This window comes from Ornithodoros turicata, unplaced genomic scaffold (assembly GCF_037126465.1).
Source record: "Ornithodoros turicata isolate Travis unplaced genomic scaffold, ASM3712646v1 ctg00001142.1, whole genome shotgun sequence".
In the NCBI taxonomy this organism is placed as follows: domain Eukaryota; kingdom Metazoa; phylum Arthropoda; class Arachnida; order Ixodida; family Argasidae; genus Ornithodoros; species Ornithodoros turicata.
The window spans coordinates 62,575-181,702 of record NW_026999477.1 but is presented as its reverse complement, the minus strand read 5'-3'; the positions used below and the strand labels follow the sequence as shown (position 1 = coordinate 181,702).

The window sequence follows — 119,128 nt, the reverse complement described above, 5'->3', positions numbered from 1 at the left end:
CGAGCCTCGTCTTTCGCCGCAATGGCTTCGTGCATTTCCTTCCTGACGTCTTCCCACTGTGGCGACCTTTCCATGTCGACCTCAAATTCGGATGTCGAAGCCATGCCTTTGAAGATGAAGCGAGAAATTCCTGTAATTTTAACGAGGGATTTAGGAACGTAAGCAACACTAATTTAAATACAAGAAATAGGTCAAGTGTGGTAATTTGTCTGGACCGCGACTCTTGTTTTTCGGTGTTTGCTCCGCGAAGCAACTATGTCCGCAGGGACTCTTGTTTTCTACTCTGGGATCACGTTGCATAATAAAAGCAGCAACGATCTGTATTACCCTGCTGTTTTTTTTTTATGTTGTTGTCTAGTGTCTTTGGTTTTTCAGTGCTTATCGATACCTTGACTTGTTTCCTTATTTGACTCTGGAGGCCACGACGGTCATTTCACGGGAACAGGTTTGTTTCATCGCACACATAACAGGAGACAGTGAGGTGGAAGTGTGCGGCTTCCTTATAGCCGTCGACCGTATCATATCCTTGCAAGTAGACTGAGGTACACAAAATGTGGACAAATGCATGTACACAAGACTAGATTCAAACAAACAATGGAGCATTTCATACACTGAATCCAAGGAAGACACAGAAACAGAATAAAGAGAAAGAATACACATGGACGTCTCGTGGATAAGGAATGCCATATATGTAAAGTGAATTTCTTAATGAAAAAATAGGAGCATGGGAACAGCACGAGGAAGCCAATATGGACGATCAAAGATTGAAACGCATTGTGAAGCAACAATAATATTATGATAAAAGATCGGTACAAATGATTAATGAATTCAGAACAATGCTAGGACAGAATATGAGTGTAGCAACAGAAGTTTTCGAGTATGTGCACGGTCCGCGCCCTCGGTTGGTCTTTCTCTCTCTCCGCGTCTCTGTGTCGCTGCATCGCTGAGCACTGCCTCCGAAAACTCGCATCCAAGCACTTCATAGTTCATACGGATATCAGGCTTACGTGCTTGTCTTCTGAGACACACAAATCCTGCACCTTCGATGATGAGGCACGCACTGCACTACGCGAATACGGCACGAACTCGCTTGGGTGTTTGCTTGCCTTTTCAGTAGACGGCGTTCTAGTCGAGTAAGGGTTGTCACGTCTGAGTAGGCAGCGGAATCGGCATCCTTTGCTTGGCAAGCAATATTTGAAATTCAATCGCTGAAAGAGCAGGAGGATTTACAGCAGAGACGTTAGGCACCTGAAGCGCCCAAGTTACAAGCTTCGAGGAAAGCACGGATGGTCTACATGTGTGCCATTTACGTTACAGCTCCTTTTTAGAAAACACAAAGACCGATGTAATGGCCTCACGGTGAGTCTGGCATGCAGTGCCGCCACGTCGCTTCTTTCTCATCTTGCTCATCGCCTGCCTTAGTACAAATTTATGTATGCTGGCCCAATGGGCTACCCGTCAGCGAATATGGGGCCGTGGCTGTGATCAAGGATAGAATCATTCACAGCAATTAGGGAGATTAGAAATGAAACGAAGAAAGAAAACAACGCACGAGAGATGCTAGTTGGAAGCCTAGCAGGGGATCTGCCAATCAACTAACAAGCTCTGGAGGAAAATATATTTGGCATTGTGTAACGCATAGACCCGCTTCAGTCTGTAAACAAGAGGGTGCGTCCGCTCACGCGCATGGAGTAGACGTCGCTGGTAGAGGAAATGGAGTAGGAAACCGCACGGTGTATGCGACGTATTTCTCCATTCTGTACCGCGAAGGACATGCAATGTTTACACCACTTTGCGGCATGCCCTTAATAATGACCGAAAACACACAATGACTCAATTATCGCGCGGTTTTCGCCCACCAAGCACGATAGCAGCGCCGCCGCACCCCCATGACGTCAAGCACTGAAGCGAGTCTACAGAGAATAAGAAGACGGAGTGTGGAAGCTTGTGTAACATCATGTGCAAGAAAATAGATCCCTTCCCCCAGATTTGAATGCCTTTCTGTTACCTGTGGGCCCCGTCCATTCCTTGAGTACCTTCTTGAGTTTCTTTACATGAAACGGCTTCACGGCCATGTCTACCCGGTTGATGACCTCGTGGAACTTTTCGTCAGTCAAGTCGCGAAGCTGCTGCACATTGTCCATGCCTAAGGGAAATTTCAACACTGGGGTTAAAATCGTCTGAGGCTTTATGAACACAGTTTATACGAATGCGTCGCAGGAGGTTGTTATACCCACTTTCGTACGTGTTACAGAAAAAAAAAAATCTAGTGATATAAAATCTTGCGGCATATATAGGGTACAATTTGAGAAGAAAGATGCGCTAACAGTTCACTCACACTGTTCACCTGAGCCAGGCTCGCTACGAACTGCACAAGTCTAATTTTCACTATCTTAACAGGTTTGTAGCGCTTTCTATAACCCTCGTCATTTTATCCTGGCTCTTGGTTCTTGTGACAGTGTGAGGTTGTGTAACCACGTACAATAACCATGCCGACTAATGTCGAATTGGAAAAGCAAATCAAAGACACGAAGAGTCAAATAATGAGTGCTATACATGACATATCACAGGAGTTCAGATCATGCAGCTCCGCTATGTCCGCACAAATTGAAGAAGTGAACAAAAGCATGTCCTCCATCAATTAAAACTTTTGTGAAACGCAAAAAAAAGTTGGAAGCTGTTCTTGTGGAAAATACTAAACTGTGAAAAGTTAACGAGGAGCTAGCAAAAAGAGTGAGTGATCTCGAACAGTATTCTAGATTAAACAACATTGAGATCAAGGGAGTACCTGAAAAACAAGGGAGAAGACTGCGTGAAGATTATACAGGCCATTGGTGTTAAAATCGATATGCACGTTGATGAAACTGATATTGATGTTGTGCATCGTGTACCAACTTATGACAAACCTGGGAAAAATGTTATTTTCCGCTTTGTTTCATGGAGTAAAAAGAATGCGTTTCAGACGAAGGCTAAGAGAGCACGCCTTTGCGCCATGGACTTGGGTTTTAGAAACGACACTAGGTCCATTTACTTTAATGACCATCTTACGCCTATCAACAAAAAACTGCTTGCAAAAACGTGAACCGTTGCAAAATCTAGTAACTGGAAATTCGTTTGGACCGACCAGGGCCAGATTAAAGCAGGATTTTCGACGGAGAGTTCGGTCCTTCGAATCAGACACGAAGCAGATATTGCGAAAATAGGCCCTTTGCTGTGAACTGGTGACTAAGGCTGTGTTCTGTTTTGTTCCCCTATTGCATTGATGGAATTTTCTTTAATTCACTTTAATGCGAGAAGTTTAAGACGACACTTTCATGAAATAGACGATTTTTTGTGCCATTGCCTTACTCTCTTGTCGCAATCAGCAGTACAAAAACTACGTTTCTGAGCATGTTTGCCGTGATCAATCTCTCACTAATGTCGGTGGTGGAGTAGGCCTCTTTATTGCTTCACAAATATGGTATATTGTCCGCAATGATATTGTCTTAGATATTCCATGTTGTGAAAGCGTATGGGTTGAAGTTGATAAGAGCTGTTTGTCCGGTGCGCATAGGTATGTTCTTTAGATATGTTGTTACACAAGTTGAGTTTGGAAAATAAGTGTGTTGTACTTACTGGTGATACTAATATAAACTTATTAGATACTATTTCACCTACTACTGTAGCCTTTTCTAGTTGCCTTACTAGTTACGGTTTTACATGTCCGCTTACGTCCCCTACCAGAGTAACATGCAGTACATCTACTCTAATAGACCACATATGGGTCAAAGACTTACTAAGAGTTACTGTCACATGCTGAGGTTATTGAAATTGACATCACAGACCATTATGCCGTATCTGCCACTTTCCAGTCCAGACTCTGTGGCAATGATAGGGGTTCCTTCTTGCGTTTTAATTCGGAGCGCTTTGTTTGTGACGTGGCCGGTGTCGATTGGACCACCATTTATAAGTGTGAGCACGTTGACGATGCATACAACACTTTTTCTGCTTGTCTTATTCATGCTATTGATCGTAACACAACCACGACGTTATCTAGGAATAAGTACTTGCATGGCCGAAATCCGTGGATTACCCGTGGCATTCTTATATAAATGCGGAAGAAGCATAATCTCAGTAGGAAACTTAAGAGTAACCCATTTAATGTTAACTTGCGAGCGAGATATATGCTGTATTCCAAACATTTATCCAGATTACTACACAGTGCTAAGAGACAGTATTTTCATTCAAGAATTGCATTTTGCACAAATGTCAAAGATAAGTGGAAAATCGTCAATTCCTTCCTTAATAGACAGAGCCGCCAGTCATTTCCTGATAAGATTACTTCCAATGGTGTAACTTATCATGATTCACATGACATCGCATCTGCTTTCGGTAATCACTTCATTTCTACAGTTAGGAATTTAACAGAGATATCGCAATCACCTCAGTCACATTTTGTTCCCGTTGTACCGCGTGTATCTCAGTCTTTCTTCCTACAACCTACGTGCCCGTTGGAAGTGTCGTGTGTGATATCATCACTCCGTAACGTTTCCGCAGGTTACGATCGCATAACTGTGGCAAATCTGTAACTTGTTCGTGACGTTATCTCCCCTGTCCTCGCACATATTATCAATCTTTCTTTCAAACACGGCACGTTTCCTAAGGCTCTGAAACATGCCTTAATTATTCCCCTATTTAAAAAGGGTAACACTTCAGATGTAAATAACTATCGACCAATCTCTATCTTGCAGGCGATTAGTAAGATCTTTGAACGGTTACTCTACAGCCGCCTTGTTAAGTATCTTGAAAAATTTAATATACTATGCAGCAATCAACACGGATTTCGTAACAAGTACTCGACTGAAACTACCCCGATTAATTTTTGCGATAGAATTAAGTATTCGTTGGACACTGGAGGCATAGCCCTCTCGGTTTTTGTTGACTTTTCTAAAGTATTTGATTGCGTGCATCACACAATACTCCTTTCCAAATTAACAGCTTAGGGAATTTGCGGTCCAGCTCTATCACTTATACAAAGCTTTTTGCAAGACAGAATACAGGTTGTAAAATTTAAAGGCATAGCCCTCTCGGTTTTTGTTGACTTTTCTAAAGCATTTGATTGCGTGCATCACACAATACTAGGGCTGTGCGAGTAGCAAAATTTTCGAGTTCGAGTCAAGTTCGAGTAATACCAAATCACTGTTTCGAGTATCGAGTCGAGTTCGAGTAGTTGGCGTTCCATTAAATGATAGGTAATGTGTAGAAGCAGGAAGGTAGAAAATTTTAAGATGCTTTAGCGCCGCTTTTTTGCCAACTTCCCCTTAAAAATGTTCTTTTATGCTACAGTTGACAACAAAAAATGAAATGAATGAAGAGTATAAGAGCTTTATAAAACAAATGTGCCGCCTAATGACAACATTGCTAAATGAATATTACAACTATAAAACATTTACAAGTTATGGGTAGGGAAACTGGTCTCTCTACAACCGTGCGGTTTAACACTTTCCTTACCGCCACAAAAATAGCGATTTGTGGGTGGTTTTACAAATATATTTTTTGTGGCTGACAGTATCACTTCAAAATATGTTGCTATGTGGGAAAATGTAGCCAAATCAATGCCCTATCTAATGATGTAAGTTTCATAAACTAAGCTATCCATGTATTTCCAAAATTGATTTTGGGACACCAAAAGATTGGTGCGAACAGCAGAAACCCTTATGAATATATGCCTGTATCTTGAACAAAAATATCAATCTACGAGTTCTAAAATATCCAAAATGTGGCAACCTTTGTCAGAAATAATATCTGAAAATATCAACCCTCTGGATCAAGAAGTCCATGAGTTGTGAAAAATAACATGAACACTGAGTAACAGAGTTCATTGAAGGAGTAAAACAGAAATTAACATCGTAATTTCCGCTGAAAACATTAGTTTCAGGCTTAACTTTCCTGTTGTACCACATATTGCTATTTCATCACTCTTCCATTCCTCCCGGTTAGTTTTGGAACAGCAAAGAATAGCAATAGTGCAAGTTATATATGCGCACACATGCAGGACAAAAATCTGATTGTCTAACGCATTCAGAGTCGTTATTTGCGTTGTAATAAACGAAATCGAATCAGAATATGCTTAAAATGGGAGTATTGCGCATTTGTGAAAGAGGCCTGCCGGGGGAGCGCCACGCTGCAAGCAAGATAACATCTCCACACTGCCTCCTTGGCGCAGGGCCAACTTCATAAATCGCTACCACAAAGAAAAGATAAAAGTGAAAATTGAACTCATTCTGTAGTGTTTATAGTATCCAACAAATATGACCACTTGTCCGAATCTACTTTAGGGACCGAGTAGCGCCGCTCATAAAACGTCAATCACCGGTGATCGACTCTCTATGGGCGTGGTAAGGAATCGTTCGTACCGGAAATTTTCGTAAAGTAGTCCTACACAAGGCTTCCAGCCCTTTTCGGTTTTGTGCAGATGCACTTTCTTCACTCTTGTCAGATGTCTCCGAGTTTTATGAGCTAGGAGAACCGAAACAGACTCTCCCGTCGAAGAAACGAAACTATGAAATGCGCTCCTCCCATGTCGAATACGCTTCCGCGCGCGCGACCACGCGATGCCTCCATGGCCAGCAGTAGCCAGTTGAAGCCAGTTTGCCATTCATAGCCACTACTCAGTCTGTAGCCAAGTCGAGGTTAGCCGAAGCTAATACTGAAAACAAGATGGCGGAACTGTGACGGCAATCACGGCTGCGCACAATGCGTGTTTCCAAACGGTGGAATCGTGGAATCGTTGTGACAGGTTATATCTTACATGTGATGGATTTTAATGTGGATCTAACGCGAGCTCGAAACGATATCGAGTACTCGAAAGTTGTCGAGTCACGATTTGTCGAGTCGAGTTCGAGTCGAGTACTAGATCGACTCGACTCGAACTCGAAATTTCGAGTACTCGCACAGCCCTACACAATACTCCTTTCCAAATTAACAGCTTAGGGAATTTGCGGTCCAGCTCTATCACTTATACAAAGCTTTTTGCAAGACAGAATACAGGTTGTAAAATTTAAAGGCATTGCCCTCTCGGTTTTTGTTGACTTTTCTAAAGCATTTGATTGCGTGCATCACACAATACTCCTTTCCAAATTAACAGCTTAGGGAATTTGCGGTCCAGCTCTATCACTTATACAAAGCTTTTTGCGAGACAGAATACAGGTTGTAAAATTTAAAGGCATAGCCCTCTCGGTTTTTGTTGACTATTCTAAAGCATTTGATTGCGTGCATCACAACAATACTCCTTTCCAAATTAACAGCTTAGGGAATTTGCGGTCCAGCTCTATCACTTATACAAAGCTTTTTGCAAGACAGAATACAGGTTGTAAAATTTAAAGGCATAGCCCTCTCGGTTTTTGTTGACTTTTCTAAAGTATTTGATTGCGTGCATCACACAATACTCCTTTCCAAATTAACAGCTTAGGGAATTTGCGGTCCAGCTCTATCACTTATACAAAGCTTTTTGCAAGACAGAATACAGGTTGTAAAATTTAAAGGCATAGCCCTCTCGGTTTTTGTTGACTATTCTAAAGCATTTGATTGCGTGCATCACACAATACTCCTTTCCAAATTAACAGCTTAGGGAATTTGCGGTCCAGCTCTATCACTTATACAAAGCTTTTTGCAAGACAGAATACAGGTTGTAAAATTTAAAGGCATAGCCCTCTCGGTTTTTGTTGACTATTCTAAAGCATTTGATTGCGTGCATCACACAATACTCCTTTCCAAATTAACAGCTTAGGGAATTTGCGGTCCAGCTCTATCACTTATACAAAGCTTTTTGCAAGACAGAATACAGGTTGTAAAATTTAAAGGCATAGCCCTCTCGGTTTTTGTTGACTATTCTAAAGCATTTGATTGCGTGCATCACGCAATACTCCTTTCCAAATTAACAGCTTAGGGAATTTGCGGTCCAGCTCTATCACTTATACAAAGCTTTTTGCAAGACAGAATACAGGTTGTAAAATTTAAAGGCATAGCCCTCTCGGTTTTTGTTGACTTTTCTAAAGTATTTGATTGCGTGCATCACACAATACTCCTTTCCAAATTAACAGCTTAGGGAATTTGCGGTCCAGCTCTATCACTTATACAAAGCTTTTTGCAAGACAGAATACAGGTTGTAAAATTTAAAGGCATAGCCCTCTCGGTTTTTGTTGACTATTCTAAAGCATTTGATTGCGTGCATCACACAATACTCCTTTCCAAATTAACAGCTTAGGGAATTTGCGGTCCAGCTCTATCACTTATACAAAGCTTTTTGCAAGACAGAATACAGGTTGTAAAATTTAAAGGCATAGCCCTCTCGGTTTTTGTTGACTTTTCTAAAGCATTTGATTGCGTGCATCACACAATACTCCTTTCCAAATTAACAGCTTAGGGAATTTGCGGTCCAGCTCTATCACTTATACAAAGCTTTTTGCAAGACAGAATACAGGTTGTAAAATTTAAAGGCATAGCCCTCTCGGTTTTTGTTGACTATTCTAAAGCATTTGATTGCGTGCATCACACAATACTCCTTTCCAAATTAACAGCTTAGGGAATTTGCGGTCCAGCTCTATCACTTATACAAAGCTTTTTGCAAGACAGAATACAGGTTGTAAAATTTAAAGGCATAGCCCTCTCGGTTTTTGTTGACTATTCTAAAGCATTTGATTGCGTGCATCACACAATACTCCTTTCCAAATTAACAGCTTAGGGAATTTGCGGTCCAGCTCTATCACTTATACAAAGCTTTTTGCAAGACAGAATACAGGTTGTAAAATTTAAAGGCATAGCCCTCTCGGTTTTTGTTGACTTTTCTAAAGTATTTGATTGCGTGCATCACACAATACTCCTTTCCAAATTAACAGCTTAGGGAATTTGCGGTCCAGCTCTATCACTTATACAAAGCTTTTTGCAAGACAGAATACAGGTTGTAAAATTTAAAGGCATAGCCCTCTCGGTTTTTGTTGACTTTTCTAAAGTATTTGATTGCGTGCATCACACAATACTCCTTTCCAAATTAACAGCTTAGGGAATTTGCGGTCCAGCTCTATCACTTATACAAAGCTTTTTGCAAGACAGAATACAGGTTGTAAAATTTAAAGGCATAGCCCTCTCGGTTTTTGTTGACTTTTCTAAAGTATTTGATTGCGTGCATCACACAATACTCCTTTCCAAATTAACAGCTTAGGGAATTTGCGGTCCAGCTCTATCACTTATACAAAGCTTTTTGCAAGACAGAATACAGGTTGTAAAATTTAAAGGCATAGCCCTCTCGGTTTTTGTTGACTTTTCTAAAGTATTTGATTGCGTGCATCACACAATACTCCTTTCCAAATTAACAGCTTAGGGAATTTGCGGTCCAGCTCTATCACTTATACAAAGCTTTTTGCAAGACAAAATACAGGTTGTAAAATTTAAAGGCATAGCCCTCTCGGTTTTTGTTGACTTTTCTAAAGTATTTGATTGCGTGCATCACACAATTCTCCTTTCCAAATTAACAGCTTAGGGAATTTGCGGTCCAGCTCTATCACTTATACAAAGCTTTTTGCAAGACAGAATACAGGTTGTAAAATTAAAAAATAGTACTTCATCCCCTGCCGTGTTACCTGCTGGTGTCCCACAAGGTTCTACATTGGGCCCACTTCTCTTCCTCGTTTATATAAATGACCTCCCCTAATGCATTCATCATTCACATGTGTTTTTTTTGTTTTTTTTTTTGCTGACGACACTACTCTGCTCATCACTGGCCGACACGTCATGCAAATGGTTTCAGATCTTCAATCCGACATTGACAACTTGATTGGATGGTGCCATGTAAATGGCCTAAAATTAAACGCTACAAAGACTGTTTCCATGATATTTCACAGTCCTCAGCGTAGCCTGGATTTTTGCCATACGTTGTCCATTCACGACGCCCCTATTCAGTTTAGCAAAGAGGTCAAATTTCTTGGCGTGCTTTTAGACCACCATTTACGTTTTCAGTCCCATATTCGAAGTATCACACGTAAAACCTCTTATGGTATTAGCGCCCTTACTAGAACTCGACACTACTTTCCTGCGCCCATTGTTTTAAACCTTTACCACGCTTTTGTGCACTCACATTTTTCTTATTGTGCAAGTGTCTGGGGCCTTACTTATAACACCCATTTACGTGCTCTGGAAACTGTTCAGAATCGTGCTATAAGAATTATCTTTCGATTACCATACTTGTCTTCTGTTGCTACAATCATGCACGATCACCAGATACTAGCTATTAAACAAATAATATCTCAACACATATTACACATAACATTTGGCGCTTTGAGCGGACACCTCCTTTCTGTAGCCATGAACTACGATGAACTTAGAGCTCTTCACCACACGAGAGCAGGGGCTGAAGGTGTCTTTAACTTCCCTGCCGTTAAGACTAACTACGGGAAACTAACTTTTTTGTTTCGTAGTGCAAATGAATGGAACAGCGTACCACCAAGCATAAAAAGCGTCAAAAATTTTTCTGAATTAAAAAAACTAGCGAACTATTTTTTGCTGTCAAAAATGTATAAAGGTTAATTTAACTATATATTCCGTACGATAATATTACTGAGTTGGGGCACAAAGATGTGCAGCTGTGTCTAGTGCGTGACTTGCTATTACATGTATATTTTTGTGCATTGTTTTTCATCTTTGCATTGTTTTCACGTATTATGTTTTTATGTATTTCGTGTATTATGCTCGTGTATTGTTTTTACCTTCACATTTTTTGTATTGTTTCGTTATGGCTCTAATCTTTGTATGTCACACGGAAGACCCTTTAACCGGGATACTTTTCCCTCTGGGTCTTCCATCTGTGTAAACTGTACCGTTCATTAAGCATTCTAAAGTTTAACTAAATTCTATTCATACTCTATCTGGGTGGAATATCGCAGAGTTGGCTCAGCTATAGAGTCTTATGCCACCAAACTTACCAACAGCACACATTTACGTAGAATGTTGCATTCTGAAGGTCATTTTACGAAGGTCCGTAACAATTTGCAGTTCTAGCGAATAAACGTCGGGGTTAGGGGACTAAAATGGGGAGGGAATAGCAGTCTAAGGGACTATAAGGAGCCGCTATTGATCTCCGTTCCACTCCTTTTTCCCCCCTTGAGTGTACTAGTCATATGATCATCAGTCACTAGTCATGATCACCGGCTGTGCTGTCTGAGGTTTTCCCTGGGTTTTCCGAAGACTTTCCAGACGAATGTCCGCACAGTTCCCCCTGAAGTCGGCCTAGGACGCACACTAACCCCTATGTCCCACACTCCTTCCTCCTGTCCTCTCTACATCTGTCCACGTCTGTACGCCGCTTATAGCCACAGTTGCTTCGCGGCGCTAACACGGAATTTAAAAAAAAACTTTCTGTCTGGGCTTGACGCCGTCGTAAAGCACGATAAATGAATGTGAAGCCGGCAAACTTCAATAATGTTGAAATGGTAATCTGGTGGCGAAACCTAACCTACAGATTATTTTATGCTCCGACTTCGAACCAGGTGATCACACAACAAACACTAAACAATCATTTTCATACGGGGTCATCGACAAGGGGCCGATTTAAGGGGGGGGGGGAGGCGACCCCACGCGGTCGTGTTCCCTATGTAAAAACCCTATCTCCTGGACGATGCTGCGCCGCAAAGCACAAAATTTGCTTAAGACCGCCCCTCCCCCGCCCACGGACTCTCGCCCATCCTCCCTCTCCACAGAAAACTGCTTGGTCCCTGGCCACATCCGCAGCCCACCAATGCTCTGCCCTCCAAGCTCTCTGTACCTTTCTGGACACCATAGGACTTCGATCCTTATACTCAAGGGGCTCATTATTTCATTCCTCACATCTCCACCAGCAATGAGGTAGTGTGTCTGCTCTCACGATGGAACTCCCCATTCATCATCTTAAAATAAAGTTCCTAATGCTGTTCCAAGTATCCCTTGCTCGGAAAGCACCAAGTCTCGTATTTGGGAATACTATGTACTCAGTGAAAGGACTCATCATCATTACCCATAACGATTCGCGTATTTCCCTTCTGACTGACTCATGCGGTTGTTCCATGGCATGAGGCGACAGAGTGTGTTGTGACTCGAACCGAAAGACAGGGTTTTCAGTATGCATTTACCATAGCCTGCACAGACCAACAAGCGCTCTGTGTGTTGTGTGCTGTGCAAGCTGTGCTAATTGTTTGTACTCACGTATTTCCTCAAATTTCTCGCAGTAAGAGAAGAGACCCGCTGGTTCAAGGAGGTGGTGAATCTCCGACAGTCTCGGTTTTGTTGCCGAAACGGACGTCATTGCGACTGAAAAAAATAAGCGATTGGTTGGCACGCTGGAAAAAAATGATATTTGAACTCGTATCTGCGTTATATGCTTTACATACATTGTGTATGCATTGGAACGACATCTCAAAGGAAAATGTATAGCACCAGCGCATGCAAACGGCAATAACAAAGACACTTCCTACGCTGCATTGTGCGTGTATTAACATAATAACCATTCAATACGGAATACACCTGCGTCCAGTACCCTATGAGACGCAAAACACGACCATCTTTAGGGCCCATTTAAATGAAATACGGTGGCTATTATGTGGTACATAAGTACAAACACAGCAGTGGATTGTTGATCTGCGTATCTAAACGGGTTGCGAGACCTCGATAGACGTTATTAGTTTGCACTGTGGACACGACGTTCTACACAGCGTGTAAATTGAGAAAAAAACTGAACGGCGTATTAGGGTATAGGCGTGTCCGTCATGCGGTCCATACGCTCGTTCGTTCTTTCAGTCTATGTCGTTAGTCAGTAGGACACTAGGTGCATTGCGGATATTTAAAAAATAGTTGGTGAGCGTGTAAATTCATTATGTTCCGCCTCATTATGTTCGCCAAAGTCATTATGTTCCGCGCAGGAATGCCAAGGTGGAGTATACGAGGTACGAGTGCTATGCCTCAGTGCAGTGGTGTGTAGCTCACCTGGGTGTCCTGTCCACTGTTCCAGTTCATTCTGGAACCTCATCAGTTGAAAAGGATATCCGGACATGCCAACAAGATCCATGAACTCCTGGAACTCTTCTTCCGTCGAGTCAAAAAGCTGCTGGACATTGTCTACGCCTAGGGTCAAGTTGAACACTTAAGTTAAACACGATGAAAGATGAAAGTCACTGAAAAGGTTAGCCAGCTGTAGGGATCGAACCCACATCTTCTGGATTACCGGTCCAGGGCTCTACCAATTGAGCTAAGCTAACACGCCTCTCCAGCGACTTTTCGGGGTGCGTCATCTGAAGGGACGACAAACCAGCCACTCACTCTCACTCACCCTCCTTTCACTCTTACATTTTTTGGGCACTCATACACACATTCATACGACGGAAATCGACGCAAGCGGCACCTGTAGAACAAGAGATAAACTGATGTTCTGAGGCTGGAACAACATAGAGGGGACAGACACAAACAAGCCTCAAATTGCCTAAGAAATCAACGATGAAAGATGAAAGTCACTGAAAAGGTTAGCCAGCTGTAGGGATCGAACCCACATCTTCTGGATTACCGGTCCAGGGCTCTACCAATTCAGCTAAGCTAACACGCCTCTCCAGCGACTTTTCGGGGTGCGTCATCTGAAGGGACGACAAACCAGCCACTCACTCTCACTCACCCTCCTTTCACTCTTACATTTTTTGGGCACTCATACACACATTCATACGACGGAAATCGACGCAAGCGGCACCTGTAGAACAAGAGATAAACTGATGTTCTGAGGCTGGAACAACATAGAGGGGACAGACACAAACAAGCCTCAAATTGCCTAAGAAATCAACGATGAAAGATGAAAGTCACTGAAAAGGTTAGCCAGCTGTAGGGATCGAACCCACATCTTCTGGATTACCGGTCCAGGGCTCTACCAATTGAGCTAAATAGCTCAATTGGTAGAGCCCTGGACCGGTAATCCAAAAGATGTGGGTTCAATCCCTACAGCTGGCTAACCTTTTCAGTGACTTTCATCTTTCATCGTTGATTTCTTAGGCAATTTGAGGCTTGTTTGTGTCTGTCCCCTTTTCAGTGACTTTCATCTTTCATCGTTGATTTCTTAGGCAATTTGAGGCTTGTTTGTGTCTGTCCCCTCTATGTTGTTCCAGCCTCAGAACATCAGTTTATCTCTTGTTCTTAAGTTAAACACGTTCGAAGTCTCATGAAGACGATTTACTAAATGCACTGTAGACCACGCAAGGTACTCTCTAAGGTACTCTCTAAGAGTGAGAGAAATTGTCCTTTTTATTCATTTATTTATTTTTATTATTATTCGCGCCATTTCAAATCCGAGGCACTTGGCCGCAGTATACCACTGATCCACCGAGGCTGACTTCAGAAAAATCGTTCAGCGAGCATGCCGAAAAATAGTGACCTTAAAACAAAACACTTTAAAAAAACAACCGAAGTACCTGTGAGCTCGCTATATTTGGTGACACGAAGACGCATTCTGGCTCACCTTTCTCGATGAACTTGTCGTAGTAGGCGAGGAGATCCGCTCGCTGAAGCAGTTCGTGAACTTCACGCTCCGACTCGTTTGAAGGAATGGACGTCATTACGGCTGCAAAGGAAGTTCACTGTAGGCGATACAGACACATGCGTCCGGGCAGTGAGGTTTTAAATTTTCATTAAGATAAGATAAAATCGACTTGCTAGCATAAAGGAATACGTAAGCTATACTGGATCAGGAAGAGGAAGAACATAATTAGAAGGGGATGTAACACTTGACCCCCTGTTACGCGGTTCATATTTCAGCGAAGGTTCTCCGATACGATGAGGGCCTGTATGCAGAGTTTCACAACAAAGGGTAAGAGACGCGTATTACATCGTTTGTGCGAATCTTGAAACACAGCTGGCTCGGAAAAATGCTGGAGACACGTCAGTCAATAGGGTTCGTGAGCCATCGTGCATATCTCTCGCGGCTGACGTCCACGTCCTTAAGGGAACCAGACCTATAGCAACCTACGGCCATCGCGCTGTTCATTGACAAGATAATAAAACCATAGGAGGGGCTGAGGATTTTGCTTCCCTGACATGAGAAATGGATGAGGGAACATCTGGGGCCACCGTTTCACTTACTTTATTACCTTCACTGTATTTCTTTTTGGAAGCTCCAGAGAAGCACTCGGTCATAAAATGACACAATGACTGATGTAACTGGAGCCCACTTGACAAGGGAGTCGTGCGTATAGGTTTTGAGACACAGGACTGCAATACCCTTGGTACCTCTCTGCGTGATCGGTCCTCAACACCCTTTCGCTCACGCATGCACCCGTTTTGCCGTTCATCCAGGCGCTATCCCCTGGGACCCCTACTCATACCTACTCCCTACTACACAAGTGACGACCGGAAGTGAGTGCCACGTGGCGTCCTTCCCCCACTTCAATTCCCCAATTTCCCGTCCCAAGTTCAGAATCCCTGTTGAGGCACATGCCTTTAATAACCTGAACCTGTACGTGCTCCGAAGGGGCCGTAACATCTTTTGTGGATCGCGGAATGTCCGTGAGAACGACTGGAATAATTCGAAGCATAACGGGCGGAGATTGAAGTAAAGGAAACGTAAAGCAAAATACAACTGATTTACAGTGCCAAGTAACACTTTACAACTAGGTATATACTAAGCCACTAAGCACTTGGGAATCGAAAAACACCGCACGTATACAACCGAATTCTCCTTGGCCAATTCGGACCGTCGTGTATGAATACTACCACGGAGTGCCAGGAGCATGTACACGAAAAGTGAGTCGTTTTACCAGAACCCCGGATTTCTCCAATTACCTGCATGGCCTGACCACCGTTTGAGTGCGTTCTTCAATCTTTTCACGTGAAGGGGCTTTCTGGCCATGCCTACGTGCTCGGCGAGTGTCTGGAACTCTTCGTCGGTTGAGTCACAAAGGTGCTGCACATTGTCTGCGCCTGAGAACAAATCCAATACCAAGGTTAAACATTTGTAACGTGTCCTCAGACACATTAGACACATCCCTAACGCAGAAGACCCAACCCGACCTGGAATACGAATTTTTGCCTTTGTCTCGCATTAAATAGTTTCATGATGACCTATACTATAGGGCTCGTTAACCTCTGCAATCACAAAGACCCCATTTTCAGTCCTTTTTAATTCTTTCTGTCAAGGGGATGCAGCAAACATTTAAACCCATTCTAAAATAAGTTTTCTTAAATTACCTCTTAGAATGGCAAGAAAAACCATACAAGAGAGTACGAAACGGCGGGACGAAACATTTATTTTCGTGTTCCCCTCCACTGGCGATTTTAGAGTTTCAACACAACCATCCCATCATTCTAACATCTTCAGTCTTAGCTCAGCATGCCGAAATTATGAATCGGTTGAACGAGATTTATTCGTAATAATAATTGTAACTGTATAGAAAGCTTACCGTTTTGATGGCTAGTTGCATTCACACGGCCATGGTAAAAATGTATGAAAAACATCCTGAGGCCCCATTTTGGCTGGGGGCGTTCGTCCGCCATGCCCCACCCTCTGCCAATTAGCGAATCGTTGAATTTTTGTGGCTCGCTCACACGGACCTACGAGCTGAAATCTAGCGCTTCTTCAGCGCAGGAAGAAGACCTAGCATTCGGGACAGCGTTAGATGACGGCTTAACTCTACCTTAACACTCTCCTCTACCTCATATTTCGCCTTTCGCCACCACCGGCCCCACAGATGCAAATGCAACAACCTGCCTGGATCCCGCTAGTATTCGATACACACAGACACTTAACTCACCCAGTTCGATGAACTTGTCGTAGTAGGAGCGAAGATCCGCTCGTCGAAGTAATTCGTGAAGTTCCGCTTCTGATTCGTCGGCCGCACTGGACGCTACCGCGACTGTAAAGCAATGTCGACTGTTAAGCCATCGATCGACATCCACGCAAAATCATAGTTGAAACTTCTTTACTGTAAGATAATAAGAAACTGCTGTCGCTGTCTTTATTTAGCGATGCTCATGGATGAAACTACAGAGTGATTGATGTGGCGACAGCGCGTGTGAGAATCGAGTCAGTTGTGTATAGGTTGTCGGTACCTCTATCTCTCAATTCTACATTTCTCTGCAATCATGCATGCGGAGGTCCGGTACCCCCAAATGACCTATGTTCACATCTGCTTCAATGTGAGACCTTCCTCAATGCAATTAGATCGATTATGTATGTTGCGCAGATAACAGAAAATAGGTCGTCAACTGCTTGGCTTCTAATGCTGGATTTCTGAACCAACGAAGAAAGGCTTCGCTGCATTCAGTGTGCCATTATACGCCGGTATTGGACGCTTATACGGGATACACGAAGATTGGGTCCTTTCTCCCCGTTTGGTTCTTCATTTACCTGACGGTCCTGTCCACTGGCTCAGTGCTTTCCTTAGTCTCTTGACGTGATATGGCTTTCTGGCCATATCAACAAGGTCAATCACTTCCTGGAAATCGTTCCCCACGGAGTCACGAAGCTGCTGAACATTGTCCCCGCCTAAAGACAATTCCAAAACGGAGGTTAAGGTTCCAAGACACGTGACTCCATGCATTATAGAAGTAACACTAAAACAAACTGAAAGGGCGGCTACGGGTGGAGAGTAGACGTTGAAAGGTGAGTGAACCCTAGAAATATCCGGGAGAATAGCGCCGACTGCGATACATGGCGGTGAGCGCGCTATAAAATGAAACCCGCGTACAACGTTTTCTCGACGGAAAGACACAGAGTTCCGCGGTGGTGACGTCAGCCTGTCAGAAAACCGCTCAGCCCACCTGCACACGGTGATTTCTCGACGGTTCCTTGGCCAGCGTCGGCGATGCTTGGCCTTCGGTGCCGCTTACGGCGTTCTTTGTCGCGAGAGTAGAAGTACAGGCCCCGCAAAAGTTTACGGAAAACGCCACCGGTATATTTCCACCTCGGTGCGACACCCTAGCGGCAAGCGGAAGAGGGATTGTTCACTCGTTCAGAGGGGGAGAGGAGTGAGACGGCAGCGACACCAATTCAAACCATGTTTCGAGCAGGGGCGGATCTAGGAATTTCCCAAAGGGAGGGGGGTCCCTATGGACAAGTGCCACGTGCATGCTGACCCAAGCAACACAATGTACTGAAAGTCGAGTGCAATAGGGGTGGCCGGTATGTGTTTCATCAATGTTCTTTAGTTTCACAAGCCTGTTCAAGGCCTTCCACCTACCCGTCCACCCCTATTGCACCCGACTTTCAGTACATTGTGCTGCTTGGGGATATGGGCTGTCGCGCACAGGAGAAAATACACCTGCTGCGTGTTCCGTAAATATTTGTCGGGGCCTGTACATAGAAGATCAACAACTGAAACGTGGCGGTCACCAAAAAAAGAAAAAGAAAGAAAAACATCATTTAGGAGTGTCGACAAAACACCTGTAGTCATCTCAACTCCATGGGAACGAAATATCCACAAGAACAGGAAGACAAACAGGGCTCAAAATCCGCTACGAATACTTTATCTGGCATCAATGGGATCAGGTTCAGGTAAGGAGACTGGAAATATACAGAATGTTTCCTATAGAGTGCCTATGAACTATATAAAATAACCTAGACACTGTACAAGGATGCAGCTTATTGCATTGGTCTTTGCGGCACTTTTTTCACGAGGAAGACACCAGCTTTTTTTTTTCAGTTTTTTTTCACCAGTCAAATTTCAACAGCATTAAATTGAGTTTTTAAAGTTGATCTCTAAAAAAAGTGCCGAGTCAACCTCACGTTTTTCCAATGCAAATGGAAAGCGCATGTTCGATTTACCCCGAAACATAGCTGAGGCATCCAGCACCACAGCGGGAACACATTAAAAAAATGCAAAAAGCACCGTTTTGGGACTCGGCAAGAAGAGATATGCGTGGAACGACAGGAAGCGTCAGGGGAAGCTGAAGGCGTGACGCAGCAAATTTTGTGCGGCGAGGGACTGTGAAGGGGGCGGAGCAACGACGGCCCACATAGCGCTGAACTACTCGCGCCCAGCGACTTGGGAGTCCCAAAACGGCGCCTTTTTGCATGTCTTCTTTCTTTCTTTTTTTCATGTGGTCCCGCTGTGGTGCTGGACGCCTTCAGTGATGTTTCGCGGTAAATCGAACATGCGCATTCCCTTTCCGTTGGAAAAACGTGGGGTTAACTCGGTAAATTAGCGAGATCAATTTTAAAAATTCAATTTATCGCAGTTGAAATACGACAAAATCAGTCTTCCCTGGCGAAAAAAGTGCCGCAAAGACGAATGCAGCGAGCGACATTCCCGTATTTTTTTTAAAATATAATTTAGGGACACGTTACAGCAAACATCCTGTATAACGTGTTTCATGTATAGACATGTATAGACAGTAGTATGCAAAAGCAGTCCTCCCAATTTGTGGAACAGTACGGCTTTCAAAACTAGAGGGAAGTAACTGTTGCGACCATCGTGGTGTTCTGTAAGTAGGACGACCTTTCTGGTTCCTTCCATAAATGAAAATCTTCCTTTCTCAATTAAACATCTTAACTGCGTTGCTTATTTCGTCGGTACTCCAATTTGGTGGCTCTCTCCTGTAGCGCTAGCGCTGTGCGCACTGTGTTTGCATTACACCAATTCAAACGCTGACTTTCATATGAGAGCAACTTCTTTTTGAATTTTAGCGCCCCTTTAGAGAAGCAATCGAGCGACATTTGACGTCGCTCGAAATCCTGCTTCGTCTGTCAAGCTGTCCACCAGGAGTCACTATTCAGAATGCAAGTCGGCCTTTACAGTGAGAACGTGACAATCGTGTTCTGTGTCGCCATTATTACACCTGACGCAACGCTAACAGTGACGACATGTCGCGCGGCGTCTCCTACGAACCAGATAGGAGTCAGAATACGTATTGCGTGCTAAGCGGATTTCCTTTTTCTTAAATTTATCCCGTATCTTTCTCTTCTCCAAACAGGCTTAATTGATCGCGGGTACGCTCTAAATCATGCGGCACCGTCTCTTGTCCGTAGTTGTACACGCACGACTAGCTTCCGTTAGTAATCCGTGTACGCATCGACACGGCCTATCCTGACTCACCTATCTCCATGAACTTGTCGTGGTAGGAGAGAAGATCCGCTCCTCGAAGTAGCTTGTGAAGCTCCCCTTCTGCTTCATCCGCTGGAGTGGACGTTGCTGCAACTGTCGTTTTTATTCTTAGATTCAGACGCACTTTTTCATTGTCGGAAACGACTGAAGGGCTGATGTGGCGGTAACGTAACTGTCGGTTGAGTAAGTTCTTTAGAGAGGAATGCAGCCGCTTGCAATTCTGCCTAACTATCCTACACTTCTGCCAAGTTATGCATATACGGAGAGCAGGGCGTTCTCACAGAAGCCTATGCAATCGTTGCTTCCATGTAGGAGGTCCATGAACGCAATTAGAAACATTTGAAAGACTTACGGAGATTGCAGAAAATAGCTCGTTAACTGATCTGCTTGAGAGGCCGGACTTTGAGGCCAAGTTCAACGAAACGCCGGCTTTTTGTACGGCCATTATATGTATTGCGCACGCACGCCAGCACGCGGTACATAAGATCCAGCCCCTTCTCCAAATTTGGTTTTCCATTTACCTGTGTCTGGTTTCCACTCTGCCAGTGCTTTCTTGAACCTCTTGACGTGAGGTGGCTTTCTGGCCATATCTACAATGTTGATCAACTCCTCGATATCTTGATCACTGGAGTCACGAAGCTGCTGCACATTGTCCCCGCCTAAGGGCAAATCCGTAAGTGAGGTTAGGGTGGACAGATGCCTTATGAAGACAAGTAACTCCATGCGTTGTAGAGGTACCAGTGTCATTGTTTGCAGCCTTCGTCTTTGATATCAAAGATTCATTTATCTGGACCGGTGTTTTTTTTCTTTCTTTTTTTGTGGACGGAACAGTCGCCTTGCGTTTTGTCAATGCACTGACATGTGGATCCGTACTCCAACGTGCATAGTATTGAGGTAATTATGTATATTCCAACAGATTTTCCTCTAATTCCTATTTTTTACATCATGAGGCGACCATCGTTGAACTTGCGAATATGCAAAGTGTCCTGTAAAGTAGCTGCTCTAAGTAATATAAAGTACTTGTTCACAGGACTTGAGGCTTCTGTTGTAGGGTGTTTCACCTAACATGAAAAAAAAATCGTACGAAAAATATATTTCCCCAAATATTACGCGGGATCAACGCTATTTATATCTGGGGAGATTTTTTTCGGGATTTCTGAGGGGTGTGCGAGTTTTTAAATCCCGTTTATTTAATATGTAAGCTGTTTTCGGGAGGGAAACTTCACCAATGAAGCTATAAAGCGGTGCAGAAAATTACACCATCGATCTTATGCACGCGCTTCAGGACCCGACAACCCATTTAAGCTGGTCTTCGGTTCCAAGGGGAAACTTGTCTTTGAAACATATTTCTGCAAACGAATTACGTCAATATAAACACATCCCTCAGTGTAGACAACCTTGGCACGCGATATTTTGTACTGGGACCTTTGCCTCTTCGCGGTCGTAGAAAGGAAATAGGCATTCTAATAACATCGGGGTTTGCCTCGAAAGGGAACTCTGGTCTAGAAGTACCTTATAATTTGTCCTATATGGAGAGTTACTTAACCTTCGCTAAACCCCATCGCACGGGACAGCGTATTTGGCTACAGTCTCAGAGGAGGACGTGACCGACTCCTGCTCGCATGGTACAGGGTTTCGAACCCATGACCTCGGCAGCGGTTACTCCCGACCTGTTGGCGCTGCGTGGTTGACGACGAAAGTGTCACGTCCCTGATTGACATGCCCGGTGATATGAAGTTCCGTTTTGGCTTACCTATCTCGATGAATTTGTCGTAGTAGGACGTAAGGACTGCTCGTTCAAGGAGTTTGTGAAGCTCCAACGCTGATTTATGTATCCCAACGGTCGTCATCGTCTCTGTAAAGCAGGAGGGTTTTTCAGAGTGAGGTTCACACACATGAAACATAGCGATTCAAAAGATCGCTTATCTGAGGTAAAGTGAGCGTTGCAAAAGATGAAGCCGTCTGCAGTTAATCTATAGAAGCAAACGAGTCTTTATACTGCCTATACTGCGTTATTTACGCACTAGTGTGTTACACTGTATATTTACGTTTGTTATGTATCTCTCTTTCCATCAAGTTGTAAAAAAATAATAACCAAATGAAATTAAAGGTAATTGCGCGTGGAAAATTTGCACCGAGAATACCGCAACTAAACCAGCCATGACATCACTGAAGACACCTTCGAAGAAGTGTTCGCATCTACTTCCGGTACGGTCACGAGTTTGCGAAAACCAATCAGCGTGGCCGAAGCTCTCACTTCCCAGATGGCAGGGATCGAAACGGTTGCTTGCAGAAGATGACGCGAATAAATATATTCGAACATCTGTTCACACTCAGAATATAATGTCGAACAACCAGTCACATAACCGAAGAAACTTGAAATAAACGATTTGCGAGTAACATATGCAACGAGTAAAATATTTTCCGCTTGGGTTCATAAAAAATAAAGAAAACTACTACATGAATGACGATCATCTGATGAGGCCTATTTACTTCACATGTGGAGTCTAGAAAGTCCCTTTAAGGAATCTGTTCTACGTTCAAAATGTTTATCTAGCCTGAAATTATACGGAACACATTCCAGCAAATGCGTTTGTTTGCGAATCGATCGTTTCTGGTAAGTGGGATACTCTGACGGGACTTACCTTATTGGGCGTTACAACCGTGTGCAAGAATGTGACCTTCCTGGGAGCCCTCGCTGTGATGGCACGTGTTGACGGGTGGTTGAACGAGTACTTGCTACGGTAAAAAAAGAAAACGTAAATCAATGCGGGCTATAGTCCCCGTCAACTATGTTATCTGGCTGAATGCAATACCACACAATGGAGCGTATAATAGTATTCAAGTCTTACAAACCTTTTTCTTCAGTACTTCTTTCAAGCACCAGGTAGATCACGTGTCAGTCTTTGTACCCTGCGCTCATCGTGCCCTGGCTCCGCCGAACACTTCAGTTACGATCGTCGTCGATGTTCCCACGCCGGACCCATGGCCCACCTGCAATGTGCGATGTGACTTACGAGATATTCTCATGGTGACCTTGCATGGTGTGGTCACAAGTGTGGTGTAAACTGTGTTGTCTCACATTCCATACAGGTCTTGCTGCATGCTTTCTAACAACGATTGGGGTTCATAAATTCAAGCTCGTCACTGCGTTGTGTTGAAGATCGCCTCCACAACGTATTCATAAACTGTCCGTAGTCTGGCTTTTAAATGGCATGTCAGTAATGTCATTCAGGGTTAGTTTCACCTACAGCAGGGCCCTACCGGTTTAACATAACAAAACAAATTTATTTTCTGTCGAATAGAGGACCATCAAGGGGAGCTATAGGTTTCAAAACTGCACAAATATAAAAATGTGTATTATAATATGTATCAATTAAGCTAGAAGGGGAAAAGATTATATATTACAACGCCTATGTGCCCTATGTGAGCTAGTCACATCACGGTGACTAGGAAAGAGATAATTATCTCTTTCCTAGGCTCGAGAGGGTACTTCACGTGATGCCTTCATGGGTTCTTATCGTCTTATCAGTTGTTTTTCTGCCTGCGGACCACCCAAGGTGACCTTTCCTAGCGAGGACATCATTAAATTTACACTTTATATAACAAACTATGAGCAAAAGTCGCCAGCAATTGTTCAGAAAGGCACCACCAGACACGGGAAGGGATGGCGCAGTGAGATTGTTTCCCACTGCGGATGCAACAAATCGTGTTGAGACGACAAGGTGACAATGATGGGCAAAGTACGCAGTTATTTAGGGATGGTAGCATGAATGACGAGCGTTCCAATTAACCGCAACACAACCACCGAGAAAGGAAAAAAAAGGCAGACGGCACAAATAGGTAGGAATTCTGAGCGACCATCGGTGAGAGTGGCGCTTTATATTAGTCCAAGGAGAAACAAGGGCACGCTTCGGTGATGCTTAGGGAATTTAACGAACCACCTTTCCGGACACAGCGTACGTTATTTACTGTGACGATACAGATTAATAGATAATGAGTCGCAGAGGAGTAGCAGGATAAGCAAAGACAGACGCAAGAAAATCCCGCTTCTAAAAATACGCTATACAGTTCATAAAAAACAATTTGCCAACACAGTGAGAACAGTAAAAATAATCGCAACCACATAGTGAATCGCTACAACGCAGCATAAATAATATTTTGAAATATACGTATTGGGGACCTCACCTCACTTTAGACTTGCAGTGATGTTCAGTTGAAGAGATGGAGGTCCATCGATTACCTGGCGGAGTCTGAAGCGACGCATATGGGAAACCTGCTTCTGTGGAAGGCTGATAAGGCGTTATCTTTCACCGCGCCTTTGTTTGTCGTGCGAGTAAGTGTCACCTCCTGGTGTGGGAATGTGGGTTTAGAGTAAGACTGAAGGAATAGAGTTACACCACTAAGTGCAAGAAACAAGGAAATCATAAATCGTCGGTTAACTGGTAGGGTAGTATAGTATAGAAGTATGACATAGTTTACTATTGTTGTGTGATAACAGCCAAAGTTAGCACAGGTATGTTACGTGCGCAGAAGGTAGATAAGCTGCCTGTTTTGCTGTGTGCGCGTCTTTTGTTGGCTGTACTTCACTCATGCTATGCCGGGTCGAGCGCTCGGTATGAGCGGAATAAAAGTATGCTATGCTGCTACTCACCGTCTCGTGGATTAGACACAACATATTGGCGACGAGCTGGACGTACGATCCACCATCTCCGGAAAGTATTCTCACGGCAGTACAGTAACAACTTCGAGGGATAAGGCAACACGCATTGCTCAAGTAGGTTCCCTGAAGTCTTTTGATGAGTCTACTAGTGACTGGACGGCGTATGAAGAAAGACTTCAGTCCTATTTGAATGTCAACCGCATTGAGGATGACAACAAGGTCGACGCCGTCGTTAGTATTATCGGGCCAAAAACATACGCACTTTTGAAGTCTCTCAAAAGCCCGGACGCTCCTTCGAAAAAGAAGTTTAAAGAGATACTGCAGTTACTGCGGGAGCACTACACCCCGAAACCTTCTGTCATTGGTGAACGAGCGAAATTCCACAGACGTACTCAGCTAGACGGCGAAAGCATTAAAGATTTTGCTGCAGCGTTACGGAAGCTTGCTGAAACTTGTAATTTCGGCGCATTTTTGGACGAGTCCCTGAGGGACAGGTTTGTTTGTGGGCTACAGCGTGTAGAAATTCAAAGGGTCTTATTTACGGAAGACAAAAACCTAACATTTCAGAAGGCAATTGATAAGGCGCAAGCATTAGAAAGCGCGACCCGTAATGCCACAGCTACGCATGCCAAAGAAGATAGTACGGAAGGACTGCTTCAGATGAAAGAATCTAATCTAACGGTGTTCAAGGTGCGCATCCACCAAACACGCATCGCAAGCGTGCCCGTTCTTATCGGCTGTCTGTTTCCATTGTAAGAAGAAAGGCCATATCTCACGAGCGTGTAGGTTGAGAACGAGTACATAGCTTCTAGTACGCTTCTAGTAATGACAAAGTAGCCTCGAGTGTCACTTAGAGGGAGCCTTTACTGTTCACTTGGAGGCAAAAGCAACTTGGGGCACTGTCAATGGGATAACATGGAAATCTTCACGTTCACTGACTGACATGACGCGCGTAAATCTACATGTGTGCTGCGCTATCTGTTGTGTCATCCTTTGTTTGTTTCGCGCCAGGTTTTTTTTAATTGCTTTTAAAGTGTAACTCTACGTACTCCTCGTTATTATTAATATTGATGAGATGCTTCGTTCAGTGCTAACATACTGACCCAGGATCGTCTGAGATGAACGACAATTGGGGATAAGTACCCGGAGCAGAACAACCCCAAGGAACAGGACACAGACACCCATGCACAAGCAAGTGTGAAAAACGAGGCTTCATCTTCAGAAAACAGTGAGTCCCATCTAGCCGTGTGACATCGGCCTGCGGATATAATTAAATGTTGCAACAGGTGGTCTAAAGCGCGGACCCCATAACAAGCGACAAGCGACGCGCTGCAGAATTTGTCGCTGTCGCGTGTGGTCATGGCGCGACTTCCTGGTCCATTTGAGCAGCGACATTTCGTCGCCGAGAAATGATGTTTTTGGAGAAGCAATGCTTATTTTATTCGAGCTAAGTTGTAAACTGCCACAAATATACCAAAAATAGTATTTCATTCGTCAAAACGAGGAGAACTTGTAATGAATGTGCTATGTAATATTCGCCGTAACGCAGTGGCGCTGCGGTTGAAGTTCCCAACGCCTCGACCACTTCTTCGTCTGCTACTTTTGTTGGTTGCCCTCTCCAACCTTTCCCTTGCCCACGGGTTCAGTTTTTGTTTCACGCCGCCAAATCTAGCTGGTTTTGTCAAACAACAGGCAACGAACTCGGCGACATGCTACAAATATCTACTGGGAGTAGATGCAGAAATATTGAGCCGCGACAAAGCTTTTTTGACGCTCGTGTGGCGGCGGTGACGTCGATTTTGTCGCTTCACGCGTGTATCTGCCGCGTGTCGCTTGTTATGGGATTCGGGCTTAACAATGTTGCGAGTTTTCAAAACTACAATGAAGCCTGAATATATATGTACCCTTCACAGGAAACCTATCAGGACTGGTTCTCTTTGTGTGAATATAAACAAAGAACTGCATCAACATTAAGGTTCTCATGCTAACATGCTCTCTGGTGTTCTAGTCTTCGTAACTCTGCGTACAAACATCCGAATAACCGACAGAAAAGAACTTCGATTCTCTGTAAAGAATTTGAAGAACTGTCCACATAGGGAAGGAAGGTGGTATTGTCTCAGCAACATCACCTTCATGGAAGACTTTGACGACTCCCGTGTAGATGGTAACCAGACTGTCTTCTCCAATAGCCACCAGTCTCAGTATTCTAGTATTCCTAAATTAGTACTACACAATCCACACTACCTTTCCAAGCACACAGGGTCGCAAGCTCATGAAAATATTTTTTTTTTTAAACACGCATTACGAGCTAAACAGCAGACAACAGACATGACATGTGATTATGGAACCAACGGATGAGGTGGACAGCATCCAGGGGAATTTAACAGAATCTTTTTCGTTTCCCTTACTGCCTCTGTTTCAGTTTCCATTACAACTAGGAATGGGCAAACCAAATCCTCGAATCCTAGACAGGGATTCGGGAATCCTAATTCCCATGGCAAGAAATGGAGTATTGAATCTTTTGAACCGCGTTTGTTTTTTTTTTGTTTTTTTTTTTTCTTTGTTTTTATTTGCGCATCAGGAGTGTGCATTAGTCCTGATTTGCCAGTAGATGTTTTCTTGTTTGTCTGTTTATATTGCCTCACACTGAAACGGTTTAGGCAAGAACTCTTACGTTACAATGGCATAATTTATGCAGGTGTACTTTTTGATTGTTTCCCAGGTTTGTGGAAATTTGAGAGTTTATGTAGTTATTTCCCATAGTGGAAGGACAACATGTTACATAAATTACATTTAAGAACGAGTATACTATATATTTTTTCCTTGAAAGTCAACTATTATTGAATTAGTTTTTCATTAGACAAAAATATCAAATTCTACTTGAAAACATTCTTCAGCAGAAGTGCTTTTTCCCCTGTGGCTTTTTATACAGTTTTTAATGAGAGGATTCGAGATTCATAAGCATTGCGGATTCGATCCCCTGGATTCCTGTTCACAACCGTCGTTCTTTTTCCTTCTTATTCTTTTACTGAGCTGTGAGATCGTGACAAAACTTACTTTACTGAATTTTCGTAACGAAACTACGAGGTCAGTACACACGTCGTTTTTGCGGCCGAGTTCTATGGCCAGGTGGACGTGCTGTCGAAGAGAGAGTGCAATTACGAGGCTAATTACCTAAAATTAAGAATCCTCACACACGCGTTACAGCATCCATCCCTCAGTTCCGATATTCAAATGAGTCAAAACCGCAGCGACCTTGGAGTAACCTGACCCCTGCGGGGAGTAAAAAGTCGAGAGAAAAAGTTTGATCCGCTGATGCTGGGAGTAACCTGAAAGAATTTGTGGTGGTCCCTCCATCTCGGGGTTACTCTTCGACTAGCATCATGCTTCCTTCTTAAGAAACAATCTCTACAGGGTACCCCTCTCTGGCATGTCTTCTGTCCTGACTGGGAACCCTCGAAGACGGCCTCTCTGAAGACCCCCGAAGACAGACCCTCTGGGAGGACAAACAGTGAGTCGATTACCTTTAATTGATACGCACATTTGTTTGAGCCTGCAGCAACTGTTCACTTCCGGAGCCAATGTTCTCTTACTCATAATTTACATGGGACGATGACAGCCAACAGTTTACTCCTCGTGAAGGAAGAGGCGAGAGATCCTTGTGCCCTTGAGTGATCAAGCTCTAGCCCCTCGGATTCACAAGCTGAAGAGATGCAGCTCTCACCAGAGTTCAGTGGTCAGATCGTGAAAGTGAAATCGGAGCCACCTGATTTTTCCTGCCTTCCAGAAGAGGGCCAGGTACAGCAACAGCAGTGCAGCGAGCCTTCACCAGGAGGTGATACTGATGGTAAAATCCTCGTATAAACAATACGTTGAAGATAGTAAGATCTTGTAGATATGCCGCTCAGACCTCTGGCCTCGATGCCTCAGTTGCTAGCGTGTTCACTTACTGGTCCCAAAGTTGCGGGTTCAAACCCGGGTGAGGACACTAGCAAATTGATGGCGGAGTACAAGTTGCTCAGACACGCATACAACCATCGATCCATGAGGAACGTGTAACAAGGGCAAGGGGTTTCTCATAGATCGAGGGATCAGTGGCCAGTGGGGAAGGTCAGTCTACTCGAATGTGGTCTTGACCCCGTTACGCGTTGTTCGTGCATTGGCAGGGCGGTGCTGTTCCAGAGACAGTGTCGGCCCTTTCGTTAAAACCGGCATTCTATGCGGAAAATTCCGGAGCAAAAATGGTGATAAGGTACGCTATACCGTTGGTTGGCTGTACACCGAAATAAATATTTCGAAATAAAATACTAAAGAATCAACGAAATATTTCGAAATAAAATACTAAAGAATCAACGCTTAAAACTTCACCCTTTAGAATAATTCTTTTTTAGAATAAACCGCTTAAAAATACACGCTCTAAAAATAAAGACAGTTAAAATAAATCATGGTTAGGTGTAGGAAGGTAATGTTCCGTATGATAGTTTATGGGCGATACAATGTTCCCTTTTCCAGAACTTGCTATTGTGATGTTTTTTACTCGTGTCTGTATTGTTATCAATTATATTTCTTTGCATAACAGCTACACAAAATATTCAGTCTTAAAGTGATGAGGACGATGCGCGTATGAATACCGGGCACTCACTCTTGACCCTTGAGCAAGCCGAGCTGTGGACTAGGCTAACGAGCTTCGGGAGGATGGCGGAAAGAGCATAGCCATGGCGGTGTTGTGGACAGATTGCGCGGCGACGCTCATTCACGTTGGCTGCTATTATGCCATCTGTTACACGGAGCGGAATTTAAAGTGGTGGCAATGTGAATTGAAGCCAGGAGACTACCCTTCGAATCCAAATCTCTACGGCTGCCTCAGCAGTTTTGTAGGGATTGCAGCACACATGCTCGTTTGATACGGTTGGCATAAGTAGGATTCAGGGCCATTATAGAGAATTTCAGCTGCAAAGTAAAAAAAAAAATCATTTCATCCGAAAACCCCAGCACCTACTCGGTAACGAGCGACGATTTGTCACCGAGAAGCACACTCAGGACATCGCTCCAAAATGCTCGTTTCCCCATCCAGCGGACCATCTCAAGGAAAGAAATGTTAAGAAAGCATGCACACACACAGAAAAAAAAAAAGAATAGACAGAGAGAGATAAAGCTGGCCTAGATGCACGACGCAAAAAAATTTGCTAGCTGCCAAAGCAGACGGCATCGCCCCTCTAAGTTGGCGACACTGGCCACGGGTCACGTACAGACAGACAACCTACTTCCAGTGGAGCGAGATCCTCGTTCACACTTCTTACCCGGGGTAGTCCCAAGCACGATGAGCACGCTACCTTCCGCGGGGGATGTAGAGCCGTCAGCTGTCCACCAATCAGGGACGGTGGATTTTAAAAGGTTCATTTCGAAGGTGTTTATTCCTCAAAGTTGTCGTAGTTTATTTAAGCAGGGTGGATTTTCCTATTATTTATATTGAAGAGTTTATTTTGCAAGTAGGGTTATTTTTGAGTGTTTTATTCTTACATGATCTATTTCGATGTCGTCGCAGTGGATAAGCCGCAGAGCGCCTGCAAGCAAAAAAAAAAAAAATGTGTGTAAGCTGTGGCTAATACGCTGAGATTACGGTACATTCTGCAAGTCCTTCTGTGAAGTGTTGTGGAACAGGTGGCAATGAACAGAAGTGTTGTGACCATAGTAGGACCAAAAAGTTTTGCATTTCGTGCAGCAAAAAATAAGGAAAACAGTCACAGCTACCATTACGATATTGTTCCTGCGGATAAAACATGTTTATTCGCTTCCTTTTGAGCTTTCAGTGCTACGGTGAGAAAAAAATCAATTTATAGTGCCGTGCCTGTAATGGCGTTTTTCGTGCCTAAATGAGGATTTTGAACCTAACACAATTTTTTTTCTAAAAATCCGGGCTCTACTCATTATCGTAGTTGTCTTACGGTATAAAGGTACAACTTTATTATTAATATTATTGTTATAATAGTAGTATGACGGATGTTTGTAAGGCAGCGCTCACACAGGCCAGCTCAGAGCTGGCGACAGTGAGTGGGGACCATCAACTTGAGTTAGTGGAGATCGGTCAGTGAGCAAAAACTTCAAAAGTTGGTTGCGCCAATCGACCAATCCGCAAGAGGAGCATTGCCACGTGACTCCCATTGGTGCGATGTGATTTCGTTTGTGCCAAACTATCGGGCATGGGTTCAACTCCTGCAGATATAGCTGAGAGATCATTTCATTTTTTTTCTGCTAAAGCCAAAGAAACATATCTATATACATTACCTTAAGGGGGTACTAAAATGCAGGGGCTAGTTCGACTCGGAGCAGAAAGCTGGCACATGTGAGCGTGGCTTAGGAAGATGTCATACATCTGGTTATCTCACCCCATATATTCAGAGTATTTCTGGTTTTGTCGACCGACGTTTTTGAATGCAATGTGCACGGACAGGTTACAACGGAGTGTGATTAGCTTCATTATGGAGATAAACCGTCGCATGAGATTTGCAATATGGCTTACTTCTTCCGTTTTTTGTTTTACTGCAGGAGTGACATCTGGTACGTGTCACGTTAAAGAAGAACGTCGAGAGGAATCTTCCAATGAACATCCAATCATAGAAGTGAAGACAGAGCCTTACAATGTTGCAATCATAACAGAGCTGGACCAGATGACACGCATCTGTGATTCAATACCTGAAGGTAAATACAAAGTGCTCAAGGGCATTTATAAACCCAGGCCATGACACATGGGCAGTCTTCAATAACCATTGAAACCAACAGCCATTCAGCTTGTGTGTAGTGCCGCCAAGTGTAACCAGTCAGCCATTGAGATTCAGTTAGATGCGACGCTCTTTGAAAAGTCCATGTGTTGGTGGCGGTGCGCATGATCCCAATGGCCATTGGCTACAATGGTGATTGAAGACTGCCTATATGACAGGAATATTAGTCAACACCAAACTGCATTGCCGTCATACAGACAAAAAACAGGGATGCAACAGAAACACCTTCAGTTTTCTGCTCGTTGCACACGAGCTGAGCCCATTTATTGTTACGTTGATTACTTATTACGTTCATTAATTATTACAGTTATGATCTTTGAGATAACGGTACCTCCAATATTAAGATCAAGTTGCTGATTCCTGTCATCTCACCCGTTGGAGCACATGTTAACGTGACATCCATATAATGATAGTCGTGAAAGTGTCTGTCTGCATATATCGATCAGAGTTCTCCCGATGGATAGTAAAACCAAGACCTACTAAATTGATAGTTGAGGAGCCCGCCCGCTTAGGGCACTGCTCACCGGCACGCGAGATCTGCATCACGATTGGAAGATGAAAATTTGAATTCTTAACGTGCAGAAGCGTACGAACGACTACCGTAGCAGACGACAGCAATAGCTCCTATGAAACCACGTAGATTGAGGATGATAATCAACTTCAGAATGAAACATCTGTGGAATATCCACCGCTTGTACAGAAATACTAAGTTAAGCTGATGTACAAAGTATTGTAGAAGTTGAGGAAGCAGTAACTTTGACGTTGAGCAGCGCTACCGGTACCTTCCAAAAACGCGGCGCTGGGAAGGGGTGCATATGACGTGGTCGTTATAATCTAGTAGGTTGTCAGTAAAACACATCGGCACATGACCGCCTGGTGTTAGATAGAGCTCGATAGAAGTACAGGCGGATACTCCCTCTCCACATTGTTCTATCCCCCTTAAGCTTTTTGTTACGTCTTTTTTTTTTCTTGTTCGCTTTGTGCTACAATGGCGTCTGTGGTTCCCGGGTGTGTTTTACCGAGGAAAAGAACGCGGATCGACCTGAAGTTGCACGTACTCTGAGGACTTCCAAAAGTTGAGTTGGCAGACGGTTGCGTGTCGCCGCCGAAACGCGCGTCAATGGAATGTCCGCGGTTGAGGTGCGTCCTTCTGGACGATGCAGTTCAGACTGTGAGAATGACGATGTCTATGGTATCGGATGACGAGTACTGAAGGAAGTCGTCAATCTCAAAGGATGCGTGGGATGGAGAGCCTGACATTGAATCACTGGGTATGTTGTCCTTGGGACAAAGCTTTTAGCTCAAATGCAGCTTTAGAGCTGGGCAAAATGCTTTTGCACTCTTAACAAAGGCGCGCATGTTCTACTTTTTCGTTGACAGTGTTCTACCTGTGCCGTTCTTCGTTGATGTGATCCGAGCTGGCGATTTTGCACAAAGCTTGTTTTGGACGACAGCTCTGATGGACGACAGCTATCAGATTTCGTGTACCAGTCAGTATCGTAATCAAATGGGGTAAACTTTTAAGCTCTCAAAATCGGTAGACATGGCTGTGCAAACACGGCAATGCTTTATCCAACTTCGCATTACGGCAATTTTTGCAGAATTTCACCGCATATGTTGCGTTTCTAACTGCGAAAGGTAACCATGCATGTGACTGAAGGAATCAAGTGTGATACCTAAAACGCACCGACGCAGGATCCACATCGCGCGCGCAATCGAGATTAGGCAGAGATTGTGATTGCCCTCAGGTGTGGACAAAGTGAGTCTCGGTGAGAGAGATCAACAACGCACGCACTTGTCTACCGTTCGCGAACATAATTACACACACACTTGAAGGAGGGTTGGTGCAGAGGCTTCCTTTCACCCTCTCCTTCTCGCTATTCGCACTGCCGCTTCTGGGTTTGCAAGATGGCGGCGATGACAACGGCGTCGACGAACGCTGAAACAAATGAAATATCATTTGTATTAAGCGGAAATTACTTCTTCAGAAATCTATGGGTATATTTTGTTCGCACAAGACACTTGAACGCCCTAAACTACCATCATAAGTTGGGTTGAGTTCTGATAAATTAAAGTTTGGTGCGAATCGAACGTGTGCTGCCATCTGGATAGAGTGTCGCGCACTAAAATATTTGTGAATTCGGGCTCGATACAAATCAACGGATAGTCCTGGAATTATACAAAATCTGTCATTGACAACGGTATAATACAAGGAGTACACGCCAGTACTTCTCAGTCTCTCTCGGTGCACAGCTCATACTGCGTTAACAGCTATCAGAACATTAGTCCGTCTTATTTTGGAATATAGTGAAAAATTCTGGGACGCTTACACCAATGCGAATATATCCGACTTCTTGAATCCGTTCAAAGGAGAGCGTTACGTTTTATTTTCAAGTCGTACTGTTGTCACACCTCAGTTACTCCTCTTTACGCACGGTGTGACTTAATGCCGCTGGGAGAGCTAGAAAGATCCATCGGCTGCAGTTCCTTTTTTTTTCAATTACTCAGTGGTCAATTTCAAATTCATCATAAGTACTACATCACTCTGCATGTACCCAGATCAACGCGGCTAAGCCATCAGAGCACACTCAAAGCATTCCGGTGCAGGACTGACTGCTTTCAACACTCGTTCTTTCCTCGAACTGTCGAAGAACGAAATGAGTCTGAGTTCTACGCGTCTGAGTTCTTCGGGCAAAGAGGACGATGTCTGTGTGGCTGGTTTAGCAATTAGCAATCACTGGTGTTCAGTCAACAAAGAATGTCCCGCCGTCTGCTCTTCGTTGGTCCCCATTCATTCTCAGGGGCATTCGCGAAGCATTTCTATATTTCGGGTGTTGATGAATTTACCGAATACTTTGGACTTCCTACATTTGTGTATTCTCTCTGTCACCTTTCTGCAGAATGTAACATCTCCGCCATCTCTTTACATAGAGCAGAAATTTTTGTGCCAGCCTGTATGGAATGCCAATTTGCGAAGAACTTGCGAAGAAAAAAATACCAATTTAGTGAACAAAATTAGGTATTTTTCAAAACGTTCAAGGGGTTAACTTTTAAATCGTGATTTCGGGCACAAGCGGGCACAGGGCAGGTTGAGTGGACCATCCTAGTTGCAAGCCGTACTTAACGTCTAACAGATCCTGAAACACCCACGTGGGTGAAAATATCCATCCTCTAATTTTAATATGCAATTCAGCCGAAACTACTGCGAGAGTGGCGAAAAAGAAAACTTATGTTCCATGTGCACACCAGTAACGAAATATGAACGATTTTTTCCAGTCTACTCGAAACGGTTGGGCTAGTACATCGTTGGCTAGTTTTCACTGGAATGGCTTAGCTGTGTCAAATGCGCATAATGGCCCGGAAGCCCTTCCTGCACATTCGGGGTCACATGATGGCGGAGATATAACTGTGCATATTTAAGCATAACCTAATTATACGACACTGAAACAAAAATTAACAAAAATATTCATACAGGAAAAGAAACAAAATGCTGTGACTGTTTCGAATTGAGCTTAGATTGTTCGGTGCGATAGTCCTACACTTCACTCCTTGGCAAATACCGGAGTGGTGTGAGTTGCTTTGAGCTCGTGGTCTCAGTCATACACAATGGGGTTATTTGTGGAGTCGGAACGTGAACGGTCTGACAAAGCTTTGTGAATGTGGTGCCATCTAGTTTTTCATAGACCGAGAATCAGAGATGCTCCTTGTCTGGTATGCCGTCGTAATGTCCGATTTGTGAAATTTCAGACGCAAGAGGGAACACTGATACGCTCCATATTAAGGACAAGCCTAAAGGCACTTGTGATCAAGAATACTCTAGTTGCGCTTCTTCAGGTGCACAGTTCAGCACAACAACAGTTGAACTGCAGCCCGACGGCACTGCACTATTCACTATGAATGACCAACCCGCTGAGCGACATCGAGACCAGAGCAAGCCACGTGCACTCGCATGCATGTCGAATGACAGCCTCGAATGCCACATGTTTGCAGAGTGTCACAATGAGTCTGAAAAGTGTTCCACTCCTCCTCCGACGGATATACAGATCGGAGAGAAGGGTTCTGGGTGCAACATCTATCCCTCTGCATTCTCGTGGTCACGAAGTGACGACAACCATGTGGCGAAGCATACTGAGAAGAGGCCATACAAGTGCGATGTCTGCCCTGCGGAGTTCAGTCAGGGCGGGCACCAACGGCAGCACAAGCGAGCACACACGGGCGAGAAGCCATACAAGTGCGATGTCTGCCCTGCGGAGTTCAGTCAGGGCGGGCACCTACGGCGGCACAAGCGAGCACACACGGGAGAGAAGCCATACAAGTGCGATGTCTGCCCTGCGGAGTTCAGTCAGGGCTGGCACCTACGGCGGCACAAGCGAGCACACACGGGAGAGAAGCCATACAAGTGCGATGTCTGCCCTGCAGAGTTCAGTCAGGGCGGGCACCTACGGCAGCACAAGCGAGCACACACGGGAGAGAAGCCACACAAGTGCGATGTCTGCCCTGCGGAATTCAGTCAGGGCGCGAACCTACGGCAGCACAAGCGAGCACACACGGGAGAGAAGCCATACAAGTGCGATGTCTGCTCTGCGGAGTTCAGTTGGGGCGGAAACCTACGGCAGCACAAGCGAGCACACACGGGAGAGAAGCCATACAAGTGCGATGTCTGCCCTGCGGAGTTCAGTCATAGCGGGAACCTACGGCGGCACAAGCGAGCACACACGGCAGATAAGCCATACAAGTGCGATGTCTGCCCTGCGGAGTTCAGTCAGGGCGTGCACCTACGGCAGCAGAAGCGAACACACACTGAAGAGAAGCCATACAAGTGTGATGTCTGCCCTGCGGAGTTCAGTTGGGGCGGAAACCTACGGCGGCATAAGAGAGCACACACGGGCGAGAAGCCATACAAGTGCCACCTCTGCCACGCAGAGTTCAGCCGCAGCGGGCCCCTACAGCAGCACAAGCGGGCACACACGGGGGAGAAGCCATACAAGTGTGACGTTTGCCACGCAAAGTTTAGTTACAACGGGAATCTACAGCAGCACAAGCGGACACACACGGCTGAGCAGCCATAAAATTGCAACCTCTGTCCTGCAGTGTTCATCCACAACCCAAACTTGCGGTGTGAAACATGTGCAGTCCCTGTCGTGTAGAATATCACAAGCAGACAGCCTGCAGTGAGAAACCACAAAGGAGCGTTCTCTGTTCTGCAAAGCTGAGGCACAGCACAAACCTGCAGTGAAACAAGAAGACCTACATGGATGTGAAGCCATACAAGTGCAACCTCTGTGCTGTAGAGCACGAACGCACAAAGTTAGAGAAGCCGCTGCTAGAGCTAGTTCAGCCAGAGCATGAACCTGTGACCTAACATGCAGCCACGACACACTTGGGATGGTGACCATACAAGTGCTTAGAGGCCGCGTACACTTTAAAGTGCACCAGTCCTGGGCTGTCGCATGTCCTTGATGCAGACATCTGGAGGAGCACATGCTAATGCACAGATAGGCGAACGCTATTCCGATGCGATCTGTATTCCGCCGTAGTTTACTTGTGTTTCACATTTATGAAACTCTCACTCACGAACAGGCAGAGGGTAAAAAGAGGTGGTGACACATGTGAAACGTAAACAAACAAACAAACAAACAAACAACAAAGTGACAGCCATACAATGGCTCTGAACTGCTAACCAGTGTTTACTTCCATGAAAAACATGCATTGCATTGCTTCCGTTTTGCCTCTGTGTTCCTTTCTTTATTCCTTTCCTCTGTTTATGATGAATGCTTCGTTTACGCCCTGCATCTCCTCACCTGATGACATAAACGAATAAGTCAACCCAAAGAAATAAAAGAATATTTCTACAGGACGTCACGACTTGTAAGATTAATTCCTTTGTGAAGCATATGTGTTACGAGCATCTGTTGTGGAACGCGTTGCAATTTGTTAACAGTTTCTGAATGAAATCTCAGGAGAAATCACCAAGAGATTATTGTGTATAGTATGAGAGAGTAAGGGCTGTGACGTCAGTCTCGAGAACTTTTTTTTTTGTTTGTGCCGAAAGGGGGACCGGAGATTGCAACGACTAGAAGTACAGCTCCCATCAACCTTAGTAATAACGTGAGAAGAAAAACGATGGCCTCGTTCCGTCATATGCGGTGAAAGTAATGAAACATGCACGCATCTGTGCACTTAACCTGGTCAAAACCTGCAGTAAAAATGTGTCATATATGCGGTAAAAACTCGAGCTGTATATGAAGCTTTTTAACTGGATACCTTGGGGTTGCAGTGAAAGGCCACTATAGCGGGATATTTCAAAAAATAATAATAATAGGAGGCCGTGTTTGGATGATATGAACTGTTGAAGGAAATGTTTGCCGCCAGGTGCCGTTGAGTACTGTCAAAAATGACCTCCCTACGTCGCCCGTTGTGAGAGGAGCATACACGAAGACTGAAAGTAAGGTGCGCCTGCACAACCCTCGGTAGGGTGGCGTCAGGAACCGAAGCAAACAGATCGCCGACCGACCTTTGCGAGCCCCTCGTGTACACCTTTCACCACATCCAAGGATTCGACAGGCAGGAGGCCTCCCATTTCAAGCCTCCGGATGGCTCGTGCAAAGAAGACTAAGTGCGTTTTCACTAACTGTATCTCCACAGCTAGCACTGGCTTTTCAAAGAGCGCCTGTGCTTCTCCGACAGCGCCGCTGTCCTCGGAACAAAACTTGTTCACCGCGTCCTTCAGGTTGTCGAAGTGAGCGGCGTAGAGATCTACTGCCTCCAGCCAGGTTCCCCTTCTTGTGACGCAATAGGTTCAGGGAGCAGCGGACCGTCTGGCATCATTGCTCGGTATGTTTCTCTTTGACTTGTCGCCTTCACAAAATCTTTCTTCCCGACTGACACCTTCTTTGGACCCGTAACTTTTTCTGCAATGTGCTTGAGGCCGTGCACCAAGCATGTTACGTGCACGACGTTTGCATAGAAAACTTCCGTGGTGTCAGCAGCCTTTATCATGTACGCAGCTGCACCTGCATAAAATATCCTAAAGCTCTCTCTCCGCCCCCTATATGGCCAGAGTAGCTTGAGAGCATCGTTTACAAATCTGGCTACGGTGCCGTGGTTTGTTTTCTCGAGTGTTCAACTCGCAAGCAGATAAGGCCTCTGGACCTTTGATTATCGTCAAGTTTTCCAACAACCAGATGCGCTACATAGCGACCGCAGGCGTCCGTCGTCTCATCTGCAGCAGGCCACATTGGGCCGTTCCCAACGGAAGACCTTGTTTCATTCAAGGCTTTCTCGTACAAACGAGGCAGGTAATTCTTTCGGAGAGTTGATCCTGCCGGTATCTTCCTGCGAGTATACTTCTCGAGGCATTTTCTTAACATCGGATTTTCGAGTTTGCACCACGGAATATATTAGTTGCGACAAAGTCTTCAGAAAGGTCTTCCTCACAAAATTCGTCAAGCTCTGAGGGCGAGAGCTCGCAGGGTGGGGATGTAGAAGTTGTTGAAGTTCTGCTCCCCTTCGCTTTTTCAGAAATGTGAGACCTCACATGCTGGTCCAACTGGGACTTCCTCTCTGCATTGACCTATAAGAGACAGAAAAAAAAAAAAGAAAAATAACGGGAAAATCGAGTCAGGGAACGTAAACAGCCGTGACAATGAATTTCTGTGAAGCAAATAAAAACTAAAGAACGACATTGATGTTGTGTCGTTAATAAGAGTCTTTGCGCGTACATTGTGTAGCAAGGCGAGCCTCATTTACGCTTATTTGCTCGAAAGATTCTCGTTCGTAATCCTCCGTAATGCATGAAAGCCCATGCGTTGTAAACGTTACGGCATGAAACTTAAGTGTTGCTCGTCTATATAGTTGAATGTTCCAGGCTTTCTTACCTTCTTCTCGCACATCCTGCGGAGTAATGCCCTTCCGTCGGTGCACAAATCTGGATTCTCTGTCGTCCATGTCTTGTAGAGGCCTGAAATTGAAGGCTTAGGTCTTGGCATCGTAAGGAAACGATGTAAAAGAGACGGACGAACGATAGGAGCCAAGAGAACGCGTCATACTCTCTGTTGCAGACAGAGAGGGCACAGTCTGTATTCAGCGCAACCTGAGTAGCGTGGACGCAGCAGGGACGGAATCTCAAGCAGACGTCACAGTGCCAAGTGTCTAATCGGCGGATTGCAATGCGAAATGTGGTTCAGATTGATACGTCATATGTGACGAGCGGGGGAAATATGCAGCAACGTATGAAATATGCACTTACACGCACTTAAAAGATACCGCAAATCGTTTGGGACAAGGCTCAAGTTTGCTTTAATGTCACCACCAGTGTAAACCATGTTCAGGAAAGAGTATGTAGAGCTGGGCACGGGTGCGAGAATACTCGAGGGTACCCGCATATCGTCACGAATTGCGAGTAGGAATTCGCGACCGCTGCGGGTAAAATGCGGGTGTACCCGCAATGGGACCGCGGGATGACCTCAACTAAGTGATCCCTCTCTGTCACACGCGAGCGCAGCAGTGCCCTATGTTGTTGGCCATATAAATCCATTTGCCACAGAGCAGGAGGCAATTGCTGGCGGGAGAGTTCGATTATTAATGCAGGCATACATGGCTCTCCCGTGAATTGCAGTTTGTTGTTGCGGTGTTGCGGTCCCTGCATGGAACCTTTAATGGAAAAGTGGTAAGATGTGCTAAATTTTGAGCTGACTTCGGAAAACTATACCATACTTTGTAAAGAAAGGGGAACTGGATGAGGACGAGTGGCTTTGATAACCCAATAAACTTCAGTTAATTCGACTTTGGCAGCAAACTTGATAACACAGTGTACTACCATTAATTCGCCCGTGACAGGAGTGCGAAAGTTTATATCAAATTTTAACAAGATCGAATTGAAGAATAGGTTATAAAATGAGCGAGATCAACTTCCCTTTTATGTATTAGTGTGTGCACTTGAAACACTCATCTGAAAACATGCCGTCGCATGTTATAGAACCGCAAGTACAGCAAGTTGACATCCTCCGAGAAACCATCCTGAGAAGCAAGCTCTGATCGTATGTAATAACTTCTCCATGACCATTTTATGGCACTTTCAGTTGGCATTCGACTAGCGCTCGAACTCATAGCTGGTGACCCCAATTTTTTAACTCCATCTCTGGGTGTATTGTCCGTTACTATCATCCGCAGTAAGCGATAACATTTGTGCACCAGCGTAATACATAGTATGCACTAGTACAGCTTCGAGGTATTCGAGTAATATGAAGATATACTAAAATTACACAACCGAGTACAGGCATCGCTGACTCGAGAAAAATAAGCGTAACCTAATTATATGACACCAAAACAAAAATAACAAAAACACTCATACGAGAAAAGAAACGCGTCACGAATCAAGCTCAGCTTGTTTCGTCTGAACTATACTTTATCTCTCGGCAAATACTGGAGCGTGGTGCAAGCCCAAACAGCACAACGTACTGAAACTCAAGTGCAAGGGGGTGGCCGGGTAGGTGGAGAGCCTTGAACAGACCCGTCAAACTAAAGAACACTGATAAGACACATACCGTTCACCCCCATTGCACTCGACATTCAGTACATTGTGCTTGTGCATCGTGCAATCGTGCACAATAGGGATTATTTGTGGAGTTGAAAATTCGAACAGTGTGACAAGGCATTGCTAATGTGGTGCCATCTAGTTTTTCAAAGATCGAGAACCAGAGATGCGCCTGGACTGGTATGTCCTCAGAATGTCCCATTTATGAAATTTCAGACGCAATAAGAAGTACTGATACGCACCAGTAGTGCCAGCTTGTCCACGACCCTACATGTTGACGCTTGAGAGGCTAACGACAAACTGCCAGCTGAGAACGACGAGCCCGAGGCGGTGATGGGGGATGATCTTCGTCTCATTTCAGGCAGCCGCGTTGCCCGCCTACTGGAGCCCAGCCTTTCCTCGACTTGACATCCACCTGAGTGAAAGAGCAGGACACGACACGAACACGGAGGCATTAGTGTGGAAAGAAGTGGAGCATCACTGTGAAAGGAAAGAAACCCCCTGCCCTGTATGAATCACAAGAACCACAGCCTTAGTTATAGTTCATTCACCTCTTTCCCCCATTGTCTTTGTTCTACTTCGCGAAATTGTGCCTGACTTCACGTGTTTTGCTGGCATCCGCTACTACATCTACCACTCGTACATCTCCCTTGAACGCTTTCGTATTGCATGCTTCTGGCTTATGCCTGTGCTCGCGTTTCAGTTTTCTCGGATGCCTCAGCACTGCGCATCTTGAGGTCAGTGAAGTACGTTGGCCGCGTCGTGAATATTGTTGGAAATTGTGTCAGAGCGTTGTCTGCGAGCACCAGTTAGCATGCAATGTAAAATCAACATCAGTAATAATAAACCTCTACCCGATAAACGTCATCATGACTTTGGTAGACAGACTGAAACCGAAACAGATTGGAAAGGGAGAGGTGGGTTCCACGAATGGGCACATGTTTGCTGCCTCTTATGGAAAGAAAAGTAGGACCGAAGGTAGCTTCCCTTTCAGAGACCATCGTAATCCCCTCAAGACCGTAGCTTTAGTGCGCGACTTTGTTCGCCACTATCTTTGAACGTAGTTCAATTCTATCAAATTGGTGCCAGTGTCGAACATTATGACGTCATTTGTTTATAAACAAGGAGAGGTCTATTATTGAACCAAAGTTTTGCACAGAAAATCCACAAGTATTGCACTTGTTACTTTTCCAATTACTGGAAACTTGCTTATTTTTAAATAGTGCATAATCTTACTCAATGCAACACTTGTCGTAGATTTTGTTTATAAAACTCGGGTTGTAGAAAAATAATAACTAAAAAGATAGAGAGCAGACACAGAGGAATAATTTATTTGAAAATCAACGACGCCATCTCGAAGAAATCACCCCGGTGCACGAGGGTTGCAGGGACAGACCTGTGGCAAAAGAGTTGCAAGGCATCACACCAGATGGCTCCACCGATGTCGATACGCATGAAAGAGAGAGACAGAGCAACAATATACTAGAGGGAGATAAACATGTCAACAAGAAAGACACTGTTGAAGAAGTATGAGATCATGTACAAAATATTACTCATCGGGAGGGAAAAGGACGAGAGAGAAGCTAGCCGTCGGGGCGCTTAGGCCTAACCACTGTGTTTGGGCTCATTCCGGTTTGCTTGGAACACAGAAAAAGTACTAGGTACGGGTAAAAATTCAAGAAGACACTGCAAATCAACTCTAAACATGGGGCAGTGCATACACTGGTCATGTTCGCATAAAACAAACTCACAGCTAGGCAAAAATGCGCCAAGACCAAACACATCGGGGAAAAGGTTTAACCATTACGGCAAATCACTCACCCTTTGCCCTGCAGTCATGGAGCGTCCGCTCGCGTCAACAGCCAGACCTGGCTCCGACAGCTCCCCATAGAGCCCATAGTTTGAGATAATTCAGGCAACACTGGGCATGCAAGCAGTGAAAAAGCACGGTGATGCATATCATTCTGCCCATCAGGAGTCAGTTTGGCTCCCCTTTCGGCCGGTCCTGACTACCATCGACTTCTCATGGTTTTCATGTCTATTCGCTCGTTATTCCACATTCCAAAACAACTAAGACAAATTTTGAACAAATCACATTGGTTTAGTGCATAGTATTAACTGAGAAGTCTCTCCGAAATATTTACTATGCGTGCAGAGTCCAAAGCTCTTTGCGTTGTTGACAGACTGCAATCAAACCGTGAAGTGGGCGGAGCTAATAGTGACCAATTGGGTGGCTTAGAACTGGGTTGTGTTGGACTAGAACTGGATTTTGGCTTAGAATTGAATTAAAATAGGCTTCCCTTGGATCCGAGAGAACTGTTGGCTGTAGGACCTCTCCGTCTACTACTAAGCTCTCTGTGTCATTCCTTGATTGGCCTTGTCTGTGCCAAAGGACGCTCACCGATTCGCCTTGCCCAAGTGACGTCTACAGAAAGGGTATTCAGGAATGCTCTCAGTATCCGTCATCTGCTGTTGCCATTTCATTACATTAACTTGTAGAGAAGGAACTCCACCAATTCCCGTCGCATTTTCGGCGTCATTGTCTGTGATGAACGAGGAATAGAATGGCAATACAGTTCTGGAATCCACCGCGACGGATGCGATGCTCCCCTTAAGTTACACTCACATGCATTTGTTTACTCACTGTTGCCGCCCACCTTCACATATAACGATTCAGTACAAGCAGTTATTTTATTGGAATTAAATACCTTATTTCCTTTGACAAGGTGCTTTAAATGCATGTGCAACTGCAATTTAACTGCAATTTAATTAACGTCCCTAGCAGAAGACGGGGTGTTTAAGCAAGGTGTACCCTGCCACCAAGTTGCTGGCGGCCTCGGTTGGCGGGTTCCAACCCGCGGTCCCAGGATCAGAAGGCGAAGTTTATGTATTTCCCGTGGTCGATCAACAACGTATTAGATAAGTTACACTTAGGAAGAATTATATATGTATATCTTGCCCCGAAATTGTTTTTTATTAAACAAAGTTATCAAGTTATGCTTCAAAATACTTTCAAATGACTGTTCAGTAGAACATAGACGATACGAAGGCAGAAAAAATAGGCGATTTCAAGTTGCCGGTGGTGAGAAAATCAGAGAGTGATATTTATACGGTAGGAATCACTTATTTATTTACATACTGTAAACATGACTTTCGTGCACGAGACTGCGCTTCTTCGGGTTACAAAAATATAAACCTCGTTTAGTAGAAATCCAGTGAACCGGCAGGGAACTCCCTTCGAGTTTTCAGTAGAAAAGTTTTTTTTTTTCCTGGCTTTTTAAACGCTTTTGAAGAGAGGATTCGAAAGTTGCGAGATTTGTAACTTTGTCATTTACCAGGGTGAATGATTTTTATTTACGATTGGCCAATTTTCATCATTGATAATGTCGATTTGGCGCGTACGATATATCATACGTTCCTCCTTCCTCATGGCGAGGTATCAGTCTTTGAAGATCCGCTAGTACACAGCGCAAACGAAAAATGTCGTCCGTAGATGGTAGAAGTGCCACGAGTATTCGAGTACTCAGTATTGTTAAGTCTGTATATTAGGCCAGTCCTATGTGGTTTCTTCTGTCCTCGTCTGTTAGCATCCCTCAAACTGCACACCTCACATATCTTGGTGCGCGGTATTGCAGTTTCAACGTGGATTAGGACAGAGCTATGCGGTAGTTTGTATATCGCCAGCTGTCCAGCGCTGCTTTCTATCCGTTTCGCGCGGAGGAATTTTTTAAAGAAAATTCCTCGTTTGCGCCGCGAAGCAACTGTGACTATGAGCAGCGTACAGACATGGACAGATGGAGAGAGGACAGCAGGAAGAAGTGAGAGGCAGAGTGGTTGGTATGCGTCCTTGGGCAAACATCAGACAGCAGAGGAGGTGCGGGGATTGGAACCCGTTTCACCTCACAGTCTCGGCATTGAAAGCGGCCACCCTAATTACTTTGCCACGGCAGCTGGTCCTCATAGTGGAACATCGTTGCGAGCACCTCATTACTTCAGCCCAACACGCAGTAATATATTGTCACGGATGAAGACAGACGAGCGAGAAGGCGAATAATCGGCGAACGCTTTATTCTAGCTGCTTAGCTGGCTAACGCGAGAGCGGTAGCTCTTAGACAGAACTAAGGTAAAAGAATAATGCTCCGACTGGGACCTCACAAGCTTTTATGCACAGCGGCGAATAATGTAGAAAGCGCGCGTGGGTGGAGAGGAGGAAATACAGAACCCAGGCAGCACAATGTACTGAAAGTTGAGTACAATAGGGGTGGGCCTTGAACCACCTAATGGTGGAAGACCTTGAACAGACTCTTGAAATTAAGGAACATCGATAAGACACGTACCGTCCACCCCTATTGCACTGGACTTTTAGTACAATGTGCTGCTTGGGAAGCGTCTCCAAGGTCGTCGGCCCGTCCTTGATTGATGAGAGCGAAGGAGCAAATGCTTCCAGAAGGATCGCTTGCAATGTAGCGCGACGTGTCGCGGGCCTCAGCACGTCGTTCGACGCCTCGTTGCCTGTTGTTGTTGGGTGTGGTCGCCCCAAAGAAGATACGTGGCAGTATTACTTTGATTGCCATATATTTGAGTCAGGAGCGAAGAAGATGAAGAGCTCCGACGATGAAGCGGTCCAATCGCCAATCGCCCTGTGTGGCTAAGGGCCATTTCCTTTGTGGCAGAAGAAGAAGAAGAAGCGGTCAGGTGATCCGTTGCGAGCTCGGACGTTCTGACGCTTGCTGAAGCCTTGCTTGCTTTGCTTGGAGAACCGACTTACATCGATCAGTGGGTGGAAGATATCTTGGTGGAATACTCCTCCGGCCTGCGGTAAGGGAGATTGGCCGGCGCTTACGCGACTTACACAATGCCGCCCGGTGGGGGGGCCTGATGTTAAACAGTAGTCGCGTCTCGCGTGGCGTGCACTGTTCATTCTTCTCTGCGCCATTAAAGGCTTCTGTGGCAACGTTGACACACGTCTGGACTGCTTGCCTCTCGTATTGCCGCGCCTGCGACTACTGTTGAACAGGTTATGGGCCCAGGACGCCTCGACCACTAGGACTGGGACGCTTGCTGGATAAGAAGGTAACCAATACGGAAAGAAGGAATGGCGCTACGAGACGAGTTCAAGATTGCCAAGCTGACGTCGGAAAATTACCATGCCTGGTCCATCCGAGCCAAAGCTGCGCTTGTGCAGAAGGGTTGCTGGGAAGCCGTCGACCCGGGATATCCAGGAGCTCAGATGACTGACGACGAGAGGAGAGTCAATAATAAGGCACTCACTTTCTTATTTTTGGTGGTAGAGGACAACTACCTAGATGACATTGTGTCCTTGCGCACGAAGCATGGGAGATCCTACGCGAAATGCACACGAAGTATGGACTGACTGTTGCATACTTTGCAGTTGGTTTGCGATTTTGTGAACGTCAAGATGAAGAGGGAGGAGCCCATGAAACAGTATTTGAGCAGGCTAATGGACCTGCACAGGAAGCTTTCCAGTGGAGGATACGGGTTCACGGACAAGGAAGTGGCACTGGTAATGCTAATGGGTTTACCCGACAGTTACGAAGCCCTCATCTTAAAACTTGAACAAGATGAAGCCACACTTACCACAAAGGAGGTGAAGGCACAACTTCTAGTCGAGGAGAAGAGAAAAATACGACGCGACGAGGACCAGACCCAGTTGGACGCAGAGGAACAAGCTCTTGTGACCAAAGCCAGGCCTGAGATGAAACGTGGTGAGGCGAAATACGACACAAGGAATGACCTCCCCGCTGGCAAGAGGAATTCCACTCGTACATCACATGCCGTGCCCAGGAGACGTGTGCGATGTTTCACATGTGGGGGGTACGGGCACATTGCAAAGGACTGCGAAGGTGATTCTGAAGCAGCGACTCTTTGGAGAAGGGGCACCCGTCACGCGCTAGGAAGGTGACGCATAAAGCTCTGTCTGCGAAGGAGCAGTTGGGATGACTTCTGTAGAGCATCTTTAACCAAAGAACGGGGGTATCCTCGTTTCAAGAAATCCACAGACATGTTTCGGGATTGGAAAATAGTTTTTCCAAGCAATCCCGAAACATGTCTGTGGATTTCTTGAAACGAGGATAACCCCGCTCTTTAGATAAAGATGTTCTACAGAAGTCATCCCAGAAACAGAGAGATTCTCTTTTCAAACCAATAATTAAAAAGCGGGGGTCAAACCTAATTTTCGCTACTCAATACAACGATGCTTTAAAAAAATGCAAAACAATTCTAGATCGTCATATTAACACTCTACATGCAGACAGCAAATTAAAAGAAATATTCCCGCATGCTCCTACCGTAGCGTTTCGGAGGTCACCATAACATCCGCGACATACTTTGTTCTTCTAACCTACAAAAACAGCCCTCAGGTTGCACCCCTTATAATAGGAAACGATGCCAAACTTGTAAACATATATTTCCTTGCACTAGAATCAAAAGTCACGACAGCAATTTTGAGTTCAAAATTGGACAACCTTTAAACTGTTGCTCATATAACATTTGCTACACAATATTTTGCTCAAGATGTGTTTTACAGTACATGGGAGAGTCTCGTAATTCCATGCGTGAAAGGTTTTATGGACACAAAGAGTGACATCGTTCATAAACGACAGACTCCCATATCTGTGCATTTCAATCTCCCTGGTCACGATTATAATGAAGATTTAAAGATTGTAATTTTAGAATCCTGTAGTCGTTTTTTTTTATTGCTTCCCATACGCGCGAGAGATCCAGTTGTATGTTGAAGCGCCTATAGATGACATCGGATACGCTATAGAGCGCCAGCGAAGTTGTTTGGGTTTAAAGGGCTGTTGAACGTTGGACACTGAACGGAAGAAAGTGAGAGTCGCGGCTTGCATCGGCGGGACGCGGTATGGCAAGGTGTCCGCGGTTTTGGTCCTGAACGTTGAAATGGAACGTAAAACGCAAGTGTTAAAGAGTGTTTAACTCAGTATGTGTGTGTGAAGAAATTCTACAACTTCAGAAGTAAGATAAAGATCCGTCTTGGACTGTGACGACGAAAGAAATGTGCGAAGAGAGCGAAGCCTAAAGCCAACTCATGGTGTGATCTGATCGATAGGTTAACCAAGGTTATACAAGCCTTTAAGGAAGCAAGATTAACTCTGCGACTAAGTAACCTCAAATCGCACGTTGGAGTGATCTGATACAAGAGTACGATTTCACTGTCCGACATCGACCGGGGACTGATATGCAGCACGTTGATTCACTGAGTCGCGAGCCGGTCGAAGAGCCTTCGGACACGCTAGACAATGTTCTCGAGGACCGTTTCGAAGTATGTTTGACATACAGCATGGAAGATCAGATCCTTGCCCTACAACGGGGAGATTGTGAACTGCGCGAGTTATTGGAAATTCTCGAGAGGCCCCGTAGCAACTGGACCAAAGAAGAGTCAATTCGTGTGAAAGACTACATTACAGTGGATGGCAAGCTGTTGAAGGTCATCGTCATAAATGGCAAACAACACAACCGCTTCGTGCTTCCCAAGTCTCTACGCAAAGCCGTTGTTGTACGATGTCATGACTTAATGGGACACTTTTCGGTAGGCAAGACAGTGGCTAAGATCAAGGAAAGGTTTTGGTTTCCTCGAGTGCGCGTGCTTACGTAAGAACGCACATCTCAAGATGTTTTGAGTGCATCGCTAACAAGGTACCAGGAGGAAGAACGGAAGGTCTACTTAACCCAATCTCGCCAGGCTCAAGACCCTTTGAGACTGTGCATGCGGACCACCTAGGTCCCTTTGTGACGAGTAAGCGCCGAAACCAATACCTACTTGTCATGATCGACAACTTAACTAAGTTTGTGAGACTCTTCCCTGTCAGAAATACCTTAACCAAATGTTACTACGATGTATGGAGGAATATATCCTAGAGCGGGGACTACCGAAGACCCTAATAACTGATCGAGGGTCGTGCTTTACATCGAAAGCCTTTGAGGAGTTTTGCATGGAAAGGGCCATAAGGCACGTCCTTACTTCTACGCGACGTCCGCAAGCTAACGGGCAAGTTAAGCGAGTTAATCGAACTGTGCTGCCTGTGATTGCTTCGTCCATGCGGGATCCTGAGCAGAGAGACTGGGACGAGCGAATCAAGGAGTGCGAGAGCTACCTAAACAACGCCGTTAGCAAGACGACGGGTAGAACACCTTTCGAAGTACTGCATGGTTATAAGCCTGATTTCTACGCTCTTGCATTACAACGTCTTTCTGGAGACGATTGCAAGGAATGACAAGATCCCAAGGAGATTCAAACAGCGGTCCGAGAGCGGCTGATTCACGAACAACAGAAAATGAAGATGGCCTATGACAAGCGGCATTATCCGGCCCATCAGTATGAAGTTGGCGAGATCGTTTTCATGCGGACTGCTCCGCGCCATACAGGACAGCCAACCAAGACGCAGCCAAAGTTTCGAGGCCCCTTGGTTGTAACTGAAATCCTCCCATCTGACACATACAGAGTTTCAGCGATAGACAAGTCGAGTCATTTCCGAACGACTGCCCATGTGTCACAGTTAAAGGGGTGGTCCATCACAACTAGATCCTCCCATCAGCTCGATGATGACTCTGATGATGATGATGAAGGATCAGCGGGACCAGCATCAGCCCCTGAGCAACTAATCCCAGAAGCATCCGCAGAAGACAGGGAGCACCGCCCCAGAAGAACAAGACGACCTCCAGCAAGATTTGGAGACTTCTAACTGTAGTTGCGTGCGTGTGTTAAAGATTTCCCGTGCAAAGGGATATAGCCTTTATATAACCTACCTATATTTTTATATAACCTTTTCCTATTCGCGTATTTACCATTTAACTGAGGATAGTTACGTGTGGCAATTTAACGGGGGCGTTAAATCTTTCAGAATAGCCGAGTGTAGTCGGTTTTTTTTTATTGCTTCCCATACGCGCGAGAGATCCAGTTGTATGTTGAAGCGCCTATAGATGACATCGGATACGCTAGAGCGCCAGCGAAGTTGTTTGGGTTTAAAGGGCTGTTGAACGTTGGACATTGAACGGAAGAAAGTGAGAGTCGCGGCTTGCATCGGCGGGACGCGGTATGGCAAGGTGTCCGCGGTTTTGGTCCTGAACGTTGAAATGGAACGTAAAACGCAAGTATTAAAGAGTGTTTAACTCAGTATGTGTGTGTGTGTGTGAAGAAATTCTACAATCCGGCTTCACTGACGATTATAAGCGTAAGAATAGAGAATCGTTTTTAATTACAAAGTTTGACAGTCCGGTTCCCCGTGGTATAAATGTACATACCGGCCCGCTTTACCGCCTGATGAAAAGGAACATTGAAATTTCGCCACCTGTTCCAACAATCAACAATGTTGTGGTAAATGCTTGTCATTTGGTTAATAATTTGATTTTGTGACTGATTGATTAATGCGCAATAATGATTTATGCTTCTCCTATACCCTAGCATTGTATAATTTTATTAAAAAATGTCCAATCCCTGCCCTCATTATTTTGATGTGTATATGCATTGTTTTTACAACATGTCACTGTCCAACTTTTGAATGCACAAGTAATTTTTTCGTGGAATTCACATTAGCTGTAAGCAACTTATATTTAACAGTTTTCTTCTTTTCAACGGCCAAGCGCGGGCGGCAGAAATTCAAACTGAAGGAGTAGTGTACGTTGCTTCCAACGGTCTTGGCGTCAGATATCTATCGAATGTATAGCCTTCTGTTTTGTTCTTTGTGATTTCATCCTTGCGTTGCTTCTCTCTTGTTCTCTGATTCTTTCTCTCACCGATCCCACTCCTTATATAAGCAATGTTTTAAATGCTTCTTTTGTCTGAAGAAGGGCAGACTCTGCCCGAAAGCTCTCGTATAATAGACTTTGTGCTTCATTCTTTCGTTATTATTTTTCTTGACGACATAAGATAGACTAAGATAAGACTTGTTGCCGTTGTGCAGAGCTTGAACGTAGGCAACTTTCGAGTGGAATTCCAGGAGATCGCTCCGAGCGTTCTTATCGCCTTATCAGTCGTTTTCGTGCCTACGGCGCACAAGAGGAGACGTTATCTAGCCAAGAGGCCGTGAAATATAGCGTTTGCAACAGGTTCTGAGAATAGATAAGAACCCTCACTGCATTGAACACTTTGGAAGCCGCCCACTCTTTGTATTATTCCCTGACAGCTCCAAAGCCAACTGTTCCCCTGTACGGCGAACAGGCCGCAACAACTGGAGAGGAGGATTGTTCGCACGTGATCAACTTAAACCAGATGTCACTAAACCATGGCTAAGTGGGACTGGTGAATACGGGCTATTAAGTTTAAGGAGAACAATACTGCTATATTTTTCACCTGAAATTCAACAATCATTTACTTTTCTTTTCATCAAACGTATCGTATCGTATCGTATCGTATCGTATCGTATCGTCGTATCGTATGCTAATTCCAAACATTTCGTTGTAATATATTTTTTCCCTGGCCTTTTTGGACTTTTTGTAAAAGAAAGGACTGGAAAGATTCGAGTTTCGTAAGTCGTGGATTCGCAGAAGCTTCATTGGATTCGAATTGGGAACCATCTGGATTCATCCCATCTCTAATATGAATGCGTAGTCCTAAATAGTTTATAGTTACCTATTTATCCTTTCTCACCTTTAGTTTGCTTTTTGAGCCTTAAGATTGGCCCCATATTATCATTCTACCCTAATTTACTGGTTGCCGTCCTCGTCCTTCTTTTGGTGCCATTGTGCACAGCAGCATTGTGCAAGATTCAAAGATTCACTCTCGAGTGGGGTTGCACGTGTTGGCTCCGTGGGTTCTTATCGCTTTATCAGTTGTTTTCGTGCCTGCGGGACACAAGACCAGGCCTTATCTAGCCAAGAGACAATGAAACATGCCGTTTGTAACAGGTTCTGAGAATAGATGAGCACCATCCTTGCTGACGCGTTGTTTTATTTTATTCATTTTTTTTTGCATTATTTCCTGACAACTCCAAAGACAACCGCTACCATTACGGGGAACAGACGGGGACAGCTAGAGAGGAGGATTGTACAGTTTTACCGGTTTTAACTAGAGAGAGGACAGTAGGACTGGCTAGAATGTCTGTTTAGTTTATTAGTATATCTGCATCGTCCAAGACTTTAGAGCAGGGAGGAATGAATTTACGAAACAAAAGGAAACACACCTTACACGCGCATGACATGCGTGCATACAGATATAAATGGATGCATGTAAACAAACTCTACAGCGTTAGTCTCGCAAACGTTACACATTTTGATCGCATCGTAAAAATAAGAAGACGGGGTTTCTTCTACGCCAAGCTTTGCAGACTGGTAGCCATTGGTCCGAAGCTTTGTTGGATTTTTTTGTGAGCGTTATACTCCCGTAGAAGAAAGATTAAAAATCGAGCAAAATTTCACTCCATGTATTTTCTATGGCCTATCTCACTCAAAAGACGCCATTTTCTGCTGTGTGCGCTTCATTTTCATTTCACCACACACAGGTGGCATCAGCATGGGACAAGACTGGAACAAGAGGATTGGTGCACAACATCAGAATTGGCAAGTCACATCGTTGTAGGCAGCGCTACCTGTTTGAAGTGATGGGAATGTGAAGCAGACACAAGAAAAAATGGCAGTGTTTGTGTGGGATAGGCCATTGAAAATGCATGGGGCAAGATTTTGCTTTATTTTTAATTTTCTTTCTACTTGATCGTAGCGCTTACAAAAAATTTGAATGAAACTTCAGATAAATGGCTATCAGCCTGCAAAGTTTGGGATGGGCCAGACCTAGTCTTCTATTTTTACAGTGCGATCGAAATGTGTGACGTTTGCTAGAATAACCCTGTAGTTGTACGACAACATACCAGATCAGAAAACAAAGCGTTATTGGATTTACAGACAACATTCTTTGACAAAGTCTTCCACCGTGACTTCATGCATCCGAAGGAAGACATCTGTTCTGCAGTCATGTTCTCGAAGTTGTTTCGAATGATGGACTACAGAAGACATATTGTAGGGAGAAGCAAATACCCAGAAGGTTTTAACGCAGTTCCATTATAATACCCACTCAACAAGCATATTTACCTCGAATACCATCACTTCATCCTCATTTCAGGAACATTTCCGTCTCAAATTATACCGAGACCAGGCAAATCTGGCGTCACCATTTCGGGCGTTCTCCTTTGGAGCATTCTACAGAGGAATAACCTACGTGTGGGAAGCGTTAACTTTAAAAGTTATAATCTCCTTCGCATTACCGTCTATTCCGGACTTGTGCCTTATGCGAACTTCGTCTCGAGATTTTATCGGCCAAATCGAGCACATCGACTCACTCCAATCTTCCCTATAACGCCAGAGGAGCTGCAAAGCTGTTTGCCTTCTATAGTCCAGAAAGGATATAGAACAGAGGTGCATAAAGTCTGGGAAGATAGCAGGGATTGTACCAAAGAGATTACATAATGTCTTTAATGCAGAGATTAAAAAAAGTCTTAAAAAGGGATTGTGTTGAATCTAGCCCTCACTCTGAGGGAAAGTGCCAACAATATCCTCTCCTCTATTAAATTTCCTCGGCATTATACAACTTTCATTTACTAAGGTACTCGCTCCAAAGCAATCATACCCGATGACCTCATCTCTGCTCTCTCAATCAAAGCATAGACTATATTTGAATGTGTGTTCACCACATTCTAAACTACATTTACTTAAAAGGCATGATGTACCAGTGAGAGACTTGCAGTGTAGTGGTGTAACTCTATTCCTCCAGTCTTACTCTAAACCCACATTCCCACACCAGGAAGTGACACTCGCACGACAAAGGCGCGGTGAAAGATAACGCCTTATCTGCCTTCCACATAAGCAGGTTTCCCATATGCGTCGCTTCAGACTCCGCCCGGTGACCGATGGATCTCCATCTCTTCACGTGAACATCAGTGAAACTCCAGAGTAAGGTGAGATCCCCAATGCGTATATTTTTCACTATTATTTATGCTGCGTTGTAGCGTTTCACCGTGTAGTCCCGATATTTTTTTTACTGTTCTCACAGTGTTTGTAACTTGTACGTGCCCTGCGTCTGGCTACTTAAATTTCCCAAGGATCACCGAAGCGTGCCCTTCATTCTCCTCGGATTAATATAAAGCGCCACTCTCACCGATGGTCGCTCAGAATTCCCACCTATTTGTGCCGTCTGCCTTTTTTTCCCTTTTTTGGCGGGTGTGTTACGGTTAATTCGAATGTGCGTCATTAATGTTTCTATGCCTAAATATCTGCGTAGTTCGCTCATCATTATCCCCTTATCGTCTCAACACGATTTGTTGCATCCGCAGTGGGGAACAATGTCACTTGCCATCCCTTCTCGTGTGTGGTGGTGTCTTTCTGAACAATTACTGTGGTCTTTTTCTCATAGTTCGTTATATAAAGTGTAAGTTTAATGATGTCCTCGCTAGGAAAGGTCACCTTGGGCGGTTTCCAGGTGCAAAAACAACTGATAAGACGATGAGAACCCATGAAGGGATCACGTGAATATCCATTCGAACCTTATCTATTTTTTAGTCTCCGTGCAGTGATTGTGTGTAACTGTCGCTTACATAGGGCATAAGACATCGTAATATATAATCGTTTTCCGTTCTAGCTTAATCAATGCGTTTTATAATACACATTTTTATATTTGTGCAGTTTTGTCAAGTGTAAGATATTACAATTCTAACGGTCGTTCGTGAATATTAATGTCCAAGTGAAGGGTGTGTCTACAAACAAGATGGCTATTAGCGGTTGTTTTAGGAGGAATTAAAGCTCAAGAATATTATAGACATGGGAGGGGGCATTTAAAACATTACGAACAGTTTACAAGATCTTTTACAGTTTAGGGGGATGACCTTATGAGCGTCTTTTGTTGCCGGAAGATTTAACGCAATTTTTATAATCTTTTTTATATGTGTTTATTTGAATTCCGTGTGAGCACCGCGAAGCAACAGTGGCTATGAGCGGCGTACAGACGTGAACAAATGGAGAGAGGACAGCAGGAAGGAGTTGGGGACAGGTGGGTTAATGTGCGTCCTGGGCCGACTTCAGAGGGAACTGTGGGGGCAATTCGTCTAGAAAGTCCTGGGAAAACCCAGGGAAAACCTCAGAGAGCACCGCCCGTGACAGGATTCGGACCCGTGTCACGTCCCAATCTCGGTATAGCAAAGCGATCATCCTAACCACTATGCCACGCCAGCTGGTTTTGGTATTATTCCACTCTAAAAGTGGACCTCGGCTCTCCACCAATCAACGTTTTGTACATGCTTTGTACTATATACACCTTGGAACGTCAAGTGAAGTATGTAATTACAAAGCATGGAGCGGGCCTTATATGGAGAGAAAACACGCTTTCCGCCACGCTTGTGACGTCACGTCTCATCTCGAACGATGGCAGATCATCAGGGCAGTTTTTAAGTCGCGTGGCACGTTACAGGAGGGACATTGGTCTGACCTTGGAAAAGCCATGACGACGAACCAGGAAACCATCAGTGCAGGGTCCAAAGACTGACACGTGATCCGTGGGGTACTTGGACGAACATCACGTGATGTCCAACAAAGGTACGTGAGACTCTAATACTGCTATAGGCTCCGTGGTGGCGATGTTACAGTGAGCCACATAACATAGTTGGTCCCTGTGACCCTGGTCACGCTCACATTCCCTCGACATTTATTTCTTTATTTTTTACTTTGGCGTAGAAGGTATTCGTTGAGCCATTCGACGACACTCTTTCATCCAACCAAGGGCACCCAGGGGAACTGCGACGCTTGTACACTTCTATAACATCGAATAAGGTAAGTTCTGTCACAGCCTTCTGTCATTCAGAATGTTATTTCGTCTTCTGATCTGTTCAAAATGGGAGTCTTCCGCCTCCCTGCCAAGATAGAGAGAAAAAAAAAAGTCAAATGACGTTACAAGTTCCTTCCTAAAGGGATACAGTTGTCGGCCTTTATACAGAACCTATAATCGGAACAATGGGACGACGCTGAAGTAAACAATGTAAAAATAGACTAAATTGAGAAATGAATCTCATAAATCTAACTTTGAAAGTAAACTTTCCAAAGTCGATGGTCTGTATCTGCGACGTGCCAATAAAGTCGCAGAAAATAAAGTTTAAAAGACAAATTTATTTTACTGATAAACGAGTCCCGAATAATGCGTGCTGGAGTAGCCAATATCGACTGCTTTGGGACTAGCATCTACATTTTTGCCTTCACCATTCGATCAATCAATCAATCAATCGTTCCTTATTCCTTCTTTATACGTCCGCATCTGCAAAGTATCGATTTCATTCCTCCTTCGGACACTCCTGGGTTGCCAGACCAAACAACGGAATAAGTCACGTGTCTCCAGGACCTATACATAATATGACGGAGATGCAGACTAGCTGTTGGAGTAACCTCAGCTTGAGCAAGCCTCTGCGATGGGCGACACAGCCATGTCGTGTTTGTTTTTCTTTGTCACCCATCGCTGAGGTTTCTTCTATCAATAGTATTGGCGGCTCTAATGTACTTATGTCATTGAAATCCATGTATCCACACTGTGTTCTCTCAAAGTGTTGCTTCTACTTGTGAAGTATCATAAAGTTGATTTCTAAGTTTTGAGAAGTGCGCCGTCATAGTTTGCGCGATCTGCCACACGTCTGGCCACATTGATCCACTAAGTTCGCGCAAGGTTGGCACAATGTTACAATTTTTTTTTTTAACCACCAGCAAGAGTTCGCTCGTGTCGATATCGCTGTCGTGTCCTGGCTCACGTCACACAAAACGTCATCTCCAAGTCATGGGATCTTGTTTATGTTCCGTTTTTGACTCTGTCATAAAATATGATATGTGATACCTCGATCACAAAATAGACGCGCTCCGGCAAATATCAGGCCGAGGAACTTGTACCTATACTATTACTATAGACTTTTTTTTTTCGCGTGGAAAATATTTTCGCGTTTTCGAACAAAGCTGCTTTGAGGAGTGATTCGCGACACAGGTTCCCGGGGGTGTTTTGCCCTTGCATATCGTGCCGCGGTAAATACTTGGGCATATTTCGGCACGTACAGGTCACGACAAAAGTTTACGGAACACGCGAGCTGTGTACTTTCACCTCTGCACGACACCCTAGCGGCAAGCGGGAACTGGCGAAATGAGGCCAGTTCACTGCGTCAGAGGGGTGGACGACTGCTCTCTTAGCGACACACTGAGGTAGTTTCGGTGTTAATACTCTTGTATGTGCCCGTGAAGTGAGTTGGATTACAATCAATCAATCAATCATCTATGTTAGCGTCAATTGTTTATCAGCTGGTCACCACTGACCCGAAATGTACTGCAAATCAAGTGCAATAGGGGTGGACGGGTAGGTGGAAGGCCTTGAACAGATTCGCGAAACTAAAGAACACTGATAAAACAAATACCCTCCACCCCTATTGCACTCGACTTTCAGTGCATTGTGCTGCTTGGGGAGTTCCATAATAAATGAACTGTTTACAAGCTATCTTTCTTTCTCTTGTCTGTCAGGGCTCTCCAATAAAAGCAATACACTGTAAAGTGCTGCCACCACGATTCATCCTTGTTATCACGGTGATACCGCCTAACTCCCCGTCTTGGCAATCTTTGAGTCACGTGCCATTGGCGAGCACAACAGTTAAATCAACTCACCTTGCGGGCACCGTACCGAAACTACCGCAGTGTGTCGCTAATGGCGCAGTCGTCCACCCCTCTGAGGCAGTGAGCTGGCCTGACTTTGCCAGCTTGCGCTTGCCGCGAGGGTGTCGTGCCGAGGTGAAAGTACAGTGCTCGTGTGTTCCGTAAACTTTTGTCGTGACCTTTACTAAGACATCCGTTGTTCACGGGGATGGCGGCGTCTTAGGTCAATCCCTTTATTCTCCTCACATGGGTAATGGGGGAAAAGATCCTGTACAATGGCCTTTTAGGACCCTGCAGGAGGCCATAGTACCTGCATGTCAGCCAGTTCTTATGCATTATCACTCAGGGCACTGAACAGTTTGGTTGAGATGTCGTATTATCATACAAGTTGGCTTTGAGAAGGCGGAGAAAGGCATGTTGCGGCTTCGTGGTATACGCCTCGTGCACAGACTAAAGGTGGCGCTTTGCGCAGCCACGTAGCGGTGGGAAAGCCAACTTTTTGTGTGAGTCGTCCGATATGAAAACCAGTCAAAAGTGTATGGCGGGCGTCATGAACATCGAAATTGTGTGTAACTTTGTGGATTTCAGTCGCTTCAAACTCCGAACGACTAGTTTCGGTCCTCAGCGGTCATCAGACTATAAGGCATGCCGAATCAGGCATGTCAGCGTTATTCCAATTCTTTTACCTTTTCTTCGTGAGCACTGAACTTGCTTGTGTTTTCTTTTATACTTTTTACAGCAACCTTGCAAAGGTTGCACCTACAGCACAGGGATGCAGAATTATCTTTAGCTGAGTCAGGAAAAGCGAAAAGGTCCAAGCTAATCGGAAATTCGGTTCTGAATGGAGAACATACATCACATCACTCAACGCAACACGAACGATATACGGTCTGATCACGGCAAGCAATTAGGATCATTGGCATAAAAGAAGACAGATAGAATCCACGGAGTAACTTATTTTGTGACACGTGTACGTTTGACGGCCGACATTAATTTTCTTCTCATGTCCACTTCGTGTGGATTTGGCGGGAAACTCTAGAACCTTGTACCCCGTGGGGCGTTCTCGAGTCCCGAAGAAAATGGTCCCTGGTTGCGTGGCGGAAACAATGGTCCAACGGGGTTCCGTGTACACAAAAATAGCTTATTTTGTGACAGGTGTACGTTTGACGGCTGACATTAATTTTCTTCTCATGTCCACTTCGTGTGGATTTGGCGGGAAACTCTAGAACCTTGTACCCCGTGGGGCGTTCTCGAGTCCCGAAGAAAATGGTCCCTGGTTGCGTGGCGGAAACAATGGTCCAACGGGGTTCCGTGTACACAAAAATAGCTTATTTTGTGACAGGTGTACGTTTGACGGCTGACATTAATTTTCTTCTCATGTCCACTTCGTGTGGATTTGGCGGGAAACTCTAGAACCTTGTACCCCGTGGGGCGTTCTCGAGTCCCGAAGAAAATGGTCCCTGGTTGCGTGGCGGAAACAATGGTCCAACGGGGTTCCGTGTACACAAAAATAGCTTATTTTGTGACAGGTGTACGTTTGACGGCTGACATTAATTTTCTTCTCATGTCCACTTCGTGTGGATTTGGCGGGAAACTCTAGAACCTTGTACCACGTGGGGCGTTCTCGGGTCCCGAAAAAAATGGTCCCTGGTTGCGTGGCGGAAACAATGGTCCAACGGGGTTCCGTGTACACAAAAATAGCTTATTTTGTGACAGGTGTACGTTTGACGGCTGACATTAATTTTCTTCTCATGTCCACTTCGTGTGGATTTGGCGGGAAACTCTAGAACCTTGTACCCCGTGGGCGTTCTCGGGTCCCGAAAAAAATGGTCCCTGGTTGCGTGGCGGAAACAATGGTCCAACGGGGTTCCGTGTACACAAAAATAGCTTATTTTGTGACAGGTGTACGTTTGACGGCTGACATTAATTTTCTTCTCATGTCCACTTCGTGTGGATTTGGCGGGAAACTCTAGAACCTTGTACCCCGTGGGGCGTTCTCGGGTCCCGAAAAAAATGGTCCCTGGTTGCGTGGCGGAAACAATGGTCCAACGGGGTTCCGTGTACACAAAAATAGCTTATTTTGTGACAGGTGTACGTTTGACGGCTGACATTAATTTTCTTCTCATGTCCACTTCGTGTGGATTTGGCGGGAAACTCTAGAACCTTGTACCCCGTGGGCGTTCTCGGGTCCCGAAAAAAATGGTCCCTGGTTGCGAGGCGGAAACAATGGTCCAACGGGGTTCCGTGTACACAAAAACAGCTTATTTTGTGACACGTGTACGTTTGACGGCTGACATTAATTTTCTTCTCATGTCCACTTCGTGTGGATTTGGCGGGAAACTCTAGAGCCTTCTTCCCCGTGGGGCGTTCTCGGGTCCCGAAAAAAATGGTCCCTGGTTGCGTGGCGGAAACAATGGTCCAACGGGGTTCCGTGTACACAAAAATAGCTTATTTTGTGACAGGTGTACGTTTGACGGCTGACATTAATTTTCTTCTCATGTCCACTTCGTGTGGATTTGGCGGTAAACTCTAGAACCTTGTACCCCGTGGGGCGTTCTCGGGTCCCGAAAAAAATGGTCCCTGGTTGCGTGGCGGAAACAATGGTCCAACGGGGTTCCGTGTACACAAAAATAGCTTATTTTGTGACACGTGTACGTTTGACGGCTGACATTAATTTTCTTCTCATGTCCACTTCGTGTGGATTTGGCGGGAAACTCTAGAGCCTTGTACCCCGTGGGGCGTTCTCGGGTCCCGGAAAAAATGGTCCCTGGTTGCGTGGCGGAAACAATGGTCCAACGGGGTTCCGTGTACACAAAAATAGCTTATTTTGTGACAGGTGTACGTTTGACTGCTGACATTAATTTTCTTCTCATGTCCACTTCGTGTGGATTTGGCGGTAAACTCTAGAACCTTGTACCCCGTGGGGCGTTCTCGGGTCCCGAAAAAAATGCTCCCTGGTTGCGTGGCGGAAACAATGGTCCAACGGGGTTCCGTGTACACAAAAACAGCTTATTTTGTGACACGTGTACGTTTGACGGCTGACATTAATTTTCTTCTCATGTCCACTTCGTGTGGATTTGGCGGGAAACTCTAGAACCTTGTACCCCGTGGGGCGTTCTCGGGTCCCGAAAAAAATGGTCCCTGGTTGCGTGGCGGAAACAATGGTCCAACGGGGTTGCGTGTACACAAAAACAGCTTATTTTGTGACGCGTGTACGTTTGACGGCTGACATTAATTTTCTTCTCATGTCCACTTCGTGTGGATTTGGCGGGAAACTCTAGAACCTTGTACCCCGTGGGACGTTCTCGGGTCCCGAAAAAAAATAGTCCCTGGTTTCGTGGGCGGAAATAATGGTCCAACGGGGTTCTGGGTACACAAAAATAGCTTATTTTTTGAGACGTGTACGTTTGACGGCTGACATTAATTTTCTTCTCATGTCCACTTCGTGTGGATTTGGCGGGAAACTCTAGAACCTTGTACCCCGTGGGACGTTCTCGGGTCCCGAAAAAAAATAGTCCCTGGTTTCGTGGGCGGAAATAATGGCCGAACGGGGTTCCGTGTACACAAAAATAGCTTATTTTGTGACGCGTGTACGTTTGACGGCTGACATTAATTTTCTTCTCATGTCCACTTCGTGTGGATTTGGCGGGAAACTCTAGAACCTTGTACCCCGTGGGGCGTTCTCGGGTCCCGAAAAAAATAGTCGCTGGGTTCGTGGGCGGAAACAATGGTCCAACGGGGTTCCGTGTACACAAAAATAGCTTATTTTGTGACACGTGTACGTTTGACGGCTGACATTAATTTTCTTCTCATGTCCACTTCGTGTGGATTTGGCGGGAAACTCTAGAGCCTTGTACCCCGTGGGGCATTCTCGGGTCCCGAAAAAAATGGTCCCTGGTTGCGTGGCGGAAACAATGGTCCAACGGGGTTCCGTGTACACAAAAACAGCTTATTTTGTGACACGTGTACGTTTGACGGCTGACATTAATTTTCTTCTCATGTACACTTCGTGTGGATTTGGCGGGAAACTCTAGAACCTTGTACCCCGTGGGACGTTCTCGGGTCCCGAAAAAAAATAGTCCCTGGTTTCGTGGGCGGAAATAATGGTCCAACGGGGTTCCGGGTACACAAAAATAGCTTATTTTGTGACACGTGTACGTTTGACGGCTGACATTAATTTTCTTCTCATGTCCACTTCGTGTGGATTTGGCGGGACACTCTAGAACCTTGTACCCCATGGGGCGTTCTCGGGTCCCGAAAAAAATAGTCCCTGGTTTCGTGGGCGGAAATAATGGCCGAACGGGGTTCCGTGTACACGAAAATAGCTTATTTTGTGACGCGTGTACGTTTGACGGCTGACATTAATTTTCTTCTCATGTACACTTCGTGTGGATTTGGCGGGAAACTCTAGAACCTTGTACCCCGTGGGACGTTCTCGGGTCCCGAAAAAAATAGTCCCTGGTTTCGTGGGCGGAAATAATGGCCGAACGGGGTTCCGTGTACACAAAAATAGCTTATTTTGTGACGCGTGTACGTTTGACGGCTGATATTAATTTTCTTCTCATGTCCACTTCGTGTGGATTTGGCGGGAAACTCTAGAGCCTTGTACCCCGTGGGGCGTTCTCGGGTCCGGAAAAAAATGGTCCCTGGTTGCGTGGCGGAAACAATGGTCCAACGGGGTTCCGTGTACACAAAAACAGCTTATTTTGTGACGCGTGTACGTTTGACGGCTGACATTAATTTTCTTCTCATGTCCACTTCGTGTGGATTTGGCGGGAAACTCTAGAACCTTGTACCCCGTTGGAGGTTCTCGGGTCCCGAAAAAAAATAGTCCCTGGTTTCGTGGGCGGAAACAATGGTCCAACGGGGTTCCGTGTACACAAAAATAGCTTATTTTGTGACACGTGTACGTTTGACGGCTGACATTAATTTTCTTCTCATGTCCACTTCGTGTGGATTTGGCGGGAAACTCTAGAGCCTTGTACCCCGTGGGGCGTTCTCGGGTCCCGAAAAAAATGGTCCCTGGTTGCGTGGCGGAAACAATGGTCCAACGGGGTTCCGTGTACACAAAAACAGCTTATTTTGTGACACGTGTACGTTTGACGGCTGACATTAATTTTCTTCTCATGTACACTTCGTGTGGATTTGGCGGGAAACTCTAGAACCTTGTACCCCGTGGGACGTTCTCGGGTCCCGAAAAAAAATAGTCCCTGGTTTCGTGGGCGGAAATAATGGTCCAACGGGGTTCCGGGTACACAAAAATAGCTTATTTTGTGACACGTGTACGTTTGACGGCTGACATTAATTTTCTTCTCATGTCCACTTCGTGTGGATTTGGCGGGAAACTCTAGAACCTTGTACCCCGTGGGGCGTTCTCGGGTCCCGAAAAAAATGGTCCCTGGTTGCGTGGCGGAAACAATGGTCCAACGGGGTTCCGTGTACACAAAAATAGCTTATTTTGTGACAGGTGTACGTTTGACGGCTGACATTAATTTTCTTCTCATGTCCACTTCGTGTGGATTTGGCGGTAAACTCTAGAACCTTGTACCCCGTGGGGCGTTCTCGGGTCCCGAAAAAAATGGTCCCTGGTTGCGTGGCGGAAACAATGGTCCAACGGGGTTCCGTGTACACAAAAATAGCTTATTTTGTGACACGTGTACGTTTGACGGCTGACATTAATTTTCTTCTCATGTCCACTTCGTGTGGATTTGGCGGGAAACTCTAGAGCCTTGTACCCCGTGGGGCGTTCTCGGGTCCCGAAAAAAATGGTCCCTGGTTGCGTGGCGGAAACAATGGTCCAACGGGGTTCCGTGTACACAAAAATAGCTTATTTTGTGACAGGTGTACGTTTGACGGCTGACATTAATTTTCTTCTCATGTCCACTTCGTGTGGATTTGGCGGTAAACTCTAGAACCTTGTACCCCGTGGGGCGTTCTCGGGTCCCGAAAAAATGGTCCCTGGTTGCGTGGCGGAAACAATGGTCCAACGAGGTTCCGTGTACACAAAAACAGCTTATTTTGTGACACGTGTATGTTTGACGGCTGACATCAATTTTCTTCTCATGTCCACTTCGTGTGGATTTGGCGGGAAACTCTAGAACCTTGTACCCCGTGGGGCGTTCTCGGGTCCCGAAAAAAATGGTCCCTGGTTGCGTGGCGGAAACAATGGTCCAACGGGGTTCCGTGTACACAAAAACAGCTTATTTTGTGACGCGTGTACGTTTGACGGCTGACATTAATTTTCTTCTCATGTCCACTTCGTGTGGATTTGGCGGGAAACTCTAGAACCTCGTACCCCGTGGGACGTTCTCGGGTCCCGAAAAAAAATAGTCCCTGGTTTCGTGGGCGGAAATAATGGTCCAACGGGGTTCCGGGTACACAAAAATAGCTTATTTTGTGACACGTGTACGTTTGACGGCTGACATTAATTTTCTTCTCATGTCCACTTCGTGTGGATTTGGCGGGAAACTCTAGAACCTTGTACCCCGTGGGACGTTCTCGGGTCCCGAAAAAAAATAGTCCCTGGTTTCGTGGGCGGAAATAATGGCCGAACGGGGTTCCGTGTACACAAAAATAGCTTATTTTGTGACGCGTGTACGTTTGACGGCTGACATTAATTTTCTTCTCATGTCCACTTCGTGTGGATTTGGCGGGAAACTCTAGAACCTTGTACCCCGTGGGGCGTTCTCGGGTCCCGAAAAAAATGGTCCCTGGTTGCGTGGCGGAAACAATGGTCCAACGGGGTTCCGTGTACACAAAAACAGCTTATTTTGTGACACGTGTACGTTTGACGGCTGACATTAATTTTCTTCTCATGTACACTTCGTGTGGATTTGGCGGGAAACTCTAGAACCTTGTACCCCGTGGGACGTTCTCGGGTCCCGAAAAAAAATAGTCCCTGGTTTCGTGGGCGGAAATAATGGTCCAACGGGGTTCCGGGTACACAAAAATAGCTTATTTTGTGACACGTGTACGTTTGACGGCTGACATTAATTTTCTTCTCATGTCCACTTCGTGTGGATTTGGCGGGAAACTCTAGAACCTTGTACCCCGTGGGGCGTTCTCGGGTCCCGAAAAAAATAGTCCCTGGTTTCGTGGGTGGAAATAATGGCCGAATGGGGTTCCGTGTACACAAAAATAGCTTATTTTGTGACGCGTGTACGTTTGACGGCTGACATTAATTTTCTTCTCATGTACACTTCGTGTGGATTTGGCGGGAAACTCTAGAACCTTGTACCCCGTGGGACGTTCTCGGGTCCCGAAAAAAATAGTCCCTGGTTTCGTGGGCGGAAATAATGGCCGAACGGGGTTCCGTGTACACAAAAATAGCTTATTTTGTGACGCGTGTACGTTTGACGGCTGACATTAATTTTCTTCTCATGTCCACTTCGTGTGGATTTGGCGGGAAACTCTAGAGCCTTGTACCCCGTGGGGCGTTCTCGGGTCCCGAAAAAAATGGTCCCTGGTTGCGTGGCGGAAACAATGGTCCAACGGGGTTCCGTGTACACAAAAACAGCTTATTTTGTGACACGTGTACGCTTGACGGCTGACATTAATTTTCTTCTCATGTCCACTTCGTGTGGATTTGGCGGGAAACTCTAGAACCTTGTACCCTGTGGGGCGTTCTCGGGTCCCGAAAAAAATGGTCCCTGGTTGCGTGGCGGAAACAATGGTCCAACGGGGTTCCGTGTACACAAAAACAGCTTATTTTGTGACGCGTGTACGTTTGACGGCTGACATTAATTTTCTTCTCATGTCCACTTCGTGTGGATTTGGCGGGAAACTCTAGAACCTTGTACCCCGTGGGGCGTTCTCGGGTCCCGAAAAAAATGGTCCCTGGTTGCGTGGCGGAAACAATTGTCCAACGGGGTTCCGTGTACACAAAAGTAGCTTATTTTGTGACACGTGTACGTTTGACGGCTGACATTAATTTTCTTCTCATGTCCACTTCGTGTGGATTTGGCGGGAAACTCTAGAACCTTGTACCCCGTGGGGCGTTCTCGGGTCCCGAAAAAAATGGTCCCTTGTTGCGTGGCGGAAACAATGGTCCAACGGGGTTCTGTGTACACAACAATAGCTTATTTTGTGACACGTGTACGTTTGACGGCTGACATTAATTTTCTTCTCATGTCCACTTCGTGTGGATTTGGCGGGAAACTCTAGAACCTTGTACCCCGTGGGGCGTTCTCGGGTCCCGAAAAAAATGGTCCCTGGTTGCGTGGCGGAAACAATTGTCCAACGGGGTTCCGTGTACACAAAAGTAGCCTATTTTGTGACACGTGTACGTTTGACGGCTGACATTAATTTTCTTCTCATGTCCACTTCGTGTGGATTTGGCGGGAAACTCTAGAACCTTGTACCCCGTGGGGCGTTCTCGGGTCCCGAAAAAAATGGTCCCTGGTTGCGTGGCGGAAACAATGGTCCAACGGGGTTCTGTGTACACAACAATAGCTTATTTTGTGACACGTGTACCTTTGACGGCTGACATTAATTTTCTTCTCATGTCCACTTCGTGTGGATTTGGCGGGAAACTCTAGAACCTTGTACCCCGTGGGGCGTTGTCGGGTCCCGAAAAAAAATGGTCCCTGGTTGCGTGGGCGGAAATAATGGTCCAACGGGGTTCCGTGTGCACAAAAATAGAGCAGTCACTCTGGAAACTCGATGAAACTAATCATAGCCGACAAATGCTATCATTCGCCCTCCTGGGGGCTTAATCGCTTCATCGTCGTTACGGTCGTTACAAGCTAACGAGTGGCGGGAAATTTAAAAAGGTGGGCATGTGATACAACATGTGCACGGCACTCTTCGCGCGATACGTGAAGGCCGTGGTACACGTCACGCGCAATGTGTCACGTGCCCACCTTTTTGAATTTCCCGCCACTCGTTAGCTTGTAACGACCGTAACAACAATGAAGCGATTAAGCCCCCTGATTTGTTAAAATTGGGGGACACAGGTTTCTTAATTAACATCGATGTTTATGAAAAATAAAAGCAGCACGTCATTCAATGGCGAAAATAAAAGCAATTACATTCGCGTGCACATTTTATTATCAAAACATACGAGAAAAGGTCTATACCTCCTTTTTCAACAAATGGGGAGAGCGAATGGTAAAACTCGATCGGCTGTGACGTGTTTCATCAGTTATCGGCAACCACACCCTTGTATTTTTGGGCGCGTAGGAGCCTGGGGGACCATTTTTCTGCCCACACAACCAGGGACCTTTGTTTTCCCCATACCCGGCACTATCATACGTTTTTGTACACCCAAGGACGCACCAGATTGGGCGGTACGGCATTACTTTTCGCAGTTATCAGTTCAGGTGCGGCGTCAGCGATGCAAGGTGACGATTGACAGCGTACGAATAGCAATCGAAAACCGAGCGGACTCACACAACTAGTTCCTATGGCTGGCGCCACGATTTTCCGTGGCGCGGCGGACGCTTAGCTTAGAGCGTATGGTGGAATATACGTGTACAATGCAATGTGTTTGTAGGGGTAACGAAAGCGTGATCGATTTACATTTCTTTACATCTTGCATGATGGGAGAAACCATTCTTCTGCGGCTTGCTTCAACTTTCTATGCTGCATGGAGTAGAAAGGGTCAAGGTAATCACGGTACAGCGTAGAACGCAGCACGATTTTTGCCCTGATATGGCCAAAGTAATCCGCGGGAACTTAAAATCGCGATTGTGGATAAATGCGCGAAAAATAAAAGGAACACTTCTACAGTCTTCTCGTAGGCATTCTTTGCACGTTTTCTTTGCCATATCTAAATGTGCGGGTCGAATTCGCTTCCCTTCATTTTCATGTGGATCAGGAAGAATACCATGATGTCACAAACTCATGGTGGCTAAATGTGTGTCATCTTGGAACGCAGCTCTTAGGCGCCCCCACCAGCGTTGACAAGTACCGGCGTTTTAGAAGCTTGTTTAGAGTCAGGCGTAGTCTTCGCCCGTCGCAGCCATAACTCCGTGCCTACAGGAACCTATCGCTACGCCACTCTTCCTCATCTTAATCCTACCGGGGTCATAATCTAACGAAAAAGCCATCAAAGGTTTTCTCGCTTTGTAACTTAGGGAAAGCGGTCATACCTGGCAACTGTACACTCGTGCTGGAATTCGACGGAAAACAATCCGTTTTCCCATTGCGTTTGCTTGTACTGCTGTAATAGGGTTGGGACCCCCAATGTGCACATTCAGTTGAAGAAGAAAGTCGCGCGTCTATAGACCATCGGTAGTGTATTCTCTAGACCAGTTTCCGCGGGTGACGTCACAAGGCCGGTGTGGGCAAAACAAATTAACAGAGAGTCCAGGACAATGAGAATGGGCGACGCCATAATGGAAAATGCCATGGAGGAATGAAACACAAGGAGCGGCCCTTCCGACGGGACGAGCGTATCCGGCTTCGCATTGTATTCTGGGATACTCCTGTCTACCACTTGACCGCTCACGTGACCCTCCAGACAGCATGGCGCCAGCAGAGCAGACGACGCGAGCTGTAGTTGTGTCACAGCTTATATGGCAGTATTAAGTTGAACGCGTGCCTGCGCTTTATTTCTGTGTGTTCGAATGTTTACTATTCTATTAGAAGACCAGTCACAGTGTGCAGAACGCAAAAGGATTCCGTGGGACTGGAAACATCACGTGTTGCAACGGTTACTTCCAACGAATGTACGTCCCTTGATTAGGTGGAAAAGAATGCCGTTCCATTAATCAGATTTGTACAACAACAGAAGATATGAAATGAATCTGCGGCACAGCTTGAGGTCCCAAATGAACAATTCAAGATGACTCCAACACACAAGGCCGAGTAAAAGTAAAACAACTAACCATGTACTTACGAACAACACGTAGCCGTAACACATTACCATAGGTCGTTTCTACGATGGTGCTCACGTTTTCATAATAAATTACTTTCAAAAAGCAAAATCATACGGAGAGCAGCACGAGAAACAAAGCATCGCAAAACCGAAACTTTAGAGGGGATCACGTGGTGGACAGGAAGCAATGGGCGATGTTGACTCGAGCGACCGCTAGAGGGTGGCTACGCTAGCCTGGCGCGGAGAGCCGCTCCTTGTGTTTCCTTCCTGCATGAGAAACGCGAGCCCACCAGAGCTCACGCCGTGCACAGCTCGGTGGCCGGCGCCAGATGTAGAGCAAATGCTCTGCTCCCCCGACGGCTGCTGACGTATCGCGTTTCACCGAGTGCCGTCGTTCGTGTCGTTACGCTCCGCTCCGTCTCACTTTAAAGGCGCTGTCACACTGGACCGACTCGACACCGACACTGACATGGCGCCGACGGAAGACAGACGTTGTCACCGTACTTTGTATTGCAAAACACAACTGTGACACTGCGCCGACCGACAGCGACAGACGCAATTCAACAAAATGTCGCTTCTGTATGATACATTTGGATGACAAAATCGGAAGACAGACAATGTCTGACGATGCGTCGTCAATGGTTTGATCGTTGCTCAAAGTATACCGCCGACAACAGACACATACTGCACGAAAAGTTTTTTTTTCCTTTTTTTTCAGGCATAGATTGTGGCTTGGCCTATTCACGAATGGTATTAAATGGTAGAAGTATTTGCATTTACTTAACAACAGCAACTATTTTAAAAGCTTCGTTCCGTGCCTGAAACTTGCATAGCCTAAGCACGGGGCATGCAGGTCTCCCGATCATTGAGTAAGCGAGTCGCACACTCGTTTCGGTAGCATAATTTATTACAAGCACTCTACTAGATATGTTGGAACATGAAGTGTTGTTACAAACTCAGCTCTGAGGACAGAGCTGACTCAACAGTTCAAGGTACAACAGTAAGACGGAAGAAATTGAACTTGCGGTTGCGGAGTCCAATTGTCCAGAAGTTCAACCTAGGGGTCCCTCTTCGGGTGGGGTTGCGAAGGTAGGGTTGCGAAGTCACTACACGGAGCACCGTTGACGAATCGCAACACGGAAAAGGGATCCATGAAGGCAAACAACACACATGACAGTGCACACAATCCCACTTCACCTGACATTGCGTCAGGTGAATGCCAAGGGCCAAATATGCCACGGAAAGCGCATTGCAAAGCCTTCCAAGGCGAACTGAAGCAGGGGAGACATAGCGTCAAGGAATGAGATACACCTGCGTCTGTGTCGGCCTCGATGTTCGTGATAATGACTACTAAGTGTAAACAACAATTCGTCGTACTTTTCCCAAAAGGCTTATTCGGGACGCCATGTTGAAGGAAGGGACTTGTCTGTTGTCGCTGTCATTCAGTGTGCCAGGCCTGTTTGTCAGGGGGGTCCGTCGATAGCGGCATTCGGCGACGGCCGACATACGGATGTCTGTGTCGACCGTCTTTTGTATGCGCAGTGTGACTGGTTCGCGGACACGCCGCCTTTGGATGTCAGTCGACAGGTTCTGTAGATTGTCGGCCCAGTGTGACACCGCCTTAAGCCACCCTTAACGAACAGAGCGAACGAGGAGGGAAGCAAAGGATGAAAGTATGGGAGGAGGAAAGCAGAGAGGAACGTACGGCGATAGTGCGGAGAGCGCGAGGAGGAAAGTGAAGGAAGAGGGTGCTACGAGAGGAGTCGAAGGAGCTGTTTAACTTTGTACCCTTTAAACGTTTTCTTCCCCACAACATTGCAAGGCCGATGTACAAAAGTAGTGCAGGATACGCCATTACCGCCTACAAATTGTTTTGACCTGTTTCGGGGGTGCGGCGGATAGTACAGATTTCTTCACGCTACAAGCAGTGCGGAAGGGCTTCAAATATATTTCCACTCACGCACTCGGTTGGTTTGGAAAAGGATAGCCTTCATCCAAGAGACTAACATAAATGCACACCTCCGGGTTTAAACCGGGTCCGTCTACCATAGAAGTTGTGACAGTATACCAATGCCTGTTAAACGGAAGAAACGGGGTACGTGTTTATTAGAGACGCGATTTAACAAAATTCACATATGTTAACGGGGAAGTATCGTAAAAAAAAAAAGAACATTACGACAGTATACTAGGGTACCTGCTCGGAAGCCCTGCGTGACAATGGGGCGAGCCCCTGCAGAGTGACCGCAGAATGGCCACCCGGACGGCCGCACCCCTTGTGAACTTCTTCCAACCCTCCTACAACAGAGCCCACTTAAAGGCATGGTCTCTTCGGTCCCAGTCGATGCCGAAACTGTACTCTTATGTTGTTCTTCGTAGACCACACACTGCGGTATCCAAAATGCCCCACGCGATAGAGTGGCGCAGCTTGACTCTCATTCGATGGAATCCATGGGAAATGCAGACGCCGTACATTGATGGCATGCCGGAATTCCATCTCTTGGTGAACGACCAAACCTCACTGGCTAAGAAACAGTGAAGTCGCGGCATTCAGAAAAAGAATGCCGCAACCGTGCAGGTGCATCGCATAGTTTTGGGGCGTACTAGATCCTGCCGGATAACTCGTACGAGACAACTCGTATCAAACTCGACCAAGACTAGCATAACCTGTACCTTGACAACTCATGCCAAGCGATAAATCGTGCTAGCACTGCATGAAGTCCTGGTATAAATTGTCCCGAAATTAGCAGTCTTGGTATTATCATACTTTTAGTTGTCCTGGTATGAATGTTGTGTGGTATGAGCTGGGTAGGAAGTAAGAAAACGCTCGAGCAGCGGAGGCTCCGGTGGCGTGATGTCTTTAAAGGGATTTAAAGTCCCTTCATTTAATGTCAAAGCCCTTTTCGTACGATAAAAAAAGAAAGAAAAAATGTCCATGTGGGTTGTCGACCGATACCGAGTACAGTGGTTCCGCTTTCACGGCTGAGTTTCTGGACACGAGCGTCCTTTCAAAAGAGAAGTGAATTCCCCTTTTTGAATTCATCAGGTCACTTCCCTGCTTTGGAACGAAAATCACTTACGTCGCCGGACTTAAGTGCAATCTATACAGTGTTTTCTAAGACATTCTTCTGTTTCTTTCGTTCCAGATACCTTGCTCGTACTCCGCTACCTGAGCTGCCCAGGACGTTAAGAGTGAGTAGGTAAAAGCACACAGAGGGACGACATCAACACAGGAGCACACAGTCTGTGTGCCCAGGCTCAGGCTTTTACATAATGGACTTCTACCACCAGCTTGCCTGCATATGCGCCATCTTGTAGGGTTTCCTTGCTCTGCTGTACGGTACGTATTCTTTTTATTTAGCCCCGACTCCAGAATGCATTACCCAACACCTCACGCTCCCACGTGGTCTATACATGACCTCCTTACCCCAACCTAGCGTAATTGGGACAAAAATCATTGCTTTGCTGTTTGAGTCCTGTTCTGCCCGTGTGCCTTGTATGTCTGGGACCCTACCCAAGTGTGAGGCAACACAAGCAGACGAACAAACACTACTAGCTGGAACGGACATACTAGAAAACCTCTGTTGCTACAGTCGTATTCTGTCCTAGCATTGTTCTGAATTCATTAATCATTTGCACTGATCTTTTATCACAATATTATTGTTGCTTCACAATGCCTTTCAATCACTGATCGTCCATATTGGCTTCCTCGTGCAGCTTCAATACTCCTGTTTTTTTTTTCTCATTAAGAAATTCACTTTACATACATGGCATTCCATACCGAAGAGACGTCCAAGTGTATTCTTTCTCTTTATTCTGGTTCTGCGCCTTCCTTGCATTCAGTGTATTAAATGCTTCGTTGCTTGTTTGATTCTCGTCCTGCGTACGTGCCTTTTATATACTTGCATTTGTCTACTTTTTATCTACCTCCGTTTACTTGCAAATATGATATAGTCCACGGCTATCAGGGAGCCGACGTGTTCCCACGAAATGTCCGTCGTGGTCTGCAGAGTCAAATAAGGAAACAAGCAAAGTTATCGATAAAAACTGAAAACTCAAAGACACGAGACAACAACCTAAAATACAGCAGTGACGGTATATCATTGCTGCTTTTTATTATACCACTTGATCCCAGAGCAAAAAAAAAAAAAAAAAACAAGAGTCCCTGTAGCCACTGTTGCTTCGCGGCGCAAACACGGAAAAACAAGAGTCGAGGTCTAGAGAAATTGGCGCATTTGACCTATTTATAGTATTTCAAGTAGTGTTGCATACGTTCCTAAATGCCTCGTTAAAATTACAGGAATCTCACGCTTCATCTCCAAAGATATATCTTCGATATATCTTTCTCCGAAGATATCTCCAAACAATCTCCAAAGATATATCATCCGCGTCCGATCCGCAGATCACAACAAGTGTCCATATTTCATCCGAACCCAGAAGTTTCTTGCGGATATCCGCGGGTATATGCTTCCATACGCGAGTGGTGCAATGCTTCATACAGGGTGTTCAACATTAAGCTTTCACGTGCGCTACGCAAACACAGCGATGACAGGAAACCGGATGATAACTTTACGCTACTTGAGTAAGAAACAGGTGCTGCTAATTATGTAGCACCTGTTTCTTACTCAGGGAACAGAAAAATTTGCTCCAGTTTTCTTTTGGTCGCCTATTTATAAAGTGCTAGTGAAAGCTTAATTTTGAACACCCTGTATATATGTGGGCCTCACTGGAACCTAGGACAGCATGGACGATGAACCACCACCTCGAGATTCCGTCGTTTCCAGTACTGCCATGTAAATGACTTTTTTGCACGTTCGCCTTTTCCTCTAGCGTTATAATTTGTTAGACTTTCCGTGGTTAATATTTTTGCTGAATTGTTCAGCATTTAAATGTGACAGTTAAAGGGAACTTTCGTGAGCTGAACATGCATCTACGCGCCTATAATATTCATACTGGTGAATTTGAACTCCACAGCGTTCAATTGGAGCCATGTTCCTTTGGTCCGCGTGGTTGTCATATTAAAAACCAACCACACACAAAAAAATCGGAAATATGAAGCATTAAAACGGGAGCCCAAGAAACAAATTTAGCACCCCACCGGGTACATGTAACGTGGGTCAGTGTGGCCGTAATACCCTCTACTATAAAAAAAAAATTTCTCCCGTATACGAAAAAACAATCTCGAGATTTTTTATATGTTGTAGAGGAAGGCTCGTTCTATAAAACTGCCTTGGTTTCAGGCGTCTCTTCGGACCTCTTCATTGTGTGTTTTACGCTCGATTGTAGCGAATTTTGGAAAAATCGCGTACTTCCTCTTTTTTTCCTGCAATGACTACAGGAGTTATGTGTCTCGCGATTTTTCCTGTTGAAGTATTCCACGAGGCCTTGCCAGGGAGAAATATTCATTAAAATTTGATGGTTTGATTTTCCACAAAAAAATCGCGAAGTAGGAGGAAAATTGCGAAACTTCCGGCCTTTGTATACCCATTACAGCACGACATCCGGGATTTGAACGCTGTGTAAAGCATGGTTTCCTCTATACGCGAAAGGAACCGCACAGTTCTAGGCGCTTTGTATGAGCCGCAGTTGCCGTTCACGCCAGGCACCGTTTTCGCCAGCGTTGCGAACTTTGCTCGTGTCTAGCACCCGCCACATTGAGATTAGGGAAGAAATATGTTTCGTGATGTGTCGTTTTGCGCTATTAGGGACTTCTAAAAAGAAAATCGTAAAAATTCGCGACAGTTTTGTGAGGGCCGAGCAGGTCCGCTGGATCATTTCGCGTGGAATCGCCCAGCAGCGATGCAGCGACACAGAGACGCGGAGAGAGAGAAAGACCAACAGAGGGAGCGGACCGCGCACATACTCGAAAACTTCTGTTGCTTCACTTGTGTTCCGTCCTAGCATTGTTCTGAATTCATTAATCATTTGTACCGATCTTTTATCACAATATTATTGTTGCTTCACAATGCGTTTCAATCTTTGGTCGTCCATATTGGCTCCCTCGTGCTGTTCCCATGCCCCTATTTTTTCATTAAGAAATTCACGTTACATACATGGCATTCCATATCCACGAGACGTCCATGTGTATTTTTTCTCTTTATTCTGGTTCTGTGTTTTCCTGGCAATAAGTGTACTAATGCTTCATTGCTTCTTTGGATCTAGTGTACTCGCATTTGTCTACATCTTCGATGTCTACTTTTTGTCTACCTCTGTCTTCTTGCAAGGATATGATATTGTCCATGGCTATAAGGAAGCAGCAAACTTCCACCCAACTGTCTCCTGTTATGTGTCCGATGAAACAAACCTGTTCCCGTGAAATGACCGCCGTGGTCTCCAGAGTGAAATCAGGAAACGAGCAGAGGTATCGATAAACACTGAAAACTCAAAGGCACTAGACAGCAAACTAAAACACGGCAGCGACGACATATCATTGCCGCTTTTATTACGTAACGTGATCCCAGAGCAAAAAACAAGAGTCCCTGTAGCCACTGTTGCTTCGCGGCTTAAACACGGAAAAACGAGAGTCGCGGTCTAGATACATTACCGCGCTTAACCTGTTACTTGCATTTCAGTTAGTGTTGCTTACGTTCCTAAATTCCTCCTTAAAATTACAGGAATTTCTCGCTTCATCTCCAAAGGCATGGCTTCGACACCTGAATTTGATCTCAACATGGAAAGGTCGCCAAAGTGGGGAGGCGTCAGGAAGGAAATGCACGAAGCCATTGCGGCGGATGACGAGGCTCGTGTTCAAAAGTGCCTGGATGCTGCGCCTGCTTTGAAACTGTGGTTGGACCCTGTTAAAGAAAAATCAGCTCGTTACAGAGCTGTTAAAAAGAAAGCCATCCGTATACATGGCCTCTTAGTCTCGCGTGGATGTGGACTCAAGAACAAGAAAGAATCATCGTGTTACCAAGGTCTCACGCGCCTTGAACAAGCTGAAATACGACGGCAACGACATTACACCACAGAATGCGATGGCTCTTACATCGACTCTTTGAAAAGCAAATCAAGGCACGTCGGATGTGATGACTTCGAGGAGCGATTGGAGAAGATGTTCATGGAACTTTCAACCGACCAATTAAACGAGAAAATATTGAAAGTTGTTGCCACAGCACCGCATCTGGATATACGATTCGACTACAACAGTGAAAACGTTCAGGGGATCACGGGGTGCAGCGGCAGCCGCGTCCTCGGACTTGCTACCTGCGAAGAGCAAAGAATTTTTATCGGAGGTAGAGGAACGGAAGCCGAAGTCCTGGGCACGTTTATTCACGAATCTTGTCATATGGCACTTCATCTGGTGTATAAAAATGATAGCAAGCCATATTTCCGCGAAGATACAGAAATGAAACGGCGATACAGAGCCATTCTCGATGACATAAAACGAAGAGAAAACGATGTGGATCTCTTGATCCGACAAGCTTTTATCAAAAATGAAGAACAAGAAGCGATTGTTCGTATCCCACACATACTAACTCAATATGGCAGCGATCGTGGAAATACGGTTCTCGAAAAGGAGGTACCAGAACTACGAAAGTTCTTCGAGGATACTGTCATCCCTGACATGCAGAAATCCATTCAAAATGGAATCCCGTCGATAGATGCGACAATGATAGAAAAGGAAAACGCGAGACTCAACAAAGCTTTCAACATTGGCAAACTGAAAGTCAAATTCGAGAACCAACCGAAGAACAGTGTCTGGGAAAACGGGTTGCTTCACGTAGTTACGGGCCCAGAATTGAGGCTTCTCGAAATAATGGTTCACAACGCTGTGCAATCTGCGGGACTTCCGTACATGTTTTTTGATGCAAAACAGCTGGACCCCGCACTGAAGGATGTGTTACTAGACTACAAATATGCTTTTGTTCTTGTAACGGTCCATCCAAAGGAAGACGTCCGAAAGATGATTAAACATTTCAGTGAAGCATCCTGTGTCACTGGATCAAAAGTCATCTTGCTTGTGGAAGACAGTGGTAAAGACTACTTGGTGAAACAAGTGCAAGAAGATGCATTCTTTGGCGAGAGGCACAAAGTTCATAGGATCGACGAAGCAAGCTTTGCGCACGTCACATATATCTGCAAAAAAGGAGTTTTCGAAAATTCCCGCCTAAAACTTCAAGGCCAAGACCTTTCTAAGCTTTCGGACGCAACGACTATAGATGCCTTCTTACGTTGCGTAGACACTGCGGTTTTCCTAAAGCTATGCGAGTCGGGGAACATTGACCTGGGACCTCCTCTTCAAGAACTAGAAGAACGTGTTCAGAACTATTATGTGGAACGAGAGTGTAGAAGAGCCGTGAAAATTAACTTGAAGGAATGCAATCTAGATGACGACAGTGAGGCATTCGCTCTTCTGGGCTGTACACACAATCAGGTCGCAACACTTCTACCTACCGGTTGTAAGCCAAAAGCCAAGGAGGAATTAGAGAAGTTCGAGAAAGTCGTACTCATACGACAGTCAGGTGACTACGAAGCTCTACTGGAAAATGTTCATTTCGAAAACAAAATAGTGCACCTGCTAAAGTTCGACGAATCTTGTACTAGGCTCTTGTGGACCACATCAAATGGGCGTCTTAGTCACCTTCCAATGACGGGAAGTGAGAGTTACAACGAGGACGCCTTGTTGAACGTAAACGAGAAGGTTGTCATAGTCTCTGGTGCACCAGGTATGGGAAAGAGTACTCTAGCAAAGCGCTTGTGCACAGAAGTAAAAAATCGAGATACGAAGCGGTGGGTGATGTACGTCGACCTTCCTCAGAGAATGGCATCTGTTAAGACAGCGTCGCCGAGTCAAGCGGATATGTGCAGGTATCTAGCGGATCTATGCCAAGTACAAAAAGATGGTCTGGAGTTCGCTTTGTTCCAGGAAAGTTTGAACGTCGGAAGCCCTTTCAAGATTGCCGTCATCTTCGATGCCTTCGATGAAGTGAACGAGGAATGCCGCAAGTGCGTCTCGGAGCTTACATCGTTTCTATCTGAAAAGAAAGCTTGCAAGATATATATGTTTACTCGCACTGTATTTAAGTCCCATGCACAAGATGCTTTCCACACGGTGTCATATGAACTCCTTCCTTTTTCAGACGAAAATCAGGAGGAGTTCATTAGAAAATATGAGGGAACAGCTCATTCAACCAATGAAAATACTGGAGTCTCCAAGCTGTTCCAGCGACTGCACACGAACTTGAAGGAGACAAACAAGACAATCCTGGAAACCCCTCTCCTGCTTCGTATGATCTTTGAAATGAAGAATGGGGAAATTGCAGAGTCTGATGATTACTCTTCGTTACTTAAACGTGCAAACATATCAGCCGATAAGAATAAGAACTTATATATTGTACACGTGTACAAGTTGTTTGTGTGGTACAAGAACCTTGTATTCAGAATTGAAAAAAGAAAAGAAAATCTCCGCCTACACGCCGTACAAGAGGAGAATGATTCCGCAGCGCTTCAGTTTTACGAAAACCATAAACTCCTCGCTATGAAGTGTATATTCCCTCAGGAAACCTTGAAATACTTATTGAACAAAGACGAATTAGAGAATTTAGAGCCCGAAGGACGTTTAATGAAGGACGCAGCTAATAATTGTCTCAAAGACGGATTTCTGAATGGTCTGAACAACGGAATTCCAGAGTTCGTTCATAAGACATTCGCTGAATTCTTTGCAGCCGATTACTTACTGAAAAAAGCGAAAGTAACAGAAAATTTAGACCTGAGGGATGTCATTGTCAATCTGTACCGTGAAGAAGAATACAGCGGTGTAATGCTGTTGTTCGACGCACTGGCATCGGAGTCCTTTCCCCTTCACTCTGCTGTGATGAACAATGATGCTTCATATTTTGAGCAACGCGTTATACAAAGAGAGGATATGTTGAAAGTCGATGAGCTCGAAAGGACGCCATTGCACTTAGGAGCCCTGCATTCTAATGAAGCAACATTGAAGAAGCTTCCGATGGATGATGAGCTAATCAAGAAGGATTTGTTTCAAATGTCACCGTTTGGGTACGCAGAGCTGCAGTCTCCATGGGACGCAAAATACGCTGGAGAGTGGATGGAATGCTTGCGGACTGAGTCTTCGGCTGCGGGAGACAGACTCAACGTGTTATGCACTCGATGCAGTGAGGAAGCAGTGAAACGTTCTACCAAAAATCTACGCACATGTGAAACCTTGGAGCAAAAGAGACATTTTCTTGAACGAGCAATATTCACGGCTGTGAGACATGACCTACGAGGCGTTTTAGACGTGTATCTGAGCTATGTGTCCCAGAAAGAGAGTACCGTAATTCTAGACAGAGACACCCTGGACCAATTAGGATCACGCAACGAACGAAGCTTGAGATGTTCTGCAGAGTCTTCGGTAATTGGAAACCTTGACAGTTTTACAGGCAGTGGCAATAGAACTGTCCTTTTTTACGCAAAGTCTGAGACTGTTTGTAAAATGCTCCTTCCTTACTGCGATATGGGAATTCTTGATTATGATAGAAACACAATGTTGCACATTAGTGCGAATGAAGGAAATCTGGAGACAACACAGTTTTACCTCGCACATTTATCCGTTAACAATAGAAATGGACTCTCTCAAACTCCTTTGCACTTGAGTGAAGATGCAGAGATTGTGAAGCTACTTCTTCCTCTTTATCCCTCAGTGAATGTTCTCGATTGTCATGAAGAAACTCCGATAGATATATGTGCAAAGAGAGATGATTTGGAGGCCATGAAGTTGTTACTCCTTCGCACTCGGACATATGACGCATATCCTATGAGGTCGGAAACAACGCTTCATGTGGCTTCTGCCTCTCTTTCCCTTAAAGCTGTGACGTTTCTTCTACCTCACACAAATGTGCATATGCTTAACTACAGAGGAGAAACGTGCTTAGACGTTGCTTGTGTGATCAATTGGATATATCCGTTGAAATCGGTGTCCAACGTTAGGAGGCGTCTCATCCCACACTCGATCGTAAACTCACCTGAAACGTTCGGCTCATCACCGTTGTACGTCTGGGCGAAAGAAGCTGGAGCGAAAGTGATGCCAACTCTATGGCCTTATTTGCGACACAGTGACCCTAGGCATGCACAGAGGATCAGCAGAAGCTATGTGTATGTGGACGTGCATTGGAATTTCCAAAAAGAAATTTATTGTCTGAAACTTCTCTTCCTCCATTTAGATGACATCGCTGATGATCGTTATAGCCGTAAAGTGCTACATGATGTGGCCAAGAAGAAGCTACGTAAGATAAAAAAAAGAAATTATATTAATTACATGAAGATGTTACTGCCGCATTTAAATCTCAGTGAGCAGGATTATGTAAAATGTAGCGCAGCAAATAATGCCATTGTTACCTTATATCGGAGATGGTCGCACATGAATAACACCGATGATCTCCACATTGACGATGTCAACGCGGAAATGGTCGATCACGGTGGCAATATGAAGTTGCTAATAGAAGCAGAGGAAGGAAATGTGGAAGCTGTTAAGATTCACCTCTCCCCTTCATCCGTGTGGTTAACAGATAAAGAAGGGAATACTGCATTGCACTTGAGCGCGTCGAAGGGACACACAAATGTGGTGAAGCTTCTCACTCCTTTTTATACATCAGTGGACGTGATCAATATGCGTCGAGAGACACCCATGCATGTGTGCGCCTCATATAGACACATGGACGTTGTGAAGTTATTATTACTCCGCTCTAGAATGAGTTCCCGTGACAAGCATGGACGGACACCTCTTCACTTGGCCTGTGAAAGTGGTGCCGTTGACATCGTGAACTTCCTTCTTCCGCACTCATTCCCTAATATGCGCGACAGGTTGGGTTACACGTGCGGCGCTTTTTCCGCTGCAAAAAGGAAAATGAATGTTCTGAGATGCCTCATCCCACACTCTCTTATGAGCTGTCCTGATTGGACAGGTGATTCACTAAAGCGAATGCGTTCAAAAGATTATATGAGAGAAGAGGTGGTGACATTATTGCCATATTCTTGTGATTATGACGCTGAGAATTTGTTGAAGCCTCGCCTGGCATTGTTGGAGTCCGATATCAGTAAGATAAGTACGTCTTTTGTGAAACTGATGGTTCTCCACTCGAATGTCACGGCACTAGATGCGTGTTTCCGTAAAACACCCAACCGCATTCAAATGTTTTATGTAGGAAGTGATCCAACCCTGCTTCCAAAACAGACTGAGAGATCACTACTCCTGAATTATATTTATCGCTGGCTTCCAATCCTGCGTCCAAAAGAGACTAAGAGATCACTATTCCTGAATTATATTTCTCTCTTGCTTCCGCACGCAAGTATTTCTGCTAAGCAGGATGAAGGCAAGAAACTGTTACAAAAAGCCCTCCAAATTAGTCAAGATCCCGGATTGATTAGCGTGCTTCAGAAATGGCTCGCATGAGTGACATTCATTCATGATGCTGACAATTGTTTGCATCGAGTGGTACCGAGCTGTCAGTGGACATGAGCTCTGCAGATGGTATCGCAGTTTTAATAGAGCTTTCAACAGCAGTATACTTAGTCCTTGCCTTCTTCTGGGAAAGCACAAATATTCAGCCAGAGTCAAAAATAAAACAAAAAATCACTTTTGTGATGGCCGTGGCTAACGCAATTTTTTCTTCTTCTTGTTCCTTATGTTACAAAGCACTGTTCCGTTGTAGATTCATAAGGTGATTTGAAAATGTGTAAAAAATGTGTTTATTCCTGATGTGCTTGTTATATGATTGACTACATTATACCACAGCATGAGAATACGGCTGCGTGTGATTATGTTTATATGGTGCGTCTCACCTCTAGTCGATGTAACTGAAATAACCGCGATTAAGCACCACGTTCTTAAAAAAAGTTGGTCAGTGTTATACCTTTTAGAGTGGTAATGGCTTGTCACCAATGTTAGTCGAAAGATGTGTGAAGTTGAATCTATACAGCAGGGTGGTACGCTTCCACACTAAATATATATGCTTCCTAACTTTACCCGCCTTGGTGTCAAATGTATATTCCCAAATGCCAAATGTAAATGAAATAGTGTTTTTTTGCAAATTGGAGAAGGCTCAATTCAAATTATTTTGGAAGTCTCACTTCGCTGCAGAATTGTGTAAAATAACTATTGTCCAGCGAAACACATGTGCGAGATACTCGTACTTTTATTACGACCGAATAAATGTACAGGTTCCAAACTGCTTTGCAGTTATCATTACAGATTACAGTGTAGTTACAGATTACGGAACATATTAGTTTGAGGTAATCAAGATTGTGTAAAAGAACCGCGACTGATCCAAAAATACCCGTCAGAAATTGGATTTGTGTTCGTGTGATGAAAGGATTGCATGCAGTTGTCCTTGGAAATAATATGTCCACTTAGATGTCATCAAGAGATCCAGGAGGGAAGAGAATTCAGTAAAGAAATATAAAGGGAAATGTCCCAAGAGGAGAGCCGCCCATATTTCGAACAGAGACTGTTAATCAAGCCAATGAAGAGCAATAAGTGGCGTTATCTTGGCTCAAAACAAGTAAGGCGCGTCATGTTAGAAAATGACCAGCATGTCATTGTTATTGAGGTTTGAAGCAATGTCGCCCATAAAATTACTTTCTCGAATTGCTTAGTGAACGATGATGCTTCGCTGGCGTTACATTGGTCTACAACCAAAACAAACTGTCAATATAGCCAGTTTTCAACCACTGCTTGTAATTTAATATTCCCAAAACACGTTAGAAAAACCGGAATACTATTGCTAAAATTTAACTTGTGGTCCCACGAAGTATTCTGGCAACAACTATTTCTTAACTTTTTGGTCGATATGTTCTCAGTGATGGGTTGTTCTGTAGGACTACCCGAATCCAAGACCGAGCGAGATCCTACTATCTCACCACCGCGTGCCACCCATGGCAGAGTTTCAGTATCTACACAGATAAGTATAAGAAAATTGCTGAAAGAAAAATGCATTGTACTGTGATGCCTTCCCGTTGTCGTGCTGCCATTCAAACCAATTAAAACTAGACCCGAGTGGCAGATACTATAGCTACAGGGCATTCGTATTCTTCATTGGCTCACCACGGGCTTGCAACATTGGACCAATATTGGCAGTTTCATTGGCGTATTTTCCAGACCTTTGTTGCACGGCCTATATACTGGACCAACGTAACTTATATAGGCTGCCGATTTTGGACCGATATGGGACCAATGATGGCGTGCTGTTTGTATTCTTATGTTTACAGTTACGAAATAAATCTTCGAAGGCATGTTGCGCTTGCACCACATCACGTAAAACTGCTTTCATATCGTGCATTCGTGTGGCCCTAACTCGAATACGCATCGGCCATATGGGATCCCCATTAAGAGTACTTAATTCAAGCATTAGAGCCAGTTCAAAACAGGGCGATGCGCTTCATTACATCTAACTATTCCAGGGACACGTGTAAGGAAAAACCTTGACGTTGATCTTCTCTCGTCAAGACGGTTGATAGCCAGGCTGTGCCTCTTTCATAAATTTCACAATACAAACGCTCTCGATCGTGTCCTAGTCTCTGCTAACTAAATTTCATCTCGTCTGAACAGTATTCATATGATTAAGCTTCCCCATTGTAATATCACTTCCTTTCTAAGATCATTCTTTCATAAAACAACTGGCGACTGGAATCTTCAGGCTGAACACGTTGCATGTACACAGGGCCATTCAGGTTTTAAGGCTGTCCTCTTCCAAACCACATCTTCAGATTCATACATGTTCTTCCCATGGTACATCTGGTCTTCTTCCCTTGTCAGCTTGATATTTCTTATTTACCTTTCTTTTGTACTTTTTGTAATACTTTTGTTGTGTGTTTCTATGATACTTTTTCTTGTGTGCTACTCACCAGTCTGTTATGCAATACCCTCTGGGGGTCTTTAACGTACTTAAAGATTTCAAATAAAGTCACTTAGATCTGCTTCAGTTACATACAGTGTGATTGGAACGAAGTCTTGTTGAAAACAACTCTCAAAATGTTTATTGTAGCACTCGTAGTGTTGATCGTCGCAATTGCGAGTGCATCTGATGCGCGTTTGAAATAAGCACTAGTATTTTCTCGGTGTTTTCACGAGTAAGCTCAAACCGGTTGAGTGCCAACATACTCCTTCAAAGCAGCAGAAGGTAGCTTGCGCGGTAGCAATCGTCTAACGAACGACAAAATGACGTCTGAGGCTGGCCGACGGAGGAAATGGCCAGTCAAAAGGCGAGAGCAATATGCTTCTCGCGACCAGCGCTCAACAGATTGTGCTGCCGCAAACTGGTCCCAGAAACGTAATCTCAGAGAGGCTAGACTCCGTAGCACGTCCCGTATCGCATGACCGTTGTCTGGGCCTCGTGACCCAGGATGGCGCAAAATAGACAGCACTTGCCGGAGGTGCACAAATTCCTCCCGGCTCTCCCTTGTACACCTAGCTCTCCACTGGCGAAAAAGACTCGCGGCTCCTAATTTGGTCTCTTCCCACCATTCCGGTGAGACTAAGACGTCAGCACAGCGATCAACAAGGTACGCTTCGACATCGTTACGAATTTCTGTGTCTCGCAGTAGCTCGGCACATAAGCCTCCAGCAGCCTGATCCGGAGCGAGAACCTCGCAACCCGGTGAGCAAGAGACGCACACAGTCATGGTCGGAAAGATCTCCAGAGGGAAGCACATCACATTTCAAAACATGGCTACTCAAACAAGGAGAAACGTACAACCGGTCGAGTCGGCTATGTGCACCCTGAGCATTGCACCACGCGTACAGGTAAACTCCGGGATTTATGTGCGAAAATGCATCTGTAAGCCCTAGCCCGCTAACTAATTGCAACAGGCCCTGGTGTACGGTCTTGCTTCCACTCCCACCACCGTCAATAGTGCAGTTAAAGTCCCCCGCAACCACAAGGTTTGAGTTACCCATCATGAAATAATCGAGGACCCTTTCACCGTGGCGGACCGGAGCGTACAAGTTCACGATTCTGAGAACCGTGCCCTCCAGGTCCAGTTCAACGGAAATAACGCGACCATGCCAATCGCGATCAAACCACTTTACCAAACTGTGATAACATGGAAAAATTATAATGCCTACTCCTGACCGACGAGGTGAGCCATGACTACAAAAGACCTTAACGTGATGGGTCGCCTCTAAATTCCTGACAGCTTTTGCTGAAAGAAAATGAGTTTCCTGCAACAAAAGAATATCAATGGAATGACTAGAAGCCCACTGTAATACAGAAAACTGCTTTGTACAGCGAGCAAACCCCCTACAACTCAGCGCAGCCACAGAAAGTGCCATAATTTGAAATAATGCCCTCACAAAAACTACCATTACACTGCTTCCTCTGGCACAACAGCTGAGTCGATGTCGCCATCATTTTGACCCGGGATATATATGTATTGGCATCATCGTGGAAGACCAGCCACATTGGCTTGCTCCCTTTAACGCAACAAACGCACTAGTCTACAACCATCGCAACGCCAACACCCGAAGACGAGCTCACGGCAGGTCTGGGATTCACCCGGGATAGCTAGAGTCACTAAATAAGCTACGCTTATTTAAGCGTAGCTTATTTAGTGACTCTAGGGATAGCGGGTTTGTGTGTGTGGGGGGGGGGATTTCGTCGTATTGCCAACTGTAGGATGCGACAAGCGAAAGCTTGCCCACATCACACTTCAAAAATACTACTGCCCTCGCCCTTTTTTCTGCGAATTTACTGCGAATATCGCTGTAAGGACGGAGTTGCAGACTGACCACGGCTCCATATAATCACTGGTAGTTATCCAAATTTGCCGGTGTCACATAAGCTTTCAGTAGGAAAGTGTTCGCCACTCCTAAATTCCCTCGATCGCTCGCTCTTTGCGATCGAGGGACTTCAGCCACTCCTAGGGAGCCTCCATACGCGTCCCCTTTTCAGGGAGGCGACCACTCCGTCGTCTGCGCCGGCATCTTGACTCCCACATCGCATTGGGCGTCAGCGGCGGGGTTGCGTTTTTCTCGATTTTTCGCGACAGGAAGGGTGTAAAAGCAGAATGAAGGATACCGGCAGCGAAACTGTCATATATGCTAGTAGAGCTGGTCATGGGTTGTAAAATATGTTGTTAATGCTTTGTAACGTTGTCTAAATTCATCACTGCACCTGCACATGCAGTCGTGTCTCGACCAACGATTTACAATAGTAAACATGGGAATGTGTATAGACAACAGAAATATGTTAATTGCAAGCAGATTTTATTACAACATCTCATTCAATAAAATAGAATAGAAATAGAAAAAAAATGGAAATTAGGTCGCACTGGTGCCGTTTTGCTTGAAGACAACTTTGTCTCACCGACATGTGCTCCTGTCGCAAGTGCACCCTCAATCGCAGTTGTACAAATTTGTCCACGATTACATGATATCGTTCTTCTTTGTGTTGGTCACAAGTCGGATTATTGTCCACGTTATTATGAATAAAAGTCGACACAATCTTGAAAGGTGAGTTGCATCGCATAAATGCGTTTCGAAGCAGATATCACCCTGAATGCCTCTTCACATTGTACGAAGAAATGTGCTACGCTGCCCGAAATATATCGAAGATCCATTGCACCACGTACGTGTTCACGAAGCTCCATGAGCTTGTTGTGGCTTTCCGGAGACTTAACGTAATTTAATTTAATTTAACGTAAATGACCACTAAGCAACAGGAATACATGGTACACACTGCACGCTGCAAAGGTGCTTGCTTACCTCGCACATGTACGAGCTCCTTGTTGGTTCCCGTTCTGCTCTCTTCACTTGCGCGAGCCAAACATCTTTCCGCTTTTTTGATGCTGGGAAGCGATACAAACGCGCACCTTTCCGAGAGTGGTTGGCACACTTGGGCACACAACACCCTGGAATTTTGCTGCACGACGACAATTCACCTTCTCAAACTACATGAGTAAGAAACAGAGACATTACCTCTACGCCGACTCCCCCAATACGCCAAACAATTTCTCTCACCGTTGCTTGTGCACGCAATCGAATTAAACTTAGACATCTCACCCTTCATTTCGACTCACAGGCGAACAAGGCTCTCGAATGTGTAGAAGCTCGCGAGAACACCAATATACAGTGTCTGTTCCCTGTTTGGAAGTGAATGCAACCTCATATGCTCTGGTCTCCCTTCAAATCCACGTATTGATCTTTCGCCTTTGGGCCATGATCTTTCGCGGTGGAGGGAGGCGAAAGGGAGCCGGTCCTTCATATTTGGAGAAGGGCCCCTTGATAACGCGGTCCGCCCCTGGGTGGGCCGTGTCTTTGAACGATAACCGATAACAAGGTCGTCGGGGAAGTACCGCTTGCGGTGCTGTTCCGGGAAGATCTTTTCCTGGTGGTGGTGGTGGTGGTGGTGATAGGGCTTGATAGGGTGGTGTGGGCAACGTCACGACTCACGCCCTGGGGGAATGTGCGTCCTGGGCCGACTTCTAAGGGAACTGTGCCGATCTTTTCCTGATCTTTCCAAAGCTTTCAGGCTGAGTGGTCCAATCTCTTGTCGGTGTTGCTTCTTCTTCTTTCTTTTCGTTTCTATTTTTGCTTTTTGAAACACCGCGCTGATTTTCTCTCATGTGAAGCAAAGCGGACCAACAGAGAGTAAAAGACCGGCAACGGTTGCTGATGTTAAGAAAATGGCGGAAACACGCTTTATATTTTACTACAAAGTGTATACTGACTTCTGACAAATAAAAAAGTAACACTCGCTCGAGATACACGCTACATCCCAGAAAGCTCCTGTTTACGTCCGTATCTCCTGGTTATGTCCGCAAAGTGGACGTTCGTAGGAAGTTCGAAGCCCGGCCAAGTGGATCTCCGTAGTACATCCGCTGGAGGAATTTCATTATTCTGCGGATATCCGTATCTCCGTGAAAGTATATTCGATGGACATCCCTAGGACAGAATTTTCTGACTGGGGCTAAGGTACAGAAGACATGCAATCACTTGCGTGTACATATGCAGGATGGCCGCTCGAACGTCAAAATGCACAGCAGGCAATGGTCAGCGCGTAGCAAGTTGGGAGTCAAAATTTGCGCTTCGCGCGAGGGCGAGGAGGAAAGGTGGCTTTGGCACGGTTAAAGGGTGTCTCCTCCCTGAAAAGCGGAGAGGCCGCAGCAACACATGGAGGCTCAATAGCCACTCCAGACGCTTAGAGCCACGCAGCGGTGACGACGACGACGATTTAGTTTTAAAACCATAGAGTTAATATAGGAAGACTCTAGAGAACGTACTTGGCGTGCCGTCAATGGTATTCTCCTAGCCCCGAGCGTGACCTCCTGGGCGCAGCCATCCGTTGGTCATGGACAGTGTTAGTGGACGAATTTCTACCCCCTAAGTACTGCGTGAGCTGCTTCATTTGTTGCCAACCCTGTGTAGTCACGTGGAATAACAAACTGGGAAACAAGCCGATGGAGGGAACGACGTCCAGCGTAGGAAGCGGGGCAACCCGTGTAATTGCGTTGAGTTTGTACGAACCTTCGGAATACTTGCAGGATTCAGTAGTGCTATACTGGAATCGCAAGGTCAACGTTGTCATATCAAACGTGAATCATATTTTATCTATGCGACACCGCCATCCCTTTGCTTTCGACTAACACATATGAAGATGTTTACCACCTATGACGTCTTGAAGTGGCGTTTGTATGCTTTGCGTGCGAAATCAATAAATCGTTATCCATCGTGACAAATGTAGGCATGTATTTCAGAAGACAACAATAATCCAAAGATGAATACACACAGTAAACAGTCATCTGCATGCTGCTCTGTGAACCAACGGGAACCGGAAATGGCAAAAACGAAACCACCCGCCAGTGCTCTGGTCTGTCGAGTTTCGCGATAACAATGTGACGAACGAACGACAGCACACAAGCGAGTGATGTAGTCGGAAAATATTCACTGGTTATTTGTTTAACAAACACATAGGAGATACAAGTGATGAATTTAGGAAAAGGAACACGTCAAGTTTAGCGGAGTGAAGAAGCCAACAGTAGGCAACGTCTTCCATGACCAATGGAGGGCTGCTGCCTTCTGGTCACGCTTTTTTTATTTTTTTGAGCGAGTCCAACCCACATGTTTAAAACTGAAATAAATATCGACGATGGTGATATCACATTGCAATGGCTCATTATCAGTCAACTGCTGAACTATTGATACTGTGAAGCGGTTAATTATGTAGACAACCAGTTTAACTCCGCTTCCCAGTAAAATGGCGTAAAAGTCTACTATATGCAATTAAGGAAAGGGTAATGATATCACGATACAATCAACAGTTAAGACGTTAACGGACGCCTCTAATGGCGATTTCGGGTGATGCATTCCGAGAACACCCCAGTCGGTATCGCGTTCCGCACAGGAGCCGCTCTGGGGCAGTCATCACCTGAATTCACAAGGCGCTCTTGCCGCCAGAGGCGCTACGTAATGCGTGCTCTTGTTCCCTCTCTCCGTAAACTTTCTTCGCGTCTCCGCGCGTTTTCCAATTTTCACAACTTTCATGGCCACGAACATCTTCATCTGTAGACAACAAAAGGACATAAGGAATGGCGCAACGGGTTGTGGTAACGCCTGAGGTGTACAACATGTTAATGTCGCTTACTCAAAACAATGCAGGTACGTAGACGTCCGTCTCACGTAAGGAGGGTTCCCAAGAAGCGAAACCATGTGCTGCTGGCGCTGTTCTCCTACGAACAGCCCTATCAGCCCTTTGTGGGCATTATTATTTCTGTTTTTCTTCCTCTAGTGGCTGAGCCCCCCACAGAACTTAGCTCTAGAGTAACGGCTGCGCTGAACATCCAAGAAGGTTGAAAACGAAACTACAAAATATTGTTTGCATTTTAAGCTCGTGACACCCAAGAAGAGGAGCCATCATGCAGCCGCAGCAGCTCAAGCAAAAGCCGTGCAGGTATGTAGCAAATGGCGTGCTAAGCCCGCTGTCGTAAGCAGCAGACAAGCAATGTGGCGGTTCAAGGATCACAATTAACACGAAAAGCATCGTTAACCCTCCTAATGAGACCGCGTCAGTATTTGCAATGGAGAACCATGTGGAAGTTTCATGCTATTGGGCATACAGCTCGAAGAGTGACAAGAAATTTGATCTCTTTTCCAGTTTGCACCTGGACACCTGGCGAGACAAAACTACTCCTTTACTTGATACCTACCGATGCTCGGCCCGCAAAAAAGTTCTCAAACCAGAAGAAACTATTCCAGCACATAGCAAAAGACTTGAAAACTCATCTGAACTCTGACAAAACCATGGAGCAGTGTGAAAACCGATACAAGACTATCAAAAAGAGGAAAAAGAAAGCCATAGACAACAATACCACATCTGGGAGTACAAGGCAAACAGTTCCATTTGAAGAAGAGATGGACGCATTGAGAGTCATCGACGATAGCATCCAGCCGGAGGTCATTTGGAACGTACAGAAAGTGCTGAGGAAAAGGGTCCCAGAAGTACTTCCGACAGCACAGGCTACACAGCAGGATCATATGGATGACCCTGCTGAAGGACAAGCAGGCCCACCGAACGAAGCACAGGGTAGTGGCTCAATAAATCAAGTGCAGCGCAAGAAACGTCCTCCACAGCCCAACAGAGCACGACTGCAGGAGCTAAAGATGTTTTTTGAGAAGATTGACGAGATTCAGAAAAAGCGAGAGGAAAGGGAAACCAGGAGAGAGGAAAACAGAGCAAAACTCGAAGAGGAGCGTGAAGCCAAGCGCATGGCAAGGCATGCAGAGCTTGTAAAGCTCCACAAAACTAATGCTAACTTGTTGCGACGAATACTAGGAGAACAAGATGAACCAACAGACTCATTTATTTGAAATCTGGTCAATAAATACAGTGACTATTTGTGTTAACCTGTACAAAGTTGCAGGTTTGCATTATGCTATAGCATCAACTGTGAAGTCAAGCTCGACCTTTTCTGCTCCCCCAGAACACGCAGTGCAGTGTCACGCACATTTGTCTCTACATATGTGTCCGCCTCATTGTCACTGTGTGTATTGTCTTCCTTGTCCAAAATGTCTCCTTCATCTATACAAATATTGTGGAGCACACAACATGAAGTAATAAGCCTGCAAACTTTCTCCACAGTAAAGAACTCGACACCTTTAAGTTGACGGAAGCGTTGCTTGAGAATGCCGAAAGTGTTCTCGATCAACACTCGGGTGCTACTATGCACGAAGTTGAACTGCACTTGTTGTTCCGACAGGTTACCGTAGTCTTTATAAGGGGTAATAAGGTATTCCCGTAGTGGGTATGCGGCATCTCCAAGCAAATGGTACCTGTTCTGTTCACAAACCGAAGGAAGTCTTCTGGAAATATCAGACAGGTCAAACACCCTTGCGTCGTGTATTTTGCTTGGGTACCCCGATGAAATGTCCAGAAAGCGGCGACTGTTGTCGCACACTCCCTGCAATGTCACAGTTGGCATGTCATGTCTGTTCACGTACGCAGATGGTATCTTGTGTGCAGGACAACGTATGGATATGTAGCAGCCGTCGATGCACCCGATTACGCCTGGCATACCAGACACCTGGTGGAACAAATTGAAGCGTGTTAGCAGCGAGACATCGTGCTAAAGCTCTGAATATACTACCTCCTTGAACTTTTCAGCAAGGTCCTGCAGGTCGGCAGGAAATTGAATGACGCGAGGGGCACTGGCACACAAATAGCTCATCACACGTTCAAAAACCGCCTCCACCGTAGCTCCCGACATATTGAAGCGATCGCCAACAGCACGTATTGTTGTTTTGTTGGCAGCGTACCTGGATGTTGACATGATGGTAATCAACCAGCCCGCACCAGAATGAGCCGTACAGCCTACCAGATGAAAGCAAGGACCTGTTCTTCTGGGCTCTTGCGTGGTGCGCCACCGAGCCCTTCTTGTGCGGTGCTCCATTCTGACTCCGCGAAACCAGCAATTACGTTGTAGCAGATGTCCCTTCGCAGGCGAAAGTGCTGGCGGAACTGGATAGTAAAACCAGTAAAGCAATATTAACACCTAAGCATACCTGTATCATAGAAAAAAATTACCTCCTCATCGCTGTAATTACGCACAACATCGCTCACGTAGTTCGCAATGCGTGTTCTTGATTCTGGCAGACCAAATACCTGGAGCAGAGCTTCGGAGAAGCAGATCACGTCGTCCTCTTCATCGTTCAGAAGATCGGAGTCATCTGAACTTTCGTCGAAACTGCTTTCTTGATAGTCCATGCTATCAGAAACGAACGCAGCAAAGTTTTCGTACTGGGCGAAGGCAGCGAAGGTACAAGCGCAGAGGCGCAGACGCTAGTTGTTTGTGCGCCGCCTGCGCGTGACCCGTACGCGCATGCTCGGTATGAGAGGACGGAAGACGAGAGTTGAGGGCAGTTTTGGCTCGGCCTCTCGCAGCAAGAGCCAAAAATGTGCTCTTGGGGCGACCGAACTGCTCCGAAGTGCATCATCCGAACTCGCGGCTCTTGCTCTGACTGCACCACTCGAATTTGCCGCTCGGGTTCGGGGCAGAAAAAAGTGCTCCAAATGCATCACCCGAAATCGCCATCAATACAACCGGACTACGTGATGGCGCGCTTCATGTAATGATTTCGTGAGTGCGCCATCACAAGCTGCGACGCTTTGAAGGCCGGTGCTCTTTGCTTGAAACTGAAACAGCTCGGGCTTACTTTATTTTCTTTTTTTTAAATCTTTTTGTGGCATGGTCTATTCTTCTGCATTGTATCCCGTATCGATGCCGATGCGCATTTGTTGTACTGGGGGTACAATTGGACAATTGGTTCTTCGTTAGATGTACATTGTTATGTAGCCTCACGTTTTTATTATAACGGCTTTCACCAGACCTTCAAGCAAATCACAATTTGTCCTGTTGCCAGAACACTAGTTTGCGTGTGCACAAACTCCCCTGCATGTCCCTTGCGGAATGCAAATCGCTATTGAGCGTTTGAAGCGCAGCATTTCCGGAGCCGGCGACAAAGTCGTGGCACGAGTTATAGTGCATCGTACGCTATCGCCTTTGCGTACGTAAGGGACAGCATGATGGTTCTGTGCACTACGCGAAACTCTCTTTATGTATTTCGCGTGCCCAAAACCGCCAACGCTATCCCTTACGTACGCAAGGGCGATAGCGTTTGATGCACTAAACCCTCCAATGTCTTTGTAGTTTGCTACATGAAACGTCGTTCTACATTGCACACGTTTTGGTCATCAACGGCCTCGGCGGCTCATCGGTGTAGCGTGTTCGCGTATGATCACAAGATCGCGGGGTCGAATCCGGCCGAGAAACTTTGTAGTTGGGTACAAATTGGTTAGAAACGCCGTGTTCCGCGAGGGACGTTACATACGAAGTGCCGTGTGGTGAGCCTTCATCACAGGTGACCCTCGGGTGGGCAAAAGCAATCTTCAGACCGACCACTGTGGCGCCGCTCATGATCTCAGCTGCCTCGTGACGTAAACCCCTACTACTACTAATAATAAAAGACCCACCAATTATTATTGTTACTATTATTATTATCGTCGTTTTCTTCCTTCTTTTACTTTCTCTTTTTTTTTTTGTTCCTGTGCAAAGGACTGGAAGCCCGCTTTTATTGTAGCCGCTCTACGCCAGACTTTACAACCAACAGACTGTCGCTATTTATGATAACATACCCTCTCTCCCCTAAAAATGAAATGTTTTTTCTCTCACAAACCACTCCTGTACCATATCACAACAATCACAGCAATCACAACATCATAAATATCCTGCTTGGTTTTCTTTGGAACTGAAACGATGCTTGCGAAGCAAGCTTCATTATCACCGTATGTTTAGAAAGAACCTAACACAGTACTGGTATGACAAGTTCAGTGTGGCACGTGCGTTGTCTAAGAGGCTCTTTGCAAGAGATAACACAAGCAGCAAAATGTACTGAAAGTCGAGTGCAATAGGGGTGGACGGGTAGGTGGATGGCCTTGAACAGGCTCGTGAAACTGAAGTACTCTGATAAGACGAATACCGACCACCCCTATTGCACTCGATTTTCAGTACATTGTGCTGCTTGGGAAGGCTTTGTATTTGGAATGAACCGAACATAACCTTAGACGAAGTCCTCGTGACTTCTGGAAATATGTTAAGCAGCACAAGATAACATTACACTGAGAGAACAGGGTGGTCTAGTATCTGATGCCCGCAGTGTGAGCAATTTATTTGCTGCCCATTTCAGCTCTTGTTTTTCTTCTTCAACTGTATCTGTGCAGCCTTCAGTTATACAATGTAATGACTGCCTTCCTTCGAAGGAAGTTGATGATGATGAGGTTCGACGCGCGATTAAGAAACTTAAACCGAAAACTACGTCAGGAGTTGACAGTATTCCCAGCTTCATCGTCAAGGGTTGCACGGATTTACTGTTACCGAGTCTTACACATATTTTCAATATATCATCACCACCATCACCACCACCACCTCAATATATCATCGTGTTCTGGTCACTATCCCATCACTTGGAAATCAGCAATTGTTGTACCTGTTTTCAAGCCTGGCGATCCTCGTATTGTTAACAATTATCGTCCAGTGTCTTTACTTTGTGCGGTCTCGAAAGTATTTGAGATTATTCTCTATGAACGTTTCTATAACTACTTTTGTAGAAAAATTGAGCAATGTGGATTTATGAGAAATCGATCTGTGGAATCGAATCTGTGTACGTTTATGAGCTATACGGTCCCGTTCATTTGTAACCGTGAGCAAGTGGACACAATTTATTTCGACCTTACCAAGGCGTTTGATAAAGTTAATCATGAGTTACTTCTTTCGAAATTACAACTGTATGGTTTATGTGAAGAGTACTGCGCGTTATTGAAGAGCTATGTTTCGGACCGAGGTAACATTGTACGAGTTGGCACTGCGTCATCTGATCCAGGCGTACCTCAGGGTAGTAACTTAGGACCGCTCCTGTTCTTAGTGTTTGTTAATGACCTTGTAAATGTTGTTAAGCGGTCTCGTGTACTCTTATTTGCGGACGATGTAAAAATATTTCGTTCCGTCTCAACTATGCAGGATAGTTTATTGCTGCAAGAGGATGCAGTAGAGATTAAGAACTGGTGTAAAGTTAACGCATTGTGTCTGAACGTGTCCAAGACTAAAATCGTATCGTTTACACGGAAGAAGACCCGAGCAACACAATTTAATTATGTTCTTGATAACTTGTCTATAGAGAGGGTTGAGGTTATCCGTGATCTTGGTATCTTTTTCGATAGTGCATTGAAGTTCAATCACCATGTTTCGTATGTGTACTCTGCCAGTATGAGGTCTCTGGGGTTTATTTCTCGTATCTCTAAGGTATTCAAGAATATGCATTCACTTCTTAGTCTGTATTATAGCCTTGTGAGAAGCAAATTGGAGTTTCCTTCTGTAGTTTGGAACAGCTTATCGAAATCATCGTCGGACCATTTGGAAACTATACAAAAGAGACTTGTTAGAATTGTTTACGACAGATTTGTGAGTCGGACGTGGTACTTCAGCTCTAACAATATTCTATCTAAGCTGAGCATGATGCCCCTAAGTAACAGACGACAGCTGCGTGATATGATATTTTTTCACAAGCTCGTTCATGGAACAATGGATGCTCCTGGACTTTTGTCTGAAGTTTGCTTTTACGTCCCTCCAAGGCTAACTAGGTTTCCTTCTACATTTTACCCTGGTTTCCCTTATATATCCTCTCCGATTGTTCGAATGCAGTGTTTTTACAATGACTTACAAAATAATGATGTTGATATTTTTTCTAATTTTAAGGTTTTTAGAACTGCTGTCTATTCTTGTTTGTGCGTCTAATGTTGCTTAGCGCTTTTCTGTTTTATCTGTTGTATTTACTGTATTGGTGTTCTGTCAATTAGAGCGCACCACCGTGTAGGCTTCAGCTGTTGGTGGGCACTGACAATAAATAAATAAATAAATAAATATCAGAGATGATACAGCGTCAGCAGCTGGCGCTGCGGGGTGGCACGTGTGTTGTTATCGCTATCGCACGAATGCACTCGTAATGCCCCATGATCACGCTTTATAATAACGCCAACGTGTGACTGCAGTCACCAGTGTCACCGTTTTTTTCTAGAAGCGTCTTAGCCTGCGGTAACCAGCGATCCTCGGCTGAGTAAGTACAGTATCGCACCGGCGCTGCAATTAGTTTCCTGTGAGTACGAGATGACGGACGCCATAGCAGCCACCGCTGATTACGCGTGCGACTGAAATGGGCGCACACTTTATCAGATGATTGTGATCGTGAGTTAGCGTGAGTCAAAATGCCGAGCTCTGTGGGTTACCCACTGAATTAAGTGATTGCACGCTTTCCCTGATGGCAAATGAGGTGTCATACTTGGTTTTTACCATATGCTTTTCGAGGCGCTGTCAAGATTGCTAGCAAGAATAACACACGCACACAAAGACATCCGAACAAACAAGGACACGTCCGAAGAAGCACAATTTACTGAAAGTCGAGTGTAATAGTGGTGGACGGGTAGGTGGAAGACCTTGAACAGACTCGTGAAACTAAAGAACATTGATAAGAGGCATATCGGCCACCCCCATTGCGCTTGACATCTTGAGAGCATTTCTGGCGCTTGCGATGGCCCGATACGTCGCGCCTGATAACGATAACAATTCCCCCTTTCTTTCTAGGGTTTTCTTTCAATCCCTCATCGACGCCCCCTGCACCTTCTGCCGATTCATATGATATTCCTAACCGATCATCGTCATTTGTCACTGAGGCTGGTGACGTCGAACACTCCTGGGTATACCAAGGTTAGGCGTCCAGTTCAAAGTCAAGGCGTGCGAGGTTAGGCCACTTCATCTTCAGCTGCTTGGTAAGTTGATGCTCGCTGTTGTTCTTCCTGAAGGTGTTGTACGTCTTAAAGGGGGTTTCGGCAATCTTGAGGTGGGCTGTTGGCGGTAGTTTTTGCTATAATTTCGCGGCTTGTTTTGTACGTTGAAAACTAGCGAAGTGAAAAGAACCGACCCTGTTTCAAACTTTACAAATGCCGTAACAACTTAGCGTTCCCGATGTTGCATATTTGGGATAACGGGGCAAACGGTAAAGAAACATTAGGATTGCTTAAAGCCTTGGTCTTTTTCAGGATTGCTGGTTTATCTTCTGTGTGTGTCACCACATGGATCTGCGCTGGATGTGTTGTCTGTGTACTTTGGAGGCACTACGGTGACGTCGCTGGAGTTACTCTGCCTATGGTGGACAGCCGTTGACGGACGGGCAGAGATTCCTTTCTTAGCCAAACACGGCCAAGTTCCTCGCACCTTCTGTAAGAAACTGTTTAATCTCCGTTAGCGAATATTGGTTCCAGTGGTTGCGCCCCGAGTTCCAGTGGTTGCGCCCCGAGTTCCAGTGGTTGCGCCCCGAGTTCCAGTGGTTGCGCCCCGAGTTCCAGTGGTTGCGCCCCGAGTTCCAGTGGTTGCGCCCCGAGTTCCAGTGGTTGCGCCCCGAGTTCCAGTGGTTGCGCCCCGAGTTCCAGTGGTTGCGCCCCGAGTTCCAGTGGTTGCGCCCCGAGTTCCAGTGGTTGCGCCCCGAGTTCCAGTGGTTGCGCCCCGAGTTCCAGTGGTTGCGCCCCGAGTTCCAGTGGTTGCGCCCCGAGTTCCAGTGGTTGCGCCCCGAGTTCCAGTGGTTGCGCCCCGAGTTCAAGAGTTCTCCCCCCCCTCGAAGCAGCCGATTGGGCACGAGTCACTTCCGACAACCTCAAGCTAAAAGGTCGGGGAGTTCTCTCGCTTTGATCGTGTCGATGTCCATCGTGTCGGCTTGATGTTCGTAGCTTCGCACCTTCGTAGCGGCGGGCGCCATAGCATCGCCGGCTCTTGCAAGCAGGTACAAACAAGGAAGTTATGGCGTACGCGCAACTATTCCTCCTAGGGTAGGAACCGTAACCATAGAAGATACGTAGCATCAAGGAGGGCTCTCCAGCAGATATATATTGGATCGTCAACGTATAATCAAAGTACGAACAGTTACTGACTGCTCTTTTTTCGGATATGCAACGCACAAAGACTGTACAGCTACAACGGCGGCTATGTCCTCTTCGACATTGAGCACAGCGACGCCAAAAACTTATGTGGTGACACCAATTTTACGGACGGTTTCGCAGACGCGTATTACATCAAGAAGTTTGCAAAAGTGATTTGGGGAGTGCAGTTCGCTTTGAAGATCTGTGAATACTCTCATATATATGAGACTGTGCTGTGGTACCATAAAGGTCAGAACGTACATATATGTTCAGCATCTTGCTCTCTACCCCAACGAGATCACGTTTCATCACTGTATATTTATGTCCACACAGAGTATCGAAGCAACCCGCAACAAACATGTTACAGTAAATTACAAAAGTAATCACATGTTACTTTTACTGACATTACTCATAACTTTTACAAAACTATCGTGTGTGTGTCCTGTGCTGGCACTTGGCAGAAAGAGAGTTGCCGACTGGCGAGTTAAAAGATGTAGATGAGGATGATGACTATGAGTTCAACACCGCGTTGCCAGTGTCCGCATCGACACAGAGAATCTTCCGCATGGCTGAAGACGTGTTTCCTCATAAGAGGGGGTAGCCCAAAGACTGTCACTTCGAGAGTCCGTTGCTTCTATGCTGCAAGAAAAACTTTCTTTGCAATAAGAGAGAGTGACAATACCTGTGATGAACAGAATAAAATGTCTTGTTGTTACAACATGGTGCTCTTTGACAATTATTTTCCACATCCTCAATAGCGGTGCGATTAACTTCGCAGTAATGACTCTGTAATGTAGTTACTGTTTCGTAGTAATTCTAATATAATTTCATTACATTTCAAGTGCAGTAACGAGTAATGTAATATATGTATAATTAAATTCTAGCTGGAATAATGAGTAATGTAATTTAATTACATTTTAGAAGTAATTTACTCAGGTATGTTCCTGATGTATAGCAGAGAGCCGTCCCAATGAAGAATACGCCATTGCCGAATTCCGTAAACTCTTGTTCCAAGCTGTACCAGCAAAGGCTGTACAGCTACTTCCAATTCCCAGTTTCTCCTGCCTCCTTTTGCCAGGTTTAACAGTAAAATGCAGAGCTATGTGCCTCATTACAAGCGGACTTTCCAGGGAAAAAAGAATGCGATTCGTAATGTTTCAACGTTACTGTCCAGAATTAACATCGTGCATTGTGCATAACCATTGTGCAGCCATTATTGCGTTTTGTTTCGCTCACAGAAAAATGTGGGATGTCCATTCCTTTAATGATTTCTTGGACACATTGAGTGCGAAACTCGGGATTGCAGCATGTTAGCTCTACAAAGCATGCCATGAACAGCATATTGCACCATGTACAACGAAACAAGCGAGAAGAAATAATGTTTCAACGCATTCATCCACACATATATGTTTTTAACACATATAAACTTTACTGTTCACAGTGCTGAACTCTTTATGACAGGGTAGCTGAACTGTACAGGGCTAACGTTTGGGGTCTGTCTTCTTTTCCAGCAAGTACACTTCTCCTGTTTACTGTTGGTGCTGACACTAACAACCGAAATGAGAACATTTTTTACAAGAAGTCAAATCGAACGCTCGCAATATAGAAGGAGTAAAAAAAAATGAAGGAAAATTTCCTTTTGGAATGTGCCACATGGTCACGCGGTACGTGTTACTAGCTGTGGAATGAAATGTTGAGATGGCTGTCCGCTTATACGCGTTTTCTTCTTGTTATATCACGGCGCATATCAGACCTACTCGGTATGTTGATTGGTTCATATTTCCTGTGGGAAGACACTGTCGGAGACCCTGTGTCGTAACGCCACACATTGAGTAACCAGAACACATGGACACATGCCGATGATGAGCTGTGCTCACATCAAAAGCTTCCACGGAAACCCACAGAAAATCACGGAGGATGATTAAACGCAGTCTTGACAATGTATACACTGGAACAGTTTTCACACCTTTAAGGCTACGGTTTCACGGTAGCCATCTTGAATGTGCTTACGGGCTTCCTACGACGGGGCGCCACCTTCGCGGTTTCCGTGGATGACCCCGTTACGTGTGGAGCAGCTGGGGACTGCATCGTTTGACCTTGGGTCTCTCCTCTATGCTATTGTACCCGGTGTTTATGCGTGTGTAGAAGGGACGATTGTCTCGTAAGTCTTTTGAAACTGTTGTGCAAGACGGCGAGTTGATTTTCGTGCTTTCGTGTTTTGAGTAGAGCGCGTAGAGTGTGACGAAGACTATGCAAAATATAATATATTTGAGATACATAAAAATATATATCTCAAATGCAAAATGGTCAACCAACAGTCATAAAAAATGGACTAAATAATTGCAGTCAACTGTGAAGAGTGCAGTCAGCAGTGCCGATCGGTAACAGTTGTTTGGTAACAGGTGCCCCAAGAACCCACCACATTAATGAGATTATCTGGACAGTTGATGTCCCTCAACACGGAGCGTATCCTTTGTTCCTTAACCATCCCGAATGCGTTCGAAACATCCATAGACAATAACAGCCCAGAGTTGTCTTCCATCCACGCTTTCCTTAATTTGCCAATAATTTGATGTAATGCTAACGTACCTGATTGTCCATGGGAAAATCCAAACTGTCCACCTCTGAAGAATTTTGCTGTAGTTAAGACCCTGTATAGCCTGTTAAGAAGTAATTTTTCCAAAATTTTCCCCATAAGGAAAGGAATACAGATCGGCCTATAATCCCGATTAAGAGTTTATTAAGTTATTAAGAGATTAAGTCGATTTAAGAGTGACCGTTAATACGATGAAAGGTACACAGTAAATCTTTTTGCACCCTTTAGGGTGTAAAAGGGGTGTAATTTGCGGATGACACCCCACTTTTTTCAGTTACACCCTTCGCTACACCCTTGTCAAGCTACAAGGGTGTTTCATGGGTGTAAAATGGGTGTACATTATTATTCCATACTGAAAGGGTGTCCACGTTAACACCCTTAAAGGTGTTCGCCATGGGAAAGCTTAAAAAACACTCTTAAGGCTGTGAAAAGTTTTACTGTGTGGATAACCCTCCGGGCACATTTATAACGCTCAGGTCATTAGCGAAAATGAAGTCCACCACTTCGTCCCCCTACTATCCCCACGATGCCCCCCACACACGGCTTGCTTTTAGCATGCCACTCATCCAAGCCAATAGACCACACCGGACATGTTCGGCAGGAGTTGGTCTATAGAAAAAAAGCATTGGAATGAAAAAAGTAGTCAACGGCAGAAACAGGCATAGAGACCAAACAGACAGGCACACGAAGAGTCGAACTCGGATCGCTAGATTCAGAGTCCAGAATGCTGACCATTACACCATGAGACCTCATATTCCGATGCCGGGCCTCCTGGGTGAAAGTTAGGTATCCTAGCCACTAGACCACACCGCACATGTTAAGCAGGAGTTGGTCAATAGAAAGAAGATGAAAAATAGTCAACGCCTGAAACAGGTATACATGCAAGAACAGACAGTTACCATGGAGAGTCGAACTTAGATCGCTGGATTCAGAGTCCAGAGTGCTCACCATTACACCATGGGACCGCATATTCCGATGCCAAGAATCGATCCCGGGCCTCCTGGGTGAAAGCCAGGTATCCCAGCCACTAGACCACACCGGACACGTTAGGCAGGGGTTGGATTATAGAGAAAAGAAATTCAGATGAAAAAAGTAGTCAACGCATGAAACAGGTATAGATACGAAAACAGACACGTCCCACCGAGAGTCGACCTCGGATCGCTGGACTCAGAGTGCTCACCATTACACCATGGAACCTCATATTTAGGGCCCGGAAATTTAGGCACTAAAAACGACGGAATAGGCAGGCATTTAGGCCCCAAAAAAATACCAAAATAGGCAATAAAAAGCAAAAAATAGGCATGTTAATCTTGTACGCTCTTTGGCTTTCTTGGTCTTTCAGAATGCTCAATCAAGGAAATCTTGCTCGGTTAAAGGCTGCAGTACCATACAAGCCTTGACGTCTGATACATGTACGCTGAGGCAGCCGTGACACACGGTATATTGAATGATATTTTAGTTTTTCGGCCTCTAACATCTTGAAAGGCCCAGAGAGGCCAAATCTTTGGATCAAATGTACGGAAAAAAGGAACAAGACGCAGTAACGAAAAGCAAACCGCAGCCTGAAAGCCGCACTCAAACTTACAAACTTACACCTCTAATAAAGAGGCTCTTATGCAGTCTAAAAATGTTAAAGAAGGCTACAATTTAATAGAGTCGATAAAAAGGCAGGCAACCCCGAAAGTGTCGTATTTAGGCGCTTCTAGGCATTTATAGACAAATGCCTAAAAATCCGGGCCCTACTCATATTGTGACGACGATAACGAAGACTCATGCCACGCGACTCATGTCTCACGCATTCTCATTCTGTCCATTAAACCATTGCCATCACCACGCTGTACTGCCCGTATAATTTTGGTGGAGGTGCTGGCTCGCCCCGACGGAACTGCTGCCGCCAGGGTCATCGACACCCCAGCCCGACCTGCCAACAGACCTATGAGACCCAAGATGACCTGACCTGACCAGAAGTCCCCAGCCCCGTTGAGAACCGACGCCCATGACAGCAGCACACCGTGATGGCTCAGCTCCCGCCCTCGGACCACTGACCCTACAGCGAGCAGCACAGCGTCCCCATCGCCTCATCACCCCATGGTCGCCGAACATCGTTCCTAGCCTGTGCATTCGCGTCCTCATCGTCATCACCCTTCAACCCGTTAGCATCCACGCCGTCGACGCCACCTTCCACCATCCTCGTCTCTTTTGGCGCAGCCGCGTTGTGCGCCGACTGGAGCACTTCAGAAACCAGAATTTGAGCACGCCTACGACAGAAAACCGGGTGCCTGCTCCCAGAGTTTCAGCAAAATTGGCCTTCAGTAAGATGCGATAAATACGACCTCACTGTTGTGATGGCCCGGGTCGTCCTCTTTCACTTGGTAGTGTCAGCCATTCCACGACTTCATATGTTGACGCTTGAGAGGTTAACGACAAACTGCCAGCATAGAACGGCGAGCCCGAGGCGGTGATGGGGGATGATCCTCGTCTCTTTTGGGGCAGCCGCGTTGTGCGCCGACTGGAGCACTTCAGAAACCAAGAATTTGAGCACGCCTACGACAGAAAACCGGGTGCCTGCTCCCAGAGTTTCAGCAAAATTGGCCTTCAGTAAGATGCGATAAATACGACCTCACTGTTGTGATGGCCCGGGTCGTCCTCTTTCACTTGGTAGTGTCAGCCATTCCACGACTTCATATGTTGACGCTTGAGAGGTTAACGACAAACTGCCAGCATAGAACGGCGAGCCCGAGGCGGTGATGGGGGATGATCCTCGTCTCTTTTGGGGCAGCCGCGTTGTGCGCCGACTGGAGCACTTCAGAAACCAAGAATTTGAGCACGCCTACGACAGAAAACCGGGTGCCTGCTCCCAGAGTTTCAGCAAAATTGGCCTTCAGTAAGATGCGATAAATACGACCTCACTGTTGTGATGGCCCGGGTCGTCCTCTTTCACTTGGTAGTGTCAGCCATTCCACGACTTCATATGTTGACGCTTGAGAGGTTAACGACAAACTGCCAGCATAGAACGGCGAGCCCGAGGCGGTGATGGGGGATGATCCTCGTCTCTTTTGGGGCAGCCGCGTTGTGCGCCGACTGGAGCACTTCAGAAACCAAGAATTTGAGCACGCCTACGACAGAAAACCGGGTGCCTGCTCCCAGAGTTTCAGCAAAATTGGCCTTCAGTAAGATGCGATAAATACGACCTCACTGTTGTGATGGCCCGGGTCGTCCTCTTTCACTTGGTAGTGTCAGCCATTCCACGACTTCATATGTTGACGCTTGAGAGGTTAACGACAAACTGCCAGCATAGAACGGCGAGCCCGAGGCGGTGATGGGGGATGATCCTCGTCTCTTTTGGGGCAGCCGCGTTGTGCGCCGACTGGAGCACTTCAGAAACCAAGAATTTGAGCACGCCTACGACAGAAAACCGGGTGCCTGCTCCCAGAGTTTCAGCAAAATTGGCCTTCAGTAAGATGCGATAAATACGACCTCACTGTTGTGATGGCCCGGGTCGTCCTCTTTCACTTGGTAGTGTCAGCCATTCCACGACTTCATATGTTGACGCTTGAGAGGTTAACGACAAACTGCCAGCATAGAACGGCGAGCCCGAGGCGGTGATGGGGGATGATCCTCGTCTCTTTTGGGGCAGCCGCGTTGTGCGCCGACTGGAGCACTTCAGAAACCAAGAATTTGAGCACGCCTACGACAGAAAACCGGGTGCCTGCTCCCAGAGTTTCAGCAAAATTGGCCTTCAGTAAGATGCGATAAATACGACCTCACTGTTGTGATGGCCCGGGTCGTCCTCTTTCACTTGGTAGTGTCAGCCATTCCACGACTTCATATGTTGACGCTTGAGAGGTTAACGACAAACTGCCAGCATAGAACGGCGAGCCCGAGGCGGTGATGGGGGATGATCCTCGTCTCTTTTGGGGCAGCCGCGTTGTGCGCCGACTGGAGCACTTCAGAAACCAAGAATTTGAGCACGCCTACGACAGAAAACCGGGTGCCTGCTCCCAGAGTTTCAGCAAAATTGGCCTTCAGTAAGATGCGATAAATACGACCTCACTGTTGTGATGGCCCGGGTCGTCCTCTTTCACTTGGTAGTGTCAGCCATTCCACGACTTCATATGTTGACGCTTGAGAGGTTAACGACAAACTGCCAGCATAGAACGGCGAGCCCGAGGCGGTGATGGGGGATGATCCTCGTCTCTTTTGGGGCAGCCGCGTTGTGCGCCGACTGGAGCACTTCAGAAACCAAGAATTTGAGCACGCCTACGACAGAAAACCGGGTGCCTGCTCCCAGAGTTTCAGCAAAATTGGCCTTCAGTAAGATGCGATAAATACGACCTCACTGTTCTGATGGCCCGGGTCGTCCTCTTTCACTTGGTAGTGTCAGCCATTCCACGACTTCATATGTTGACGCTTGAGAGGTTAACGACAAACTGCCAGCATAGAACGGCGAGCCCGAGGCGGTGATGGGGGATGATCCTCGTCTCTTTTGGGGCAGCCGCGTTGTGCGCCGACTGGAGCACTTCAGAAACCAAGAATTTGAGCACGCCTACGACAGAAAACCGGGTGCCTGCTCCCAGAGTTTCAGCAAAATTGGCCTTCAGTAAGATGCGATAAATACGACCTCACTGTTCTGATGGCCCGGGTCGTCCTCTTTCACTTGGTAGTGTCAGCCATTCCACGACTTCATATGTTGACGCTTGAGAGGTTAACGACAAACTGCCAGCATAGAACGGCGAGCCCGAGGCGGTGATGGGGGATGATCCTCGTCTCTTTTGGGGCAGCCGCGTTGTGCGCCGACTGGAGCACTTCAGAAACCAAGAATTTGAGCACGCCTACGACAGAAAACCGGGTGCCTGCTCCCAGAGTTTCAGCAAAATTGGCCTTCAGTAAGATGCGATAAATACGACCTCACTGTTGTGATGGCCCGGGTCGTCCTCTTTCACTTGGTAGTGTCAGCCATTCCACGACTTCATATGTTGACGCTTGAGAGGTTAACGACAAACTGCCAGCATAGAACGGCGAGCCCGAGGCGGTGATGGGGGATGATCCTCGTCTCTTTTGGGGCAGCCGCGTTGTGCGCCGACTGGAGCACTTCAGAAACCAAGAATTTGAGCACGCCTACGACAGAAAACCGGGTGCCTGCTCCCAGAGTTTCAGCAAAATTGGCCTTCAGTAAGATGCGATAAATACGACCTCACTGTTGTGATGGCCCGGGTCGTCCTCTTTCACTTGGTAGTGTCAGCCATTCCACGGACTTCATATGTTGACGCTTGAGAGGTTAACGACAAACTGCCAGCATAGAACGGCGAGCCCGAGGCGGTGATGGGGATGATCCTCGTCTCTTTTGGGGCAGCCGCGTTGTGCGCCCGACTGAGCACTTCAGAAACCAAGAATTTGAGCACGCCTACGACAGAAAACCGGGTGCCTGCTCCCAGAGTTTCAGCAAAATTGGCCTTCAGTAAGATGCGATAAATACGACCTCACTGTTCTGATGGCCCGGGTCGTCCTCTTTCACTTGGTAGTGTCAGCCATTCCACGACTTCATATGTTGACGCTTGAGAGGTTAACGACAAACTGCCAGCATAGAACGGCGAGCCCGAGGCGGTGATGGGGGATGATCCTCGTCTCTTTTGGGGCAGCCGCGTGCCCGCCTACTGGAGCACTTCAGAAACCAGAAATTGAGTACGGCCTACGGCGTAAACCCGGGGCACCTCCTCCCAGACGTTCGCAAAGGAGCCTCGGGTAAGATGCGATAAATACGAACCGATCGCTCGTCTGGATGACCCGGTCGTCCTCTTTCACTTGGTAGTACCAGCTTGTCCGCGACTTATATGTTGACGCTGGAGAGGTTAACGACAAACTGCCAGCAGAGAATCGGCGAGCCCGAGGCGGTGATGGGGGATGATCCTCGTCTCATTTCAGGGCAGCCGCGTTGCCGCCTACTGGAGCACTTCAGAAACCAGAATTTGAGCACGCCTACGGCGAAAACCCGGGCTCCGCCTCCCAGACGTTTCAGCAAATGAGCCTCGGTATGATGCGATAAATACGACCGACCTCGTCTGATGACCCGGGTCGTCCTCTTTCACTTGGTAGTGTCAGCCATTCCACGACTTCATATGTTGACGCTTGAGAGGTTAACGACAAACTGCCAGCATAGAACGGCGAGCCCGAGGCGGTGATGGGGGATGATCCTCGTCTCTTTTGGGGCAGCCGCGTTGTGCGCCGACTGGAGCACTTCAGAAACCAAGAATTTGAGCACGCCTACGACAGAAAACCGGGTGCCTGCTCTCAGAGTTTCAGCAAAATTGGCCTTCAGTAAGATGCGATAAATACGACCTCACTGTTCTGATGGCCCGGGTCGTCCTCTTTCACTTGGTAGTGTCAGCCATTCCACGACTTCATATGTTGACGCTTGAGAGGTTAACGACAAACTGCCAGCATAGAACGGCGAGCCCGAGGCGGTGATGGGGGATGATCCTCGTCTCTTTTGGGGCAGCCGCGTTGTGCGCCGACTGGAGCACTTCAGAAACCAAGAATTTGAGCACGCCTACGACAGAAAACCGGGTGCCTGCTCTCAGAGTTTCAGCAAAATTGGCCTTCAGTAAGATGCGATAAATACGACCTCACTGTTCTGATGGCCCGGGTCGTCCTCTTTCACTTGGTAGTGTCAGCCATTCCACGACTTCATATGTTGACGCTTGAGAGGTTAACGACAAACTGCCAGCATAGAACGGCGAGCCCGAGGCGGTGATGGGGGATGATCCTCGTCTCTTTTGGGGCAGCCGCGTTGTGCGCCGACTGGAGCACTTCAGAAACCAAGAATTTGAGCACGCCTACGACAGAAAACCGGGTGCCTGCTCTCAGAGTTTCAGCAAAATTGGCCTTCAGTAAGATGCGATAAATACGACCTCACTGTTCTGATGGCCCGGGTCGTCCTCTTTCACTTGGTAGTGTCAGCCATTCCACGACTTCATATGTTGACGCTTGAGAGGTTAACGACAAACTGCCAGCATAGAACGGCGAGCCCGAGGCGGTGATGGGGGATGATCCTCGTCTCTTTTGGGGCAGCCGCGTTGTGCGCCGACTGGAGCACTTCAGAAACCAAGAATTTGAGCACGCCTACGACAGAAAACCGGGTGCCTGCTCTCAGAGTTTCAGCAAAATTGGCCTTCAGTAAGATGCGATAAATACGACCTCACTGTTCTGATGGCCCGGGTCGTCCTCTTTCACTTGGTAGTGTCAGCCATTCCACGACTTCATATGTTGACGCTTGAGAGGTTAACGACAAACTGCCAGCATAGAACGGCGAGCCCGAGGCGGTGATGGGGGATGATCCTCGTCTCTTTTGGGGCAGCCGCGTTGTGCGCCGACTGGAGCACTTCAGAAACCAAGAATTTGAGCACGCCTACGACAGAAAACCGGGTGCCTGCTCTCAGAGTTTCAGCAAAATTGGCCTTCAGTAAGATGCGATAAATACGACCTCACTGTTCTGATGGCCCGGGTCGTCCTCTTTCACTTGGTAGTGTCAGCCATTCCACGACTTCATATGTTGACGCTTGAGAGGTTAACGACAAACTGCCAGCATAGAACGGCGAGCCCGAGGCGGTGATGGGGGATGATCCTCGTCTCTTTTGGGGCAGCCGCGTTGTGCGCCGACTGGAGCACTTCAGAAACCAAGAATTTGAGCACGCCTACGACAGAAAACCGGGTGCCTGCTCTCAGAGTTTCAGCAAAATTGGCCTTCAGTAAGATGCGATAAATACGACCTCACTGTTCTGATGGCCCGGGTCGTCCTCTTTCACTTGGTAGTGTCAGCCATTCCACGACTTCATATGTTGACGCTTGAGAGGTTAACGACAAACTGCCAGCATAGAACGGCGAGCCCGAGGCGGTGATGGGGGATGATCCTCGTCTCTTTTGGGGCAGCCGCGTTGTGCGCCGACTGGAGCACTTCAGAAACCAAGAATTTGAGCACGCCTACGACAGAAAACCGGGTGCCTGCTCCAGAGTTTCAGCAAAATTGGCCTTCAGTAAGATGCGATAAATACGACCTCACTGTTCTGATGGCCCGGGTCGTCCTCTTTCACTTGGTAGTGTCAGCCATTCCACGACTTCATATGTTGACGCTTGAGAGGTTAACGACAAACTGCCAGCATAGAACGGCGAGCCCGAGGCGGTGATGGGGGATGATCCTCGTCTCTTTTGGGGCAGCCGCGTTGTGCGCCGACTGGAGCACTTCAGAAACCAAGAATTTGAGCACGCCTACGACAGAAAACCGGGTGCCTGCTCTCAGAGTTTCAGCAAAATTGGCCTTCAGTAAGATGCGATAAATACGACCTCACTGTTCTGATGGCCCGGGTCGTCCTCTTTCACTTGGTAGTGTCAGCCATTCCACGACTTCATATGTTGACGCTTGAGAGGTTAACGACAAACTGCCAGCATAGAACGGCGAGCCCGAGGCGGTGATGGGGGATGATCCTCGTCTCTTTTGGGGCAGCCGCGTTGTGCGCCGACTGGAGCACTTCAGAAACCAAGAATTTGAGCACGCCTACGACAGAAAACCGGGTGCCTGCTCCAGAGTTTCAGCAAAATTGGCCTTCAGTAAGATGCGATAAATACGACCTCACTGTTGTGATGGCCCGGGTCGTCCTCTTTCACTTGGTAGTGTCAGCCATTCCACGACTTCATATGTTGACGCTTGAGAGGTTAACGACAAACTGCCAGCATAGAACGGCGAGCCCGAGGCGGTGATGGGGGATGATCCTCGTCTCTTTTGGGGCAGCCGCGTTGTGCGCCGACAGGAGCACTTCAGAAACCAAGAATTTGAGCACGCCTACGACAGAAAACCGGGTGCCTGCTCCCAGAGTTTCAGCAAAATTGGCCTTCAGTAAGATGCGATAAATACGACCTCACTGTTGTGATGGCCCGGGTCGTCCTCTTTCACTTGGTAGTGTCAGCCATTCCACGACTTCATATGTTGACGCTTGAGAGGTTAACGACAAACTGCCAGCATAGAACGGCGAGCCCGAGGCGGTGATGGGGGATGATCCTCGTCTCTTTTGGGGCAGCCGCGTTGTGCGCCGACTGGAGCACTTCAGAAACCAAGAATTTGAGCACGCCTACGACAGAAAACCGGGTGCCTGCTCCCAGAGTTTCAGCAAAATTGGCCTTCAGTAAGATGCGATAAATACGACCTCACTGTTGTGATGGCCCGGGTCGTCCTCTTTCACTTGGTAGTGTCAGCCATTCCACGACTTCATATGTTGACGCTTGAGAGGTTAACGACAAACTGCCAGCATAGAACGGCGAGCCCGAGGCGGTGATGGGGGATGATCCTCGTCTCTTTTGGGGCAGCCGCGTTGTGCGCCGACTGGAGCACTTCAGAAACCAAGAATTTGAGCACGCCTACGACAGAAAACCGGGTGCCTGCTCCCAGAGTTTCAGCAAAATTGGCCTTCAGTAAGATGCGATAAATACGACCTCACTGTTGTGATGGCCCGGGTCGTCCTCTTTCACTTGGTAGTGTCAGCCATTCCACGACTTCATATGTTGACGCTTGAGAGGTTAACGGCAAACTGCCAGCATAGAACGGCGAGCCCGAGGCGGTGATGGGGGATGATGATGAAAGATGAAAGTCACTGAAAAGGTTAGCCAGCTGTAGGGATCGAACCCACATCTTCTGGATTGCCGGTCCAGGGCTCTACCAATTGAGCTAAGCTAACACGCCTCTCCAGCGACTTTCGGGGTGCGTCATCTGAAGGGACGACAAACCAGCCACTCACTCTCACTCACCCTCCTTTCACTCTTACATTTTTGCTCACTCATATACACATTCATACGACGGAAATCGACGCAAGCGGCACCTGTTGAACAAGAGATAAACTGATGTTCTGAGGCTGGAACAACATAGAGGGGACAGATACTTTGTTTGTATCTCCCCTCTATGTTGTTCCAGCCTCAGAACATCAGTTTATCTCTTGGGGGATGATCCTCGTCTCTTTTGGCGCAGCCGCGTTGTGCGCCGACTGGAGCACTTCAGAAACCAAGAATTTGAGCACGCCTACGACAGAAAACCGGGTGCCTGCTCCCAGAGTTACACCAAAATTGGCCTTCAGTAAGATGCGATAAATACGACCTCACTGTTCTGATGGCCCGGGTCGTCCTCTTTCACTTGGTAGTGTCAGCCATTCCACGACTTCATATGTTGACGCTTGAGAGGTTAACGGCAAACTGCCAGCATAGAACGGCGAGCCCGAGGCGGTGATGGGGGATGATCCTCGTCTCTTTTGGGGCAGCCGCGTTGTGCGCCGACTGGAGCACTTCAGAAACCAAGAATTTGAGCACGCCTACGACAGAAAACCGGGTGCCTGCTCTCAGAGTTTCAGCAAAATTGGCCTTCAGTAAGATGCGATAAATACGACCTCACTGTTCTGATGGCCCGGGTCGTCCTCTTTCACTTGGTAGTGTCAGCCATTCCACGACTTCATATGTTGACGCTTGAGAGGTTAACGGCAAACTGCCAGCATAGAACGGCGAGCCCGAGGCGGTGATGGGGGATGATCCTCGTCTCTTTTGGGGCAGCCGCGTTGTGCGCCGACTGGAGCACTTCAGAAACCAAGAATTTGAGCACGCCTACGACAGAAAACCGGGTGCCTGCTCTCAGAGTTTCAGCAAAATTGGCCTTCAGTAAGATGCGATAAATACGACCTCACTGTTGTGATGGCCCGGGTCGTCCTCTTTCACTTGGTAGTGTCAGCCATTCCACGACTTCATATGTTGACGCTTGAGAGGTTAACGACAAACTGCCAGCATAGAACGGCGAGCCCGAGGCGGTGATGGGGGATGATACTCGTCTCTTTTGGGGCAGCCGCGTTGTGCGCCGACTGGAGCACTTCAGAAACCAAGAATTTGAGCACGCCTACGACAGAAAACCGGGTGCCTGCTCCCAGAGTTTCAGCAAAATTGGCCTTCAGTAAGATGCGATAAATACGACCTCACTGTTGTGATGGCCCGGGTCGTCCTCTTTCACTTGGTAGTGTCAGCCATTCCACGACTTCATATGTTGACGCTTGAGAGGTTAACGACAAACTGCCAGCATAGAACGGCGAGCCCGAGGCGGTGATGGGGGATGATACTCGTCTCTTTTGGGGCAGCCGCGTTGTGCGCCGACTGGAGCACTTCAGAAACCAAGAATTTGAGCACGCCTACGACAGAAAACCGGGTGCCTGCTCCCAGAGTTTCAGCAAAATTGGCCTTCAGTAAGATGCGATAAATACGACCTCACTGTTGTGATGGCCCGGGTCGTCCTCTTTCACTTGGTAGTGTCAGCCATTCCACGACTTCATATGTTGACGCTTGAGAGGTTAACGACAAACTGCCAGCATAGAACGGCGAGCCCGAGGCGGTGATGGGGGATGATCCTCGTCTCTTTTGGGGCAGCCGCGTTGTGCGCCGACTGGGGCACTTTAGAAACCAAGAATTTGAGCACGCCTACGACAGAAAACCGGGTGCCTGCTCCCAGAGTTTCAGCAAAATTGGCCTTCAGTAAGATGCGATAAATACGACCTCACTGTTGTGATGGCCCGGGTCGTCCTCTTTCACTTGGTAGTGTCAGCCATTCCACGACTTCATATGTTGACGCTTGAGAGGTTAACGACAAACTGCCAGCATAGAACGGCGAGCCCGAGGCGGTGATGGGGGATGATACTCGTCTCTTTTGGGGCAGCCGCGTTGTGCGCCGACTGGAGCACTTCAGAAACCAAGAATTTGAGCACGCCTACGACAGAAAACCGGGTGCCTGCTCCCAGAGTTTCAGCAAAATTGGCCTTCAGTAAGATGCGATAAATACGACCTCACTGTTCTGATGGCCCGGTCGTCCTCTTTCACTTGGTAGTGTCAGCCATTCCACGACTTCATATGTTGACGCTAGTAATGAGTTGCTCCTCATGACCCGAGCCCGTTCATACACTTTCCCGCGCCGTGCTCTCCGCAGCAGGGATGAACTAACCAGGGGACGGCTTGGTCGGTAGCGATGGAGGCACAAGTTTATTGTACCAGCATATAGCAAAATCACTTGTTACGCGACATGACAATAACGGCGCTACCAAAGCGTCGGAGTAGGGGCTGCGGAGGTAGGAGGGTTCATCCACTCAGCCGATGAGGGATGCAATTTACCCGTCTACTCCAACTCTCCAGCCAAAACTGCCCAGCGAACTCGCGCTGGCTTCCGCCAAACCTCGGTTGTCCTTGGCGGTTCAACTGGCCAACACCGGTTCCGTTGTTGGCGCCCTTGAATCCCTGCCTTCAGGCACAAGAGGAATTCCTTCCCTATTATACTTCCCTCGTGCGATGGGGATTTAGAGTCTTTCTAATGAGTGCGAGCCGACGTTCTGGAGCCACCTCTCCGCATCGCGGTGTATACATAGGCGACAGGCGACCCGCACTTACACCTCCGGCCGAAGATCGTTGGTCGGACCTCCGAAGGGTCGACCAACGTACATGACGAAATAGTGCCGGTCGCAAGGGCTACCACAAGTTCCACAAATATAGTTCGATAAATGAATATAGGTAGCTCAGTTCACACACAGGAAACGCCCACACACACACACACAAAAGGTTCGTTCAGTGTTCTTGAATACAAGGAGTGCCTCACTGACTTACAAGCACTTCGCACACAAGAGCAGCTCAGTCTCTTCCGCGCCCGCGAGTGCGCCGTCACGCATCTGCATGGCCGCCATACGCGAGGTCCCCGTCTGTGACGTGTTGATCCCAGATTTCATTATCTAACCGAGAGAGCGCGTCGGCGTTGCCGTGCGATTTCCCTTTTCTGTACTTTACAGTAACGCGGTACCGTTGAAGAGCGAGAGCACATCTCATCAACTTAGAACTGTGGGGCATGCTCGCGGTGAGGTACGATAGCGGTTTGTGATCCGAAATCACGAACACTTCAGCGCCGAACAGCCAGTTGTCGAAACGCTTTAGCGCCCACACTATGGCGAACGCTTCCTTTTCGATTGTTGACCATCGTCTTTGGGTAGGAGTGAGGTTGCAGCTGGCGAACTCTATTGGTACCTCTGTATCCCCTTCCATCTGGGCTAAACAGGCTCCGACGGCATAATCGGACGCGTCGGTATACAACCAGTATGGTTTCGACAGGTCAGGGGTCGCGAGAGCGGTAACTGAACACAATGCGTTTTTCAGCGCGTCGAATGCATTTTGTGCGCTTTCTGACCACGGTACCACGTTTGGTGTCCCCTTGCCGGTCAACGCTGTGAGGGGCAACGCCAGTTCTGCATACTTGGGTATATATTCCCTGTAGTATCCGAAAAGGCCTAACGCACTTCGTACGTCACGCTTGGATATGGGCCGCTTTAACCCCCTAATTGTAGCCAGCTTCGACGGGTCGGGCGCGTGTCTTCCCGAACCAATTACATGCCCGAGGTACGGTACCGATGGCTGTGCTATCTGACATTTGTCTCCCGCAATTGTGAACCCGGCCGCCAGCAATTCGCTGAAAACTGCGCGCACGTGTCTCGCGTGGTCCTCCCACGACTCCGAAAAGATCGCGATATCGTCTAAGTACGCCGTGGAATATTCTCGATGACGGCGCAACAACACGTTCACAATGCGCTGGAATGTAGCAGCGGCATTCCTCAGCCCGAAGGGCATTACGCGCCATGCAAATTGACCTTCGTGCGTGACAAATGACGACAATTTTTGAGAGTCCTCGGCCAACGGCACCTGCCAATACCCTCGCCGAAGATCTACCAGTGTTATATAAGCAGCGCGACCTACTTTGTATATCAGCTCCCGTGTCAGTGCCATCGGGAACGCGTCCTCCTTAGTCGCTGCGTTCAGAGCGCGGTAATCCACGCAGATACGGGTTTCCCCATTTTTCTTTGAGACACATACAATGGGGTGCGCGTGTTCACTTTCTACCGGGTATATAAGCCCCTGGGCCAGCAGCTCATTCACCTGTCTCGTGACCTCTCCCTTTAGTGTTTCCGGGATGCGGTAGTGGTGTGGCCTTCTAGGCGTCTCGCCTCCCTTCAGCTCTATGCGGTGTTCCCCAACTTTCGCGATCTTTGTTTGGGTTCGGAACAGCTCCCGGAATTCGCGGAGGAGAGCACTCATTTCCCTTTTTTGTGCCGATGCGAGGTGGTCCAATTTCTGGTCCGGGACGCCAATGACATCTCCCTCCTTATCTGGCCCAGAAGGCGCATAACTAATTTCGCCGAAATCTTCCTCGCATTCGAAGAGGACTCCTACCTGTCCCACTCTCGCATTGTATTCGCGCAGCTTATTAGCGTGAACGGTTCGTCGCTTTCCGTCGGCATCCTCTATGACGTACGAGTGCTGGCGCTCCTGCTTTAATACGGTATAGGGACCGCTCCAACGCGGGTGCATTTTGCTGCCCTTCCGCGAATTGCTTGTCCTTAGCAGCGCGGTTGTAATATCCCGTATAGTTTCGCTGCCTCTTTTCACTAACCGTTTCTGCCATTTCTGCTGCTCTAGAGAGGTCGTCTCTCAGCTGACGTAGGTACTCGCCGGGCGCTTCGCGTAGCACATCCGGGACGTCGATTTCGTCCGTCCACGAACGCTTCAGAATCGTTAAGGGCCCCGTCGGTGACCTACCGTACAGCAACTCGAACGGGGCCACGCTGGTAGTGTCGTGTGGCACTTCCCTATAGGCCCAAAGTAGGTACGGGACGAACTTGTCCCAACCTCGTCCCTCACGCTGGATCACGTGGTAAAGCATGTTCTTAAACACCCTGTTCCAGGGCTCCACTGACCCATTACTCTCTGGATGCTCCGGGGTTGAAAATCTAGGAGTGCATCCTAGTTTCTTGAGCATCACCTGGGTCAACGCAGCAGTAAAATTGGTCCCCCTGTCACTACAGATTATTTCTGGGATGCCCGTACGACTGAAAACCTCGAGCAGTGCATCACACGTTGCTTTCGCTGTCAGTGACCTCATACATATGACCTCGGGCCACCTTGTGTGTAGGTCCACCGCGCACAACGCGTATCTATGGCCGCGGGACGACGGTGGTTCGATGGGGCCTATGATGTCTACATTTATGCACTGAAACGGTCTCTCAGGGCGCGTGAGTGGCGTTATCGGGATGCGGTCATCCTTGCGTTTATCCGCCCTAACCTGGCACCCATGACAAGATGCACAGTGTCGCCTAACATCAGCCTCGATACAGGGCCAATAAAAGCTGTATTTTATGCGTGCGGTAGTTTTGCGAGCGCCCAGATGTCCACCCCACGGGGACTCGTGTGCGAGTTGCAACACTTCACTCCGTCGCGCCTGCGGCAACACTAGCTGCGCAACGGCCCTTCCCATTACCTTGTCACTGTGGTAGAGAATCCCGTCTTGCAGATACATTCTGTTCCTTCCCTTGGTCGCGTCTTGGAACGCTTCCGTGAGTGTAGCGTCTGCTATTTGCGCTCTCTTAAACTCGTCGGCCCTAGCTACGGTTTTATCATACCCCTCGTCCTCTCCTGTACTACCGCTGTGGCCTGCGCTCGTCAAACTGACCTCATTCACTCGCGCCGCGTGTACCGGGATCTCGTTGGTGCCGCCACTAGTTGTGTCGTTCCCCCACAGCGTCATCCAAACTTCGGGGGTCAAAAAGTCGTGCATATCCTCAGTCCGATTGCCCGGGTGCGACTCTGTTGGCGTCTGCGCTCGGGACGTCGCTCCCCACTTCGGAGCGTTCAGCTGTTCGCGCCCTTCCCCGTTACCAGTGGTCGGCGTGCTATCACTCGGTACCCCAAACAGTTCACTCTTCGCACGACTACCGTAAACCGAGTCGCTGTGACAGGCCTTTCGCAATGTCTCCCAATCGTCGGCTGATAATAAACAATCGGTCCTGGGAGAGAGCTCGTCGGTTATGGCGCACAGTATCGACACGCTGTCGTCGATCTCGCTGGGGTTATTGTTTACCGCAAGTAGCCTAAGCGGGAGGGTGGCCAGCTTAGCTTTGACCTTGTTGTCGAACGCGGACTCTAGGACAATGGATCCACCCCTTTCGCCTATTCCGCTCGGAATCACGCTCTCTCTCACGACGGTGATTTCGCTGCCCGTGTCGACAGTTGCGTCGATGGTCCGATTTCCGCAGAGAATTTGGGTTTGCTGAAGAGGCGAAAGTGGGACGCCGGTCGTTCCAAATATTGCCACACGAGCGGTTAGCGGAGCTGCGGCCCCTGCCCCCATTAGCCCATTCGAAGTGTTCGGCGTTCCGTAGCTGGCCGCACCTGCGCGACGCAGACGTGGGCAATCGGCCCTTCGGTGGCCAGTGCCGCCGCATTCGAAGCATGCCCTCTGATTGTTACGCCCTCGAAACTGGCCTTGGGTTCTCGCGTTTGGTTGCTCGCGCACTTGCGATGCTCCGGCTTGTTCGTTACGCTGGGGTCTCGGAGTCGCCGCGTCGAGGTCCTCGAGCGAATGCGACACTTGAGTAGCCGCGGGGTTGGGGAGTTTCCTCTCCGCTTCGTCGTGTACGGCGAGAAGCTCGGCAATTTTGAAGGCGTCTAGCCATCCGTCACCCTCTCGAAGCGTTACGTACTTTAGTGCGTTTGTGCCGATCGTTGTTTTCAGCTGATCTGCAACTAGCAATTCCACTAGTTTGTCTATGTCCTTAATCTCTCTGGCCTCGATGTAGTACGTCAGGTAACTACCGAGACGCCTTGCGAACTGTTTCCGGGTCTCCTTCTTTTCTTTCGTGGCACTGAGAAACCTCCTCCGGTATTCGCTAGGCGAAAGTCTTAATTCTTTGAGTACTGTCGACTTAAGGGACTCAAACGTGAACTGTTCGCCGTCCAGCCTGGAGCAAAGATAGCCCATTTTACTAGCGATTACTGGGTACATTAAATGTGCCCTGACGTCTGCAGGTACCGCGTATTTCTCGAAGACTCGCTCTACCGTATCGAACCAAACTGGCGTTTCCGTGTCTGCCGGAAATTTTGGTATAGCTCCCTGAAGCATTTCAGAGAAATATCGCAACGGGTCGTTCCCGTAAGTTTGTCCCCCCGACAGAGACATTATGTCATCTTCTCGCGCATCAGCTGCTCGCCTCAACTCCTCCAGTTGGACCTGCAACATAAGTTGTTGCGTCTTCTCTTTTTCTATTGCCAATTTCGTACGGAGGTCCGACGCTTCAGTCTCCGTGTCGCTCACATCTCCTGCCATCGGGTATACTTTCGGTACTCCCATCACCCGTCTCCCCGTCTTTCGCGCTTCGCGTTTTGGGACCTGCCATTGCAGTGCTAGCGTGCCGTCGCCCGCAAAACGAACGAAGAGAAAGAGCTCACCTCCAATCACTGCTTTGCCTCCTCTTCCTGTGGTCGCCGTAGCAGCCTTCAGCACTCCACCGATGCTTTGTCACACCCAGTGACCCTGTATGTGCCGGTGCCGAAGTTCACGTTGCCAGAGGGAACCGCTTGAAGCCTTACACCACAATGTCGATGTCTTCGAGCTTCCGCAGATGATGGAGCGCACTTGCTGAGAAGAACTCGGGGCAGGATCCAGTCGACTGCGCCAGTAATAAGTTGCTCCTCATGATCCGAGCCCGTTCATACACTTTCCCGCGCCGTGCTCTCCGCAGCAGGGATGAACTAACCAGGGGACGACTTGGTCGGTAGCGATGGAGGCACAAGTTTATTGTACCAGCATATAGCAAAATCACTTGTTACGCGACATGACAATAACGGCGCTACCAAAGCGTCGGAGTAGGGGCTGCGGAGGTAGGAGGGTTCATCCACTCAGCCGATGAGGGATGCAATTTACCCGTCTACTCCAACTCTCCAGCCAAAACTGCCCAGCGAACTCGCGCTGGCTTCCGCCAAACCTCGGTTGTCATTGGCGGCTCAACTGGCCAACACCGGTTCCGTGGTTGGCGCCCTTGAATCCCTGCCTTCAGGGACAAGAGGAATTCCTTCCCTATTATACTTCCCTCGTGCGATGGGGATTTAGAGCCTTTCTAATGAGTGCGAGCCGACGTTCTGGAGCCACCTCTCCGCATCGCGGTGTATACATAGGCGACAGGCGACCCGCACTTACAACGCTTGAGAAGTTAACGACAAACTGCCAGCATAGAACGGCGAGCCCGAGGCGGTGATGGGGGATGATCCTCGTCTCTTTTGGGGCAGCCGCGTTGTGCGCCGAGTGGAGCACTTCAGAAACCAAGAATTTGAGCACGCCTACGACAGAAAACCGGGTGCCTGCTCCCAGAGTTTCAGCAAAATTGGCCTTCAGTAAGATGCGATAAATACGACCTCACTGTTCGGATGACCCGGGTCGTCCTCTTTCACTTGATAGAGTCAGCCATTCCACGACTTCATATGTTGATGCTTGAGAGGTTAACGACAAACTGCCAGCATAGAACGGCGAGCCCGAGGCGGTGATGGGGGATGATCCTCGTCTCTTTTGGGGCAGCCGCGTTGTGCGCCGACTGGGGCACTTCAGAAACCAAGAATTTGAGCACGCCTACAACAGAAAACCGGGTGCCTGCTCTCAGAGTTTCAGCAAAATTGGCCTTCAGTAAGATGCGATAAATACGACCTCACTGTTCGGATGACCCGGGTCGTCCTCTTTCACTTGATAGAGTCAGCCATTCCACGACTTCATATGTTGATGCTTGAGAGGTTAACGACAAACTGCCAGCATAGAACGGCGAGCCCGAGGCGGTGATGGGGGATGATCCTCGTCTCTTTTGGGGCAGCCGCGTTGTGCGCCGACTGGGGCACTTCAGAAACCAAGAATTTGAGCACGCCTACAACAGAAAACCGGGTGCCTGCTCTCAGAGTTTCAGCAAAATTGGCCTTCAGTAAGATGCGATAAATACGACCTCACTGTTCGGATGACCCGGGTCGTCCTCTTTCACTTGATAGAGTCAGCCATTCCACGACTTCATATGTTGATGCTTGAGAGGTTAACGACAAACTGCCAGCATAGAACGGCGAGCCCGAGGCGGTGATGGGGGATGATCCTCGTCTCTTTTGGGGCAGCCGCGTTGTGCGCCGACTGGGGCACTTCAGAAACCAAGAATTTGAGCACGCCTACAACAGAAAACCGGGTGCCTG

At 46.5% G+C, this 119,128-nt stretch overlaps 4 protein-coding genes across 8 annotated transcripts; 3 read left to right on the top strand and 1 right to left on the bottom strand.

The window, feature by feature from the left end:
• Nucleotides 1-22,235: 22,235 nt before the first annotated feature.
• LOC135376521 (uncharacterized) lies at nt 22,236-25,494 on the top strand. The gene is made up of 2 exons (XM_064609036.1): nt 22,236-22,283; nt 24,745-25,494. The coding sequence occupies exons 1-2, from the start codon at nt 22,236-22,238 to the stop codon at nt 25,492-25,494; spliced, it is 798 nt and encodes a 265-aa protein (XP_064465106.1).
• LOC135376526 (zinc finger protein 436-like) lies at nt 24,597-37,374 on the top strand. 2 transcript variants are annotated; one of them, XM_064609051.1, is made up of 6 exons: nt 24,597-24,852; nt 25,846-25,966; nt 28,153-28,249; nt 28,358-28,585; nt 31,285-31,437; nt 35,265-37,374. In XM_064609051.1, exons 4-6 carry the CDS (start codon nt 28,450-28,452, stop codon nt 36,584-36,586), a joined length of 1,611 nt encoding a protein of 536 aa, XP_064465121.1. In that variant the 5' UTR covers nt 24,597-24,852; nt 25,846-25,966; nt 28,153-28,249; nt 28,358-28,449; the 3' UTR covers nt 36,587-37,374. The 2 variants fall into 2 exon arrangements, with proteins under 2 accessions (XP_064465121.1, XP_064465122.1); XM_064609052.1 differs by having other exon boundaries at nt 25,827-25,966.
• A 15,396-nt stretch (nt 37,375-52,770) lies between these two features.
• On the top strand, nt 52,771-83,411 carry LOC135376519 (uncharacterized). Of its 4 annotated transcripts, none has more exons than XM_064609032.1 (5): nt 52,772-53,975; nt 55,481-55,605; nt 55,747-55,839; nt 71,644-71,837; nt 75,112-83,411. In XM_064609032.1, exon 5 carries the CDS (start codon nt 75,138-75,140, stop codon nt 80,886-80,888), a length of 5,751 nt encoding a protein of 1,916 aa, XP_064465102.1. In that variant the 5' UTR covers nt 52,772-53,975; nt 55,481-55,605; nt 55,747-55,839; nt 71,644-71,837; nt 75,112-75,137; the 3' UTR covers nt 80,889-83,411. The 4 variants fall into 4 exon arrangements, with proteins under 4 accessions (XP_064465104.1, XP_064465102.1, XP_064465101.1 ...); XM_064609031.1 differs by having other exon boundaries at nt 55,744-55,839; XM_064609033.1 differs by lacking the exon at nt 52,772-53,975 and adding an exon at nt 54,024-55,063 and having other exon boundaries at nt 55,744-55,839.
• A 6,950-nt stretch (nt 83,412-90,361) lies between these two features.
• LOC135376520 (putative nuclease HARBI1) lies at nt 90,362-91,689 on the bottom strand. Its single transcript, XM_064609035.1, has 4 exons — nt 91,510-91,689; nt 91,301-91,443; nt 91,073-91,241; nt 90,362-91,009 (listed from the first exon to the last, which is right to left on the bottom strand). The coding sequence occupies exons 1-4, from the start codon at nt 91,687-91,689 to the stop codon at nt 90,362-90,364; spliced, it is 1,140 nt and encodes a 379-aa protein (XP_064465105.1).
• Nucleotides 91,690-119,128: the final 27,439 nt, after the last annotated feature.

Bases quoted from the DNA above. Each gene is read 5' to 3' on its own strand.
- LOC135376521 (XM_064609036.1), top strand. From the start codon at position 22,236: ATGACATCACTGAAGACACCTTCGAAGAAGTGTTCGCATCTACTTCCG. The intron at 22,284-24,744 runs GTACGGTCACGA...CTCGTGGATTAG, and splicing joins AGTGTTCGCATCTACTTCCG to ACACAACATATTGGCGACGA.
- LOC135376526 (XM_064609051.1), top strand. From the start codon at position 28,450: ATGCAGCTCTCACCAGAGTTCAGTGGTCAGATCGTGAAAGTGAAATCG. The intron at 28,586-31,284 runs GTAAAATCCTCG...GTTTTACTGCAG, and splicing joins ACCAGGAGGTGATACTGATG to GAGTGACATCTGGTACGTGT. The intron at 31,438-35,264 runs GTAAATACAAAG...GTGAAATTTCAG, and splicing joins CTGTGATTCAATACCTGAAG to ACGCAAGAGGGAACACTGAT.
- LOC135376519 (XM_064609034.1), top strand. From the start codon at position 75,138: ATGGCTTCGACACCTGAATTTGATCTCAACATGGAAAGGTCGCCAAAG.
- LOC135376520 (XM_064609035.1), bottom strand. From the start codon at position 91,689: ATGGACTATCAAGAAAGCAGTTTCGACGAAAGTTCAGATGACTCCGAT. The intron at 91,242-91,300 runs GTAGGCTGTACG...GTCAACATCCAG, and splicing joins CAGGTCCTTGCTTTCATCTG to GTACGCTGCCAACAAAACAA. The intron at 91,010-91,072 runs GTAGTATATTCA...TTGTTCCACCAG, and splicing joins TTGCTGAAAAGTTCAAGGAG to GTGTCTGGTATGCCAGGCGT.